The 138371-nt window shown below is 41.8% G+C and overlaps 3 protein-coding genes and 1 long non-coding RNA gene across 5 annotated transcripts; 2 read left to right on the plus strand and 2 right to left on the minus strand.

Annotated features, from left to right (window-relative positions):
* Positions 1-3946: 3946 nt before the first annotated feature.
* On the minus strand, positions 3947-30349 carry KBTBD2 (kelch repeat and BTB domain containing 2). 2 transcript variants are annotated; one of them, XM_007500706.3, is made up of 4 exons: positions 30192-30349; positions 14314-14826; positions 8604-8769; positions 3947-6552 (listed from the first exon to the last, which is right to left on the minus strand). In XM_007500706.3, the coding sequence occupies exons 2-4, from the start codon at positions 14481-14483 to the stop codon at positions 5017-5019; spliced, it is 1872 nt and encodes a 623-aa protein (XP_007500768.1). In that variant the 5' UTR covers positions 14484-14826; positions 30192-30349; the 3' UTR covers positions 3947-5016. The 2 variants fall into 2 exon arrangements, with proteins under 2 accessions (XP_007500768.1, XP_007500769.1); XM_007500707.3 differs by lacking the exon at positions 30192-30349 and adding an exon at positions 29890-30000.
* Positions 30350-44362: 14013 nt separating this feature from the next.
* On the plus strand, positions 44363-55521 carry LOC103096994 (nascent polypeptide-associated complex subunit alpha, muscle-specific form-like). Its single transcript, XM_007500709.3, has 9 exons — positions 44363-49133; positions 49727-49822; positions 49903-49998; positions 50085-50180; positions 50266-50349; positions 50432-50527; positions 50609-50668; positions 50769-50855; positions 53524-55521. The coding sequence occupies exons 1-9, from the start codon at positions 44927-44929 to the stop codon at positions 53562-53564; spliced, it is 4863 nt and encodes a 1620-aa protein (XP_007500771.2). The 5' UTR covers positions 44363-44926; the 3' UTR covers positions 53565-55521.
* LOC103097285 (uncharacterized) lies at positions 54306-57556 on the minus strand. Its single transcript, XR_001623942.2, has 3 exons — positions 57213-57556; positions 55844-56215; positions 54306-54442 (listed from the first exon to the last, which is right to left on the minus strand). It is a non-coding gene; the product is annotated as an uncharacterized LOC103097285 (long non-coding RNA).
* Positions 57557-92063: 34507 nt separating this feature from the next.
* Positions 92064-96491, plus strand: LOC100025699 (NF-kappa-B-repressing factor-like). The gene has a single exon (XM_056804263.1). It carries the CDS (start codon positions 92940-92942, stop codon positions 95397-95399), a length of 2460 nt encoding a protein of 819 aa, XP_056660241.1. The 5' UTR covers positions 92064-92939; the 3' UTR covers positions 95400-96491.
* Positions 96492-138371: the final 41880 nt, after the last annotated feature.

Genomic DNA, 138371 nt, shown 5'->3' on the forward strand with positions numbered 1-138371 from the left:
TCCCACGTCCAGAGCATCCTTCATGCACATCCCTTCTTGCCACGCACACAGCCCTCAAGTCACCTCAGCCTGGTCCCTCTACCTGCCTTGTCTCCCTCCCTCCAACCCATCCTTCGTTCAGCAACCAACTCGGCCGGCCCTTAAGCAAAGGCAGGTCTGACCGTGTCCCGTCACCCCGACCCCTGACCCTAATTCCAGGGGCTCCCTAGTCTTCCCAGAATCAAATACGCAATTTCTGCTTGGGTTTTAGAGCCCCTCCCCAACCTGGCTCCTTCCTACCTTTCCAGTCCTTGTGCCTCACTCGTCCCCACACTGGATCTACCATCCAGCAATCCTGGCCTCCTGCCCGTTCCCTGAGCTCAAATCTCATCTCTGCCTGGAAGGCTCTCCTCGTTCCTTCAAGGCACAGTTCAAATCCCACTTTCTGAAGGTCTTTCCCAGGCCTCCCCATCTCCTCCTTCTTGTGCCTTCCCTCCAAGATTATCTCCCATATAGACTAGGGATGGATGGATGGATGGATGGATGGATGGATGGATGGATGGATGGATGGATGGATGGATGGATAGGTGGATGGATGGATGGATGGATGGACAGATAGGTGGATGGATGGATAGAAATAGGTAGGAAGATGGATGGATGGATAGATGATGGATGGATAGAAATAGGTAGATAGATGGAGAGATGTGTGGATGGATAGATAGGTAGATGGATGGATAGAAATGAATGGATGGATGGATGGATGGATGAACACAGACGGATGGATGGATGAACACAGATACAGACGGATGGATGATAGATGGATAGAAATAGGTAGATAGATGGATAGGTGGATGGATGGATGGACAGACAGGTGGATGGATGGATGGACAGACAGATAGGTGGATGGATGGATAGAAATAGGTAGATAGATGGATAGGTGGATGGATGGATGGATGGACAGATAGGTGGATGGATGGATGGATGGATGGATGGACAGATAGGTGGATGGATGGATGGATGGATAGAAATAGGTAGGAAGATGGATGGATGGATAGATGATGGATGGATAGAAATAGGTAGATGGAGAGATGTGTGGATGGATAGATAGGTGGATGGATAGACAGATGGATGGATGAACACAGATACAGACGGATGGATGATAGATGGATAGAAATAGGTAGATAGATGGATAGGTGGATGGATGGATGGACAGATAGGTGGATGGATGGATAAGTGGATGGATGGATGGATGGATAGAAATAGGTAGGAAGATGGATGGATGGATGGATGGATAGAAATAGGTAGCTAGATGGAGAGATGGAGAGATAGGTGGATGGATGGATAGAAAGATGGATGGATGGATGGATGGATGGATGGATGGATGGATGGATGGATGGATGGATAGAAATAGGTAGGAAGATGGATGGATGGATAGAAATGGATAGATGGATGGATGGATGGATGGATAGTGAAAGATAGATGGATTTGGATATTTTGTATGTTTACATGTTGTCTTCCCCAATAAAATGTGTCAATTCAGTCAGCAAGTATTTATGTGTCTATTCTGTGCAAGGCCCTGCCCTTAAGGAGCTCACAGTATAATGGGGAAACTATAATAAACCTCAATCTTCATGCAAATGCTCCCCTAACACCTACAACTCACTCCTGGATTTCTTCACACAAAAATGCCTTTCTAATGCAGAACTGATATTCTTCTCAACTCCTTTCTTGGGTTGGTTTGTTTTTCAATAAAAGTCTACTCTTCCAGAGCCACATTTTAGCCACGAGTCTCACACCACCAGGTCTTAATGATACTTAGATGAAGTCAGGCCCACCTTGTGTTGGGGTCTTGAGTTCATCTTTGCTCATTAGCTCCATGTCAAGCATTTCTACATAGACCTTAGAGATTTGGGTTATTGGTTCTTTTGGGACTTTGTTCCCTTTGAAACTGTTCCTCTGTGTTCTTATTCTTTCTAACCTTGTCACATCTCTATTCAAAACTCCCCTTATTACCTTTGAAATATAAACTTTGTCATTTAAAGTCCCTAACGACTTGGCCCCAATCTACCTTTGTCTTTATTGCATGCTCCATTCCTTCACGTGCCCAGTATTGCAGCCAGTTGAGCAAGCCTCTTTACTGATGCTCAGAGATGGCTCTGCCCTCATGTCTTTGTGCTGGTCCCCCATGCTTGGACTTCTACTGCTCACCTCTGTATCTTCGAATGGCTGAGTCAAAGCTCACCTCGGGTACCACTATGGACATGAAACCTTTCCTATATGCCCATATTAAGCACATTCTGCAAGGAAAAAAAAATTCTCAAAGGCAAGGTCTGTTTGATTTCTGTTCCAGGATCGAGGAATGATCTCTGTGGTATCTAGTGATGATCTATATGCAGAGGTTTGCTCCCTCCCCTTTGTTTCAGTTTAGCTTTGGAAGAATCCAGGAAAATGTCTCATTGGCTCTTGTTTAAATATTTTCCGGAAATCCGAATGCCTTTCTTAGGTCGTGTCTTAACAAGCTATTTACTTCCCAAATGTGCCTCTCCTCAATCCTTTCATTCCAATGGGCACAAGTGAAAGAAATGCGCTTGTCCTGAAAGTCTTTTCTTTCTTGATCAAGGCTTCCTAATCTTTGGCAATATTTTTTCTAGGTTCCTCCTGAAATAATCATTTGTGCCTGCATGGCTCACCACAGCCAGGTTTCTCACACCTTGTATAGAGTTCAGATTAGTACCAAGAGAAAAAAGGGCAATTCATTAAAAATTCGAGTATGAGAAAAGAGCCACAAGATGACACAATATATACGGTAATATTTAAAGGGATTGTGGAGGACTGAAAAGGTATCAGGGAAGAGGGAATCGGGTCACCTTCCAACTGCCCTTTGCTCCAGCTCAGTGGCAGAAAGTCCAGAACCTGCTTCAGTTTTCCTTTTCACAATATCCAGAAGCATCGACGGCTGTTCCAGAATGCTATTTATTGTCCCTGCACTCCTTCTCATAGACACAGAAGCTTCTGAGGTTCTCCTAAAAAAGCCCATAGTGACTGATGTGCTGAAGTGAAGCTGAATAAGAACATTTCTAGAAAGCAGCAATTCAAACTATTTTCATGCTTTTCAACATGTTAAGTGAAATGATATTACACAGAACTGTGTAATCTTTAAGAGGCAAGAAGTCTCTGGTTTTCAGAAATGGAAGGAAAGGATATTGCAAAACCAGGAAGCCCTTCATTTTACAGGGAAGGAAGTGATTTTCCTATCGTCACAGGGCTAGGAAGTCAAACTGGGGTTCAAACAAAGGATTGTTGGTTCTAACCATTCTAATCTGGAGCCTAAAGAACTCCAGGAATTGCTGGGAAGGAGAAAGGAAGGGAGGAAGAGGAGTAAGAAGGAGGGAAGGGTAGAAGAGAAGAGGAAGGGACACAGAGAGATGGGGGGAGGGAGAGATTCCTATCTATATCAGCACAGAACTCTCCCTGAGAATCGGGCAATACGTGTTGTGTTGTCCGTTGTGGTGTAGTTAGGACAACACGATTTGGTAAAAATCAGCTTCAAAGGTAAGCAAACCTTTGTTCACTTAAGAAAAATGCCACGTTCGGCCTTGGAGAGAGAGAAACCAGCGTTGAGGCCACTTGTTCCTCCAGAGGATCTGAACACGGAGGTGTGGCCTTTCCTGGGAACTTCACCAACCTCAGGGTTTACTTGGACAAGAAAGTCCCACGCCAAGGTCCCACAGCCCCTTTCTTCCCGTGCCATTGTCTAATTCCCGGTCCTCGTGGCGGTGGCTCACCTGAACCCTTCTGCACCGTGGCCTTCTCCTCAGTACACAGAAAGGGGTGGGAGAGGGCAGGCCTCTAGGGCACACCCAGCTCTGAAACCCCATGAATCCAGCCCATTTCCCAATAAAGCCGCCCTGCCAACTGCTTGGCAACCGTCCCACATGCCTCGGACGCCAGTAAGGAGCCAACACTCTTGAGGGACAATTTCTTTAATAAATTAATGCCAGTCAAAATACAGTGCTGAACATGATGCAGCTAAACATGCTGGTACAGTCGTCACGAAGCACCTGTGCTCCTGGGAGAGTGGGGGCACCCCTGCCTCTGCTAGTGGTTCCTGGGGCTCTCTGGAGCAGCCCTCGCCTTCTGCCCCACTGCCACCGCGTGCAGAGGATCCCTGAACACTGAGCCCACCCCCACCCCAAGAACCCCCCGCCCCCCGTAGCTAAGGGACATCCCTACACATCACTATGGGAATTCAGTGAAAATCAAAGGCCTGCTTCACCCACACTAAACCTTGGCCCGACCACGGAAAAACACGTCAGCGGCAGGAAGTTCTGTCCGCGGGAGCCCACACTGCTGGGACGCAGAGTGTGGAGGCACTGACTGCTTATAGCCCCACTCCGACCTGCACATGGGGGCTGGCAAAGTCCACACCTGGTCAGCTACCGGCTGCTCAGGAGACGGACGAGGCAAGGGAGGGAAGCGCGGGGCAGGGCCCTCGGGCACGGCTGACTGGTCCTGCAGTCAGAGGCTTCGCCAAGCCTCGGGGGACCCTCGCTGGTGACGGGGAGACCTACACGGCGGACTGGACTGGGAGGGGGGAAGGGGAGTGTTCAGAAGCTCCCACCATCCCGCACTGAAAACGTTTCCAGCACTTTCCTGAGACGCTCAGGGAATGTGAATCTGCCTAGGAAGAGTCTGGGAAGAGTGACTCGGGACAGGACACACGAGGAACATCCAGCGACGGAATGAAGCAAACTCGTCCCAAATGGTAAGTTCATCGGGCTAAAAGAAGACAGTCCAGATGCTTAGGCTCTTGTGATATAATAAAGGTTTCTCAATTATTGGATAAGCTATTTCAGATTATGGTGGTCTACCTCTCCATAAGACTCACTGATATACGTATTATACTGCTGCAAATAGGAAGTAGGGCATAAAAATACACTTTGTGAAAGCCAGGGTTCCTGTTCCCCTTTCTCGTCCTCATCTCTCTCATAAAGCTCTCTCTCTATAAAGGTAACTACTGAGCACGGCACCCCGCCACTATACCGGGGGTAAGGCCACCATGTCCCTGTCCAGCTCGAACTCCTCAGCTCCATCGGGTGAAAAAAGACACGTCGGTGGTTTCCACGGGGATTCTTCAAGGCAAGACGGATAGAGTTTCCCCACAGTGCATCGGAAATCTCTCCCCAAGTCCCAGAGCACACGTTCGGAAATGTGCTGCCGAAGAGACCACCGGTCGAGCTCTGCGTCGTATTGGTAGGTGGCGTACTTGGCTCTCTCGTTTAAGTGTGTTTCTCGCATAAAAACACACAGAGAATTGGAGATGACCACTGCTCTAACACAAGGGTCCGAGTACCGCTTGGCAGGGATGTTGGCAGCCATCCTCCATTCGTTTTTGTTCACGTCGTACACTTCCACGGTGACCGAAGACCCGTCGACGGTGCTGGTTGGCAGTCTGAGGCCAGAGCTGCTGGCGATGTGGAGGCCTCCGATGTAGAAGATCTGGTCGCCGAGAGCCGCGGCGGAAGCAAAGGACCTGCTCGTCTGCCTCATGGCCATTTCTACCCAGGAATCTGACCTCGGGAAGTAGCAGTACATGAGGTTCAGCGTCATCACATAGATGCAGTCGTGGACCACCACTGCCGCGCTCCACTGCCAGGCACAGGGCAGAGGGCTCACCAGGGTCCACTCGTCCTTCTCCGTGTCATAGCGCTCCACGGTCCTTCGGTTGAGCTCCCCCCCGACGCTGTCACCTCCGATGGCGTAGATGTAGCCTTCGCAGCAAACCAAAGAGGGCTTGATGCGTACAAAGAGCATCGGCGTCTTTGGGAACCACGTGTTTTGCTGAGCATCGAACCAGTAAAAGCAATTCACAGTTCTGAAGGCAGCCTGGAGTTTGCTCGTTTTGCTGTAATTGGTCTTTGTGTTTTTTAGAGGAACCTGCCCCCCCGCTATGTAGATGTCGTTATCGGGAGTGACCAGGGTTCCGACCTTGTGCAGATCGGCAGGCGGACTGCAGAGCTTGTAGACTTTCTCTGCCTGAGGACTGTAACAGACGGACGAGTACAGACTGCCGGGATGTTCAGAAGCCGCCTCGATGAATATCATCATTTCCTCTTTAGTCATCCCAAGTCTTGGCTTGAAGAATTTGGGCATGGACTTATAGAGGCCTTGAACCACGACGGACTTATCGTTGGGGGGCAGACCCTGAAACCAGGCTCTCTGCGTCACCTCTGACAGGGCGTCGATCCTGATCTGGCTCAGCACCGACGACAGGTACTGCGACCGCGACTCCGGGTTGTACTCGAGCCACAGCATGGCGGCTTCGCGCACCGTCTCTTCCTTTTCCACGTTTAAGTTGTCGCTGCTCAGGATATCGATGAGCAGGTCATGGGACAGCTGCATGAAGGCGTCCTGGTGATACACGGCAGTGAACTTGTGCTCCACCATCCGCTTGGCGCTCTGTTTTAGCTCTTCGCAGCTGAAGAGATCGGCAAAACTCAGTAAGCGAACGCAATTCTCTGCATTTATTTTTTTAATTAAGTATTCTCGACATCGTTGTAACACATCTTCTACCTACGATGAGAAAAGGCCAGTGAGAGGAGAACAGGCTCATCCGTGTTTTCACAAGACATGCACAGCATAAGGCGCGCACACGCACACACACGCGCACACACACACACACACACTCACACACACGCACACACACACACACACACTGTTATCATGTTCTACTCTCAGGGATGATCAGCAAAGTATGCTGCAGAAGCCCAACACTCCTGGTCAGGCAATACTGGGGTCTGCCCTTGGGGCAGGGCCTTCACGTTCGAAGACAACCAGTGGCACACACTTGGCTTTCCAACCATGGACCAAACTGCCTCTTAAGTGCATCATCCAACAAACAAATAAACTGGGCTGGAGAAGAAGAAAGCACGCACCCACCTATAACAGCCTCACTTACCCTGGTAGAACCAAGCCGACTTACTCATTATGCCGTCACAGAGGGGGAATTATCATAGGCAGAAAGTTAACGCTTTCCAACTTACGGGAAAGACAAATCATCGATAAGGGGGACGATGACCAAGTCTGTTAAGTCGTTACAAACCATCAACACTGAAATCTAAAGTCGTCACTACCTGGCCCCGGGGCTTGGGGGGCAGTTGTTTATCTACATCGCAGTTGGAGAGTTACTGTTTCATCATTAACTTGGTGGTCTTTTAGGGGCTTGTTAGAAACAGAATCACAGCCATAAAGGGTGCGTTTAGTCCAAGTGGGGAAGGCTCAGATTTCGAGCATCCTCCTTGGGGCACTTTTCCATGAGATGCACCCCTCGAGCATCTGCTACTCTCTGTATCAGAGTTCATGAAAGAACCAACACAAATGACGCAGTGCCAAAGTTACTGAGTCTAAATGTCGTCAAATGTTCCCTTCTGAAAAGTGTTAGGGGGAAGCTGTAGGGTTCCTGCCTAGAGATAATTGATCAGTAAGTGAAAGGCAGTATTTATAGTTAGATTCTTTTTGGGGGAAGATGGAGATGGAAAGCTTCAGGCTTGGGATCAAACACTTGAGATTCCAAAGAAAGCACAGCAAACAGTTGGGGCCCTGTATATCAGCTCATCTCGCAGCCGAGTTGGAGGTACACGGTTACACCTCGTGGCTCCATGTGTGTCATGCACTTGCCCTCCACCTACTCATAATTGCACCACCCCAAGCCTGCTGCCATCTTGGGGGAGAGAGAAGAGCACAGAAATGAACACAGCTTCTTCCCAACCTAAGTCACTCCCACTCCTGAAATGTAACCTTCTGTCTGCCCTGGCAAAGATAAGGGATTTCAGAGAAAATCTGAGCCTTGATTTTCCTTCTAAAACACTCCCTGGAAGAACACACGCGATAAAAACAAAACGCCACCGAAAGACATTAAACGGGTCGGACAATCGCCTTTCCCAGTTTTACTCTGGCTTCAAAAACAGCTCAGCCGGGCACACATTGGGCCAAGTGGCCTTCCGTGCATGGGCTCCTCTCCGCCTTTGGGCAGGGAGAAGAGGGTACAAAGGTCACCATCTCTCCTCATGTCTCTGCAGCAGCTGGGTGACCAGGCAGACGTAGCCAAACCAGGCTGCTCTGCTGGCTGGTGCCGACAATTGTTTTCCCCCCTCTTTTTTGTTCATTGGAAGGAATTGCTCTTATGGGCAGGAGAATGTGATGATATCCAAAGACAGCTATAAAAACTCATTTAAATAAAGGAACACCAACAGAAATTAGGACATGAAGTTTCTGACACTTTAAACAAAAGCATATCAAGTACCTGAATGTGGTCAGCAAAGAAAGCTTTGTGTGAAATCGCAAATCTTAAGAGAAATGGAAATGTCATGTGAACTATCGTTTCAATCAAACTTCTCAGAACTATGCCCCGGCCAGTTTCTGCGATTCCATTTTAAATAGTTTTGAAAGAATCTTATAGTTCAAAAGAATGGGAAACAACCGACTAGCCCTTTCCTTGTTTTACGTAACAGAAGGGGGGACGGGGATACCTAAAGGTACATTCAGAAAGAGTAGACAGGTGGCTTCCCGGCTCCCTAAGAAGTTGTCAAACTCAAATCGAAGGACCGAGCGGAGCCTCCACTTACCTGGAGGAAGCAGGCGGTCTCATAGAGCTGCTCCACGGTGCTGTCATTTATTGCCAAATTCCCTGTGTATGCATAGGCTATGATGAGCTTTAACGTGGCCGAGTCAACATTCCTCAGGCTCACGTGCGTCTGCTTGCTTTCACTGAGTCCGCTCATGAACATGGCCCTAGGGGAGGAAGCACAGGTGTGAAGACCCTTGGGGCTCAGAGCTTGAAAACTGCTAGTCAAGAGAGCGTGTCCAAGTCTAGAAGGGACACTCGAGTTTAGAGAGACCAGAAACTAGACTTGAACGACCTACAGGGCAAATGCCTAATTCAAACCCCTGGAGGCTTCGAGGGAGCCCAGAGGAATTCCACCCCCTCCTCCACTCTGTCAACGGCTGGTCTCATTTGTCCAGGCCCCAGTCTACGCAGTGCCAACCCCATGGAGGCTAAGAACGAGTGGAGAAGGCCGTTTCCCAGCCACCAAAATGCAGACATGAAGCTGACACAAACAGGTGGGCGCACGTGCGCCCCCAACACCAAACCACCCAAGGGCACCCATGGGTAACCGCCCGGGGAGGGTTCTTTCAGGGTCTCCGGGAAGGCTTCAGAACCTCTTCACAAGATTCCAGGATCAAGAATGACAGGATAAGAAACAGCAAAAATCCTCCCATCCCTCACTGGAGTCATACACGGGAGGAAACGGGAGACGGAAGGAAATGCGCCAAGCTGGGTTGACATGGAGCAGCCAATCCCATCCCAAGTGCCCTCCCTGCCCAGGCTCCACCCATAGAGAAGGGGATGGCCAAGGTTAGATATGAACGTGCTACACGTTGAAAACAGGCTTCCTGTTTTGATGCTTTTGCCCTGGTTCGCATGACGGCCTTCAGTAATCAAGGGAGGGATCTTTTTTAAAGGGGAAGGCGGCCCCGAAGGGCTTTCTCTAAAATAAGATAGGCCTTGAGCTAGGTGCTAGACGCAAGTCTAACACAGGAAGGCCTACACTAAGATGGTAGCCATGAGACTAGAACCCAGGGCCTGAGGGTCAGGAGACCTAAATTGATGGGCAAATCCTGATGTTAATTAACTCTGTAATCTTGGACAACTCACTTACAATGTCTAGACCTGTTTCCCCCCTTGTCAAATGAGGATGGAGATTCCTAAAGCAATCTAGCCCCAGCATAGCTATAGGCCAAGCCCATTCTAAAGTGTAAAGCTCTCCACTGCTGTGCGCTACTACACGGGGAAGGTAAAGGTGGGCGGATGTGATAAAAAGGAGCAGAGCCAGTCTGGAAGAAACAGGAGCTCAATTCTGGACCCCATTACCAAGTGAAAAGGAGCAGAACTCAAGAATGAAGATCCAAGTTGTGTTGGGGACTCATCCATCCAAGCCCTAAAAATGGAGAACACCACTAAAGGGATGAAGAAATAGGGTGGTGCCATGGGAAAGGTACCCTCTCTTAGGATCCCAAAGACAGTCCCTCACCTCCTCCCTTTAGTGGTCCTGGCTAAGGCACTTAACCTCGAGGACTTCTCTGCCAAGTCGTGGAAGAGCCGTGACGTGGGTTGGTGAAAGGACTCTCCACGACGGGATTTCCCCACACTTGAAGCCCCTTCCTATACTTGAAGGAATTTTAAAACGAGATTAAAGACCCTAGACCTAACCCCGGGGGAACGCCCCAGCGACGGGGAGAAGGAAAGAAGGGAGGCCGGCCGGAGGCAGAAGAGAAGCAAGAGAAGGAAACGAGATTTCAGAGAGAATGAGCTGCCTGCCCGCTCCTGCCCCAGCTCTAAGTGTGCCGGCCTCCCCCGCGGTGGCAGCGCCCACACGGACGGCCAGGTAGTGCTGCGAGTTCATGGGGGGATGACGAGGCCAGAAGGGACCGAGGCAGTGCTTCCATCTCTGCCACTGGTTCAGGGGGGGCTTTGCAAGTGGAACCAGGAGATGGGAAAGGAGCCCCTGGCCAGAGGTTTTCTGAACCACAGCGGTTGACCAGAGCCATGAGGTGCTGTGCAAAGGATAGCGTGTACTTCATTCTGGGAAGGAGTTCGGCAGGGGACTAGCCAGCCTGATGGTTAGTTGTAAAAACTAAATTTAGGAAGAAGAGTGAAAAATGCCTCGGTACAAGCAGAAAGCGGACGCACAAGCACCCCAGGAGAGAAGAACCCCCAGGAACTGCAGGTGGCGGCTAGATCATAATGCATCATGTGGGAACCCAAGATCAAAGGATCTCCAAGACGGGGAGGGACTGGCCTCATCAGCACTCATTTCTGCCTCAGACTTTTAAGGTGATAAAGTGTTTTCTTCTCAGGTTTGTAAGCAGACCAACAAGTATCTGGGTAAAGAGTCACAGAACTGGCATCGAGAGCCGGAACCCCACCAGGACGTCCCAGGCCCCGACCCAGCACCGTCCCTTGGACGTCTCACTCTCACACCCAGAACAGGGGGTGTTTGATAAGAAAGCAGGCCGAGATTTATGGGGTAATCTGCTCATGTGGGGCTGAAAGAAGGCCCTGGACAACTGCAGGTGTCAGAAAAGAACTGCGCAAGTGGCCGGTCTGGGGAACCAGGCCAGAAAGGACACAGAGACACTTATTTGCTACAAAGTAGGAAACAGGAACAAGGCCCATTTGAGCACCAAGAACTCTCCTAACAGCCCTAGGATTGAAACCACCAAAGACCCGACTGTCTCTCTGCTGGGAGGACGGCATGTTATGTGGCAGATTTGTTACTTGTCTTGCTGACAAATTTATCCTCACCAAGCCCAAGTGGCAGGTGGAGTTCTTGGTCCTGACTACCCAGGAAGAAGCGGCTGGTGAGGCAGCCTGACCAGAACCTTGTGAGGAAGGAAGTCCTCATGCTGTGCTGGAATGTATTCATGCCAAAGGAAGAGAGTACTACACACGACCAAGTACTCTAGACTTAAGAAAAGCCTATTTTAAAAGTTCAAAAAGAAGACAATTCTAATATCAAGGCTGAAGCTTCTAGATGTGAATTTGGCTTAAAAAGAATGATGGGCTTTTAAAAAATGAAGTGCCCAATCCTGACGACGAAAAGGGTAAAAGTAGCTCCAGAAACCAAGCTGGCTACAGAGGGACCAATAAGGTCCCAATAAAAAGTCTAAAAAAGCAGAAAGGAGACTATGAACATGCGAGAATGACGTTAGGAAGATAACAGCAAAAGTTTCAGCAAGTTTCAGCAAAAGCCAACCAGAAGGGTTTTTAGAGCCATGCTCAAAGCAAGGGGAAGAGGTCAACGGACTGGACCAAATGCTCTCATGTTAGCAAATGTCAGAGAGAAGGTGGATCCCCCCAAAGCCTATTTGTGCTTCTGGCTGGGGAACAGAGACGTGGAGGAGAAAACAATGAATGGTAGGCCTGCTAAGGAAAGAGGAGGAGAATGTCTGTCTACCCTCTATCGGGCCCCATTTCAAGGCCAAGAAGAATGACATACTTGGAGATGTCATCCCACAGCAAATGTTGGTGACTTTAGATAATTCTTAAGAAAATGGGAGGAGTACCTGCAGACTCCTCCAAAAGGAGGGAAAGAAAGAGTAGGTTCTTGACACCACTAGTAGGCCTGACTTGGCAAAGTCAATCTTTGGCAAAGCCTGGAACCCATCATTAAACGGACTGGACCGGCAAGCCCTTAAATTGCTATTATGAGGGCTTGTAAATACTTGGGGAAAAAACAACAGGAATGATTAGGAACCAGCAAAGGTTTCCTAAGAACATGTCATACCAAACCAACCTCACTTCCATCTTTCACACGCAAGGCGAAAGGCAGCCAGGTAATACAGTGACCAGAGTCCCGAGTTGTGTGACTTTGGGCAAGTCACTCAGCTTGTCTGCCTCAGCTTTGTCACCTACAAGGAGGTGCTGAGACTCAAATGAAACCAGCAATAATTGTGGTGTTTTGCACAGTGCCTAGCCCAGGGGGGACGCTACGTAAATGCCAGCTGTTATTAGTACAGGTTTACTAGCCTGGTAGACTGGGGAACACCAATTTAGAAAGCACCTCAATTGGGGCAGTCAGAAAGTCTCTCATGACATCCTTGAAGACCAGATGAAGTGTGTGGACTAGACAACAGTACCATTAAATAGTTCTGCCTGATTGTACCCCCAGAGAAAGGTAGGATGGACTCTTCATATCTGTTCTGCTTAACACCTTTATCAAAAATCTGAGAAAAGTCAAAGAAGGCCCCGTTACCAAATCTGCAGACGCCACAAAGACTAGAGGGACAAGAATGCAACGGGCGACAGGCAGCACCAACCTTAAAACCAACCAGAGCAACAAATCTATACCATGACGATGAAATTTAACAGCATCCAAAGAATGAACTACAGGAGCCCGGGGAGTTTTGAAGGTCTGCCTCAACAGTCCTTCCTATGGAAAAGTCCTGGACGAGTGAGTTGAGCTAGCAGTGTCTCATTGCGACGGAAATCATTGGCCCATCCCAGGGCTGACCCATCACCCCAGAGGCCTGGAGCAGCCTGGCCCCCATCAGGCTGCACTGCTCGGGGGAAGCTAGATCTTAGACTCGGATCTCAACTCTAAGTCCAGCAATCAATCGTCCCAAAGTCTTGAAGGGCTTAATGGGGCTGTGGCTTTACGAGTTTTCAAGTAAGCTCTAGCCAATTTAGAATCCATCTCTGAAGGCAAGAGTATGGAGAGTATCAATAGCGTTAAAATTTTGCCTTTGGCAAGGAATATGCTAAAAGTTCCAATAAAGTAGAATATGACAAATACCAGTAGTAAATGAGGGAGAAAACCCAAACTGACTGTTTTCTCCTAAGTAAAAATACATTTCCTGTAAACATCAATAATGATTCTAAAAATACTATTCTAAAGTTAAGCCTATTGTAAATATTAAAATGATGAATAGAAGCAGAGTCTTTTCGAATGGACCACTTTAAAAGAGAAAGGGATGATTCTGCTTATTTCTCTGTCAGTGGAAAAGTGTGTCAAAAATCAAAATGTTTCAAGGATCTGGCATTGTATCAGGGTTGAATTTTCCTCTACCATCATATGGCAGACCCCACGGTCCTCTAGCCCCAGTGGCAGGTCTGAGAATAGTTCTGGCTCCCAAAACATCCATTATTTGGTGAGACTAACCTTCCAAAATTACCTCAGCAGACCTATACCTGCTCCAATCAGACAATCTGTTGCTGAGCCGGAGCTCAACTGGGCTGGGCCTGGTCAAGATGGTTCTGCTGACAAAGCTTTAGAAAGCTCAGTCATGCCTACCCCACAGGGAGGTGTGGGGCTTTTAGATGAAACAAATCAGAATAAAGTATACTTAAAATGTCTACTTTCCCACCATTTCTCTTTCCTTTCACCTTTTCCAAAATTCTTTCATTTGTTCCACAAGTCCAAGAAGAGAATATAACATAAGGGCATCTATGGATGAATGAAAGGGAGAAGCGGTAAAACAAAGACAACAGGAGGATGGTCTTGGGGTCAGGAAAACCTGAAACATACTGGCTGCATGAGCCCAAGCAAGCCTTCATCTCTCGGGCAGCAATCTAGGATGCAAGTGCCAATGGGCATCGGAGGAGGACTTTCTGGAGCTTAGCACGCTCATGTAATTGGAGGTCTGGACGTGACCGTCACATCATTATCAAACCCGGACAGGAAGGTACACCTTTTAAAGTGGTTTCTAAGAGACTAATATTAAAACCAAGAAATCCATTTCACACAGAGAGACCTGAACAGAAAAAATACCTACCTGAAATAAGAGCTGCATGTTGCAAGAACCATCTTATGACAAGGGAATTCGGTACCCTCCACAATTAACACGATATCAGTTAATAATTGCTGTTCATAGAACAGTTTTAACTGTTCCAACAAAGACACAGCATATTCGGTATTGACCTGCCTCTCGTCCTGAGTGGACATGACTGTATTCCATCAATATCTCTAGGACAGATTAAGGTAGACGTAGTCTTTCTGATGGAAGGTCAGGTGAATGCCTCAGTCAAAAGAGAACAGACTTTAAGTGATATTCTTTGTGGCATTCAGAACCTGAGTCACTCGGATTCCCTAATTAAGGATATTCTGTGGCAGATTTAGAACAACGCCGAGATTACTCCACTTTAAGTATGCACCAAACTCTTCTCCAGAAGATTTCAAGACAGTCTGTAGATATGGTGCTCGGATTTGCAATAACACTGCACAGAAGTGAGAGAAATTAAGACAGGAGGTAGATTTCGTGGCATCATCCTGGGTTCCACTTGAGTAACTGAAAAGAAAAAAATTCAATGAGTAGGAAATCAAGTCCAATACATTTTTGGAAAGCAATGCCTCAAATGACATTTAGATGCAAGTTGTATTTATTTGAAGTACAATTTTAGACACCACCATAAAAAGAAACGAACTATTCTAAAATACTATTATAGTCTGAGTATAAACACAACCTTAGTTTAGAAATAAGAGACAGAAGGACAACTTATATATGTCTTATTTCCCATTCCAAAGCAAATATGCCAGAAAGAGTGTAACGAGATGCAAATGCTTGTTAATTTTTATTCTGGAGATTTTTTTATGAATAGAGAATATGAGTAAAAAGTTCAGCCAAGTAGGCTAGGCTTTCTAGGCATTTGGAATGAAGTTGCTTCAAGGAAAACCCACTTTCTATGGGGTTATTTTGACAACACAGTCATCTAATAAATTCATGTTACATGTTAAACATTTGTAAGATCCCCCAAACTTGCTTCTGAGAGTTTTGCCTTTCCTTGCCCAAAATATGCATAATGTATTCACAAACTGAGTAATGTATTCACAGACTCGGTATTTCCATCCAAACTGTCCTCCTTGGGCTTCTCTGCATCTCATCCCCTCTCTTTGCCTTTGCATACGCTACGCTAAAGTGCCTGGGAGGGCCTCCCATTTCATGGATTCCCTGACTTCGTCCAAGGTTCAGTGGATGGACCCCCTTGTATGGGAGCCTTTCCTAACGCCCTAGCTGGAAGCCCTCCCTATCTAACTCAGGGGGATGTCCTGGCTTGCTCCAGTGCCGCGGCCCGCAGCCAAAGAACCTCATCTAGTGCCTGAAATATCAGGTCTTTAACAAACGCTTCCTCACTCTGTCTGCCCACCTTCCCCCTCCCCAGGAGAATCCGAATCAACACACATATTGGTGAAATGCCTGGGAGGTGCCAGGCCCTGGGAAGAGAAAGCCAAAGCTATCCACCTTCGCCCGGGGGAGGACGGGACAACATGTACCCAGAGAACCGAATGCAAAAGACACACTACGTGGTCCTATCAGGAACAAGGGGGAAACGAGCCATGCCCAAACTGAACCTTGAAGGAAGATGGGAATTCCAACGGCTGAAGGAGACAGACAAGAAGGCGGCAAGGCAGGCAAGCTCTCTTCTGGCCTTTCCATCTCCTACACCTTGTAGAAAGAGTACGAGGCTCCCTAAATGCTTACTGGATCGTCTCAGACAAATTCAAGGAAATGACTTATTTGGACAACATGAACCAGATACAGGGTAGAGCGCTTATTCTGGACGCAAAGGCCCCTGATCTTTGCTGCCTATTGACTCTGGGCAAATTCTTTCACCTCTCTGGGCCTCGGTTTCTTCATCTGTACAATGGGAAGGCTGAGGCTAGTGTCTTCCAAAGGTCTTCCCAGCTCAAGAGCTATTATGGCCATAATAAGAATGATGAAAGCTAACATTTCTATAGCATCTACTGCATGCCAGGCATGAAGCACTTAACAAATATGACCTCAACTGGTCCTCACAACAACCCTCGGAGGCAAATGCTACTATTCTCCCCACGTTATAGTTCAGGAAGCGAAAGCAAACAGAGTTAAGTGACTTGCCCAGTCATACAGCTCATGTCTGAGGCTGGAATTGAACTTGGGTCTTCCTCTCCACTGTTCCAGCAATGACCCTTTATCGCTCATTAACCTACTGGATTGCCAACTAAAGACATCTCTTTCAACAGGAACAAACTCCTTTGGGAAGGAAGGGTCTCCCTGCCTCTGATGCAGATAATCAGAAGCCCACAGTACCTATCTATTCCTTCCCAGCCTTTAGAAATGGCACCATAGTGGTCAAGTTGCATCTGTGTAAAACAAATCCCAATATTTTTATTGTCATGTTTTTCCATTCTTTTCCTTTCCATGCCAGGTGAGAGATTTAGAAGAGGGCAAGAACAGGAGCACAGGATGCACCATCATGGGCAGGCTACTGTAGTTGGAAGGGTACACTCACATGGATAATTAAGTCAAATCCACTAAAGAATTATTATTTCTAAGTTCAAAATAGTGCAGAATCCCTAACCATTGCAATAGAACTGAATTAGAGAAAGCTGTAAGGTTTCTATTTAAGAATAACACAAATTATATTGACTTATAGATTTTCCTATTTTTTCCCCCAGAAGCTGTACTGATAAAATGGGGAAGATGGACTCTTTATGAGGTAACAGACACGGCTCTGTCAGGGTAAAGCCAGTATCTCCAAGCAATTTCTCACCTGGACCAAAGTTTGGGGATGGATGTGAGCTATCAGCAGGAACAATTGAGGAGCTGTGAATAAAACCTGTTTTCATTTACTTACAGAAAAAAAAAAAACAGTACCATTTATATACTCTTTCCATTTTTCTTACCTGTAGTAGAAATACTAAAAAACCATGAGTGAAATGATGGAGGAAAAGTAGAAGAATCATTTTTTTTTGGTAACTCAAATTTTAGGCATGTTAAGAAGACAGTTGGGGGGCAGCTGGGTGGCTCAGAGGATTGAGAGTCAGACCCAAAGATGGGAGGTCCTGGGTTCAAATTTAGTCTCAGACACTTCCTAGTTGTGTGACCCTGGGCAAGTCACTTAGCCCCCATTGCCTAGCCCTTACCACTCTTCTGCCTTAGAACCAATACCAGTATTGATTCTAAGACAGGTCAGGGTTTTAAAAAAATGTTTTATAAAAAAATAAAAGAAGACAGGTGGGAGAGAGAAAAGACCTGAGTAGAGAACATATGCAAGCATATATAGAGTATATATGTATTTAGTATCTTTGTGCCTAATTAAGTTACATGATGCTAAGCTTCAAAAATCAAAAGGGCAAATACTTTTAATGTGGAAACTATAAATAAGGATCTTGCTGATACCACTAATATTTTGCTCACAGAATGTCAGTTATGCAGGAGTATCTATGCAAGAGTCAAGCTGTACTTCCTGCCAAACTATACTATTACATGAATTTGATCTAGACTGTCAAGTTTCCAACCAAGTTAGCTATGGAAATATCCAAAACAGGTGTAAAAAGAGAACAGAATTTCAGGTTGTTTAAGGTAACAACTTTTCATTTCCAGATCAGAAACTCCAGTTACAAAATAAACCTAACCAGAATCTCCTATTCATTCAAAACCCAAATATGTGTAACAACTGGGCTATCCTAACATGGCCATTTTCAGACTAACAGCATTTCTATAATCAATACCCTAGAATAACGGGCTACTTTCCCACAATAACAGCAATTTCAAAATTAAAATGAGTCATTTGTTCCATGTTTATTGAGCAGCTACTGTACATAGAGCAATGGACTAGATGCTGGTCAGAAGACAGTAGGGTCCCCTGTCCTTATGGAGGCTGCAGTCTAGTGAAGGAGAAGTCACAAAGATAACAGAAAACATGACATCACGGTAGGGTTTTGGAATGAGAGAAAACAAAGTGCAAAGCAAAATTCTGAAGGGAAGGTCACTTCCTGCATGTGTGCATGCATGCGTGTGCTTGTGCTTGGAGGGAGAAATGATCATTTTTAAGGTTTTTAAGGACCAGGTAGGAATTCAACAGGCCAAAATGAATGGCAGAGCAAATATGGAAAAAGTATGTGCCCAAAGGCACCAGCGGGAGGGCACATGGTAAACTCCGTGAACACGGAATAGACCAGTCCAGTTAGGACAAAAAGTGCACTAGGGAAGGCTGCAAATTTAGAAAACTGGAAACACAGGTTAGTGTCAAACTGTGAAGAGGGGGATGATAATCATATTACTAATAGACAACATTTATATAGCACTTTAGAGTTACTACCTCATTTGATCCTCACAATAGCCCCAATAAAGTAGTTGTAATTATACTGTTTTATAGATGAGGAAACTGAGGCTCAGGGGGATTAAGTAAGTCTACCTAGGGTCACATAGCTAATAATAATAATGGCTATTGTTAACATGGTACTTTTGTTATGCACCAGGGACTGTGCTAATTGTTTTATAAATATGATCTCATTTAATCTTCATAACAATTCTTAGAGGAAGATGCTATTATCCCCATTTTACAGATGGGGGCAAACAAAGGGTAAGTGACTTGCCCAGGGTCATACAGGTAGTGTCTGAGGCTATATTTGAATACAGATCTTCCTGACTCCAGGCCCCTCACTGTGTCACTCAGCTGTGCAAGGTACATCAGAGGAAGCATTAAAATTCGTGCTTTCTGGGTTCCCTCTTTTCCTCTTCCCTCTGTCTCTCTCTCCACCTTAGCCCTCTTCTCTCTACACTTTTCTTTAGAGATTCCACCTAGTCTCAGGTATTCAGTGATCATTTTCTAGCAGCTGATTCCCAAATCTTCTGCTCTGTCTCTAACCTACAAGAATTCAATCTCCTATTTCCAACTCCCTCCTGGCTATTTCTACCTACTTCAAGGTACCTCATCATCTTCTATCCCAAACCAGGCCTCTCCTAATTTATCTATTTCTGTTGACGTTTTACTAACCACGGAATCATCCTGGCATTGCACACTTGAAATGGGCTGTCAAAGTGAAGGAGGGGGTGTGGCCAAACTGAGGCACTAATGCATTGCTGGTGGAGTTGTGAACTGATCCAACCATTCTGGAGGGCAATTTGGAATTATACCCAAAGGGCTATTACAAAATGCATGCCCTTTGATCCAGTAATGCCACTACTAGATCTATGTCCCAGAGCTTGTACAAAAATATTTATAGCTGCTCTTTTTGTGGTGGCAAAGAATTGGAAACTGAGGGGGTGTCCCCCAATTGGGGAACGGCTAAATAAATTGTGATATATGATGTTGATGTGATATTGTGCCATAAGGAATAGTGAACAAGATTATTTCAGAAAGAACTGGAAAGACCTACATCAACTGATGCAGTGAAATAAGCAGAACCAGGAAAACATTGAGCACAGTAACTGAAATATTGTAGAACAATCAAATGAAATAGACTTTGCTACTAACAACAATCCAATGATCCAGGACAAATCTAAGGGACTTATGGAAAAGAATGCTATCCACCTCTAAAGAAAGAACTCCTGGAATATAAATGCAAATGAAAGCATATGATTTATTACTTGCCTATTTGGCTATATGATTTGGGGTTTTGGTTTTATAAAATTATTCTCTGACAAAAATGAATACTATGGAAATATGTTTTGTTTGATAATACACATTTAACCTAGATTGAATTTCTTGTCAAGGAAGAAGGGAGGAATCATAAAACTTTGGAAAACTCACATGGAAATATATTATTAAAATAAAGATAAAACATTTTTTTAATTTTTTAAAATTAAGTTCCACCCCCCCCAAAAAAGTAGGCTATCAGTTTGATTTTTCTAGTATTTCTTGACCTCCTTTCCAGACTCTTATTCATTCAGTCCATTTAAGAAGGTTTCATCAATTCTTACTCATCTATCTTAACAGCATCCTGACTATTCTTTTCCTGCCTCCAGTCTGTTCTCAATTCAATAAGCATTTATTAAGCACCTACTATGTGCTTAGCACTGAGGCCATAAAGAGAAAAAGAAGATCCCTGTCCTCAAAAAAACTCATGTACTAACTACACAGAGAATAAGCACAACATGTATACAGAAAAGTAAATTAAAAATTGATTAGATTTAGAACTGGAAAGGAAAGAACACTCATCATTAGATGGCCCAAGAAAGATGTCCCAGAAGAGGTAGCACCTCAGACTAAGCCTTGAAGGCAGCTAATGATACTAAGAGATGAAAATGAGAAGAGAATGCCTAATACAGTCTATGCAAATTCAGAGAGGAAGGCAATGAGATCCTGGGTTCAGGGAACCGCAAAATGAGTCTTGAAGGTGAAGCCATAGAAAAGAGCCACTCTCCTGTGTGGAGCTAGACTTGGAAGGAGAGAAGGGAAAGGAGAGTCTCACCTTCTAGCCATAGCTCCTGACTCCCTTTGGCTGCCATGACACCGCTAGCTACCTCTTCATTCTCCTCTTACCTGTCTGGCCATTTGTAGTTTCTTTTGCTTAATCATTATCCACAATGTCTCCTAGCCACCAATGACGTCCAAGGTTCGGTTTTTCTCTCCTCTCTTAACACCCTTTCTTAGGCATCTCAACAGTTCTTCCTATGGGTTCAATTATCTCTATGCCTGACTCCTAAATCTACATATGGTGTCCTCAAAGTCTTTAGTCAGTCTTGGGTTACTAAAGCTTATTAAAGTTTAAAATTGCACTAAGAGCTTGGGGAATCCCTGTCCGTTCACTACTAATCTCTGTTCTGCCCACCAATCCCACAAGGCTGCCTGGCTCCTGGGCACTCTCCCAGAAAGTCCCATAGGATACATGTCCAAAACAGAGTTCATATCATTTCCCATCCTCTCATTTTCACTGAATTCATGAAGGGAAGTAACATGGAATGAGGTAGGCGGATACAAATTCCTTAGGAAAAAAGCTGAAGAGCACCATGTACCCAAATGACTTTGCCCTAAAATCAAGCAAAGGAGCAGAACCCAGATTGGAAGCAAAAATGGTGTCAATAAAGAGAGAAGCACCAAGGCCACTTCCTAGAATGTTCTTAATAAGGAAGACAAGGCTGCCCATCACCCAGAAGTCTACCTTGTAGAGAAAACTCATCTTCCCAGCTTTCACTGTACTCCCCTCATCTTCTACCCTAGACCACAAGAATAATATCAAATGGCTGGGAAAACTGCCTCCTTCCTTTCTCTCTTCGGTGCTAGAGAAGAAACAATGATTTCCTAGCATCTAGAAATGATCCCAAATGCATTTTCCCACAGAACAATTATCCTCCATAGTGCTTAGGCTTTATGACATATCACATTATTACTTTTTTATTACAGTACTTGCTACCCTTGGAAAAAATGAGCTGAAATGAGTTCACTACAAGAAAGAGTATAAGAAATTCCTAAGCATCTGTATGACCCCAAAAGGCAAGAGATTGGCTGAGGACAGAGAAAATGAAGGATAGCATTTGGCCGGCCTGGAATTTAGACCTTTCCAAAGAACCAAAGGGAGGTCTCCTGCTCATTGTGGGGATGCCATGTGAACAGGTTACTGGAACAAGTTACTTCTATACTGGGACAGTATAGAAGTAGCTAAGTGGCACAATGGAGAGGGTGCTGGAGTCAGGAAGACTCAACATCCTGAATTCAAATCTAGCCTCAGACACTCACTAGTTGTTAAATCATGGGCAAGTCACTTTATCCTGTTTGCCTCATCTATACAATGATCTGGAGAAGGAAATGGCAAGCCATGCCAGTATCTCTGCCAAGAAAACCCCAAACGGGGTCAACAAAGAGTCAGAGGTGACTGAAAACAACTCAACAACTTACAGGTATCAACTCAGAAGATGAGGAAGTGCGGATGGCTGTGAGGACTTGCCAAAATACTAGTGTTTACTCTCAGAGCTTCAAGATTCTGATGCACTAGCCTGAGACCCAGCTGAGAAATGCCTGCTGATTTCTGAAGCGATTTACAAAACGATCTCAAGTTTTCAATCCCCTCGAGGGAGTGGGTTCTCCCTCACTGGAGGTCTTCAGTCAATGGCAAATGGTCACTTGTTATATAGACTGTGGCTCTTAACCTTCTTGTGTTATGGAACTTTCTGATAGTCTGGGGAAAAACAATTATAGTGAAATAAAGTTATCAAGACATTTAACAAAAACAAGTTCAGAACCCTCCAGTGAAGAGTTTAAGGTTGAAGCACATGAGCTGGCTAATGGCTTCTAAGTCCCAAACAATTCTCAGATTCTGTGACCACTTTGCCAAGCCAGAAGGAGCAGTAGTGTATGTAGTCCAGGAGAAGGAATACTGGGGGCTTTGGAGCTGGAGATAAGGCCTGTTGGGCTCCCTGTGAGGTCGCAGGGAAATGACTTCCTCTCTCTGGCTCTGCTTCCCCATCTGTTCCCACCTTTTCCCCTTCAGACAAAACTGCAAAGGTAGGAAGCAAAAATCTTAAGTTCTGGAGAATGAATGCCCTCAGCTCTAAGTCTAGGAGTCCACTCAGAGGAGGTCATAGAAGATTAGAGCTTGAAGAAAGCGTCTTGAACAAAATTGCGTTACTGTTCAGATAAAGAAGCCAAGATTCAAAGAGAAGGTGACTCAGTCAGGAAAATGCAACCAAGATCCGAATTCTGAGCCCTCATTCATGTTTTCTCAGCACCCTCGGTGCTCTCAGGGGACCTTGGCACCTTTCAATTGGTAGAATAAGTCAGAGTGCACAAGACTGGGTCACGGAGTCAGGGGAGCTGGCTCTGCCAGTAGCTGGTTCACTTCGCCAGAGGCCTCGGCTTTCTCACCTGTAAAAAGCAGGAGAGGCGAGATCTCTAGGTTCTCGTGCTCCATTCTAAAAGCTTGCACTTCTCAAAACGAAGTCATTTCCCCCCTCCAGATGCAAACCTCAGGGGGTGATGCAATTCAATTCCTAGGAAATAAGAGGTTCTAAGCTAATTTGGGGGCGAGAGTAAGGTTGGAGGGAGGAGAGCTGGACATGGTCAAAATACATTGGCCCTCAAATTTCCACAGTAGTTTCCTCACTCTTTGCTCAGTTATTTCCAAAGCCTTTTCTTTTATCTCAACTACATGGCAGTTCTGAAGTGTAGAGCCTTGAAAACAAGGCATGTACCCGGAGTCCTGATACCACTGCTTGAAATAACTGGAAAGTCCTTTTGTTGAAGCTAATCTTTACTCTTTCACCTATTTGGCAAAACGGCATCTAGAATCGCTGTTTTACCTACACAGAAGGGGAGCTTAATCCTGCAAACCTGAGATCCAAATGGGACATGGGTTCTTCATCTTTTGTATGTCCTGGACCTTTGGGCAGTTTGGTGACACCTGTGGAGGCCTTCACAGATCCGTGTTTTAACCACATAAAATATAACACAGAAGATTACGAAGGAAAGAATTTATTTTGAAATAGTTATGAGAACTTTTTTTCAAAGTTCAGAGATCTCCAGGCAAGAAAGAGCCCCTGAAACAGAACATAAGGAAATGCCAAAGCTTGTGCAATGCTGCCCATAGTCACGGGATCATGCAAGTTCACTTCGACAAGCATTTATCCAAAGCTCCATCTGTGAACGGTGAGCCTGGGAGGACGAGGACCAAGTGAACAATGACAGTCTCCTAGAGGGGAAGGAGACATGGAAGCCCTTAGGTACTCCTGGATCAAGAGCATGAAGGAGCCAAGTGCAGAAAGAGTCAGTGAAGCTGAAGGTAAGGAGATTCTCAGTGGGGGGAGACAACTGGAGAGGGCAGGTTCCCCAAGGATGAGAGGGAGCCTCGAAGGAAGAGGTGGCTTGGGGCACGGAGAGAAGAAGTGAGTAGTGAACCCCAGGATGAAGCTCATCTTGGTCCTAGTTCAAACAGAGGACAAACTCTGGAGCCACAGAAATTGCATTCCTGACCCTTTAAGTACTCTGCTGGCTCCTCTGAAGGCAAACAAATGTGTGACAAGATAAAACCAAAAAAAAGGGCCAAAAGCAAGACAGGGAAAAGGTAAGACATTTGAGGGGAAAAAGTATGTGTCACTTCTGATAATTCTTTATGTTGATACATAAGACTCCAGGGCTAGATGGGAGCACCATGAAGAGATGAACCAGCCTGGGGTCAGGAAGACCAGAGTTCAAATCCCAGCTACTAAGTGCCTCAGATAGTCCGTTTACCTCTGCCTCAATTTCCTCCCCTGTCAAAGGAGGATAACAGTGCCTACCTTGCAGGGAAAGGACCAAATGATGTAACATCTGTAATTCTTTGCACAATGCCTGGCACATAAAAAATGCTTACTAAATACATGTTTGTTTCCTTACCCCCCCCCCACTTCTCCCTAGAGTAAATGGGTTTCACTACAAAATCATTACCAACCTCTAATTCAACAGAAGTGAATTAAGCACTGACTACGCGCCATTGCGCTAGGCTACGGATGCAGACACCCAAACAAAGAAAACTATTCTGCCAGCAAGTGGACACAACCTAACTGGAGGAGAGAGGAAGCCCTAAAAACCAGAGGTCAGGTTTGAAGGAAGCCCAGTAAACTGTAAAGGCATTCCAGCTTGGAGGGAAAACGCCCTTGAGGGTGAGTGCGGCCCAGGAGAGGCAAAGGGCCCGGAGTCACTAGCAGGTCAAGTCAAGCCTGGGACAAGGCCCTTCATTCTCCTGGGTCCTTGTTTCCTCCTCTGTACAATGAAGGGGCTGAACAATGAAGGACTTTGGACTCCAGATCGACTATCCTATGACATAATCAACGAGGACTGATTCGGGCCCTACCATGCGCCAAGTGCCAAACCAACAGAGACAGTTCCTGCCCTCAAGGAGCTCATCTTCTATTGGGGTGAAAGAACATAATTCATGGAGAAGTAAAAAAAATGCAAAGGGATTTCCCCTGAGGATTGTCCTCACCAATGTTGTCTTCCTCGGCTGCTTTCCCCCTCATCAGTTAGGGGGTGCTGAGGAGCAAACAAATTGACTTCAATAAGGTGTCCTTTCTCATTACCAAATCAGTCAATATTTATTTACTAAGGTAACTCGAAAGGGAACCACGGGTAATGGGAACCACAACTTCCCAGGACCTTTCACAGCTTATTAGATAGGGTGCCCATGGCCAAACAAGCTTGCCAGACAACTGCGCCAAGCTCAATTACAGAAGAAGAGGATCATGAGCCTGAGGAAACAGGAAGGAGGGGTCCCCATTGTAGTCTGAGCACAGGAGCTCCTTCCCTGAGGATTTTCAATCGGGGCGCTCAAGCCAAACACAGAGGACCAAATGAAGAACTCCTGACCACCATGGACATGCTCATGCAATTTCTCTCTAGTCTTACCTGGCTCTTTCCCTGCCCACCTGGCTTTCCTACCTACTCCACGGCTCACAAAAGATGGATGAGTTGACAGTAGTATGCCAATGACCCCAAGTACAGCCTCAACCTAAAAAACCCAGTTTCAGCACATAGTCCCCATGCTGATCCTCTATACCGTCAACTATTAATAAAATTTAACACATTTTCCCCCTTTGAACTAGATAGGCAAAAAAAACCATAATGTAGATGAAAGTGGTTTACTTGCAATGGAAAAATGCAATTGTTTCAATCAAGTAAAAGTAAAAGAAAAAACAATAAACTGAATAAAGGTCGTTTATTTTGAATGTTGAAGAAGTCATTTACCTAGAGAATTTTGTAGAAAATGGAAAAGTCAACTTCTGCGTATCCTCGTGGGATTTTAAAGGGAACACTGACTCACTAGACCTTCCTCTCATACAAACATGTCACTAGCATTACTGTTTCGTTAGAATTTAATAAATTAAATGAAGAGACAAGGAAGAATGAAAAAAGTGATGTTTCTCATGAGAGTTGGTTGGACAACAGTTGGAAAATAAGTAAGGGAAAGCATTTCAAAGGCAGAGTGCCAGCAAAGAGTAGCATGCCCTACACACTGCATCATAATAGGTCTAGAACAGGAAGGCCTTCGGGTCATCGGGTTCAACCCCTTCTTCTGACAAGTGAAGAAACTGAGGCCCAGAAAGATTAAATCATTTGTCCAAGGTCACAGAGGCAGTGGGAAGGTGCAAAGTAGGATTTGAATCCTGATACTCCCATTCCAGATTCATAACTCAGGCCGCCATGCTGCCAACACTTAATAAGTGTCTGTTTAATTAAACATATTTGTTTATAAATGTCATTGCTGAGGTAGAGTTAGCTAAGTTGTAAGCCGTGAAAGCCAACAGATAAAGGAAGATGTCAAGTGAGTATCTCATTTAGGGAAAGTTCAGAAAGTTCTTTCCAGGCTGACCACCACATAATGCCTTCACAAGAGGCAGCAGAGTGAAGAATACAGCACCCTGTTTGAGGTCCAAATTCAACTTATTGGGACTATTCAAGTTATTCAACTTAAACTCTCTGAGCCTGCTTCCTTCCTTCCTTCTCTGCAAGATTGGGCAACTCCTCTACCTACTTCACGGGGCGACTGAAGAAATCAGACTGGAAAATGCTACCTATGTAAATGGCAGGGACCTGTTGATGCTGCAGTCAACACAAGGGTATCACCCAAACTAAAAACAGCTTTCTGGACTCTCTGCCTACTTCCTTTCCAAGAACACAGCAACCAGCCAAGGTCCTCCTACTAAGGGGAGCCTCATCTTTGCTTGAGGGTTGCTTTATCAAGTTCTGATCTCATATCTGAGCGACCAAGAAAACCCCAAAGGATGGTACGGTGATCAGTGTAATGAGGGAAATGCTAATGCTAGACACTTATTCTTAAATATTCTAGAAGACTCCAGGACTTGAGAACAGAACAAAATTAAGTTCTCTCAAGCCTCGCTTACCCTTTTTATTGGGGGGAGGGGGCAGTAGCGTTTACATTTTATTTATTTTTAACATTCATTTTTTTGATTTTGAAGTCCAAACCTCTCCCTCTCTCAGCCCCTTCCCACCACCACTGAGAAGGCAAATCATAACATAGGGACTCTACATGTGAAATTTGCAAAACATAGTTCCATATAAAAAACAGCAAGAGAAAAATAAAAGAAGTGAGAAATGTTACTTCAGCCGCCACCAGCTCCCTCTCTGGAGGCAGGCATCATTTTCCATCATGAGTTTTTGGAGTTGTCTTACACTGCTGAATTGATCAGAGGGGCCATGTCTTTCCCAGCTGATCACCATTACACTATTGCTGTTACTATATACAATGTTCTCCTGATCCTACTCGCTCCACTTTGCATCAGTTCATGTAGTTCTTTCCAGGTTTTGTCACAATCATCGTGCTCATCATTTCTTATGGCACAATAGTCTTCCATCACAATCATATACCACAACTTGTTCGGCCATTCCCCAATGGATGGACATCCCCTCAATTTCCAATTCTTTGCCACCTCAAAAAAAACTGATATAAATATTTTGTACATTTAAGTTATTATTATTTTTTTTTAGGCCTAGGGATAATTCTGGGTCAAAAGGCATATACAGTTTTATAGCCCTCTGGGCATAGTTCCAAACTGTTCTCCAGTAAGGATGGATCAACTTATAACTCCAACTGTGTATTAGTGTTCCAATTTTCCTACATCCCCACCAACATTTTCAATTTCTGTCATATTAGTTAATTTGCTAAGTGTGAAGAGGTACCTCAGTTGCTTTAATTTGCATTTCTCTAATCAATAGTGATTTAGAACATTTTTTTCTGATAAAGATGGCATAATTGATTTCTTCCTCTAAAAATTGCCTGTTTGTATCCTTTTACTATCAATTGGGGAAGGAGTCATAGTTTTATAAATTTGACTCAGTTCTCTATATATGAAAGATAAGCCTTTATCAGAGAAACTTCTAGTAAAAAAAAAAATTTCCCAATCTTCTGCTTTCCTTCTAATCTTGGCTGCATTGGTTTTGTTTGTGCAAAACCTTTTTTAATTTAATGTCGCAAAACTATCTATTTTATATCTCTAACACTTGCTATCTCTTGTTTAGTTATTTCCATCTCTTTCCCACTGAAGAGAGCAGAAAAAGGGCAACAGTTTGAAATGTGGGGATTTTGTAGGGCAGGCTAATCTGAAGTGTACTTCTTAAGCACCATTTACTGACAGAAAGATCTCAAGGATGACAGGGCTCAAACATAATTGGCTTTACTAAACATTCACCCAACTACAGATCAAAGTGAAGGAAAAAGGCAGGCTTTACATTGATAATGATAACATTAAAGAAGAGAAAACAAAGTTCCCAAATATTATGAGAAAACTCTCCACCCTGAAGTGAAACACAACAGACTGAATGTGTGCAAGACAATTTTTTATCAGACCTTCAATGATTTCTTACTATTAGTTACCTAGTCTTTCATGAATTATAAACTACTTGCTTTTTGGAAATCCTCCAGATTTACATTTATAATATTTAGATATAAGTGTTAAGGTGGAAACTAAAATAGAAGAGCATCTTTACTACCTCAAGAAGCCCCAAACTTGACTTAGCTACTCTGATCCATACAACAATTCAAGACAATCCCAAAGGACTCCTGATGAAAAATGCTCCTGACTTCCAAAAAGAGATCTGATGAACTCTGGGTACAGCATGAAGCACGCTTTTTCCATTTTCTTTATGTTTCTTGCTTTGTGTTTTCTTGCTCGGTTTATTGGGGGGGGGTACAATATGTCTAATATCGAAGTGCTTGTTTTGCATGACTTCACATGTGTAACTGATAATACTGAGGAAAGGAATTTGGAACTTGACATTAAAAATAGTTTTTTAAAGTTTTGAGTTCAAATCCTGTCTGGGCTAAATAACTTAACTACAAGATCCTAGTTGTCACTTAACCTGTGACTCAGTTTCCTACAATGAAAAATGGGGATGACAGCCCCAACGTTTCTGCAAGTCTTCCTCTCTTAAATCCAATTTGCACTGGATGAAATCACTGGTCCTCTTTGAAAATGAAGTACCAGGGGACAGCTAGGTGGCTCAGTGGACAGGGAGCTAGGCCTAGGGATGGGAGGTCCTGGGTTCAAATCTAGTCTCAATTCCTAGGGATGTGACCTTGGGCAAGTCCCTTCTCTCCCATTGCCTAGTCCTTGCCACTCTTCTGCCTTGGAACTAATGCTTAGTTCTGACGAACATGGCTGGGTCGTTGTGAACTTTGGAGATGGTGGCACCTCTTGGCCCACTTTGGGAAGGAAGTGCTGGGCTTTCCTAATCTTATTACCTCCAAACTACCAGTGGAGAGAGAATTGGCTGGGGGTGAGCACTGGGTTCCAATCCCACTCCTGTCCCTCTGGACAAGGGCTGGAACCAGTCTTGGGACTCTGGTCTGTAAAGTGGGGGAGGGGCCTGGGGTCTCTATTCGCCAGCTTCAGACCATTTGGGACACCAAGCCCCCGGGCACTTGGGGTCTAACCGTCTGAAGAGTCTTTAGAAAGCTAGGATGGCCCCAAAAGGGCTACTGCCCTGTGTATGCCTCAATTTCCAAGAGTCCCAGCAAGGGTGCGTGTGCAGAAGTGAAGACTTTAAAGCACTGAGGGTCGAAAGCCAGGAAGGCGTGGAAGAGCGGGGCTCTCCTGCCCTCGAGGAGACTCCAATCTAAGCAGAGAGAAAGTTTTGCTGTGCACACAGTAGGCACTTACTTACTTACAGCTGACTTCCCAGCCAGAGGGCGGGGCCGAGGGGGGCACGTGGGTGGCGAAGCCCCGCCCCCTCCTAAACCTGCTCCTAAGAGCAGCGGGGGCCCATGCGCAGTGCCTCACCCAGGCTCGCGCACGCGCACAACGGCGCCACGCCCCCGGGCAGGGCCGCGCCGGGCAGAGCCGCCCCCAGGCCCGGGCCCAGCTCGGCTCTGAGTCCCTGCCCGCCGCCCCCGCCCCGGCCTCGGCCCGCGCCGGCGGAAGCGCTTTGGCCGCTACACGCCGCCCCGCCGGCCCCCACTCACCCGGGCCGCAGGCCGGCGCCGCCGAGGAGGGTCCGCGGTCCGGGCGGGCGGCGAGAGGAACAGCGCGCAGAGGAGCCGCGCCGGGAGGGCGGGAGCGGAGGGGCGGTACCGGGCCTCGCCCCGCCCCCGCGTCCGTCCGTCTACCGGTCCGCCCGCCCCTCCTTCCGGGCCTGCTCCCCAGCTTCCGCTCCCTACCCCTCCCGGCGGGCTCTAATCTCACGTGACATGAGGAGGGGGTGTCTGTAGTAGCTATGGGGCCGGGGGTTCTGCTGCAGTGGCCCCCTTGCCCACGCATGCGCCCTGGAACAGGGGCCCCTCTGAACCCGCGCTTTTCCCTGAGCGGTACCTTCGGAAACTGCCCCTCCCCCTACCTCTGCGGGGGGCCGCTATAGTGCTTCCCCTCCCCCCGCCCGCCACCACAGCCTCGATGTTCCTTTCCCCTTACCCCACCGCCCTAATACCGGGTTGACCTGAAACCACCCCTCCCCCTAGGATCTTACATTCTGGGGGTGGGGTGCTGGGGTCCCAATAGGATTTGGTTCTTATAAGCCACATGACCCTGCCTCAGTTTCCCCAGCTGTGAAATGGGATGGATATTGGCATCTCTCCTTCAGGGCTGTGGCGACGATTAAGGCCGTAAAGCGCTTTAGAAAGCGCTCTGGAAACATGGGCCAAGCCTTAGTTTCTTATTACATTTTTCTCCTGTGATTAGAACGTGGCCTCCCTGGCGGGTATAGACGTAAAAACTTTGGGGCCAGATAAAGGGACACAAACAAAGCATCCTGGGCAACAAAGTAGCCGCAGGGGATCGGCAGAAAAGGCGGAGGACCGGCCCCGGCAAAAGCACAAAGGCTGGAGATGGAGAAAGAGCCAGCTATTAGGGCTGGCTTGCGGGGTGGGGGCGGGGGAGAAAGGAATTTTCCCGGAGCCCAGGTGGTCCGGAGCGGGGGGGGGGGGGGAAGGAGGGTGTGGGGGGGAGGCTTTTAAAGCCAAACAGGTGTTTGATCCTCTGGGCAATGGGAAGCCTCTGGCGTTTAATTGAATTTGTGGTGGAAGTGGGGAGGGGGGGTTGTCAAGGGGCCAGATCTGCGCTTAGGGAAATTACTTTGGCAACAGCGTAGAATGGACTGGAGGGAGGGGAGAACTGAGGCCAGGGGATAGATTAGGAAGTCTGGGGAAAAGGTGATGCGGGACTGAAGGCAGTAAATACCTAATTAATTATCCGCTTTACAGCGTTTAGATAGATAGCCCTTGAATGTTTGCAGAGTACTCCTCTGGCCCTCGCCACCCCCCGGGAGTTGGGCGCTATGATTATCCCCATTTTGCAGGTGAGGAAACTGAGGCCGGGAGAGTAGAGGTACCAAAAAAGCTCATGAGAGATGTGTTATGAAATAGAAAGACAAAATTATGCAGCCGATTGGGGAAAGTGAGGCTCCCGGGAGAACTGAGAGATTAGGAACCTGAGGGAGGGAACGCTTTAGGGAGAAAGATTCCGAGTTTAGTTTGAGAAAGACCGAGTCTGGCTTTGAAATGTCCGATTGAGGATTGGTAAAGCGAGACCAACTATTTGGAAATGTGGATCAGATCTGGGAGTCTGCATCCAGAGGAGAGTTAAACTCCTCGGGGGAGGGAGAGAGAGAGCATATGGGAGCCTCGGGGAACACCCAGTTAGGGGTCACGATGGGGGTGATGAGTTAGCGAAGGAGACTGGGGAAGAAGGCTTGTCCAGCTTCTTGGGGGACAGCCACGGCGAGAAGACTAAGAAGGAGAACCCCCAAAACCCTGAGAAGAGAGGTGCCCAGCATTGTCCAGTGCTTAGTAGGTCCCTTTTCCGTCTAAATCACATCTTTGGGGAGTTTACCTTGGTATGCAGGTCTACACCTGATTTCTGGTTTGCCCAGAATGTTTTGTCAATTGCTTATAATGTCTTTCTTCCCTATAACTTTAATTCAGCAAGCATTCATTCATTCACTCACTCCCTAAGGGCTTTATTATGAGCCAGGAACAGTCTAGGTGCAGGAGATGACAAACACGAGAAAAGAAACACAGTCCCTTCCTTCAAACCCAAATCACTCTTTTGCCTAAAATCTGCATTCTATCAAAAATGGGGGGGGGGGGGCAGTGATTATTGATTCTCTACTTGCCTTTGCCCATCTCCATTTTCTGTCTCTGTGAAGTTAACTGTGAAACCATATTGGGACACTTCCCAGCAGTTGCTGATATGATTTCTATCTGGGGCTTCTAAAAGACAAGCCAAGTTCTAGAAAAAGTACAGCTTGTTTTTTCACGTGGGGCCTCATTCAATCAAGCCAATGCTCCAAAGGTCTTTGTACCAATGCTGACCAAATGTGGTGGAAAAGAGCAAGGAAATGCCCTTTTGGTTCCTTCTCTAAAACTGATTTGTATTTGAGAAAATGTTTATTTAGCCCAGGAAGTCTTTAAAGGATTAACAGCAATTTTTACATATTAGTATTTCCAGATACCCCAATCAACTTTGATTTTGTATTAGTCTTTTCCCAAAAGGATTCCAAGAATAAAATAGAAAGTGAATTGTGGAGTCTTTTTTATATATTAAGAAAAGAGATACCCAGCATACTAGAAGGGATGTTACAGTTTGGGGGCTCTCCCACTTGGTGTAGCCTCTTCTGCAAAATAGGGACTTTGATTATGATCAAATATCTGGAAGTGGAAGCTCTAGAGAGGGAGCAAGCACTTATTAAGCCCTCGCTATGCACCAGGCACTGTGAGAAGTGTTTTACAAATGTTACCCAATTTTGGTGGTGGGTACTGTTATCTCCATTTTATTCCCTTCAGGAAATTAAAGCAGACAGGGATCTAAGGCTATGGAGCTAATAAGAGTCTGAGGCCAAATTTGGACCCAGTTCCTCCTGGTTTTAATCCTAGAGCTCTGTCCCCTTTCCACTAGATGCCTTAATTAAAGCCTAAAACAGCTATTTTTTTTAAAATATTACTTATAACCAGGAGATTTTCATTCTAACAATAATAATTAATAATAGCATTTATAGAACACATAGTGTTTGCAGAGTGCTTTATATAACATCTCATTTATAAAATATGTAAAATAAATAAATAAAATAATATATATATAAAATAAATTAAATAAAATAAATAAAAAATAAAAAAATAAATGTAAAAATATAAAATATGCTTTTTTTAATTTCTGACCCTATCAAATCATTCTTACCTACATACCCTTTTCATATTCCTAAAATTCACTCTTCACTTCTAAAATAAGGTCATTCTCAAAATCCTCATCTCTTTAAACCCAGTGGAATTGCTTAGCAACTCTGAGAGGGGGAGGGGAAAAGAGAGGAAGACAACAGAAATCCAATCGTGTAACTGGAAAACTTATGTGTAATTTTCTTATTAAAATAAAAAAAAATAAAAAATAAATAACAAAAATCCCCATCTCTTCCTAAAACTGTTGTCCTTTAAGACTTCTTTCCCAAATTTTCTTCTTCATAGTCCTTGTACCCCCACCACCAGCACCAAAGGACCCTCCATTGTAGCAAAATATAGTGAAGCCAAAAAAAAAAATCCCCAATGCATTCATCTGCCAATGTGTGTCTCATCACACCCCTATAGACTATTGTTTACAGGCAGGAGTTTCACCCTCTCTCCTCCTCTAAAGTCCAAATGATCTCATTCTATTTTCCAGTGATGCTACAGCCACACTTCCTTAGATTGCTATTTCCCAAAAGTTCCTAAATTGATATTAGTGGTGGAAACTAGAAGTTGGAAAGAAAAACTGGCTCTCCACTGCTCAAATGCAAATGCTTTCTACATATGTTGAGCTATAAACCATTTGGACTTGGGTATAACCAAAAAAAAAGAGAGAGAGAGAGAGAGAGAGAGAGAGAGAGAGAGAGAGAAGGGGAGAGAGAGAGAGCCATCATTTTCAGCCTAAAGTACATTTTGTTCTTAGATGACTCCAACTCCCCCAAAACGGAAAATTCGAACTAAATTAGGTAAAGGTGTCCATTCAAGAAAAGACATGTTTTTCCATCAGTGTATGGCATCCAAGAAGTTGCAAACGTGGCAAATGCTCGTTCAAATTCTCATCGGATGACTACCTGCCTCCCCTCACCTTCTTCGTAGTTACGGTAGAGTCTGTCAGGAAAAATTTGTCTACTCGAATTGCCTGTTTCAATGAATAAATAATGAATAAAGCCAAATTATAGATAATCTGTCCTGCAATATGATTGGATTTTTTTAACCTCAGTGATCATACTCATATGTGCATTCCATGTGCAAACACTTCCTCCAAATACTGCCCTAATGTTTATCATTCTGAGACCAAGATTGAGGGGAAAGAGAGAAGACAGGGGGTCCCACAATAATTTGATGAAGACACAGCCAGTGAAGATTTCCCAAACTTCTGTCATGTGAAAGAGACTCAGCTTGTTCTACTTAGTCTCAGGGGGCAGAAATAGGAAGCAGGAGGGGGAGAACTTGCAGAGAAGCACACTTCAGATCCATGTAAATAAAAACATTTCTTTTGGATGTAATATCTTTTTTTTCTTTGAAAATATTGAAGGAAAACCTGAATAAGATCTTAGGGCTCTTGTAGTGTGAATTCTCCATCAGGTATCAACAACCAACAAGAGTTTACTTAGCATCTGCTATATGCTGGGAGTCAAAAAAGTTAACATTTTGCTTCATCAATTTGGAACAAAAGAATCTTGGAGAATTATTTCCCTAAAACCACTGGATCAATAGTTCTCCAGGATTAAGTGACTATTATTCTGAATTGATGAAGCAAATGTTAACTCTAACTATACCTCGAGTTGCAAAACTATATTTAATTGAATTGAGAAATTTCCTTGTTCAAAAATTTGATAAATATCACTTCAGAAAATCTTGTGATCACCTAATGCAAATATGAATAACATAGAAATAGGTCTTGATCAATGACACATGTAAAACCCAGTGGAATTGCTCATTGGCTGGGGGGAGGGGAGGGAAAGAACATGAATCATGTAACCATGGAAAAATATTCTAAATTAATTACATAAAATTTTCCAATTAAAAAAAAAAAAGACTCGTGATAAGAGAACCATCTGAAAGCAGGAAAGGACCATCAGTTTGTGAACATTTCTCTCTCAAAGAGATTAATGCTTGAATTTTGGATAATAACAATTTTATAAAAGTTGTAGAGTGTAGACATTAGACTTGGAATCAGTTAGACCAGAGTGTGAATCCTATCTCAGACATTTATTATCAGTGTGACCTTGGGCAAGTTGCTTTACTTCTCTGGGCCTCATTTTTTCCCCTCTAAAATGAGGGGGATTAGATTTGGTGACCTCCAAAGCCACTTCTAGATCTAAATCTTCGATCCCAAGCATTCAAAAATTGGAAATGGGCAAATATCCTAATTTTTAAATGGATTATTGAAACCATAAACCAGTGAGGTGAAGGTTTATTGATCTCTGCTATGAATCTGAAATGGATGATTAAATTTTTTTATTGATTTTGTTTCAACATAACATATAAATGTTCAGTACATTCCCATTTTATCCCTGGGCTCCCACTACTTAAATCCTGAAAAAGAGTTAAGTAACATATTAAAAAGAGATTATTCTAGTAATCCACCTTTAGTAGACTTGCTGGTAGGGAACTGATTTAACTGTTCTGGAAAAGAGTTTGGAAGTTAGAAAAGTCACTAATTTGTTGGTACCATTAGCCCTAGCATCACCATGCTGGGCACATATCCCAAGGAGGTTAAAGAGAAAAAGAAAGGCTCCATACATGCCAAAATATTCATATCAGCACTTTTTGTGGTGGTGAAAAATTCAAAACAAAGTAAGTTTCAATCAATTAGGGAATGACTGAACAAATTATGGCTTATAAATTTAATGGAATATTATTGCATCAAGAAGTTGCTAGATCCCAGCTAAGCTAGAAAGATTTCATGTGAAATGAGCAGAACCAGAGAACAATTGTTACAATGATCGCAACTTTGTAAAGAAACACAATTGTGAGAGGACTGAAGGACTCTCGTAATGCAATGACCAAACATGGCTTCAGAAGGCTGATAAGGAACATATTTCCCAGCTCATGGCAGAGATGTGCTAGACGAGTTGTACAGAATGAGATACATTTTTCAGACAGGCTCAGTATGTGGATTTGTTTTCCTTCATTCTGCTTATTTGTTACAGGTAGGATTTTTCCTTATTGGGGGCAGGGGATTTGGTGGGGAGAGACAGGGTAATGTTAGTCTATGTGCCAAGAAAAAAGAAAAGAAAAACAGAGTAGCAATTAAACATTTAAAAAATACACAGAGGATCCACAGGTGTGGAACGTTGCCTATAATCTTATTTCTTATGTACTTTCATCAGGGTTTTTTTTTTCCTAGTCCTCTTTCTAAAAGCATTCTTTTTTATAAAGCATGGCTTTCTAGAAGGGAGTGGGGAAGGGATGGGGAGAAATCTAGGTGCCAAAATAAAAAAAGCTATCAATAAAAAAAAAATTCTACTTAAAAAAAAAAAGAGTGGAAAGGAGTCCAGAAGGGCTTACAGACAAGCAGGACAGAATTGGGATTGCCATGTGACATTTAATATTACTGGAAATGAAACAAGCTGTACACAATGGAGATTTACAGCATCATCTATAGACTGTTCCTTGGATAAGGAAATGATCGTGTTTGGTATTTGTCAAATTCATAATAAAAAAGAAAGAAAAATATTATTGCACCATAAAAAACAATGAATAGGAGGAATTCAAAGAAACATGGAAAGATATATGGGAACCAACATAGGGTGAAGAAAATAGAATTGAGAACAACATATGTAATATAAAAGAAAACCATACTAAAAAACATCAGAATTCAGATTAATGTAATAAATGACTAATCTTGTTCCTAGGAGACCAATGTGGAGACCTGTTTTCCCTCTCTTGAAAAAAAAATCTATGTATCCACCTCCAGAGAAAGAATTGATTGAATCTGAATGTGGATAAAAGCATACTATTTTTCACTTTATTTTATTTTCTTTGTAATTTTTCTTCTTCCACAACACGATCAATATAGAAATGTTTTGTATGATATCACATGTATAATCTATATAAAATTGCTTCCCTTTCAGAACTCAACAATTTTTTAAATGAATGTTAAAAAATTGTTTTTACATGTAATTAGGGAAATGTAAAATATTATTTTAAATTTTAAAATTATTTTAAATGTGAAAAAAAATATATGTACCTGGTAGGAAAAATAAAATGTTGAAAGATAAAACATACACACACACAAAAGAAGCTATGGACTGCAGCCTCGAATTCTGCATAATTTGTTGAATGCACTCAATTTGTGAATTTGTCTCCTTAACTGTTTTTTGAAAGTGTTTTATTAATGCCTTTTGTCCCTTTTACATCTGTTCTTTTCCATTGATTGTACCCCACCCCCCAGGCTTAACAGAACTCTGGATAAGCATGCCTTATTCCACTCTTTTATCTTTTTCACAAGGCAGGATTCTCCATAGGAGATAGGAGACTAATATTTTTTAAGTATCAATAAAAGCATTTTCAATAAAAGATAATGATTCATGAAGCAGGCAACCTCATATTTGAGTCGTTTGGGGGAATAAGCTACTAGAATGAGTTCAGGTGCACAAAGAGCTGTAGATTCAGCTGGGCTTTCAGATAACTCCCAGCTTTTCCTTTTTGTGCTCCCCGGGATGGCAGGTGGGACCCATCCATTTTTTCTCCTCTGGACTCTCCCCATCATTCATTTTGGTGTCTGTGTCCCCTGGTGCCTCCAACAGTGCACTGAAATGTCTGTGGAAAGAGTTCCTGTCTGGAACATGGTCAACCCGGTTGAAGAGAGGCCATGGACTTGGCTATCTGTAGGCATGATTAGCCAGTCTCTCGTGAATCAGTGTGCAGGAGGCAAAGGTGGACCCAACACTGTAGATTCGGACCTCGGCAGAGGGCCTCCTTACCCATATGGGGTAGGCTGGGGGGTGGGGTGGGGTCTGGAGAAGTTCTTGTTCTGCATTTTATCAATGCCTTGAATTCATTCATATTCATTCATTCAACCCACTCTAGGCCTGGGGGACAGAAACTTGCTCTTTGTTCCCTCCGGAAAAGCTCACCCACCCTCTCCTGGAGCTGGGACCCAACCATAGAGAGGGCACACATCCAACTTCTGGATGGCATGAAGCAAGCTGGGATCACTCGGGTCAGGAGCCAACCAGATTGGGGCGTGCTGAAATAGGAGCTGAGTCTAACCAGAAGAGCCTCATCCCAGGACCCAAGGAGGCCCAAGTGCAGACCTACCTAAAAAATCCTTTGGGGGCTCAGCGAGGTTCCTGTGAAGGAATTTCATGGACCAAAGCTCAAAATAAGCCACCCTTGGGACTTAGCTGTCCGAAAGAACCTGTTCAGTCCTTTGAGGCTGTTTTCTAAGAAATAGAAGGGACTAAAAACGACCAGAATTGCAGCCTGGGGGCCTGGGAGCCAGGGAGGAAAGGTAGAGGCCCGTTAGGAACTGCCCAAGAGGGGGAGGGGGGTTGGAGTCTCCTTCGAGTTTTCCAGCCAAAGATGACCATTTGTCTGCTGTGTTACAGGCTGGATCCTTGCTGGGCTGGCTGTGGGTTGACCGACATGGCCTCTGAAGTCATTTCCAGCTGGGAGCCTCTGTTTCCTCTGCTCGGCAACCCACAGGTGCACTCCCACAGACAAAGCCAGCACCTGGGAAGTTGCCGTCCCCATCCTCATCCCCACCACCTCTCCTCAGCTCTCGTCCCCTCCCCCCCCCCCTTTTCTTTTCCCTTCCACTAGTGCTCCATTCAGGGCTCATTCCAGCTAGTGAGGAAGAAAGGGGAGGGGGAGGAAAGGAAGAGGGAAGGGAGCAAAGTTGGGGAAAAGCCCTGGTGGCCCCTTCCTCCCAGAGGGGGCAGAGCAGGGCCTGTGTGGCTTTGCCAGGCTCCCCCTCGCATTTTTCTGGTGAAGTCTGGGGAGGAGAGGTAAGGGCTGCCTTGTTTCCCAAACTGCCTGAGACTTTCCTCACTTCATCCCAGTTTCTTTGGGCATTTTGATCTGGGATTGGTGGGGCTCCAGCTGCCTCTTTGGTGCCATCGAGACCTAGATGGGCCGGACCCCTCCCCCCTTCCCCTCTCCTCCCCTCCCCTCCCCCTCCCAGTCCAAATCCGAGCAAGGAGGCAGCTTTTTTAAATTCCAACTGATGAGCTTTTGGGTCCTTTCTGGTCTGCAACCACCTCTTCCTGCCCCAACCCCCACCCGGTTTAATGCCTCGGACCGGATTCCTGAGCCAGCAGCGCTGGAGCTCGGGAGTTTTCTCCTCCAGAAGCACAAGACTGGCTGATGACTGAGCTGAAGTTGTAATGCAGGTACTCTGGCCTTCCCAGGGCTGAAGTCTCTGGCTGAGCCCTGACTGCCGACCTGGGCTTCTCCCCAAAGGGAGAGGTTGAGGTTGGAATGGAGGAAGGAAGGGAACCTTGGTGGAGGGCGGAGGATGACCCCCTGATCTCCTGGAAGACACCCTCCAGGACTGGGGAGTAGAGCAGGGAGGGGAGCAGACACAATGCCCTGAGCCTGGACCAGCAGGGACCCTCCCTCCGGCTCCAGGAGAGGCAGCCTAGGAGGACAGTAAAAACAGGAGGGGCCTCCCCGACACCCCTTTCCATGTCCCGACCTGAATTCCTGGATGCTGTCCATAATCCTGATTCAGGTCAATTCAAGTGCCTACAAAGTGCCCTGCACTGTGCTAAGTACGGAGAGCCCAAACCAACAAAAAAAACCCACACCTTGGTCCTGAGGAGAAGCAAACAGCTATGGACATTCAATGCATATGTGCCTGATAAATTGGAGAAAGGTGCTAGCATGAAGGGAAAAGCCTTCTTGAAGGTGGGACTGGAGCTGGATGTTACTGAACATATTGGCAGAATAATAATAATAATAATAATAGTATTAATAAGAGTGAACATTTCCAGAGTGCTTCAGCTGTGCCAGGCACTGTGCAAAGTCCTGGGGACACAGAGAAATTAAAAAAAAAAAAAAAACCACCAAACAAAAAAACCCCACACCTTGGTCCTGAGGAGAAACAAACAGCTATGGATATTCAATGCATATGTGCCTGATAAATTGGAGAAAGGTGCTAGCATGAAGGGAAAAGCCTTCTTGAAGGTGGGACTGGAGCTGGATGTTACTGAACATATTGGCAGAATAATAATAATAATAATAATAATAATAATAATAGTATTGATAAGAGTGAACATTTCCAGAGTGCTTCAGCTGTGCCAGGCACTGTGCAAAGTCCTGGGGACACAGAGAAATTAAAAAAAAAAAAAACCAAACCACCAAACAAAAAAAAAACCCACATCTTGGTCCTGAGGAGAAGCAAACAGCTATGGACATTCAATGCATATGTGCCTGATAAATTGGAGAAAGGTGCTAGCATGAAGGGAAAAGCCTTCTTGAAGGTGGGACTGGAGCTGGATGTTACTGAACATATTGGCAGAATAATAATAATAATAATAATAATAATAATAATAATAATAGTATTGATAAGAGTGAACATTTCCAGGATGCTTCAGCTGTTCCAGGCACTGTGCAAAGTCCTGGGGACACAGAGAAATTAAAAAAAAAAAACCAAACCACCAAACAAAAAAAAACCCACACCTTGGTCCTGAGGAGAAGCAAAACAGCTATGGACATTCAATGCATATGTGCCTGATAAATTGGAGAAAGGTGCTAGCATGAAGGGAAAAGCCTTCTTGAAGGTGGGACTGGAGCTGGATGTTACTGAACATATTGGCAGAATAATAATAATAATAATAATAGTATTGATAAGAGTGAACATTTCCAGAGTGCTTCAGCTGTGCCAGGCACTGTGCAACGTCCTGGGGACACAGAGAAATTAAAAAAAAAAAAAACCAAACCACCAAACAAAAAAAAAACCCACATCTTGGTCCTGAGGAGAAGCAAACAGCTATGGACATTCAATGCATATGTGCCTGATAAATTGGAGAAAGGTGCTAGCATGAAGGGAAAAGCCTTCTTGAAGGTGGGACTGGAGCTGGATGTTACTGAACATATTGGCAGAATAATAATAATAATAATAATAGTATTGATAAGAGTGAACATTTCCAGAGTGCTTCAGCTGTGCCAGGCACTGTGCAAAGTCCTGGGGACACAGAGAAATAAAAAAAAAAACCAAACCACCAAACAAAAAAAAAAACCCACATCTTGGTCCTGAGGAGAAGCAAACAGCTATGGACATTCAATGCATATGTGCCTGATAAATTGGAGAAAGGTGCTAGCATGAAGGGAAAAGCCTTCTTGAAGGTGGGACTGGAGCTGGATGTTACTGAACATATTGGCAGAATAATAATAATAATAATAATAATAATAGTATTGATAAGAGTGAACATTTCCAGGATGCTTCAGCTGTTCCAGGCACTGTGCAAAGTCCTGGGGACACAGAGAAATTAAAAAAAAAAAACCAAACCACCAAACAAAAAAAAACCCCACACCTTGGTCCTGAGGAGAAGCAAACAGCTATGGACATTCAATGCATATGTGCCTGATAAATTGGAGAAAGGTGCTAGCATGAAGGGAAAAGCCTTCTTGAAGGTGGGACTGGAGCTGGATGTTACTGAACATATTGGCAGAATAATAATAATAATAATAATAATAGTATTGATAAGAGTGAACATTTCCAGAGTGCTTCAGCTGTGCCAGGCACTGTGCAAAGTCCTGGGGACACAGAGAAATTAAAAAAAAAAAAACCAAACCACCAAACAAAAAAAAAACCCACACCTTGGTCCTGAGGAGAAGCAAACAGCTATGGACATTCAATGCATATGTGCCTGATAAATTGGAGAAAGGTGCTAGCATGAAGGGAAAAGCCTTCTTGAAGGTGGGACTGGAGCTGGATGTTACTGAACATATTGGCAGAATAATAATAATAATAATAATAATAATAATAGTATTGATAAGAGTGAACATTTCCAGAGTGTTTCAGCTGTGCCAGGCACTGTGCAAAGTATTGGGGACACAGAGAAAGGCCAAAAAAAAAAAAACACCACCAAACAAAAAAAAAACCCACACCTTGGTCCTGAGGAGAAGCAAACAGCTATGGACATTCAATGCATATGTGCCTGATAAATTGGAGAAAGGTGCTAGCATGAAGGGAAAAGCCTTCTTGAAGGTGGGACTGGAGCTGGATGTTACTGAACATATTGGCAGAATAATAATAATAATAATAATAATAATAATAGTATTGATAAGAGTGAACATTTCCAGAGTGTTTCAGCTGTGCCAGGCACTGTGCAAAGTATTGGGGACACAGAGAAAGGCCAAAAAAAAAAAAACACCACCAAACAAAAAAAAAACCCACACCTTGGTCCTGAGGAGAAGCAAACAGCTATGGACATTCAATGCATATGTGCCTGATAAATTGGAGAAAGGTGCTAGCATGAAGGGAAAAACCTTCTTGAAGGTGGGACTGGAGCTGGATGTTACTGAACATATTGGCAGAATAATAATAGTATTGATAAGAGTGAGCATTTCCAGAGTGCTTCAGCTGTGCCAGGCACTGTGCAAAGTCCTGGGGACACAGAGAAATAAAAAAAAAAAAAAAAACCAAACCACCAAACAAAAAAAAACCCCACACCTTGGTCCTGAGGAGAAGCAAACAGCTATAGATATTCAATGCATATGTGCCTGATAAATTGGAGAAAGGTGCTAGGATGAAGGGAAAAGCCTTCTTGAAGAAGGTGGGACTGGAGCTGAGCTGGGATGTTATTGTCTGCATTGGCAGAATAATCATAATAGTAGTGATTTCCGGGGTGCCAGGCACTGTGCTAAGTGCTTTAGGCCGGCACGTGTATCCCTTATGAAGTTAACACCTTCTTGGTGCAGGTACTCCACCACGATTACCCCTTTGGAGCTTTGCCCTCACCTGGGAAAGGAGGTGCTAGTCTGTCCCCATTTTGTCAGGGAGGAACCTGAAGTGAAGTGATTTGCTCAGGGTCAGAGGAACAGCAGAAGTCTAGGGGCAGCCTTGCCCCCCGCGCCTTCTGGTTCCCGGCCACAGTGCCATCTAGGTGCCTTTGTAGATTGTCTGTAGCAGGTAAACATCTGGCTTCGGGAATGAAACGTTTTAGTAACTTCTCACTTCATATTTCTCTTTTCTCCCCCTTCCTGAAATTTCATTTTGAACCCTCGGACCCAGGACCAGAGGAATGCATGTGGGCGGATGGTGGACTCTTTGGATAGCCACGGCACTTATTAGGCACCTCCTGTAATTGTCCCGGCAGTTCTTAGCTTTGGGGATAAGAGGAAAAGCTAAAAGTCTGCTTTTGCCCTCTAGGAATTCCCATTCTAATGGAGAATGGGGCAGTGGGGCAAAGGGGTAAACAAGTATGCACATACGAGATAAATGGGGTGGAATTTTGAGGGGAGGGGGTGGGACTGAAGAGGCCCCTTTGAGGGGGGTTGGGGGAAGCCCGGGAGACAAAGGTGAGCAGATCAGAATATTCCCGGGATGCGGGACTGCCCGAAAAAAAATCTTGGATTTGGGCACTTTAGTAAACTGAGCCCAAACCATTGAGGAGCCCGCCGGCCAGGGTTCCGGAATTGTTGAGTGCATGTGGAGAGGAGTAAAGTGTAAGAAGTCGGGGGAGGGAGGGAAAAGCCCCCGCTGTGCTACGGTTTTCCTTTATTCAAGAATTAGGACTTAACAATTAGCAGGCTTTGAAAAGGGGGGGTCTGACTTCCCTAAACTCTGCCCGCAGGAACATGGATCGCTGACTGGAATGGATTGGGGGGGCATTTGTTCCCAACCCCCCCCAAACAGGAGCGGGGTAACGATCTAGCCATTTGTCGTCATTGACAGAGCTCGAATTTGAACGAGGGGCTCGGCTCCAATTTCGAATGCTGTTGCATTCACTGCTAGCTCTTCAGCTCCCCTCCTGCCTCTCTCATTCAAAGTGCTTACAGTGTCGGCTGGAAGGGACCATTTGCAAAGGATAGTGTATGCATTACAACTACGAAACAGTGACTAGGAATCATTTGCGGCTGGCTCTCAGCAGAGGCGGCAGCAGCAGCGGAGGGCTCCAGGCTCTGAGCTAGCGCGGCAGCAGCGGCGGCGGCGGCGGCGGCGGCGGCGGCGGCGGCGGCGGCGGCGGCAGCGGCGGCAGCGGCAAAGGCGGCGGCAGAGGCGGCGGCGGTGGCGGGCTAGTACCGGAGGTCCCAAAAAGCAAAATTTTGAGACTCTAGGGATCAGGTGCCTGCTAGGGAGGGGGCTGGGCTGTGCTGGCTCTTGGCCATGCCCATTTCGGGAAGCAGCTAGGGTCTGAAGGCTAGAAAAAAAGTCCGTGGTGGGGGTGGTCAGCCATTTGGTTGCGCCCCTGCTCCCCCCACCCTTCGGCAGCTGCGCTTTAACTAAGTGGGGCGGAGCCCTTTTCAACCACCAGTGGCAGCTCAGAGTGGTTCAGTCCTTGCTGGGATTCGTTTGAGGCAGGCTGGACGCAAGGTCTGCGTCAGAATTCGTCAGCAGTTAGTTGCTAGCCGCTAGATTCGTCTTTGGCTGGTCGCTGGATTCTAGTTCCTTGACTGGAATTGGTCGGCTCGCACCTGCGATTCCACAGCAGCTCTTGGGCGTTTGGGCGTTCGGGCGTTTGGTCGTTCGGTCGTTCGGTCGTTCGGTCTTCTGCTTTTTCCTGGTCTTCTTTGGCTGTAAGTACAGACCGTGAATGATGGAGAAACTTCTCCAGATGGTGGAAGGTATGCATATTGAGGAGGCGCCTTCCCGGTCGGGGCTCCAGCCGGAGCCCCCGAGAGCTCAGAAGCGGCCCCTCTCACCGCAGGCTGGCTTGAGCTCTCCTAAAAGGAAAGTTGTGCCTAGAATGGTAGAGAACAAGCCGTTTGAGGCTGTGATTTCTGTAGATGAGAGTAAGGGAGAGGAGAGGAAAGAAACGGCAGGCAGCGGATTAGAGCGGGAAGCCCCGCAAGCTGATTCTGTCAAAGGGTTGCTAGAAAGCAAAAATGAGAATGTGCCGGTCGGTCTGGGTGACCAGGCTGAGAGGGCTGAGTTTGCCGGGGCAGGATTAGCTCCGGCAGAGGCTAAGATTGAGGCAACTGCGGTAGCCGAGATGGTACCGAATACGGGGGAGAAGGCGCCGAGTCTCTTGCCTTCCCAGGGCTTGGAAGCAAAATCTGCTTCCGTAGAGAGCATGCGTGAAGTTTCTGGGCTAGTCCCTGAGAGTGTGGATGCTGACATTAACCGATCGCCTTCCCGGGCTTCTGACAAAGTAGGGGGACAACCTGTGGCAACTGAAATGGTCACAGAGAAGGCGGATACTGCCGCCGCTTTTTCGGCTTCTGAAGGCTCTGATACAGCTGGGTTTGCTCCTGCCGAGGGCGAGAGCGACATTGAAATAGGGGGAATGCAGGCGGAGGAGGGGCTTCCTTCCACAGGTCTGCCGGCTTCCCAGGGTCCTGACCCAAAATCGGCTGATGCGGAGGGGAAAGCTGGAGCCGCTGTTTTACCATCTGAGGGGGCTGATGTGAAATATGTTGTCCTGGAACGTGATGCTGGGGGAAACCAAATGTCTGAGGCAGTGGCTACTGCCCAGAAGGTTTTGTCTCTTGAAAGTGGGGAGAACAAACCTCTCTCTCCTGCAAGCAAGGATAAGGTTTCTAAGGTGTTACCGGAATGTGTTGACCCCAGTATGAAAGTCTTGTTGGTTGAAAGTCGGGGCGGGGAAGGGATTGTATCCGAAAGTAAAGGGATGGATTCATCTTTGTTGTCTGAGGCAGGGTCACCTGCTCAGGTTGTCTTGTCTGTTAAATGTGTTAAGCCTGTATGTAAGCCTCCCCCGGGGAGCCCAACCCTGGCCCCAGAAATGATAGCAGGAAGACTGTCGCCCACCCTCGCTGCCTTGTCGGCACCCCGTCCGGAGACCAGTGACATGTCCCCGGAGAGCAAACATGCTGTAAGCGGAATGCTCTCTGAGAGGGGGTCTCCCACCTCAGACATCCTGAACTCGGAGGGATTAGAGGTTAGTTTATCCCCAGACGGGAAACTGATTGTGAGCGAGGTATTACTGGAGACGGGGGCTCCCGGCTCCAGTATGCTGGACTCAGAGGGTTTGGGCACCAAATATGTTACGGAAGACAGAAAGTCCACCATTTCTGATGAGAAGGGGTCCGTAACATCTGGGGCAAGATGCGCTACACCGGAGAGCAAACCGGGGGTCAGTGGGCTTTTTGTAAAGATCGCCTCCCCAACGTCATCCATCCTGAACTCCGAGGGGCTGCCAGCGGGACGCGTTTTGGAAGAGAGGAAGCACGGAGAACTTGGGATCAGCCCGGAGGGGGCTTCCGCAGCCCCCCACGAGGACTCCTCTAAAGGTTCCAAGTCCGGCTCCTCTTCGCCAGAGCGTAAGCCTGTCATTAGCGAACTGTTAACCCTCTCACTACCATTAAACGCCCCCCCTGCCGAATGTTCAGATTCCGACGGTGCCTCCCCAGAGAGGAAGCCTGTCGTCTCCAGAACATTCCTGGGAAGACTTTCCCCTCCCATTAGCATTTCATCGACAGAGTATTCAGATACAGAATGTCCCTCCCCAGAAGGGGAGCCTTCAGGACCCCGTTCCTTTTCAGGCAGATTGTCACCTCCCATTAGTATCTCTTCTACTGAATATTCTGATGAGGAGTGTGCTTCCCCTGAAAGGAAGCCTTCCGTGCCTCCGGGCTTCATAGAACTTCAGCCCAGAGCCATCAGAATTGCCCCCGCCAGCTACACCCCTCCCGACTACTTTTGCTCTGACCGAAAGCCGGTTGTAACTGGGCTTCTTCCTCTGCCCCTGCCCCTCCCCCTGCCCCTCCCCCTGCCTCTGCCTCTGCCTCTGCCCCTGCCCCAGCCCCAGCCCCATCCCCAAAGGCGATCTCCCAACCCCAGCGTTTCTTCCTATGAGGGGTCTGACACGAGCTGGGCTTCTCCGGAGCGAAAGTCAGTGGTGAGGGGAAGGATCTCGGGGAGAATTTCTCCCGAGACCCTGGAGTTTGCCTCTGAGAGCTCTGAGGCGGGCTGCGCTTCCCCGGAGAGGAAGCCGGTCGTGGAGGACATCTGTCCTGGCAGACTCTCTCCAGACTTAAGTAACTTATCATCGTCGGAGTGGTCTGAGGAGAATAGCAGCGCTTCCCCGGAGAGGAAGCCGGTGGTCCCCAGAACCCTCCTGGGCCGCCTCTCGCCCCCCATCAGTATATCATCCACTGAATATTCAGACACCGAGTGCCCTTCCCCCGAGAGGAAGCCGGCAGGAAGCAGGATCCCCGAGGGGGGGCTGTCCCCGCCTATCAGTATCTCCTCCACCGAGTACTCTGATAGCGAGTGCCCCTCCCCCGAGAGGAAGCCCCTGGAGCCCGGGATGTACTTAGGCAGGCTCTCGCCGCCCCTGAGTGTTTCCTCCACCGAATACCCCCATCTGGGGTGTTCTTCAGCGGAGAGGAAACCTGTGATAAGTGGCCTCTTCTTGCCACCAGTGCCTCAGCGCCCCTCTGTACTGTCTGATGTCCTGGAGAACAGATGTGTCTCCCCAGAAAACAGGCCTGAGCCACTCTTGTCGGCCACGAGTGTGTTGTCCCCCGGGGGTCTGGAGACCCGATGCGTCTCCCCAGAGAGCAAACCTACGACCAGTGGGGTGTTCTCAGAGGCTGCCTCTCCCGGCCCAAACGACCTGGCCGAGGAGGCTCTGGAAGAGAGAAGCGAGTCTCCCGAGAGGCCAGTGGGAGCCGAGATCTTCTCAGAGCCGCTGTTCCCCTCCAGCAGCATTTTGCCCACAGACTGTTTGGACACTCGTTCCATTTCCCCCGACACCAAACCTTCCGGCAGCGCAGCTCTGGAAGAGACCCTGTTCTCAGCCACCAACATCCTGACTCCCGAGTTCTCGGAGACGCGCTGTGTCTCTCCTGGCGGCAAAGCACCAGGAAGTGGGGCGTTCTCGGAGACGCTGTCTCCACCTGCCAACATCTTGTCCTCTGAAAGCTCAGAGACGACCTGTGCCGCCCCAGAGAGCAAGCCCACCGCCACCGGGCTGCTCTCGGAGACCCTGGCTCCACCCGCAAACATCTTGGCCTCTGAAAGCGCCGAGACCCCCCCTGTCTCCACTGAGAGCAAGCCTCAAGGGGGCGTCTTCCCTGAAAGACTCTCCCCCCCCATCAGCGGCTCTTCCACAGGGTCCACGAACTCTGCCACCTCGACCCAGAGCACCAAACCCGTGGTGAGCACTGTGCCCGCACAGGCCCTGCCCCCCCCCATTAGCACTCCCTCCACCGAGTGTCCGGACACTGGCTTGTCTTCCCCCAAGAGGAAGCCCATAATCACCAGGCTGGAGGTGGAGGGAGACGCCCAGGTCACAGGCTTTGTCCCTTCCCTGTGCCACGAGACAAAACTGGCCCCAAGAATGACTGGACTGGTCCCTGAAAGCGTAGCGGTGGGCGCCGGCGACTCTCAGAGCTCTGAGAGCAAGCCCGGGGCCTCCAGAGTCCTCCGAGAAAGCGCCCCTGCTGCGGCCGGCCTTTTGCCCCGTGCCCCTCCCAGCCCCAGAGGCCGCCCCACAGACAGCGGCCCCGTGGACGCTGTGTTTCCCTCCACGAGCCGCGGGGACACTGAACGCTATCCCAGGAGCAGGTCTCCCTTCCCCGGCCTCTCCCCCTCCCAGAGGTCCGAACCCAGAATGCCGCCTCCTGCGGCACCCCGAATGCCGACCAACATCGTGGATCCTTCCTCGCTCCTGCCGGCTTCCCGGGCGTCGGGCCCAAGGCTTGCCTCCGCAGAGAGCACTCCCGAGGAGTCTGGAATGGCCTCCCAAGGACCGCGTCCCGCGCCAGGCGTCGTGCCCCCTCCGCGTCCGGAGTCAAGAGCCGCGTGCACAGAGAGGATCTCCCCCACCGCAGGTAGTGTATCTTTTCTCTGTTTTGAGACAGCCTTGCTTCCACAGAGACCGAGACCGCAGCTCCTGCCGTGCAGAGACAAGAGGCCTGGACAGAAAGCGAGCCTGCACACGGTGTCTGGAGCAGGCTGCGAGAGCGTCCCTCCTGTCATAGGTATCGTGTCCTTTCTCTGTCTCGTGACTCTCTTTGCTCCCACAGACGACGAGCCTGGAGTCTCTGGACTGTTCTCAGAGAGCAGGTCTTCCCCCAGCAGGTATTGTGTCTTCTGTGTCGTGACCGTGTTTGCTTCCACAGAGAGCGAGCCTGGCGTCTCCAGAATGTTCTCGGTGTCTCCTGCCACAGGTATTGTGTCTTCTGTGTGTCGTGACCGTGTTTGCTCCCACAGAGACCGAGCCTGGAGCCCCAGCAAGTTCCTAACAGCCGTGTCTCCTGCCACAGGTGTCGGAGCCCCGAAGCAAGAGGCCCGGAGCGTTCTCAGAGAGCTGCTCTCCCCCCGGGATCGTGTTCTCTCCCAGTTCTCAGACGAGAGCCGCTTCCGGAGAGCCAGGCCAGACCCTCCAGAGTGCTCTTCATAACGGGTGTGTCTCCTGCCACAGGTATTGGGGCTCTGCTGTATTGCGAGACCGAAGATGTTTCCGATGGTGAACCCGGAGTTTCCGCAGAGTTCTCGGAGGGCAGCTCTCCCACCGCAGGTATCTCTTCCCCTCCGAGTTCTGGCCCCACACTTGCTTCCTGTGCAGAATGTTCTTGATCAATGTGTCTCCTGCCACAGGTATCGGGGCCCTGCTCTACTGTGAGACGGAAGACGTTTCCGATGGGGAACCTGGGGTTTCCGGAGGGTTCTCGGAGACCATCTCTCCCACCTCAGGTATTGTATCCTCTCAGCGTGCTGAGAACTTCCACACACAAGCCTCGAGGCTCTGGAGTGTTCTGAACACGTGTCTCCTGCCACAGGTATCGGGGCGCTGCTCTACTGTGAGACGGAGGATGTTTCCGATGGGGAACTGGTGATTTCCGGAGAGTTCTCGGAGACCAACTCTCCCATCAGAGGTACCGTGTCCACGTTCATGTTCTGAGAGGACGCTTGCTTCCCCAGAGTGTCCAGAGTGTTCTTAACAAGTGTCTCCTGCCACAGATATGGAGGCCCTTCCGTGTTCTGAAGCAATCGCGGATTCGGAGATCAACGTCGTGGTTCCTGGAGCATCCTCGGGCACTACAGGTAGCCTAGACAGCCTTGGCTTCCACATAGGGCAAGCCTGCCGTGTCCAGAATGTTCCTAATCTGTGTGTCTCCTCCCGCAGGTACTGGGAGGACCCGTGTAAGTCCTAGAACAAGAAATGTCTCAGCCGGCCAAGTGGTTGCTAGAGAGATCTCGGAGACCATCTCTCCTACCACAGGTACTCTGTAGTCTTTCTCTGTTTGGGGATGACAGCCCAGAGTACCCAGAATGCTCTTAACCAATGTGTCTCTTGCCACAGGTGTTGGAGCTCCATCCTGTTCTCAAACAAGAACTGACTCCAAGAGGAAATCCTCCGCAGGTATGTCCGTCCTCTCAGAGTCCTGAGAGAATTGCTGCTTCCACACAAAGCAAGCCTGCAGGGTCCAGAATGTTCTGAACGAGGGTGTCTCTTGCCACAGGTACCAAGGCCCGCAAGCGCCCTCAGAAAAAACCTGCGCCAAAAAAGAGTGAGACTGCAGCCGTCAAGATCAGCGCTCCTGACAAAGGTAGGGTATCTCTAGTGTTCTGAGGCCAGGAGCGAGCCTGCCGTGACAGGAGTGTGCTTAGACACGGGACTCTTGCAACAGGTTCTGAGTCCCCTCAAGGTTCTGACACCACACTTATTCTCATACACAGTAAGCGTGCCGGAACCAAAGCTTCAGCACCATCCGTCACACGCTCTCTCCAGATTCTGACATGTGTTTTCCTTCCACAATGAGCAGGTCTGCAGTAACCCAGATTTGCTTTCAGAAAGGCCAAGCCTGCAGGAACTGGGATGTCCTCGGAGCGCGTGGATCCTGTCGCAGATGGAATACCTTCCCGGTGTTCTGACGGCAAGATTTATCACCACACTGAGTAAGCGTATCGGCACCAAAACACTAGCACCTTGGGTGGCTCACACCACTCACAGCACATTCACTCCATGCTCGGACACAAGCTTTTCTTCCACGTTGCACAGTCATCGAATAGGGCAGACCCTGCCACGAATAGTTGGGGCTTTCAGTTAGTTACTTGCTGAGACTTTCTCAGTACCAACATTTGAGGAATTACTATTAGCCACAAAACAAAATGTGATTGAAAGACTTTCTCTAGCTGTCCAGAAAAACTTTCATAATCCCAAGATGCCAGCTGGCTCTGTGGCAGTTAACGGTACATTTATTTTAACTCATTGCTTTCAGGCATGTCACACAAATCCTGAGTTTAAATATGCTTCTTTAGAAGAAATTCCCTCTGCCAATACTTTGGAGAGGAAGAATATTCCAACTGATGGCTCTGCTTGGATCAAGCTAGTGAGCAGGCTGTTAAACTCTTTTAAAAAAACCTATTCATATCAGGAAATTCAGACACGCTTATCGTGTTGTGCTGATGTAGTAGGGTCCCTGCAATTCTCAAAACACCTCAGGGATAAACCTGGGCAGTAAGACTAATTTGACTGTTCCCAGTTCCCAGCCATGGACTATTTTGTCCTTAAAGAAAATATAAGTGAGCAGGCTATTAAGATTCTTGCAAAAACCTGTTGATATGAGGCCCGGAAGGAAAGAAATTAAGAGACTTACTGGACCTCATTGGTAAAACTAGCAGGTCTAGTTGCAGCTGATTTTTTTTTTCTAAAAACTCCAGATTTTTTTTTATCCATTAAGACTGCTTACCTGAAGGTTCTATAGGCAAAGAAAATAATATGCAGCTGATATAAGCACTAAATAGTCTTTTTTAAAATTACCATTAAATACCCCAGCTGTCCCTAAGATTTTTTTGGTTAAACTGGTAGGCTCTTTGACTAGTGATTTGGGAAAGAACTGTAGTTTTCAATGATCCTGCATTTTATGAGAATTCCTCAGATTCCATAAGTTTACCGAATAGCACAGCTGAATTAAATAGAAGTCTTTTTCAGTATGTCTTTGAAAATTGGGGAACTGCCAGTAGAAACATAAGGTAACTCTGGAGAGAGAATTAACTACAGAAATAGTTGATGACAAGTTTAGAATGTGAAGAGAAAGGCTACAGAAGAAGCTGTGAGAATCTTAAAAAAAAAAGTCAACTAACATTTAGGATCCAAATAATGGTACCATTGAAGGTGTGATGGCAGAAAATAGCATAAAGAAGAGGTATAGGAGCGAGACAGCAAAGAAAAGGAGTTGTTGGGCAAGTAAGGGCTCAAGAGCCTACCTTGGTCAGAGAGCACAAATGAGGAGGGCTTTAGAGCAATGTAGATAGAATGTCCAAAATTCTGAAGAAATACATTGAATCCACCATCTTGAAACCACAGACACTCAGAAGAGTCACACTGACTCGACTTTGTCTTTAGTTTTCCAGAAATGATCAGAAGCAAATACATTAACTTACCCAGAGAGTGGTCATGAATCTTCTGGAATCGGTCTTCATAAGTATTTGACAGTAGTTAGAAAAAAAGGTATATGGAAGATTGACTAGAGCCACTTCAAGAGGAAGGGAAAGTTGGACATTTTGAATTGGTTCTGCCTCAAGGAAATTAAGACCAGAATTATTTCTTTAGGGAATGTCTGATGAGATATAGTTTTTAAATGTAGGAACTAAAGAAACACTGCATTTTCTGGTTGCAGAAACTATTGACTCTTTAACTTTTTAAACTTTGCTTTTTTTCCATCTTATATTTCCTTCCTTCTTTCAGCAGGTATTTAGTAATCAATTACTGTGAGTTAGGCCCTGAGAAAATAAAGGCAAGGGCAGTCTTTTTTCCTTAACTCACTTATATTCTATTGAGGTAAAACACCACACACAAAGATAAGAGACTAAGAATCTAACAAAGGGCTGGCCAACAAGAGCCGGTCCTATGAGCATGAGAAATAGGATGTGTCTGCTGGCGACCCATGTGGGTATTTGCTGAGACTTCTTCTGGGAGCGATAATACAGAGGGGCCCTGCTCCCCACTTCAGAGTATGCTCAGGGATTCTGTAATTGTTTCTGCCCCTCGAAAAGAAAACGGTCTTAACTGGCTGCTGAACCGGAACCAGCTGTGTAGACAACAGGCACTAACCAGGCAAATCCCTTTTTTCTTAGCAGTTTGGAAGAAGGAGGAATGCTGCAAGACTGGGGGGGGAGTGGGCTTCTCCCCTCCCTTGGCACCGTGTGGCTTTTAAGCTACATGCCACCCATATCTTTTCTGTCCCTGTTCTATCTATTCTTTCCTATTCTTAGATGAAGAAGAGGTGGAGACAGACGAAACTGATGACCTTTAAATGACTGGCGACGCCACAGAGGTTCAGTGATGGAAGTCTATGGCAGAGACAGTTGTAGCCACCACAGCCAAGCCAGGTGAGGTGCCACTGCAGCCCTGAGAAGCGACTTGCTCTATCCAATCCTGCAGTGAATTGACCTGGCAGCTAAGAAACTGTTCTGCAAGCAAGAAAGCTATTCGACCCACTGGGAATACTGTATTTGGAAGTGGACTCTTGGGATACATGTTTTGTAGCAATGGCTTTAGGTTGAAACCTTCTTTTGGGGGGGACCAAGGTGATACAGGGTACAGTGTTTCCCCAGTTCACGGGGATATTTGTATTTTATTTTCTATACTATCTTTTCAGGAAATATCCCATTACAAAGACTAATTGATATTAACCAGTTGATAATTAGAAATCAGCTGGTTAAATTAATAGTGGGGCTGTAATCCATGAGCAGATGTGGGGCAGCTAGGTGGAAGTGGAAAGAACACTGAACTAAAGACAGGAAGATCTGAATTTAAACCTAAGCTTCAACATTTACAAGTTGTGTGACCCTGGACAAATCATTTAACTTTCTTTGCTGTATTTGTACCTCATCTATAAAATGAGGGCATGCTATGTCCACAGGGTTGCCAAAGCATACGTGACTGAGCAACCGATTAATGATAACATTAAGGAGCTACAAACTTAAGCTGCTTAGACGATACAAAAGAAATAACTACTCAGTTGATGTGGGAAGGAATATTTCCGAGTTGGGGCTTAAGTTGACAGCATTAAAAGAACTTTATTGCCCCCCGAGGAGCACCTCCGGGACCCTTGGGGAAACAAGTCATTCTCTTGGAACCTGACCTTCATTGTGGCTCGTGTCGGTTGGGAGAAGTGAGTCCAGAGTTTGACTACACAAAAGATATTAAAATACATTATGAATATAAATGAATATATGAATATATATTATATGAGTATAAAGTGTTATAGTGGAGTGGTCGTGTTAACAAATCTGGAAATCCAGAAAATCTTTTGAGTTCATAAATCTGAGAATAAAGGAATTTTTTTTGGAACGGATGTAACACATCTGGGAATAAGGAACATGTTTGGGAATAAGGAAAATCCTCCTATTTAGAGATGTCAGGAGCACAAGACTCCTGAGAGGCAAAGGGGAAGAGGGAAATGTTTGCTAGATCCAGGCAGTGATCTATCTGTGCAGCGGCTTGGGGAAGGAATGTTATGTTGTATATAGGAAATGCCAAGCCCGCAAGTTGGATTGTCACCGTCTAGAGATGTGTGAAAGGGAATCATCAGAGTTAAAACTCAATTGCTTTTGTTTAATTGTACAGAAGACAAACCAGTTTCTTTGCTGTGTCTTTTAGTTTAATTGTTTGAAACAATAAATAATCGTGGCTGGTTTGTAATAAAAAAATTAAATAAATAAAGGTATTGTGTGTATTTAGCTAGATGTTACTGGCTGTGATCTAGGGAAAACCTAGATTAAAATTCTCCTTGTGATACTTTGTAGCTGTGTGACCCTAGACATGAATCTTTCTGCAACTCAAGCATCTCAAAATCATTTAAGAAGTTATGGTCTGGGTTGGAGAAAGAGGTTCAACATCATGATTTCCCTGAATTGCTGAAATCACGTGTTCTTTTGTGCATCCATCTAATAACAAAAACATATGTCCAAATAGAGAGCAATTTGGTGCTATTAAAAATACCAGCTCCTTTCTTTGCACCTGGGAAAGAAATTTGTATTTTTCTTCCCAAAAGCCAAAGCAGTTTGGAGAAAATGTGTAAAGCTTATGTTAACTAGTAAAAGTACAAACTGACTTCTGAAATGCTTCAAAACGCCACACCATTGTGTAATTTCTTATTTAATTTGTATGAATTTGTCTGTTCTAAAATGTTTTACCAGAGTAAATCGTCTATATTGTGTGTTTAAAAATGTCCTTATGAAATAAATATAATTATTTTTTTAAAGCCATTTCTGGTGTCCTGGTGTCTTATTTCTACCATATGTTTCCCATAATGATAGAAGAGAGTTCTAGCATCTTAGCTATGTCTGGGTTACAAATAAGGTAACGTGGGATCTGAGCTGACTCCAGGATGAGGCCAGGAGGCAAAGAAGGGAGTGGAGACTCCCCTGCCTGGCCTTTAGTTTGAAAAGCTCTGATTCTCTGGGGGTGCCCATCGATGACCAGGACGCCATATCAAAGTAGACGGACTATAGACAAATGGAGACTTAACTTATTTTTAACCCCCTGCACCAATAAAGTCCTAAGAACAATTTCCCCACCGATACTTACCTCCCTATGGGGTAGAAGGCCTGGCAGATAGATTCGATGTCACATCAGCCCTTGGGGGAAGGGTCTTGGGGATCATTTACAGGGTTTCAGGGCTTTTCCTGGACAATCCTAATTTTGCAGATATGAGAAGCCTGGCACAGGCAATGATTGGGGGGGAGGGTGAAACTAAGAGGATAACACAATCAAGTCTCACCCCCCCAAAATGGACAGCCCCATGAAGGAGGGACCAAAAATGTAGAGAAGAACAAAGAACAAAAACCCTAGGTTTCACTTCCCCACTTCAGAAGAACTGGATTTCCCATGTCTGATCCATGTGGTGGGCCTGCTGGTGTAAGGCAGGGTCATCAATGCTCCATCACAGAAAAGGGTAATCTGTAGTAAAATAACAAAGAGGTTAGAAGGCCCCCCCAAAGCCTGACCCAGGATTTCAGATGACGCTGAGGTTCTTCCTGTCCTGCCACCCTCTCTGTTCTCCATTCTCTGGCTCACCCACCAAAACCTCTCTTTTCCTGGAGGCCCCCTTGGGCGATGACCCCAAATCTTTTCTCCTTTAGAGAGCTCTGTAAGAGAGAGGGGCTGCTCCTTTCTTCCACAGGGGCCAAATAAAGACTGCCCCGTCAGCTAGAGAATCGCATTTCTTCCAGATTCCTACACATTCACCAGCTAAGCAGAGGAAATGTTCCTCTATCAGAAAGTAAGGCACATTCCAATAACATCATCCCTCGGTAGGTCCCCCTAGTTCATTTTGGGAAGGAGCTGTCTGAACCACCAGAGGGAAGGAAGCCTATCAATCCAGGGGGCCCCAAAGTATTTCCCCAGGAGCCTGGGGCCCAAGGGACTGCCCAGGGAAAGCAACGGGAAAGGCTGAAGAGGCTCAGCCATAACTATGATGTTCAAAAGCAGTCCATTTTTATCAGGTAAACGTTCTTTCCGTCTTCTTTCATTGCCAATTCTGAGTGGTCCCTTCATCCTCTCCTCCCCCACTTTTTGAGAAGCTGAGAAAAACAAAACCTATTACAAATACGTGTCGTACAAAAGAAAATATGCTCCAATCTGTACTCAGAGTCCATCAATTCCCTATCTGGGAAGGAATAGTGGGTTTCATCACGCATTAGCAGGGAAGTCTTCCTGGAAACTAGATCCACCAGAGAGCCTTCCTCCTTCCTTAGGTGGCACTGACTTGACAGGGATTTGGCTTCTGGCAGACAGGAAACATGACTGGGCGGTTAACTGGTTAGCAAGAGCAAATAGCTCTCCTTGAAATGGGGGCTGCAGGGCTAATTAATCATCGAGGGACATATCAAAGTCCATTTGGGTCAGGTAGGTGCTCCGATTGGCACAAGCAGTCCAGTGGGGCAGGGGTACCTACCTCATCCTTGGGAAGATCATATGGTTAAATGCCCAGCACAGCATGGCGTCATGTGTCCAGATGGGCACTAGATCCACCTTCCCAACTATGCTATTCTTATAAGGGTTCCAAATCTGAGAGTCTAGTTCAGCAGAAAGCACAGGCTATCTGATGGGTGCTGACCTGCCCCCCAAAACTATGAAAAACAAAACTATGCAGTGAGAGGCATCGGCAACATTCTGCCAAAGAGTAAACTTTGTCCAGGCCCCCAAATCTCTATGGAGAAATATCTTTCCCACACCCTACTTCAAAGCCAAAGGGTGTCTAGGAATAAATTGTAGGGAGTCCATGAACTTGAATGGGGGGGGGGGGGGATTACATCTTCATGTTCACTCCTCAATCCTCTCCAGATTCCACTCCTGACCTTCTGGATTTCTCTCTCCATCATGTCATAAGTCATTCCGCCCCTATAGCCCATTCCCCTGGTGATCAGCCCCTTCTAGAACCTCTATGTTAAAGGGCCCAGGCCAGTTATGTTCATGCTTTCATTGTTCCTTTCTGGACTCCCTCCTCTGCCCTGCCCCACTCACGTAGGTTTCCTCGTCTTCCCTGCTCAGCTTGGTCCCAGGAGAAAGTGAGCTCCTTGAGGGCAGGGTTTATCTTTTGGCTTATATGTCTAGCATGTGCCTAGCCTGGACATCCTGGTTTCCTCATTAATCCTCCATTTATTTTATGCATTAAAAACCATTGTTCTGAGAAGGCATTCACCAGATTGCCGCCCAGGACACACAAAAAGGGTGAAAAGCCCCTTCCTGCTCAAGGTCCCTTCCATGCCAGTCATGCAGCCTGAAGCTAGGCCCAGTGGAAATGGGAGCTAGGCTCTCCATTTCCCAGGTCAGGGGCTAATCTTTTTCATATCAAGCGCTCCTTAGGTCATCTGGAGAAACCGACTGACTTTTTCTCAGAATAATCTTTTGAAATTCAGAAAATAAAATACAAAGATTACAAAGAAAATGAATTTTTGTGAAAATGTCATTTTTCTCCTCACCCATATTCGTAGTCGTAATGAAATCCTTATGAGGGTTTGTGGACCCCAAGCTAAGAACCTCTGCAACTATCCTCTTTAACTAGAGTTAACCCCATTTGACTCAGTTTCCTCATCTGTAAAATGAACTGGAGAAGGAAGTGGCAAACCACTCTGATATTTATGCCAAGAAAACCTCAAATGGAGTCACAAAAGTCAGATATGACTAAACGAATAACAAACATCTGTTCCAAGGAACTATGTTCTTAGCAGCCATTGGTGCAGTGATTCACTGAGTCCCATTTCTGTGTTCTTACAACCTCCCCTAGATTCTTGGTGGAAGAGGCTCCTCCAGGGGAAGCAGTCCCTTTGGGGGAGAAGGGTAAAGGACTAAGCCAAGGGCTTTCTTACCACCACTGAGGGCACCTCCGCTCCTCCCTTCTGCCCACAATCTCTTGACTTATTCCTCTGGTCACTACAGAACACAGAGACCATCTCTGGGCTAGAACTCCTACTTCCCATCTCTATCATCTCTTTGGGGTTCCAGCATTCATCGCACTGTTGCACCTCAGCTTTCACTGCAAAGTTCCTAAAAATGGAGTGCCAAGAGTGTGCTGGAGCCAGTTACAACCTTGCAAGAGGACTGTTCAGTTGTCCTTTATTCTTTGGAAATGGCAAGAGGTGATGAGAGACTGAACTAAAGTGGCAGCTGTGTGAATGGAGAGAGAGCAATTCTCTACAAACGTGATTCAGTCCAGCTTCTTGCTTTCCCTCTGTTCTCTTTAGAGAGATTTCTGTCTTCTCTCTAAGAATGTCCAGGATGATGATGTCAGATCATAAATGTTAGTGGCTCTGTAGTCCTTGATGGTGAGAGAAATTTGCTAGGAGAATCCCTGCAGGGGGGCAGCTGGGTGGCTCAGTGGATGGAGAGCCAGGCTTACAGATGGGAGGTTCTGGGTTCAAATCTGGCCTCAGACACTTCCCAGCTGTGTGACCCTGGGCAAGTCACTTCACCCCCATTGCCTAGCCCTTACTGCTCTTCTGCTTTGGAACCAATACACAGTATTGATTCCAAGATGGAAGATAGGATTTTTAAATAAATGAATGAATAGATAAATAGATAGATAGATAGATAAATGAATGAATGAATAAATAAATGAATTAATTAGTGAATGAATAAATAATTAAATAAAAAGAAAATCATTGCAGATCCATTTAGTTTTTCTTCTGTCTGTTGTACTTTCCCATTTTCCTTATTAAATGCCCTTGGGATGACATTGCTGTTTGGACCAATTGCTGAGCTTTCTTTAAACTGGTCTTTTCCTCCACTGCTTCTCTCTTCTTAAAGGGACGGTAATACTGCTCACAGGACTCCACCAAGCTTCTTCATCAAATTTTACAAACAAACTTATATTCTAATTTGGTCTTGCCTTCGGACAACATCACTCTCCGTTAGACAAGGAAGTCAAGTGTTTGCTTGACTAAGATTCATTTTTAGGGGTTTTTCTCCTTATGACAACTTAGAGTTAAATCTCTGTATTATCATAATCTGTCTTGTCAGTTCTTCTGTCCGTTATCCATTTTTCATGACTCACTACTTGCTCAGATAGTCAAGGGTTGAGTTTTTCTATTTGCACAGAATATTTTTGCACATTATTATCCAAAGAACTTTTTATTAATTTTGACTTTTCCTTAGAGAAATTGGTGTTCTGACATATATGGCTGCTTCAGAGAGGATTGTCATCTCAATAAAGAGACCTTTTTCATCTAGTCTGTTAAAACATAATCCATTTTGGGGCAGCTGGGTAGCTCAGTGGATTGAGAGCCAGACCTAGACACGGGAGGTGCTGGGTTCAAATTTGAACTCAGACACTTCCCAGCTGTGTGACCCTGGGTAAGTCACTTAACCCCCATTGCCCATCCCTGACTACTCTTCTGCCTTGGAACCAAAACACAGTATTGATTCTAATACGAAAGGTAAGGGTTTAACAATCAATTTAAGTAATTAAAGGATATGAACAAATAGTTCTCAAAAGAAGAACTGCAGAGTATTCACAATACCATGGGAAAGAAGGGCCCAAATCACTATTAATAAGAGAAAAGCAAATCAAAACAATCCTGAGGTTTTACCTCATACCCTGAAAATTGAGCAATGATGAAAAAAAATGTTAATGTTGGAAAGGTTGTGGGATGATATGATAGATTGTTGGTGGAACTGAGAAAAGGCATAATAACTTTGGAAAACAATTTGACATTTTTTAAATAAAGTGATAAAGGGGGCAGCTGGGTAGCTCAGTGGATGGAGAGCCAGGCCTAGAGATGGGAAGTCCTGGGTTCAAACCTGGCCTCAGCCACTTCCTAGCTGTGTGACCCTGGGCAAGTCACTTAACCCCCATGGCCTAGCCCTTATCACTCTTCTGCCTTGGAACCAATACACAGTATTGACTCCAAGACAGAAGGTAAGGGTTTAGAAAACAAACAAGCAAACAAATAAATAAATGCAATAAAGTGATAAAAAATATCCATACCTGTTGGACCAGGGGCTCCGTTTTTGGGTTTATACTCTGACGAAGTCATCAATTAAAAAATATTCCCCATATATTCCAAAATATTTATAGTAGCACTTTTTGTGATAGTAAAGAGCTGAAAGTAAAGAAGAAGCCCATCATTTGGAGAATGGTTAAACATACATGAATGGAATGGAATATTACTGTTTTGTAAGAAATGATGTCTGTACTTAAATACAGAGAAGCCTGAAAAGATCTTTGTGAACTGTGGCAAAGGGAAATGAGCAGAGCTAAGGAAATAACATACACAATGAAAACAACAATATAAATGGAAAGCCCGCTACCAAAAAAATAAAAAAGTTTAGATAACAAAATTATAAAAATTAGGGGTGACTCAAATGAAGAAATATTAGAGATTTACCCTTTACAGAGGTGAGAACATCACAGGGGTTATGCATTGCATGTGTTTTCAGACTTTTTCAATGATTTTTTTCATCTTTAAAAAATACTATTTGTTATTTGGGATGATTCTTTCTTTCTTTTTATTTTATTTAATTAGATGATTTAGAATAATTTTCCCTGGTTACAACACTCATGCTCTGTCCCTCCCCTACCCCTACCCCCTCCCATATCTGGCACGCAATTCCACTGGGTTTAACATGTGCCATCAATCAAGACCCATTTCCTTATTATTAATATTTGTACCAGGGTGATCTTTTAGAGTCTACTTTGGGATGATTCTTTAGAAAAGAGAAAGGGAAGGATATGATAATGATGATGATATAAAATAGGGGTATTAAACTCAAATAAAAATGGGGCCACTAAGCCAAATATTAGAATTCCAGGCCACATATTGACTTAGAATACTATATATTAACATTATCTATGTTCTATTACATTTTTATTTATTGTGTTAAATATTCCCTAATTATATTTTAATCTGGTTGGGCCCCGTTAGGATGACATCAGGCCACATGTTTGACTCCTCATGTCAAAAAAACAGAAGACATCAATAAAAAAAAGTCTTTTAAAAATATAATCAATTGATCTAGGAGTAAAAGGTCATCGAAGAAACAAAACAGAAGAGAAAAAAGGAAGGAATCTTTCCACAACTATGGATAAGAGCAGATGCCTAAACAAAGAATAGAGAGAATCACGGGGGATAAAATGGGCAATTTTGATTAAAGGTCTCATTTCCAAGACATACAGAGAATGAATTCAAATTTATAAGAAATGGATCCCTCTTCAGTTAGTAGTCAAAGGATACAAACAGAAAATTTTCAGAGGAAGAAATCCAAAATTTCAACAACCATATGAAAAAAAATGTTCCAATTCATTAATAATTGGAAATGAAAGTTAAAATAACTGAGATTCTACCTGTCGGGTTCAAGAAGCTAACAAAAATGGAACATTACAAGTATTGGAGAAAAGGCATACTGCTGGGGAACAGAGGATAGTTTCCACCATTTGGTTAAGTCATTGGCCCCTCTATCTCACAAGTCACTAAATGGTACTTCCCCTTTGACCTGATGGTAGTGATGGCAACAAAGAAAGTCTCTGTGGCTGAACAGGGGCTGTCCAAAGAGGGCCCAACTAAGGGGACCTGGGTAACTGGTACACGTGTCTTGGGGTCTGTGGTGATGTGGACAGAGGGCCACGCTCTCCATTTCAGAGCGTGTCAAGGATTCTTTTTTTCCTTTCTCTTTACTGCAAGATGAAGGAAGGGAGCCTTCTGGTTGAATCTCAGCCAGTTCTGTCCTCTGGCTGGGTTTGAGAGAGAAGTATAAAATGCCAGATTCCAGGTAGGGAAAGAAGCCTTAGGCCCTTCGCCTCTCCCTGGGCTGCAGCCTGCCGCGTGGTCCTGAACGCATGGCTCTGCTTTGGCTTATGTCTTATGTGGCTAGTCTTTCCTGCTCCTAAGTGAAGAGATGTCAAAGAGGATGTGAAGTGGGCAGAGCCTGTGAGCTTTGGTAGACTGGATGGCAGAGACAGAGGCTTATGGGCAGGGTTTGCGGACAGCTTAGTGGGCTGCTCTGGGTGGACAACCCCTCAGGAGACACGCTCAGCCCAGCTCAGTTCTGCAGGTAACGGCCCCATTGTCCGCCCAAGGAGGAAGATGAGCCCCAGGGTCCTGGGCTCATTTGTCACCCTTAAACAGACACCGACAGATGAGGAGCTCAACAAGCTGGGTCTAAAATGGCTTTCTCAGGTCACATGAAGGAATCAGGGATCTCTGCTATGAGAAAAGGAAAACTTAGAGGTGGACATAATGATGGTCTTCAAGTTGTCCTGGAGGGGATTTCATTTATTTTGCCTTTTCAGGGCATGGACTAGAATGTTTAGAGAGATACAGTTTGATTCCATAGTAAACAATTCAAAGAATTATCCAAAAAAAAAGAGTTAGGGTGAACTATCATGGGAAATGTTCAAATGGAGACTAGAATCTCTTGGATATTGCAGAGGGGATTATCCTGTGGATCAGAGTTTTGGACTAGATAATGTCTAACCTGCTATTGTTTTAGAAATATGATTATATTCAGATTTAGAAGACGAATTAGATGAGATCTTTGGCATTCTTTTCTTTAAATTCAAAGATAAGTTATTTACCCAATGACGTGTAATAATCATTTTTAACATGCGTTTCCTAAAATTATAAGATCCAAACTCTCTCCCTCTGTCCCCCCATTCAGAGATGGTAAGCAATGTGATCTGAGCCCATTTCTACAAAACACACTTCCATCTTGGTCATTGTTGTAAGAACACACTCATACCGAACCAGAAGCCCAAATAAAACTGGGAATGCACTGATGTGAACAATAGTACGCTTTGATCTGCACCCGTCCAATGCCAGCCGTTCTTTCTGTGGAGGTAGATAGCGTCGTTCCCTGTCAGAAGTCCTTCAGAACTGTCTCAGGTCGGTGCACTGCAGAGTAGCTAAGTTCTCAGTTGATCATGGTACAATTCTGTTGTTCCTGTGTACAACGGTTTCCTGGTTCTGCTTATTTCACTCTGCATCAGTTCATGTAGATCTTTGCGGCTCTTTCTGAATTCATCCTACTTATCGTTTCTTATAGCTAGCATTCATTGCTGGCATATTAAAATACCGACTTATAGTCCAGATCTTGGGAATATTCTTCTTTTTTTAAGGGTAGCCAAAGCTTTAGTTTACACGTGCACCGGCAGATTGGTTCCCCAAAGGGCAGGTGCTCTCCGGCATAGTAGGGGGCAGTCCTGGTGTGCTGTCCCCCATGGTTATTAATTGATATTGACCAGTTAGCCAGACTTAATTAGCTTTTAGAAAGAATTATTTAGAATAATGTGATCATTGTAACCAAGGATAATGTTCTAAATTGACTAAATAAACTTATTCAAATGGGAAAAGAAAAAAGAAAGAATTATTTACTGGATATATTGAGAAGAATCAGTATACCTTCCCCCAAGTTGTGGCACTCTCCCATAAGTACATGCCAAATGCAGGGCAGGGCAAAGAGCCCATGTGGACAAGGGATGACTCACAACTCCTGAAGGCCCTTCGCTAGTCCTCAAGTCTTCTGGGGTCCTCCTGGAGCCTTTTCGCAGCATCCCATCCAGGTTGTTCTCAGTTCCCAGTGAAGAGAAGCAGTCATCAGCCACACGCACGTTTGTGTGTCACAGACTTTAAATGAAGCAGAGCAATTATCTAGGGGGTTCACGCCTTCACAGAAGTGCTGCCCCTGCCATGACTCATTCTTTACTTTTTAAATAGTAAAGCCTTGAATGCCACCTTTTAACAGTCTCTCCAAGGATTAAACCATTAAAGGAGCAGCTCGAGAGGCTGGATCCTGTGACTACCCCATTCATCTTGCCTTCACTTGTGCTCAAACTCAGAAGGATTTCCCCTGGAGTTGATGAGTCAATCCAGCCTGGTAAATAAATAATCAGACCAGAATTTCTTTTGGGAAATTTAGCTAAATAGTTTTGTGTCCCCCCAAAAAACAAAACAAAATGAGGGGGGGAAATTTTAAAACAGTGAAAAAGCAACTGCCCATCCACTTGGGAACAGCTGAACAAATTGGGCCATATGAATGGAATGGCACACTGTGGTGCCTTGGGACAGGATGAATATGAGGAATTTAGGAACGGGGCCAGACTTGGATTAGCTACAACAAGTAGTCTTGGTTCCAGTTTATCTCCCTCTCTAGCCTCTCCGCCCCCTCACCAGCAGCCTTGTCCATCTCGAGATGCCTTTCCCTTGGGGACTGCCCTGACCAGGAGCAGCATTTCAGGAGGGGCCTCCGCCAGGACCACTTCCCTTCCTCTCCAGGCGGAGGGTGGAATCCTCTCACCCCTAGCCCTGCTCCTTCACCAGAACTCCCCCCACTTCTCCATTTCCAGACTCCCTTTCTAATTAGAATGTAAGTTCCTTGAGTCTAGGGAGGGTGTTGTTTTCCTTTGTCACAGGCTCTGGTATATAGCAAACACTTCATAAATATTCTTATCTAGCTTGACTTCAGAGGACAAAGTTTCCTCCCCAACTCCCTAAGCAGGGGTTAATTTACAGGGCGGGCAGGCTGTCGGGGAGGTTCTGTGTGCAGTTAGGTATGTGGGAGTAGAGGACTGATAAAGACATGGCCAGGAGGGGGAATAACCAAAGAAATCCACAAGACTTTTTTCAAAAAGAAAAAAAGGGACCCTGCGCTTTAGAGCTCACATTGGCTTGGGCTACATTTCTTTTTTTAACTTGTCCCCTGCTTTCTCCTGGATAGCATCTCATAGAAAAAACTCTATGAAAACTCTAAGAAAAAAAAGCAACTGTCTGCTGGCTAAAGTTACAAACACAAGAGGGATGCTACGGACATATGCAGGGGATCCTAAGCTTGTCAAAACATTCTTCTTCTGGCTGTTTCTTTTAAGTGTGTGCGTACAGCAGGGAAAGCAAGAATTTCTTAGAAAATTATAAAGTCCCTTTAATTAGCCCTTCACACCTTCTAATACTTTATAACATATATTTGGGGGCATCCAGAACTCTTTTAAAAGAAATATGGGCTCAATGAGGTGAATAAAGACATCTTGACTTTTTTTTTTTAAACCCTCACCTTCCATCTTGGAGTCAATACTGACTCTTGGAGTCAATACTGTGTATTGGTTCCAAGGCAGAAGAGTGGTCAGGGCTAGGCAATGGGGATTAAGTGACTTGTCCAGGGTCACACAGCTAGGAAATGTATGCAATAGTATTATTTTTAAACTAATTAATTTTTAAACCCTTACCTTCCATCTTGGAGTCAATACTGTGTATTGGTTCCAAGGCAGAAGAGTGGTCAGGGCTAGGCAATGGGGATTAAGTGACTTGTCCATAGTATTATTTTTAAACTAAGTAATTTTTAAACCCTTACCTTCTGCCTTAGAATCAATCCTAGTATCATTTCCAAGACAGAAGAGTGGAAAGGGCTAGGCCATGGGGGTCAAGTGACTTGCCCAGGGTCACCGAGCTGGGAAGTGTCTGAGGTCACACTTGAACCCAGGACCTCCCATCTCTAGGCTGACTCTCCATCCACTGAGCTATCAGCTGCCCCACATCTTGATTTTTAAATTAATGTTGGTGTCAAACTTTTTTTTAATGTCCTCTGCTTATTTGCATGACTTCATGCTCATATAGATTATGTTTTCAGCCTCTAACTGGTTAAATTCTTCCCAGTTCCTTCAATAAAGCAGGCAGAGGCTCTTTCATGCCCAAAGTGCAGGATCTCAACTATCTATTTGCCAACTTTTAGCCTTGGCAGCCTAGGGACCTTGGAAGAATGTATGTGGTAATGACCCACAGGAAGTAGTTCAGGAGGAATGCATGTGTCTCCCATAAACTTTGAGACTTTTAATGATTACTGTGATGGCCAGATTCTCAGCATAGCCCAGATTAAAAAAAAAAAACAACTTTGGGAAAACTTAGAAAACTCTAATCACTTTTTAAAAACCTCCTGCTGGGATCTTATTCTAAGACAGAGTGCTTACCAGGGGAAGCAGTCCTCATAATTTTGGCCCTGGAAAAGCAAGCCCCAACATGTCAATTCCCCATGGAAACAATACCACAATATGGGGCTCTGACCCAAACCTGCCTTTTTTATAAAATGGCCACAAAATACTGTATGTTATCAACTATATATGAAATATTTCGAATATCATATATATTATTTCGCAAATAGGCCATGTGTAATATCTGATATAAATAAGTAATGGTTCACATACAAAACTATTAAATAGAACAAAGAAGCACGTTATTTTCAAGCCCACGTAACGCTCTATCTACCGCCTAACGTTCTTATCCTTTAGGGTTCCTGCTTTCATTTTACTGTGACGTGTTAGGAGGTGAGAAAGAAATGCCTTTATTAGGTGCTAAAGAGGTAGAAAGGAGCTGGTGAAATTCCAAGCTGAAGGAAACAAAACAAGCAGAGGTGAGCGTGTCTCTAGGTCGTCCGATGATCCTTAGGATCAGTCAGTCAGTCCGCAAGCACGCCTTGCATCCCCTCCTATGTGCTTATATTTGGGAGCAGCTGGAAAAAAGACCAGAGGGCTCAGAGGCCCTTCCATATTAACTTATGGAATTTGGGGTTCACACGGGCAGTGGAAAGCCACCCAATGACCTGCGGTTTGAGGGGTGGCTTTTCTTGGTTTGTTTTTTCTTTTTCTTTTTCTGACAGCAGGTAGAGTGGCAGTTAGCATGTACCTTCTAAAGCACTTGCTCCAGGGCGACTGTAAGAGGGGATGTAAATAGTCTCATCTCTCTGCTATGGATAAGAAGGCCATACCAGGGGAAGGACAATACTGTCACCCAGCAGCACTATGCACTCTAGTCTCTGACTCCACATGCCAGCCTCCCTTTAGGAGGATAAATAGCCCTCAACCCGTGGGGACAAAGCAGCTGACCCCTTGGGGGAGTGGGGAGAAGACAGGGTATATCAGCAAACCTAACAAACCCCAATACTGCAGAGCACACTGCTGGAAATAAAACAAAGAGCTTATCAAAACACTGGACAGACTGAGGATGCTGGCGTTATGGGGACGTGAATGCAACAAGATTCATCTGAGATCTTTAGGAACAACCTCTCCCTACGCTAAGTTTTGCCACATGGCCTAGAAATCTGGAATAATAAACTCCAAGGGACTAATTTGGGGAAGGCACTCCATAGCTCTCTGGGGTTTTCTGGAGTCAAACTTTTTACAGCCAGCTTTTCCCAGAGAAGGATGAATTAGGACCTCCATTCAGGATTCCCCGTCTCTGGGACCCAGAGGAATTTTCACTCAGGAAAATTTAATTTCTCACCTGAAGTGGGGGAGGGCTGATGTCCAGTCAACAGAGGAGACAGTTTCCGTGGTTGGAGGAAATGGCTCCATCCATGAGGTCATAGATCTATTAAACTATCCTGCTGAAATTTATAGCATCCTAGCTTAAGATCTCAAAGAGTCCTCAGAAGTCCTCTCTTTCCAACACCTAATTTCATAGAGGAGGAAGCTGGGGTCTGGAAAGGCTGAGTGATTGGAGCGAGGCCACACAGGTTGGCAGGAAGTGACCGAGCTGAGATCCCGACCCACGTCCTCTGACCTGGCCCAGGGCTCATGGCGCCATGATGTTGCCTCGCAAAAGGAAAACCAGATTCTGAACTAGAAATAGCGTCGCTTTGGGCAGTACCAAAGAATCACAGAGCCCACTTCTTGGGAAAGGCAAAACATACTGTAGGATATGAATGGGATGATTACTGTCCCCAAGGAACAATGAGCAGGATGGGAACCGAGAGCCACTCAAGAGAAGTGAAGCCGATGAAAGAACCTGGAAAGCCATAGAGACTGTGACAATGGCTTTGAGTCAAAAAGGAATATTGCAAAACTATAATGAGCAACCTTGTCCCCAAGAACAGGTGCCCCCTTCTTCTCTGGCAGGCAGAGGGAGGGATTCTGCCAATGTGGAACACCGGATAAGTCAGATTTTTAAGCTATATTGGTGTTTGACTGAATTTTTTTTCACTTTGTCCCCAAGAACAGGTGCCCCCTTCTTCTCTGGCAGGCAGAGGAAGGGATTCTGCCAACGTGGACACACTGGATAAGTCAGATTTTTAAGCTATATTGGTGTTTGACTGAATTTTTTTCGCTTTCTTTCCTCTTTTTCCCCTCCTCCCCCCAAATTCTTTATTGTTAAGAGATGGCTATTTGGGAGATGAAAGGGAGAAAACTGAAAAAACAAAAGAGAAGAAAAATTTGACTTAGAAAAAGAAATGCTGCTAATCAGTGTATGGGAGATGTGCAATTTTACGTGCAATTCTCTGCTTTATTCTGCAACATGGATGGAAATGCTTCTTTTAGTTGGTGCTTGCTAAGTAGTTAAATGAAGAGGGAAGGGAAGAAGAAAGTGGTTACAAAGTGCTAAGCTTAAACTTTCTGGCCAGAATCTGTTCCTGCCAGTCAAGAACAAGGAACAAAGTAGAAGTGTTTGGGCCCCTCCCTCCACTGCCCGCCATTAGTAATTTCTAAGAATAACTTGGCGCTCTCAGGCTGGAAATTCTATCCTGGCTTTAGTCACTATGACAACTGTTCCTCCTGATCCCTCTCCTCTCCAGTGTTGATGAACTGGTTGGAACAGGTCTGGGTTAGAGAACTGCTTTTATTCCTCATCCCCACTCAGGCTCTATGTGTGCCAGCTGACTGCCAAAAGCCATGGTAACAAACATCCTCCAGGAGGGTTGGAGTTGTTTCTCTGCCCAAACTCCCCCCCTCCCCAAAGATTTTTAAATGCTGCTATTTAAATAAATTAAATATTTAAATAATCACTTAAGGGGAAGAAAACTGGATCCCCTCCTTTTTCTACCTAAGAAATGAAATTATAGATTTATGGGCATTTGTGGAGTCCACTGAACTCTGGTCCCTAGGATGGCATTGATCTCAGAATAATACATAAGAGCAAAGCAGGAACATATTGGAGCTTGGTGCCACATTTTGCAAAAGTCTTCAAGCCAGTCTTCCCAGTGCATTTCAATAATGATAAACACAATGCACATTTGTATAGTGTGTTAAGTGTGCAAGGCACTTTTCTCCTAATTCCCAAAGAAGAGACTATTATATCCGAAGGTCTACTATTCTGCATTTTATAGATAAGGAAATGAGGGGTTCATAGAGGTAAAGATTTGTTCCAGAGCTCAAAGCTAATTAGTCAGAGCCATCCAGTCAGGATTCGAACCCAGATCTCTGCCATCTCTATGTTTAGCATTTCCTCACTCTCACACTGCCTCTCAAGAAATCATGTTAAATTCAAATGGAAAAATAAATAAATAAAAAAACAAAACAAACAAAAAAAGAAATCATATGTTTAAAAAATTAAAACACACTTGGGAATTTGTTCAATCTGCCTTTGTCCATTTGTAAGAAGTGGGTACTTGTCCATGCCAGTCCTGGCCAACCTCAAGTCCACCCAGGTAGGTTTGGAGGTCCCTGAAGGACAGTGCTTTGATGTGTCTGGAAGGAAAAGGCATTCCTGAGAAATAGAGAGACTGCTAGGAGAAAGGAGAGCCAGTGAGAAGAGGCCTGGCTTCAGTATGGAAAGGCCAATGAAAGCCCCATGAGCTTCAGGGACGTGGGGAAAGTCAGCATCCCAACATGTCCCTTGATTCCCAGCCCTGCAATTCCAGAGACGTGGGATTTCTCTAGTGAGAGAGATCACTCTTTCCTCCGCCTAGTCAAGGTTTCACCTCATATCCAAGCCACAGAGTTCCTTTTCTCTTGTGTATTTTATCCCCTACATCAATCTCGATCACTCCCCCAATCACCATTTGATTGCTTCCTTCCATGTTTGCTTGCTGGTCCTAACTGCCCTTGGTTTGGTGGGAGGGGAGCCAAACTGGCCCTGGTGCAGGGATGACCCCTCTGGCCTGGAATGAAACTCCTTCCCCAACCCAAGTCACCAGAGAAGGTGGCTTTGGCTCTGAATCCAAAAGGAGCCTCATATTCCTGGACTGAAAATATCTTCTGTGTAATAGATAGGCCTAATTCTAGCCCACTCCCCCTCTTGAAGATAGACAAGGGAAGGAGTAATCACCAATCCCAGCTGCTCTTCTAATCTCCACAAAGGAGGAAATAGCAATCTCCCCTGGAGACACGGCAGTCCAGATCATGTTTAAAAATATCCATGCTCTACCCATCTCAGGTCCTTTGGGCCTGGTTCAAACTGTCTCACACTTAGGTGGCCCCTCAACCACAGAAGGTTTCTGATGCCAGTAGGAGCCCAGTTAGAAAGGCGAGGAAAGGCATGAGGCCCCATCTCTAGCACTCATGGTCCTAAGCTAGCTCTTCTAGAGGACAGCTTCCTCAGGCTCAAGGTCCTTGCTAGCTTTGCACTCCTACCACTAGAGCTTAATAGTCAACCAACAGACATGATGAGCAGAGCCAAGCACCAAGAGCTGTAAAGCTGGGGTGGGGTGTGCTCCTCCCCAAATGTATGGTGTCAGTGAGGAAAGTGGGTACATCAGCAGAGAACCCCTGGCCTGCGTCCTCTTGGGGTGTCTTCACACTGCTTTCCTAGGACCCAGAGTCTGTGCAGGACAAGTCTCAGGGCTGGGGTCCCTGGGACTGCTTGTTTCTACAGCCAGAATCCCAAGGGCTGAGAGGCATTCTTGCCTGGATCTGCAGCTGCCAGAGGTCACACTTTTCAAAGCAGTCTCCTGCCTCAATGATTCCTGTTGTTTGTTTGGTTGTTTTTTTTGCTCTAGGCTGGGTGTAAGGTTTCCTAGGGTGAGGAGCTCTGGAGCAAGACTTTTAACCCTCAACTTTCAGCCAAAGCAGGGGGAGGGAGAAGAGGGCATTCTTCCCTCCCCAAAGTCAGGATAACAAAGTAACGACTGGTGAGCATAAATAATATTTTAATGAAAAAGGATTGTATTTTTCAAGGCAAAAAAATCATGAGAAGAGTGGCATTATTTTACATGTTTTTGCAGATCTTTTAAGTGTCTCTAACAGAAGGATGTCTGCATTCAGTTGGTGATAAGTTGTTTTGCTTGAAGTATCTAAAGAAAATTTGGCTTTGGCTTCACACAGATATATATTGGAAAACAAAGGAATATTTTCAAAGGCATATAACATTTTAGTATTAGTTTGAAAATAGTTTTGACCTCAAGAACTCCCTGAAGGGTCTTAGGGATTCCCAGGAATAAACAAACCACACGTAAAGAACTAAAACTTTATAGAATTAGACATAATAATAAAATTTGTTTGGAGGAAAAAATCCCAGTAATATTTAGAGAAATAATTTAGGTTGGCATTGTCATATCAAATTACAAAACATTTAATTATCAAAAGCATCTGGACTTGGGATAAAAAATAGAAAAGTTGGTTGGGGAGTAGTAGAGAGAAACAGGACTTAGAATGAAATCTACACAGTAGAATCTTGTCTTTGACCAATCAAAGAAAACAAGGCTCAAAAACTAGGGAAGAACCTGATCCTCAATGAGAAATTGATGAAAACAATTTGGAATTATATTTTAAAAAATAAAATGGATCAGTTTTGACTTGGTCATCCCATAAGTTATTAACAAGAAAAACACTATAGATAGATATTATTCATATTAACACTATTTGTATCAGCAAATAATAGAGGAAGGGACCATGCTTCCCCATCACTGTGGGAATTGCTAACTAAACTGGTAGATTTATGAAGAGAAAATAGAGGCTCACTCTCTCAAACTAGAGGACTGCTAGTAGGTCACTTCTAGAGAACAAGGCTGGTGCTCCCCTCAGTACTCCAGGGGTAGTCCCAAGTGGGTAAGGGCTGTTTTTTCTACAACTCTAGCTCTTTCTTTGGATGCATTCATTCCCATTAATAATAGTCTCACCTCAAGTAAATATTTCCCTAATATCATCTAGTCAGAAATGACTCTACCAATGTAATTTCTTCTCAATATCAAGGCAATCCATTATCTTTAAGAAAGAGATCATTACTGAAAAAGTAGAGCAAAGACAGAATTCCCCCAACCTCAGAAACCTGAAAGCACTCTTCCTGCTACTTTGCTCCCAGAATAGAGTGAACTTAAATGTTTCGTAGTAACTGCCAACATTCTCCCCATCCAGTTCACCAGGGGGACATGCTCCACCCAAGGCTGGGTCCATCCTCAAGCATCCCTCCTCACCTGGTAGTCTGCTCTACACTCCAGTTGCTGGACTTCTGATGGGCCTGCAAATGTTCTGGAGCTCATGAGGTCATGACTCCAACAAGCCACCTCTAGCATCACTCATCTAAGATCAGGAAGGAAGAAACAGACCCACCGTGTCCCAGGCATTCAGCAACCAGATGGAGAAGCTCCTCCACCCAGAGGCTTCCAGACTCTGTTTCTTCTCTTGGAAGGAAGCTGAGCTTTCATGTGCTCATTGTCACACACTTCCTCCTAGCCCAGCTTTGGTGCCCATGAGGTAAGCTCGAAAAAATCAAAGAGAGCCTCACACGTTCTGAAGGGGCAGAGGAAGGGCTTCTTCACTGTCCCACCCTGTACTTGCAGCAAGCAGGTTCCCAGAATTTCAAAGTAGTTTGGTGGTAGGCAGAGCCTCTGTTTCTGCTTGCTAGAAAGCTGGGGCCCCCACTGGCCATTTTCCATCACCCCATTTCATAAAAGGTTAATAGTAGGATATTATTGTGCTATAGAACTGATGAAGATGGGAAATTCAGAGAAATACATGGAGGAGACTCCTATGGCACTACATATACTAAACCTAGAAGAATCCAAAGAAGAAATGTATGCAAGTAGTACAACTATGTAAATTAGAGCAATTTAAAAAGCAATGAAACACTGATCTAAAACACTGGTATTTCCAACAAATGGAAAACTACTAAAATGCAAGGTTGCTTGTGCTATCAGTTGTACTCATCCATATGACTTTCTTTCTTTTTTTTTCCTTTTAAATATTATTTTATTTGGTCACTTTCGACCATGATTCATTGGAAACAAAGATCTTTCTTTTAAATAAAAAATCAGAGTCATTAATTTGCTGGCATTGTACATTATGGAGACTTAGGGAGTATTCTATATTCTGTATGATTATGAAACAAAATTTACTAATACAATTTAAAGAACTATTCAGTAAGCCTGTAGAGAACGGAGGAGACAAACCATAAATGGAATAATTAAAAAAGAAGAGGTATATTACAATTATGTATATTTTACACAAACTTTTTTTTTCCTGGAAAGTGTTCTATTCACAAGTCCCCACCTTATTTGGGGATTTCCTAACTTCAAAAACTCCTGCCCCAAATACCCTCCCCCTCTCCATATCAAAATCTTCTGGGAATGTTTTCCTGAACTCTCCCACTTCTTAAATTGAATTGAGTTCTCAACGGATGCAGAATGAAATCACTGGAGTCAGGACAACAATTTTGACAAAAACCCAATTGTAAAGAATGGCTACCCAGAGAGACTTAAGATCAATACAAGGCAATCCATAACTCCCAGAGGACTGGGGAAGAAATGCTTACCCACCTCCTGACCTAGAGGTGATGAGTTCAAGGGGGGAAAATGAGGCATATATTTTCAGATGAGGTCAATGTAGCAATTTGTTTTTTTGATAACTCCTATTACATAGAAGGGTTTTGTTTTTCTTTCAATTGGGAGGAGGGAAGAGATAAGATTACCAAAATGGGGGGGGGGGATGGACTAAGAAAGTCACTGAAGCATTTTTTAAAATGCACTGCAAAACCCCCCCAGAGAAACAAGCAAGGCTGCTTTGAAAAATAATATGCTAATTTATTGTGTATTTTAAAAGAAAAGTAATCTGTATGTTATATTAATTTGAAGCTTCAGGGACAATCCTCTTTTTCTGTTTTCTTTTGTAGGTGGAAACATTTAGCTTACCTTCTGTTTAGATTCAGAACATCCCCTCCCTCTCCCCTGCCCCCTCCCCAAGGCAGCTCTTCCATCCTGATCAAGCTCTTGGTGTCTGGCCACTGGACATGGCACTGGACTCTGGAAGAGAAAGCGAGGCTGCCAACGTTGTGGAACGCTGTCTCACTTAGATCCAGTTCATGCACAAGCCAAGACATCTCCCTGCAACATCCGTGGTCCTCTTGGGAAACAAAGGATGAACCACAGCATTTACTCAATAAATCAAAATTCCTCAAATATTATAGTCATCACATTGTGTGTGTAAAGCAGATTCCGAATCAATATTTGTTCAATGAAATCCGAGACCTGAGTAAAGAACACGGTAAGGTCTGTGGAAAGACATTAAAGAAATCCACTATTTATTGAGCATCTCTAATATGCAAGCCATTGACTGGCACCATGCGGGCTGCGAAATCGGGGTAAGCAGGGGTCCTGCCCACAGGAGCTCGCGGGAAGTTTGCTGTGGAGCTGGGAGCACACAGAACACAAGCCCACTATTTACTGCTTAGCAAGAAACCTTCCAGGGCTCAGGTTAACCGCCAAGATTCCGTAGGGAAGTGTGGAGAGGAGGAGGATCAAAGAGGCCCTCAGTATTAAGGGATTCTATAAGGGATGACAAAAGGGAGATGAATTTTAATCAGGTGCAAATAAATAACAAGAGAAGGGGGAGGGGGAGGCAAAGAGATGCAGACAAAAACACCCAAAGCAGATTGGACCAAGCAGGAATCACTTTCAGCTGAAGTGATTATAATAGGCTTCTGGAAGAAGCCATGGCAGACCTGGGCTTTGAAGGAAGAGAAAGACTCCCCAGGAGATGCAAGAGGAATGCATTCCAGGGAGAGAGGCCAGCCTGCTGGAAAGCCGCGGATGGCAGCAGATTGACTTCATCTCCTGCTAATGCATCTCCTTGGTGGAGGTGGGGGGCTTGTGACGGCGACGGGAAGAGCTAAGGCTAGAAAGGTCACTGAGTCCCAGATTGTGGAGGCTCTTCAATGCCACAAGAAGCGGTTTTAATTTTTTCCTTCCAAACATCTTCCCCGGTGCTGAGCAGAGAAGGACCCTGTGTATGCATTAGAAAATGGCATCTTAATTCTGTGTGAAAGATGGAGCAGAGAGGCAGGGAGGGACCCGAGTCAGAAGGCAAGAAATAAGCTTTGAACTCAGACAATAGTCACTGTGGGATTGGAGAGGAATGGTCAGACCATGAGACAGAGAACAAATTAGGCAGACAAGTTAAAGGAGTAGCCTCTAGGAAGAGGGTGAATCTTTTCTTCTTATCTTTCGTATTCCAGGTACCAAGATGTGCTTTTTCAATGCCAAATATCTTAGTTACTTGAAGAAAAGTAAGAACTCTTTCAGGGAGACAACAAGAAACGGTGTAAGACGTACAAGAGCTAGAGCCAAAAGATTTGGGTTCAAATCTCACCTCTGATGCTTACTAAAAGTATGACCATGGGCCAATCGCTCCCCTCCCCCAGTTTCCCACTTTGTAATATTGAGGGATGTGGGCTTGATGGCCTCTGAAGTCTCTTCTACCTCCAGAGCTAGGATGCTAAGGATCTCTTTGATAGCTGACCAATCTTGAAGGAGTCTTCTAATTTCTGACCAATTTGGATACATTTCTAAAGAGGAATAAGATTCACTTTGAATTCCCTGTCCTTTCTTGGAAGAAAATGATAGTGGAAAAAAACTCTTAAGATGAAAACATCTTGGGGGCAGCTGGGTGGTCCAGTGGACTGAGAGCCAGACCTAGAGATGGGAAGTCCTAGGTTCAAATGTGGCCTCAGACACTTCCCAGCTGTGTGACCCTGGGTAAGTCACTTACTCCCATTGCCTAGCCCTGACCACTCTTCTGCCTTGGAACCAATACACAGTATTGATTCCAGGATGGAAAGTAAGGGTTTAAATTAAAAAAAAAAAAGATGAAAACATCTTTTGCAGTTGCCGTGAATGAGGTCTATAGTTCACAAAGCCACTGGGTTTGCAATTTGAAAAAGAGAAATGTAAAAAAAAAAATCAACTGACTTGAATCTTTTTTTTTTTCTGAGATATGTGAAACAGGAAACTTCAGGTTTCTGTATAGCATCAAGCCTCTCACTTGGGCTACTATGCTCACAAACCAGTTCCATCTCATAAGAGAATATGCATTAGGTGTTTTTGGAAAACAATTTTCTCATTGACTTGAATACTGTGTGCATAATAACCCACAGAATTTTGATGTTTTCAAAAACACTTGATTTTCTATGATCAAGACTGAGAAATAAACAACTGAGAACACCCCTGACCTCAAGGAGCTTCTGGTAAAGTAGGTAAGATTTACAAAAGTAAAAGAATCCTAAAATTTCTAGGGAAAAAAAAAGGTTCTTTCTCTTTTTTGCAGGTTGAGGCTATTCCTTTGTGTAACTTAAAATGCCATGTTTTGCTTCTCTAGAGGTCATTCAGTTCACGCTGACCAAATGTTTGACCAGTGGCACTAACCGTGCTGGGAGAAACCGTGGCTAATGAAGCTTCTCGTGAGATAGGGGAGAAAGCATGACCCCATTTCTCTGTGTAACCCCCAGCATGCCTGTGTGCCTCCTGTGAATGAACAGAGGGTTTCTGCACATGGGGGGGGGGGGGGTTGTCAGGACTAGATTGGGGTTTTGGAATGGCAGCCTAGAGCCTAACCTCTCCCAAGGGCATGGCTGAGCCCCACTATGGAAATTCTGGGCTCCCTGAAAAGCTGGAAATTCTGGGGTCATTGGAGAGGAAGGGAACTCACTTGTTCTATCCCCGAGGGTGACTTTCTTTGGTTCTGGCCCCAAGCTTTTTTGGGGGGGGCTGGTTGTGAGTACTATTCACAGGGTCTGCCCAGAGGGTCGGACTGGGGGGAGCCTGGGGGACATTGTCGGGATGCCAACAAGTGCTGACCAAGGAGGAGAGAACGGGGCTTCTGCCACGTGAGAGGAACATCGGCCATACACCTGCCATCCTGGTTGGGCCCAGCCCCTTTACCAGCTGCTTCCCCAGAGGGCACAGACTAGACCAACGCAAGGGGGGTGGCGAGGCCCTAATGGAGGCCCTGGGGTCTTCCCTGGGCACGTGGAGAGCCCTCAGTCAATTATGAGCCACCTCCCTCGAGAGCCCTCGGGACATTGAGTCCGCTACCTAGCCTTCCGCCTCCCCACTTCCGGTCTCCAGTAAGTCCCGCCCACTGGTCCTACCTCCAGTCGGGCCTCCCCTTGGCGTCCCCTCAGGACAACCTCCTCGGTCCACTCCTTCCATCTTCTCTTTGGAGACTTTCTCCAGCTAAGTCTCACCCTCTAGGGGCCTTCTTCTCGGTCCCCTGGGCTCTTCCCCTCAGGGCTCCCCTGGGGCCTCTCCCTCTCTCTAGCCCCCCCTGGGCTCCCCTCCCCCTCCCTCCTCAGCCATTTCATCCCCCCCACGGGGCACGGGCCTGCGCCTCCCAGAGCCCGCCCCCCCCTTGGTGACAGTTGCTGGGAGGCCGTCCCCGCCCCAGTCCCTGCCCCGCCCCAGGCCCTGCAGGACGTGGCTTGACACCTGGCAGGTAACCCCGGGTTCCTGGCGGCTGCGTGAGGGGAGGCGGGGTGGCTGGTCCAGGTGGTCTGGGTGAAAGGCCGGGGCAGGCCGTGGGGCCGTGGTTGGGGAGGGCGCGCCAGGGTTCTCCTTCCAGGGATGGGCGTTTCGTGGTAGGCTGTTGGAAGCCCCCGCTTCCGGCCTCCCAGCTAGCGCCTGTCCCTGGGATAATGGCGGCAAGGCCCAGAGTTTCGGGTTATCTGGGCCGGGGGGGGGGGGGGGGGGGCGTCGGGTGTGGAAGTTTTAGCCGCCAACACCTGGTGTGGGACTGAGATGGGGCCGTCGGGCAGCTCCGGCCCCCCAATAGCGCGCACCTCCTTGTGGGTGTCAAGGGGGTGAAACAGGCAAGGTAACAAGCTCCTTCCATTCCCAGGCACTCGTCTAACTTCTGGGGATGCCCAAAGAGGCCAAGGACTGGCCCCAGCCCCCGAGGCGCCCACAGCCTAATGGGGAAATCATCCACTCCCCTTGCCAGCCCCAGGGAAAGGCTTCTTGCAGAAACGGAGTTTTAGCCGGAGGATGAGGAAGGAAGAGATTTCCAAGCGCAGGAGATAGTGTGTTGGGAGAGTAGCAGCAAGGGGAGAGTATTTGTCTTTGGATCTTAGAGTATGTGGCTAGTTGGCTTAGTGGGTAGGGAGTCAGGCCTGGAGAGGTCCTGAGTTCAAATCTGGACTCTTACATTTCCTAGATGTGTGACCCTGGGCAAGTCATTTAACCTCTATTTGCCTTAATCCATTGGAGAAGAAATGGCAAACCATTCTAGTATCTTTCCTAAGAAAACCCTATGAACAGTATCACAAAAAGTCAGATATGACTGAACAATGAACTACATGTAAGCGAAAGGTCGGTTGAAGGGCCGGATATAGTGGTGGATGGATGTTAAGGACTGGAATCCTTAGGCTGTGCGTGTAAGTCAGATGACAGTGCTCTGGGACTTCAGAGTTGAAAGGCAGGGAAGATGGAGGGCCCCAGGATACAGTTCTGGTAGACCTTTCAGTTACGAAAAGGTATGCAATTGTTGACTCCCATCTCATCAAGAGGAGAGGATTCCCCTGCCGGTGGCTGGTCTTCCTTCCCACTGCCTCGCCATCCAAGACAGGTTACTAATGGGAAGGGACAAGAAGGTGGGGCTCCCCAGAAACTAGTTAATGCAATCCAGAACTTAGGTGAAAAGAATGATCTAATCTTCCACTCAGCCACATACACAAACGGTCAAACCCTTGATCTCAACGACATCCATGAACTCTGAAAGTCACTTACCTTTTTTTATTCAAAAATATTTTATTTTCCCAATTACTTATAATAACAGTTTTCAACATGTTTTCTGAAATTATAAGATCCAAATTGACTCCCTCCCTTTCTTCCCTCCCCCCTCCTGGAGATGGTAAGTAATTTGATCTGGATTATATATGTATTAGCATGCAAAACATACTTCCATGTGGGTCATTGCTGTAAGAGACTACTCCTATAAAGCCAAAACCTCAAAATAAAACTATAAATAAATGAATGTGGAAGATAGCATGCTTTGATTGGCATCTGACTCTAACAGTTCTTTCTCTGGAGGTAGAGAGTATTCTTTTGCCTTCAGAATTGCCCCAGATCATTGTATTGCTGAGAGCAGCTAAGTCTTTCGCAGTTGATCATCCTACAACACTGCTGCTACTGTGTACAATGCCTGGTTCTGCTTGTTTCACTCTGTAGCAGTTTATGTAGAGCTTTCCAACTTTTTCTGAAATCATTCTGCTTATCCTGAAATTCATTTATCTGATCACAGTTTTGTTATTCCATCTCTCCCTCTGCCTTGCAAACCCTATGCCCTATTTTTAAATTTTTTTATTTGTATTTTTTAAACAAACATTTGCCTTCTGTCTTAGAATCAATACTGTACATTGGTTTCAAGGCAGAAGAGCAGTAATGACTAGGCCATGGGAGTTAAGTGACTTGTCCAGGGTCACACAGCTAGGATTGGAAGCCAGATTGGAAGCCAGGATCTCCCACCTCTAGGCCTAGCTCTATCCACTGAGCAGCCTAGCTGCCCTCAATGCCCTGTTCTTCATAACACACAGGATCTCTATTCCTTTCATCCTAGAGTTGTTTTTTTTGGTTTGTTTTTAGGGATAAAGCATGTACTTTCTTCTCCATCTTGACCCTAGGTAAGCCAGTTCAACTCTACACTGGCGTCTTCTTGAGTCCCTTGGCTCATTTTACCACTGATGTTGCCCTGCCAAACTTTAGCCTTGGATCATTCCCACTATTTCCTTCCTTCCTTCTTATACACAGGTTGCTGAAAGAAGCTGGAGAAAATCATGAAATCATGCTGACTGGATCCATTGCAAATTTATGTAACATAATCCCAACTAAGCCCTTATTGTTGTAAGGCAAGTTTTTTCCTATCTCCCTAAGCACTCAGTATCCCAACTCATCACAGTAGCTCTTCAAAAATTGCTCCTCAAACTTCCCATGGCTCCCTCTACCCCTATCTTCTTAACTGAGAACCACTGAGGCTGTTCACAGAAAACTCCCTCATGCTCACATCACAAAGATGCTCTTTGCCACCATCTCTTCATTTGTCTTGTCTCACATGAAGAGGTGGTCCTTCTCCTTGCTAATGATAACTCATCATATGCAAGAGCGACCAATTCTATCCTATCTTCTCCAAAAGGTTAACTCCTCTGTCATCTTCACTCTCTCATATGTCTACAGTCTCTCCCTAGCTATTATCTGCTTCTTTACAACCAACAAGCATGCCTATGATGCTCCTATCCTCAAAAGACCCTCACTTGATCCATCCATTCTCAAAAACTATAGGCCCATATCCAATCTTTTGGGCAAAACTCCTTGAAAATGCCATCTATGATAACTACCTCTACTTTCTTTCCTTTCACTCTCTGCGACTTTTTGCACATCAGGCTTTTGGCCTCATTATTCAACTGAAACAACTCTTTCCAAAATTCCTGACCTTTTTGTTGTGAAATCTAAAGGCCTTTTCTAGATCTTCATCTTTCTTGACTTCTGTATAGCATTTGATACTTTCTTCAGCTTGATCTTACATCTTGAGGTTTTTATGACACTGTTCTTTTCTGTTTCTCCTTCTCAGTCTTTGCTGGATCTTCATCCAGGTCACAAATGCTAACGCGGGTATCTCATGGACTCTGTCCTGGACCCTTCTCTTCTGCCTCTCCCTGGTTCATTTGGTGATCCCAGAAATTCTTGTGGATTCAATGATCATTCTCTGTGCTGATGATCCTCAGATCTTTTTTTTTAGCTCTAACCTCCAGTCTTGTGTCTCTAGCTGCCAATTGGACATCTCACCTTGGATGTCCAGTGAATATCTTAAACCTAGCATCTCCAAAACTGCATTCATTCTCTTTCCCCCCAAACCCTCCCCACTTCCAGACTGCCCTGTTATTGTTAAGGGCACTACTGTCCTCCCAGTCACCCCGGCTCTCTGAGAGCGTAGGTGTCGTCTTCAACTCCTTATCATTTCTTACCCTTCATTTACAGCCTGTTGTCAAGTCCTCTTGATTCCACCTCTGTATGCCTCTCACATTTCCTCTCTTCTCTCCCCTGACATTGCCACCACTCTGGCCCAGGCCCTCATCACTATATATCTGGACAAAATGATCTGGGCGTTTTCAATGGCTGCCTTCCATGCTTACAATAGTCTCCTTCCTCATCAACAGATCCTTGCTTCCCTGTTTTCCTTCAAGTCCAAACCAAAATCGCCCCCCCTACAAGCTTTTCCCAATCCCCCCCTTTTTTTGGGGGGGGGGTAAACCTTACCTTTTGTTTGGCAAAAGAGTAAAGACAGACAATGAGAGTTAAGTAACTTGTCCAGAGTCACACAGCTAGGAAGTGGGTGAGGCCACATGTGAGTCCATGGCCTCCGGACTCCAGGTCTGGCACTGTATCCACTGAGCCACCTAGTGCCCCTCCCAATCCCCTTAATTCTAGTGTTTTCCTTCTGTTGATTATTTCCAGTTCATCCTCCAGACAGCTTGTAGTAGGCATTTGATAAATATTTATTGACTGACTCACTGAATCAAATTGTGATGAGACCTGAGTTTTTGTTTATTGTCGCTGTCATTGTACCAGGGTCCTTGATGACCTTTTCAACCTTGATTATGCCTGGGAAGAGAGGCTTAAGTTCTGGATTCCTCTGGCAGGTGAAAAGGAAGAGAGAAAAAGGGATGTCCCTGGCTTTTCTGGTTGGAATATGGTTCTTTGGGGACTAGTGTCTCAAGACAACTGAATATCCTGAACGTGGTGTGGTGTATCAGACTTGTCGTCATTGGGTTGGTCTTGTTCATACTTTTCTTGAAATATTTTCCCTTCTAGATCAGACACTGTTGTAAGTGGTCAGCAGAGATTGTCTGCTTCTAGAATGTATGAGTTTGCCACTAAGCAACAATTATAAGGGTAGTTACTGAATGGAGAACAGTGAGAGGTGGAGAATATGCTAGGCATCACACTCCCAAACTGGCTAGATTGACAGCATGTTTAAATCCCCCCCACAGTGGTTTGAAATGAGATGGCCTCTCAGTTCTTAAGGCCTGACCCTTCCTTGTCAGCTCTCCAATAAATTTTCAAGTCTCCTCTAATTAGATATGTGCTCTGTAAGAATCTGTTGGTACCACTGAACTGAAATGTGAATTATGATGAATTTTGCAAGCTGTCTTCCTCCTGTATTGTTTTAAGTAGTGAATTTCTCTCCTTCCCAGTAACTTTCAATATTTGATACTACAATGCTGTTATTTTATTTTGTGATGATTATTTTATTGCTTTAGTGTTTGTTTTGTAATGTTACAAAAAAAAGATGTGGGTATGTCATAATATAAACTGGTATGGTTAGAAAGATAAGAAAAGAACAGAGAAGGAAGATTTTAGAAAGACTTGGAACTTAATTGGTACAAAAGAGGTTTTGTGTGTGTGTGTGTGTGTGTGTGTGTACTAAATGGTTTTCATGTAAATCAGTTCCAATACCTGAAGATTATTGATGTTAAGCTTTACCTTGTTTTAAATGTATGATGGAATGTACTCCATGTTGTAGGTGTTCCTTATAGCATCATTGTAATTCACAGGAAAGATTATGTTGAAACACCAACCTATCATTTAAGGGGAAAACATTAATCCACCTATTAGAGTATTCTGACTAGAACATCCAAATGTTAAACCAGTTTAGGTAGATACTAGATTACTGGTACCATTAGAGACACTGAGGTAGAGGTGTGGCCTTTCTCTTTATTCTCCATTGTTACCTGTTAGACCCATAGACTTATATATCTCTTTCTAAAAAAAAAAATCATTTATCTAATTAATTTAGAATATTTTTCCATGGTTACATGATTAATGTTCTTTCCCTCCCTTTCTCCCCTCCTCATAGCCAATGAGCATTTCCCCTGGGTTTTACATGTACCATTGATCAAGACCTATTTCCATATTATTACTATTTGCAATAGAGTGATCATTTAGAGTTTACATCCCTAATCATATCCTCACTGAACCATGTGATCAATCATATGTTTTTCTTCTGTGTTTCTGCTTCCACAGTTCTTTCTCTGGATGTGGATAATGTTCTTTCTTATAAGTAACTAAAGATTGTCCGGGATCATTGCATTGCTGCTAGTGGAGAAGTCCATTATATGAGATTGTGCCACAGTGTATCAGTCTCTGTGTACTTTCACTCTGCATCACTTCCTGGAGGTCGTCCCAGTTCACATGGAATTCCTCCAGTTCATTATTCCTTTTAGCACAAAAGTATTCCATCACCATCAGATACCACATTTTGTTCAGCCATTCCCCAAACAAGGGACACCTCCTCATTTTCCTTTTTTTTGGCCACCACAAAGAGCAGGGCTATATCATATATCTCTTGAATAATGTGAAGTTCAAATGTACCAGATAGCACAACTTGATGGCTAGAGAGGGAGTCTTGAAGCTATTGGTAAATGCTGGTGACCCATCCTCCCTATGAGCCCAGGGCAAATCCACTAACTTCTCAGTGCCTGGAGCTATCTTGTAAAACAGTAAATGGCTGAGAAGGGGGCTAATCAAACTGCTTTGGTGGTAGTTGGGGAAATGTTTCATTATACCAGTGAAATCAGGACCAGTTCCTAACTCCTACAATATACAAAATCGTTTTAAATGAAAAAAAAAATTTTTTTTTGCCTGGGATCAGATCAAAGAGGGTTGTGGGGGATTTTGTTCCAAAATGATTTTTCATAAGAATTTTGGAACTTTCAGATCCACAACTGCCAGAAAAAAAAAATTTCATTTTTTATCACAGAGCCCTTCTTGCAACAAATCCTTATTTATATGATGAATCTTTATGCTTTAGATGAATCTGTATCTGTATCACTATGCACATATGTGGTCAAGATACACAAGTATTTAAAAAAAACTTTTGATAAGAATCGGTCATTTTCCAAATTGATGCATGAACAGATGCTTAATTGTGTTATCATATGATGACATGAAATGTATGCAAAGAAGGCAGTGGTGAGCTTTGGTCTTTGAAACAAATTGGAGAACCCTTAAATCCCTGTATTGATTCGGCTACACTCTGCTGCCCAGAATCAGCTCTTGTCTTTCCCATCCAGACTGTAGATGAGGAAAGGATTTGTGGAAGCAGTAAACTCTGAGAGGAAAGGATGGGGTAGAGCAGTTGATAGGGCAAGGAGGAGAGCCTTTCCTTCCTTGGAGACTGGAACAAAGGAGCAAACTGGGGAATGATGTTGGGTTTGTAAAGGTGTAGGATTAGGAAGAAGGGACTTGTGGTCCATATAGCCTCATTTTTCTTTTCCCAGCAACAGAGAAGGGAAGTAGGGAAAGGGAGTGGTAGGAATAGTTTGATAAAATTTCAAACCAATACTAAGGAGAATGTAATAACCAATTAAAGAAGATTAAAAGGTTGATATGTAGTAGCTGAGGGCCCAGTTGAGATTAGATAACAGATATGTAGTGGAGCCAGGCAGCACATTTGTCCAACTTTCTTTAGGAGTAATCAACAACACATTGGAGCAAATAGGATGGATGGTGAAAATAATCCAAGGTTGGGGTTTAGAAAGGGATGGTAGACAGTCTAGGAGAGGAAGAGAACTTAAGATAACTTCTGGAAGTTAGGATTTTGAATTGAGAAGAAGTGAGATGCCTTAGGAAAGCAAGGAGGGATGGGATGACGAGGTGGCAGTGAGGAGGACTAAGAAAAATTTTAGGAGGAATTAGACCCAAAACAAAATGGAGGGAGAAGAGGTTGTAGTCAGAGAGAATTGAAGAGTTGCAGAAGTGGAAAAGTTAGAGGTGATGATGAGGATTAAGGGTTGAACCATCTTAGTGTGTCTGATATGGAGTGAAGAAGCAGGTATTGGCTAACTGAAGGTTGAGGAGCTGAAGCTAGGGTTTTTGGAGGCACATTAACATGTAAATTAATGTTGATTATAAGGCCTGATAATAGCCTCCAGCATCTGACTGGGGAAGGAGAAAAGCACTTCTAAGTACTAGTTAAGCTCTGGGGATACAAATACAAGTTTAAAAACAAACAAAACAATCCCTGCCCTCCGGGAACTTACTTTCCTGGTGGGGAAAGATGAAAAGTTGTGGGATGGGGGAGGGAAGAGGACTTGAAGGAGAAAGGCACAGGAGACTTTTCTCCAATACTTCTGTTTCTCTTCATTTGCACAGTCTTCCTCTTTGCTCAGGCCTTCCTTCTCACCCAGACTATTAAAATAGCCTCTTAATTAGACTCTTCAAGTCTCTTTCTCTTTTTAAAAAATGTTTTAAAAATTTAATTCCCTTCCCAATTACTTGTAAAAACATCTTCCAACACTTTAAAAAGAATCTTCAGTCTTGAACTCTTTCCCTCCCTCCCCCCCCCACCAACCCCCCAGGTGGTAAGCAGTTTCATATAGATTTTACCTGTATAATCATAATCAACGATTCTTCATGTCTCTTTCTTACTCTAGTCCATTCTCCATTCAGAAACCAAAGTGATGATGATAAATATCGTGATGGTTATGGGACATAAATCTTTATCTGGTAATTTACCCTAACTCCATTTCTATATTCAAAAATATAAAAAATCAAGATCAGATTTTTATTTTGTCTTTCTGAACTTGACACACGCACACACACACACCATATAATATGAGCATTTTTATACATAGTGAACAGAAAAAGATTGTATATGAAAACCCTGAACCTCCATTATTATGTCTGATTTGTTCTTTTTTTAAAAAATACTATATCATAAATTTAGCACATTGGTTCCTGTTGTCTTGCTTGTTTGTTTTCTTTTTAACCTTTTTCCATTCTCTTCTGTACATTAAAAATATTTTATTGATGAGCTAAATATTATTTTTCTGGTATGACTATCACTGTCTGCCCACTGCCCATAAATTGTTCACCTTCCAAAAACAACAACAACAACAACAAAATCACAACCCAGTAAACTTTCCCTTGTAATCAATAAGTGCAATTAAAACAAATTCACATTGACAAAATGATTTTCTTAAATTGTATGTTGGACTCTTGTCATTCCATTCCCAATGAATTTTAGTAGTTCCCTTTTACCTCTGTTTTAGAACAAATAAAAACTCTAATATGTTTATTAAACTTCTTCACAAGCTGGTTCCAACATGCATTTTTAGCCTTCTTACTCCCCTTCACATCCTAGGACCCAGTTAAATTGGACTTCTTACTATATGCCTCATGTCCTGGAATCCATCTCCTATCTCTGTGCTTTTAATCCCCCAAGACTAGAATGCCCTTCCTCCTCACCTCCTTCTCTTAGAATCCCTACTTTTCTGGACGTTCAGCTCAAGTGCCAAGTGCCATGGGAAGCCTTTCCTGATTACAAGATACTCGAACTCATCCCCAGTGATCTTACATCTGTTTTGTGTATGCCAATCTGTGGACTTGGGTCTCTTGTCTACATGATAAACTTTTTGAGAGAAGGAATGGTTCCATTTTTGGTTTTGTATCCCCAACACTAGCGCAGTTCTCGTCATGTGTGTGTACATATATATATTTAAATGCTTGTTGAATGACTAATCAGAGATGCAGTTTCTGCTATGGGTTTAGTTTCTGTGATTATAGGAATTGGGAAGATGTCTAATATGAATGAATATTTCTTAACAATAAAACTAGACTTCCATAAGACACATTGGAAGAGAGGAAGAATGTGATATTGGGGGAGGGGAAGCTGAGGAGGTGACAGCAAGGATTAGAGAGACTGGAGGTTGTGGTAAAAACTGACTTGTAAGGCATAGGGAGAGATCTATGACTGGCATGCAAGGGGCAGGAGTGTGAGGCCACATGTTAAGGAGACCAGTTTCTGAGACCCAATTCTAGGCTCTTGGCTGGTGACAATAAAGTATGGGAGGTCAGCTGGCAAGAGGTCTTGCTCTTGGTCTAGGCTAAACTGAGAATCTATTGAAAAAATTGTGATTCCCCCCCCCCCCCCCCCCCCTTAAGCTTGTCAAGACAACTGGTTTCAATATTTGGAAGAGGAATTGGATTTATTTTACCTGGCATCAGAGGGCTGAAGTAGGGACAATCAGTGGGAAATTTTGGCTTGATGTAAAAAAAATTTCCTAATACTTAAAGCTATCCAAAAGTTGATTGAGCTGCCTTGGGAGGCATCAGACTCCCATTCATTAGAGGACTTGAAAAGCAATCTAGATGACTATTTATTGGAGATAATTTAGAGAGAATTTTCAATCAAGTATATCTCTAGGTCAGGCCACAATGGGCTTTCTTTGACTCTGTGATTCTGTTATTTCTATGATTTCCTGGTGAGGAGAAATGGTTTGAAGAAGAACAGGATAGTTTCAAAAACTGAAATATGAGAATGTACAACTGTCATATGAACCTGATGAAGAAGTTGGAAAACTAGCTAAAGAAGACTGATGTGGATACACAATTAGCTCATTATTAAAAGAACAGGTGCAGAAGATGGTTAATAGGGGTATATGCTAGAGGATGAAAACATTAGAATATCATAGACCTGGTGAAAGTATCAGGAAAATCAGATCTCAGAATGGGACTTTTGAAAAAAGACAGGAATAATCAAAATAGTTTTTAGATAAGTTGTAGCAAGACAGCCCTGAAAGGTACAGATTCTTTGCTTAAGTAAGAAGCAATTTAGTGAAAGGAAAAGTACTACATGCCTTATTTGCTTTTGTTTTCTCTGTCAAAAAGAACAATCTTCAAAATGAAGGCATTAGAAAAATATACTTAAAAAGGTATTTTGACTATGAAATAGGGAGACAGAGCACCTACTATAGATAATTTAAGGAAACTAAGATCTCCTATCTTACATAAATTATGTCCTCAGATATTGAAAGAGCTCCAGATAGAATTGGTGAATTGTAGTTAGTAATTAAGGAGATGTGCAGAAAAGGAAAGGTGCCCTAAGGGGTAGGCAAGTATCTCAATTTGCTTTAAAAGGGTGAAAAAAGTTAAGACTGGAAGCTATAAACCAGTAAGCCTAGCATGATTCTAGAATGGACTGTGTAAACTTTGAGACCATTTAGAAAGGAAAGCAAGTTGGTGTTAATAGTGAATAAAGGTGCATTTGAGAAAGGTAATCTACTTTGGTTCTCAGCCAATTCATGGTGGGGTTTGTTTTTTTTTTTTAACATTATTTATGTACTGGTCTTATCTCCTGTACTAGACTGGCAGCTTCATGAGGAACTGAGATAGTATCTTAATCATCTCTGTTTCTCCTCAGGAGCCTAACACCGTGTTCTGACCACAGTATTTGTGGAACTGGATGAAATAGGAATTAGCATAATTTTTCTAAAAACAAGTCATAAAAGTTAACTTCATTTTCTATTTTGCTAGGGTTACCAGATCAAGGAAATGCCTTGAACACATACATTATTTGGATTTTAGTAAGCCATTTGCCATAATCACCCATGATATTCCTGTACACAAATAGAAAAATTAATTTTTAGTTAGTTGAAGGACCTCATGCAAACAGTGCTAATTATTGTCACGCTGGAGGGAGATTTCTGCAGAAGTTACAAGGGTTCTGAACTTGTCCAACTGTCCTGTTTAATATTTTATTAATGTTTTTGATAAGCATATAGATGGTATAGTTATCAGTTTTTTTGGATAACATAAAGCAGAGAGATAAATCAGAATCAGGACCCCAAAACACTAGATGGGCTGAAATGATAGACTAAAAAGATAAGCCTATTAATAGGGAGAAATGTCAATTTTTGCACGTTTAAAAATATCAAAAGCATTATAGGATGGAGATCTGGTTTAATAGTAGTTGACATAAAAGAGGGACTTAGGGGTTTTATTTGACTACATTTTAACATGAGTCAGCAGTGCTAAGTGGAAGTTAGGCTATTTTCAGAGAAGTATGGTATTCAGAACGAGGGTAGTAAAACAGTGAGATTGTCAAACTCTTTATCTAACTGCAGTACTGAACCAGTGGAGAGACGCTCCAAAAGCCATACAAGGCACATTGCCAACACCTTGAAGACTTCTCTTTCCTCTAATCTCAGACAGCACCGAGCTTGTAGGCCCACTGAGAAGGTTTGGGGGAGAAAAGAAAAATGTGTTTTAGAAGCTGGAACCCACCTGGCATTTTGTTCCCCATTATTTGAAAGAAAGCTGGGGTGGGAGGGAGTTGAGCAATGAACTCAGTACTGAATGGGAACTAGCACAAGCTGGGAGAGACTACTTGAGGTTTTTCTATACTTTGAATAGCAGGATGCTAATTACCCTTTGTGTGAGTGAGAGACTTAGAGATAAGAGACAAGAGAGAAGAGAGAAAAGGAGAGGAGAAGGTGGGGAGGAAGAGGGAAGATGGAGTCAGAGGTCAGGAGGGAGAGGGCTGAAAGAGAAAGAAAGGGGCAGAGATAGAGGGGGGAGGAGAGGAGGCAGATGGATGAAGAAAGGGAGAAAAAGAGAAGGGCAGAAAAATCAAGAAAAAGAGGGAAAAGAAGAGAGAAGTTCCTGATTTGAGTACCTTGGATAGGAAAGGAATCTCATTCATTTTGGAAAGGGGCTACTTTATTTTATCTCTACCTATATGGACACATTTCCCCAGCTAGACTAAATTCTTTAACAACAGAGCCTTTTTTTATTTTCTTGGTATTCTTTATACCTACCAGCACTGCCTGGCACATTGTACATAATAAATACATGTTGATTGATTGGGTTGCTGAAGTCTTGCAAAAGCATCATTCCCATGTTTCCTTCCTTCCCCTCCTTCCAGGGGGTCTTCTTTGAACACAGTGGCTCAAGGTTAATAGTTAGGGCTTTATATGGCACTTTGGTGGTCTCTAGACCTAAAGTACCCCCTTAATGATGCCTTTCATTTCTAGACCTAAAGTACCCCCTTAATGATGCATTTCATTCAGCATAGAAGTTGGGGTGGCAGCTTCCTCAAATCTCAAAGATAGAGTCTGAGGATATAATGTTTGACCTTTTTCTCCCTTCTCTGAGCCTGTCTGCTGATGCCAGAGAGTGTTGTAAAGTAGGGCCTTGTGCCCTTCTTTATGAATAGCACCTATTTATGGTGTCAGAATAGTATAATAGAAGTGAAAATCTATTTAATTTTTCATGTACCTAGTTTATTTATCAAGGAAATATTCTTTCAGTGAGTATTGATGATAAAACCTCTACCCTTTTGTGGAATGAGAAATATAATAAAAACAGATCAGAGTAAGGCTTGGGTGGAATGGAGAAGTGGTGAAAGGAGAGAGAAAAGGATCACTCTTATGCTCTCTTGTGAGTTTATAGTACTTAGTAGAAGTAGGGACAAAGTTACAGTTTGATGTTCTGAAATTGGGCAGAATGTCTTTCAGCCTGGAATATATAAATGCTTCTCCAGCTCCGGGATATTAATGATGTTTGCCCCCCACCCTTCATGTCCCCCCTCCCTTTTTTAATGTCTGCCTGTCCATAGAATCCTGTCAATAATCCTTATTGAGTGCCTGCAGGAGGCAGGTAAAGCTGGTCATCCAGATCTTCCAGGAACATCCCCTCCCCCCTTTGAAAATGAGTTGATTTTCCCTTGACTTAAAAATTTGTGACTCTCCCAAGTTTCAGAGACTTTCTCTCCATCAGGAATGGATTTGGGCAGTTAAACTACATTTTTTGCTTTTTCCCTTTTCAAACCCTGGAATAATTTTGTCTCCATAGTAAATGCAAGTGATTCTGTTGGTATCTTAAATAAGTCTGCCTCCTTCAGCAGAATGCAGTTGAATATAGATATATCAGGCTAGTAATTCATGGCACTGTCGAGTGGTTTTAGAAGGCCAGTATATAGCCAAAGTGAAGCCAAAAACGAATAAGTAGCTGATGTTGAGGCATTGAATAGTCTGAAAAAATGAAATCCAGCATTGCAGCGACACAAGTTCAACCGTTTCTTAGCCATTCTGCTCAAGACTGACATCGGGCTCCCCTGGTCTTCCTCCCTCCCTCCCTCTCGTACTTTATACATGAAGGCCGGGCAGGCAGTGAACCGCCAGTGGGGATTTGAACCCCGGGCTTCAGCATAGCACAGCCTCTGCCTTCCGCAGCCCTTGGGCGCTTAGAGCTCTTCCCCCCCCAAAAGTTTCCCTGTGCTTAGAGCTCGGCCAGAAGCAGGCTGGAAGGGCCCTTCCAGTGGAGGCTCTGTGCATGAGAAAGGAGAAAGTGATTTGGAAGTCTGAAAAGAGGCTCGGGGCTTGTGGATTTCCTTAGGTGCAGGGCTGGGGCCTCCTTCCTTTGAGTGGTGGGAGGTGGGGGTGGGGAGGAGGCGACTGCAGAGGGAGCGGGAGAGGGCAGGGCGCCCCAGCCCCGGCTCTCCCCTGCTGAGGGACAGTCGCCCAAAGTGGGAGGGGGGAGGAGAGGGGGCTCCCTCCTGCTTTTTGGGAGTGGGGGTGGGTGCGTGAAGGTTCCGTCTGCTTTTGCTGGCAGTTGTGCCTCAAGGAAATGGGTCCAGAGTGGTTAGGGGCACCCTGCAAAGTGATGGCGGACTTTCAGGGGCTTTGGAGGAAGGGGGCCTGTCTTTTCTGGGGCTGCTTTGGGAGGGAGATGGGGCCGTAGGTGTGTCTGTGAGGCCCCAGGACAGGTCCACTGGAGGGAGGAGGGAGAGCTGGTCCCAGGCCCCTCTCATTACCCTTCCCTCCGCCCCCTGCATCCCCTGCATCCCTACCCCCATTCCAATCCCAGTCCCACCCCCACCCCCATCCATGGAGGTGGCCGCTAGGGTCCGCAGCCTAGAGGGAGGTCCGCAGTGGGGGTGGGGCGCTCTCCCTCCCCCCGCCCCCGGAGATGGGCGGGGCAGGCTTGCCTGGCTCTAGAGTGACCACGGCAGCGGCGGCCGCCGCAGCCCGAGCGGACCCCTTTTTGGACCCTGATTCGCCCGCCCGGATACGCCGCCGCTGCTGCAGCCGCAGCAGCCGCCGCCGTGGTGACGCGGTTCGCTCGCTTGCTCGCTGGCTGGCTCCGGCGTGGCGTGGCGGCGTGGCAGCTGCAGCGGGGCCAGGCCATGCCCCCGGGCAGTCGCGGCCGGCTCCCCTCGCCCTCGTGTACCCAGCAGCCGAGAGCAGTGGCTCAGCGCAGCGCATTGCCGGGCCGATCCGGGCCGGGTCGGGATGGAAGCAGGCCCAGGGTGACTTAACAGTTTGTGGGGGGAGGAGGCAGGTTGGCGCGGACCCCGCCCCCGGCCGGCAGCCCGCCCTGCGCCACGTCTGACCATCTGACCAGCCGTGGGGGCGGCCCTGTGCAGCTCCTCCCTGGGGCGGAGAAGGAGGCGATGATGGCGGGCGAGCGCCTGTTACTGGGGGACGACTTCCTGTCTCCACCAACGCCTCCACCGCTGCCTCCGCCACTGCCGCTGCAGCCACCGCCAATCCCCTCCCCGCCTCCGCCGCTACCTCCATCCCCTTCCCCGCCGCTGCCGGAGCTCCAGCCGGAGCCCGAGCCCGACCCAGAGCCCGAGCCCGACCCAGAGCCCGACCCGGAGCAGAAACTCGAGGAGTCTTTGGCTCAATGGCGCTACAGCCACGAGAGCGACCGGCAGTGGGGGCTGCGGCGCCAATTCATCTGCCGGCACCTGCACAACTACACGGGCCCTGGGGCCATTGAAAAGCTGCTGTCCCTATCCACCGCCTGGACGAACCACATCTTCCTGGGCTGTAAGTATGGCCCACAGTTGATGGAGAAAATCCTCCAGATGGCAGAAGGCATCGATATCGGGGAGATGCCTTCTTTCAAATTGGTGGTGCCCGAACCCCCTAAAGTGCAGAAGCGGCCCCTCTCTCCACATGCAGACCCGAGCCCTCCCAAAAAGAAAGCAGCCCCTAGATTCCTGGTGAGACCTCGGTTTGAGCCTGTCCATTTTGTTGCTAGTAGTAAGGAAGAGGAGAGAAAGAAAGATCCCACAGACTCGAGAAATGAGTGGGGAGATCCACAAGTTGACTCTATCAAATGGCCAGTAGACAGCCTCAAAAGTTACGTTCGGGACAGATTCCGTGCCCGATTTGGAAAGACTCGATTTTCTCAAACGAGGTTTTCTTTTGTAGAGAGGAAACCCACCACCACCAGAACATTCTCCAGTTATGGGGACCCCGAAACATATAACTTATATTCCCAGTCAGTTGATGAATCTTCCTCTGCAGCAACCTTTTCACACTTAGTTCTAGCTACAAAACAAAGTTTTATTGAAAGACTTTCTGGAGCTGTCCAGAGGAACATGCCTAGGAAAGAGGTGTCTCATAGGTCTGAGAAAAGTAGCTATACCTTTATATTATCTCGTTGCTTCCATGCCTGTAGGACAAATCCCGAGTATATATACGCTTCTTTAAAAGAAATTTCCCCATCTGATATCCCCAGAAGTAAGAAATTCCTAACTGATGGCTATGCTTGTGAAGTTAGGTGTCAGAGTGTCTATCTGACTACAGGTTATGCTGCTAGCAAGAATGCCTCTAGGGATCGAGCTACAGAGCAGGCTGTAAAACTCTTGCAAAAACCTGTTGAAGTTAAAATTGTCAAAAGGAAATTCAAACACACTTATCATGATGACTTAGTGGTATTTCCAGCTGGCTTATCTTCCTATGATTTTCCTCCAGCCCTGAGGGTCCCAGAAGACTTTCTCTCCACCAGAAATGAATTTGGGCAATTAAACTACGATTCTGCTTTTCCCCTTTCCAAACGCTGGAATAATTTTGTCCTCATAGAAAATGCCAGTGATTCTATTGGTATCCTTAATAAGTCTGCTTCTTTCAACAGAATGGCAATTGAATACAAATATGATATCATGCCAAATAATTCATGGCGCTGTCAAGTGGTTTTAGAAGGCCAGTGCTTAGCTGAAGGTTATGGAAGCAAAAAAACAAGTAAATATGCAGCTGCTGATGAGGCACTGAATATTCTGCAAAAAATGAAATCCAACATTGCAGCTACACAAGTTCAACCAGTAAGCTATTCTACTAAGGACTATGGAAGGAGGAAAGATTTAAGGGACCGAAGAGTTTATGGGAATTCCTCAAATCCTGTGCACACACTAAATGATACAACTCAGTTCAACAAAATGACTGTTGAGTATATTTTTGAAAAGCTAACAGTCCTTCAGTGGAAATGTAAGGTAATGCTGGAGAAAGAGTTAATTACAGAAGCTGTTGGGATAAGGAGGGGTGTCAAGCATGAGACTGTGGAAGAAGTTGTCAAAATCCTTAAAAAGACTAGGCCAACTGCCTTTAACCACCTGAAGAGAGGTGCCATTGAAGATATGATCACAAGAAGTGAAATTCGGGGCCGATCAGGAGATGATGGTTATCAACAGGAGATCAAAGAGGACAATATTGGAAATCAGCTTTTGAGGAAAATGGGTTGGATGGGTGGAGGTTTAGGGAAATGTGGTGAGGGCATCTGTGAGCCTATTTCAGTCAAAGAGCAGCATAAACGAGAAGGTCTTGGGCTTGATGTGGAGAAACCAAATAAACTTTATAAGAGATACATTGACCAGATCATCAAAAACTATGCCCACTCAGAATGCCATGCAGATTTGGTTTTCTCAACAGAATTTACCAGTGATGAGCGAAAGCAGATACATCAGATGGCTCAGAAATATGGCCTGAAGAGTAAATCTCATGGAATGGGGCATGATAGATACCTGGTGGTTGGTAGGAAAAAACGTAAAGAAGACTTGCTAGATCAAAGGAAAAAAGAAGGCCAAGTTGGACATTATGACTTTCATATGTCTCAAGGAAATTGAGGCCAAAAGTATTAGCTGTGTGAATGCTTAGACAGATTTTTTTTCATGTTAATTAAAAAAAGAAATGCTGCATTTTCTGGTTGCAGGAGATACTCAATTTAAAATGTTTTCCTTTGCTTATTTCATGAAATGCTTCCTTAGGAGAAACTGGAACCTAAAGAGCTCCATTTAATTGTACTAGCATAATCCTGAAGACAAAATAATGCTGTTACTGTGTCTTGATATTACTAGTTCTTTCAGATGTTAATAATTTGTAATAGAAACATATGTCCTAAAGTAAGGAATTGTTGCCATTTAAAATGTGGTTCCCATCTTGCCAATGGAAAAGAAATTTGCAATTTTTTTTCCCAAAAGCAAAGGAATTTTGACAGATATAGAATGCTGGTTATTAACTGCAATAAAAGTAAACCTGATTTCTGGAATTCCCCAAAATGCCATGTCATTTTGTATTTTATCTCTTAATTTGTGTGAAACTAGTTATTCTAGAATGTTAGAGTAAATTGTCTATAATGTGTGTATAAAAAGTCCTTACCAGATAAACAATATAATACTTTCTTAAAGTCATTTTAGTATTTGAGATTATAATTGCTACCATATGCTTTCCAGGATAATGGGAGTGAGTTATTGTATGTTAAGTCCATTTGGATTCCAAATAAGTTAAGGTCTTGTGGGCCTTGACAGTTATGTCAAGTTATGATAAGACTGACTGATGAAGGCTTTGGAAGAACTTTTAAAATTCTTGAAATCAAACTGATAAAAGTAAGCTGAAATTACTTGTATTTGTCACCTTAGAGAATGTCATAGCATTTTTCCATTGTAACTGTGAGTGTTTGGATGTGTGGGACATCCAAGGCCACCACAATTGTGTCACAGCTTTGTATAGTGCTGAAGACACTTATTCTTGGTGCTTTGTTTCAAAGGACAGTTGACTCATCCCTCAAAAGCTTATTAAATGTTAAAGATGAATTTTGTACCATATTAACAACTTTTATTTTTCATGTATTTCTGAAGTAATATGTTTTCTGGAATGTAAAACCAATATTAATGAAACAAGTGCTCTTTTGAATAAAAGAGGTCAGAGATTAAAAAAAATGGTTTGCAGTGCTTTACTGGGCAGCAAAATAACAATTCCCATTTCTTCTCTGAAGTCATGAAATTGTTCATCACATGAAAATATTCTAACACTTGTCAAAATACACATAAATCATATATATTAAACTCCTTTCATGACATCTTGACCAACAGACTAATATAACACAATCAGTGTTAATACAAGTAACACTGCCCAGGACAAAGGAGGTAATAACTCCACAGTTTACAGTGTTAGTGTTACATTTAATTCCATATTGTACATATTTAAAATTCACAGAAATCAGGGGCTTTCTAGGGTGCCTTTGAAGTAGTCTCTAAGTTTCAGATGAAGGAACTCAGATTCCTTAATTTGTGGGGAGGGGGGAGTCTTAAATTAATAGCTCTATTGAAAAGGGTATCTAGTAGAAAAAATCCAATTGATTTACTTTTTCAGGGGACAGAAGAACCAGTAAGTAGCAGTTTAAGGAAGGCATAATTTGATTCTATATGAGGAAACTGATACTGAGAACTATCTCAAAATGGGATGTACTGCTTTGGGAAGTTGTGAGATCTTTACCATGGAAAATATTTAAACAGAAACTGTAATAGATATCTCACATATGTAAAAGGGATTCCTGCATGGGTAAGAGGTTGAGCCAAGGTTTTAGCATCCCTTCTGGTTTTAGAAATCTAATTGGAGGGGCAGCTAGATGACTCAGTGGATAGAGAGCCAGGCCTGGGGACAGGAGGACTTTGGTTCAAATGTGGCCACAGACACCAGCTGTATGACTGTGGGCAAGTCACTGAACACCCATTGTCTAGCCCTTACCAGTCTTTAGCCTTGGAACTGATAAAAAGAAATCTAACGGGGCTGAGACTTCAAGAATTTAAGAGTTAAAAGGGACCCTTAGGACTTCTTTCTAGTAATTTATATACCAGCACTTTAGTTTTCAACATGGAGGTGCTGATACTTATGAGGTTTTTTATTTTACTGTTGGTAAGATCTATATTGCTGCCTTTCAGTTTCTTTCAAAAGGCTGAGCTACTGGAATAGACTCAAACCTTTTAAAGGCCCCAGAGTCACTCTGAGCAGCAACTGTGCTTCATAAAGTCACTTTGCTTGTACTTGGACTAAGACAAATTTCTCTTTGAGTTCAAGTATAGGGATAATGGTGGTAATAATAATCTAATAACCCTTTAGGATCAATATTTCTTTTTCTAAAATCTATAGAGGTCATATTCATACTCAAATTCCCCTGTTGTTCCACATGTCACATAAAAAATAGATCCTGTCAGCTGAATTTAACAAACACAGTTGAGACTATAGTGAGGCTGCCCTTGTAAAACATTTTTGGGGGATGGATCCTGTGGATTGGGTAGGCTTGATTGCCAGGCTGAAGAACTTGAACTTTCTAAAAGTAGGCAAGAGGGAGCAAAAGAGGGTTTTGTTTTGATTTTTAAACAGTTCACATATCTGTTTATAGCCTTATATAAAGAATATCAAGTGGACAATAGCATGAGAGATGATTATGAGGGGAAGAAAGTAGAGTTGGGGGCCTAGATAGAGTGCATTAACCATTGCCTAAGTGGATATTAAGGAGGGCCCAATTTCTTCAAGGACTTTTGTTTTTAAAAAGGAAAAGGTCTAAAGACATTTGCAATTTGACTTTTCTATTTTTTTTGGGGGGGGGGGGCAAATGTTGGAGAAGAAATTCTCAAAGCAAAACTTTTCTTCCCAACCAAATAAGATCAAAAGCTATACAAGAAGAGAGAGGTAGCTAGGAGTAAAAAATCTTGACAGGAGCCAATATAAAGAAATAAAAATTTATAAAGGATCTATTATGTGCTGGACAAGTGAGCAATTTTTACAAAACAACCTCTCTTTGAGGTAGGTGCCATTTTATAGTTGGGGAACTGAGGCAAACAGGGTAAGTGGCTTGCCCAGGATCATATAGACTGTGAGGTGAAGTAGATAGAACACTGGACCTGGAGCTAGGAAGACCTATGTTGCAAATTAGCAGTTACTAGCTGTTCAACGCTGGACAGATCACCTGCACTCTATTTGTCTCAGTTTCCTCAGCTGTAAAATTGGTATAATAACACCACCCACCTACCATGGTTGTTGTCAAGATAAAATAATATTTATAAAGCAATTAGCAGTGCCTGGCTGGCCCACAGTAGGCACTATATAAATAAGTGCTTAATTCTCTTCCTTCCTTTTACCTAGCTAGTAGGTATATGAGGTCAGATTTTAACTCAGGTTTTCCTGATTCTAAGCCTGGTACTGGACACTGTACCACTAGCTGCCTCAATATAGGCAAGATTAGTGTAAGCTTTGCAGTACCAGCTTTAACCTTCTCTGAGAGTTAAATTCAGATCCTTTAGCTTTCCCTTCATTCCTCTTAATTCTTTGACTTTCTTCCTTTCTTTTTTTTTTAAACCCTTACTTTCCATCTTAGAATTAATACTGTGTATTGGTTCCAAGGCAGAAGAACAGTAATGGATAGACAATGTGGGGTAAGTGACTTGCCCCAATGTCAGCCAGCTAGGAAGTGTCTGAGGTCACATTTGAACCCAGGACCTCCTGTCACTATGCCTGGCTCTCAATCCACTGAGCCACCCAGTGGCCCCCTTGAATGTCATTAAAAAGGATGTAGACATCCCTTTAGGTTATTGATTCCAGATTGGGGTTCAGTATCCTCAGTATGTATATTTAAGATAACCAAGAGACTGACACTTTCTGATCCTTAAGTAGATTCATAATGTGTACCTTTCTAAGTGCCTTTTTAGTTTCTTGGAGTACATCAGATAATACCATGTTGCTTGCTGCTCCTGCTTTTATTTTTTGCTTTCATAAGTACAAGGTGTTAAATAAGATTTTAAAAAAATGAAGTAAAATACTCTGTGTTAATCCTTCATTTTATTTGCTTCTGACCTCCCCCACAAAATCACTGAACTTTAAATCCACCTTCCAAAAGAATTGCTTTCTCTCTATCCAGATAATAATGTGACTTGCCCAGGGTCACATAGATATGCACCCAACGTATAGCCCACTGGATTTTGCTATCCAGCCCCCTTGAAGTTTTAAACAAACACTTAAAAAAAAAAAACTTAATCTGTTCATATGGCTACTATACCATTTGGACCTAACAAATTGCTTCTTCCCCATAGTGCTCAGTTAACTGCTATCATATAGTTGTGCTAGTAGACTCAGATCAGTTAGCGTTTGTACATTCATTTGCTGCTTCCTACTGAGAATGTCAGATATACAAGTCTAAAAACATGTATTATATAGAGCTAAGGTCAGTCCCAAGCCCTGAACAAAAATTTCAGTCTTCCCCCCCAGGTTAACAGTGAACATATAGTCAACTCTTTAAGCCATCTGTGTGCCTAATAGGTGTCATTTATAGTACATAGCTTCCAAGTTAATGAATAGAGCATCTAGGATAAAATAAAACACCTAGAAAAGAGGACATAGTACTTTGCTTTCATATAGGTGGTCTGCTAGTTTTATCTAAATTGATCAATACTTTTCCGAGATCATACTCAGGTTTGATTGTTTTATGAAAACTAATCAAGAACTCTGTAAACTCTTTACTCAATTCAACAAATATTTAATGAGAGCCCTTGATGTGTAACCTTGTTAGGTACTTGAATTACAAGGACAAAAATGAAGTAGTTCTTGCTCTCAGAGAACTTAGATTTTTGGGAGGCATATGTAACAAACATTGTGAAGATTGGATTTGGCTCTCTACTGATTGTAACAATGAAGGTAATTAGCTCTTCCTTGATTGTGACAATTAAATTGTAATCCCCTGTCTATTTTTAGATTTTAATCCCCAAAGTGTAAAGCACAGTATATAAAGTTGAGTATGGAGATATACCCATTTTGGATTTTAACCACAAAAAGGTATGAACACCCATTTCATACATTGTGTGGGAGGTCTGTGACCCATGTGTGAAAGAGTGGGCAGGCCTGGAGTGGAGTGTTGGCTGTGATTGGTAGATATAAAAATTTAGGGGAAGTGACACAAGAGAAAAAGGTCTTTAAAAGTGGAAACAGACACACATAGGGACACTTGAAGGGAGTCACTTGGAGTGAAGAGGGACACCTGGAGTTTGAAAGAGACACACTTGGAGTGGAGCCTGCTGGAGTTGAGGCTGATAAAAGAATCTGCTGATTGAACTGACAATATGGTGAGTGTAAAGGCAGACTTCCTTCCTTGCCCTTTCTGGAGGCATGAGTCTCCGGGAAAGGCCCATCGTCTTGAGACTCCTTTCCTTTGGCTGGGGCCTTAGAATTTCTACCTGGCTCAGAGGAAGCTGGAGCTCTCTCCCTTTTTCTCTCTTCCTTAATATCTTCCCTCTATTGTAAAAATAAATTACCATAAATTCCATTTTACTTTAGTAATTCATTTTTGGGATTTAGAAATTTAATCCCTGGAGACCAATTAATATTCAGTCCAACTATAAATTTAACAACATATAGAAAAATAAATGCACTGTAACTTACTGAAGTTGACAGATCACTTCACAGTGGAACCAGGAAAACTTTTAAATAGAAGGTAAGCAGTAAAGGAAGCTAGGGATTCTCAAAGATGGAAATGAGAAGGGAATAGAGATTAAGAGACAGCCTGTGTATGTAGAGCTACTGAACAGGAGATATATGTTGAGCTTATGGAATTGCTAGTCAGCCTTTAAGGCTAAAATATAGAATGTGAAAGGGCAGTAATATGGATTTTTTAGGAATTGGTGAGAGCTACATTGTGGAGGAAATTCAATGATAACTTAAGAAGTTTGTATTTCAAACAAGAAGCAATAAGGACTAGCTTTAAATTTCTGAGGATAAGTTTTAGTAATATTAATTTAGAAGCTTCTGGATGACATTTTGGGAAATGGAGAGAGATTAGAGGCGGGTAAATGAAATAGGGATCAACTGCAATAGTCAGAGTGAGAAACAGCAAGGACTTGAATGATGACAGTGATTGTGTGAATAGAGAGAAGAGGTCAGGGGCCAGATGTCAGAAATGTTAACAAGATTTGTTAACTGTGGGGATGAAGGAGAGAGAGAAATCAAGGATTATTTTTCTGTCATGAACTTGGCTTACCAATAGAATAGTGGTCACCTCTGCAGAAATAGTTGTTTCTGTTTTGAATAAAGATAAATGAATACCATTTTGGGCAGATTGAATTTGAGATGGAAATGGGATCTCTGGGTTGATATGTCTAGTAGGAAGTTGACAATAGAGGACTGGGGTTCAATAGCTAGATATATAAATTTGATGAAGATTAAATCCATGGAAGCTAAAGAGATCACTAAGAGATCAATGTACAGAGAGGAAAGACCCTTGGTCAAATATGTACAAGTTAGGGACATAGGAGATAGATTATGAGTCTAAGGAGTTAGACAGGTGGGAGTAGAACCAAGAGAAAGGAATATCACAAAATCCAAGGGAGGAGAGAATATCCAAAAAGAGAGAGTGGTTGATAATATCCCAAATTACAAAGAGGTCAAAGAAAATGAGAACTGAAAAAAAGACTTGTTAAAGGAGCATTTTAGAGAATGCACTTTGGAGAACATAGTGTCAGGTAGTGGTGCAAGTACAAATTGGGCTAAAGGTTTAAAATTAGGAAAAAATTAGGAAAATAAAGTAAAATTAGAGGCAGTAAATGTGCTTTCTAGATGCTTGACAAGAGGTAGAAGATCGTAGCTTGAGATTGCAAGAGTCAAGTGAAGATTTATTGTTTTTGAGGATGGAGACAATCCTATTTGTAGATAAAAAGGAAGTAGTTGAGAGGCTGAAGGTGAGAGAAAGTTGGGGAATAATTGAATAGAAAAATTCCTAAAATAGAAGCTCTCAACCTTTTTTGTGTTATTGACTATTTTTTGCAGTCTGATAAAGTCTATGGATTCTTTCTCAGAATAATGTTTTTAAATCCATAAAGTAAAATCCATAGGATTACCAAGGAAACCATTTATACTGACATATACTTATAAATATATTTTTAAAGAAAAGTTAATGGTTCCTTGGTTAAGAACCCTTCTTAGAGAATTTGGGCACAAATTCAAGAATTATCCTTGGCCAAGAAAAAGGCTAGTTTGTTCATCAGAGAATAGAACAAAGGATTTAATGGAAGACAAGTTAGAGTTTTGAGTTGGAAAGTAAAAGATGAGCTCATGATCTATGGTCTTTATTTTCTCTGAAATGTAGGAAGTAATGTCCTCTTCTAAGAGAGAGGGACTAGTGGTATAGAAAAGAATCAAAATATGTGTTTTGGATAATATGATATATAGTTAATTAGGAGAGAATGAAAACATTGCTGTTGTTTGTCCTTCATTTTCAAAGAGGGTAAATCAGAATAGCATTGCTAAATAACAGTGAAGTCCTAGCTGAAGTAAGAGAATGTATTTATAATGAACCAAGTAAACAGACTTGTATGAACGTCTCTAGCAAGAATTCAGCAGCATTTGAGTAAGAGTATAGAAAGTGAATAGAATGTAGATTTGTTAAGGAATAACGGATAATAGGATAAGGAAACAAATCTGAACTAAGAATATAGTATTTGGTTGAAGTGGTCAAGACTGGGGAGATAAAAGTGAGGCCAGAGGGGAGGAGTAATTGACTGGGAAAACAGAAAAGGGAGAAGGTACCAAAGGTTGCAATGAGATAGAAGGAAAGAATAATAAAAATATAACTAGTATTTACATAGTTCTTTAATGTTGGCAAAGAGAAATGAAAGAGGAGGAGATTGTGATCAGAGATAACTGCGAGAGTTCAAAAGCATTGAGATTACAAAATTATGAGTGATGGTGACATATAAGATATGATCATCCTTGTGAGTTAGAGTGAAACTATAGATATCAGAAACTTAAGAAATTGACAAATTGGGAGACCAAGGTTATTTGAGAGTTTTTCTACATGTACATTGAAATTTCCAAGTAGAAGAGTAGGGATTTAATTGGAAAGAGACTGAGCCAGTTAGTCAACCTTTTTAGAAAGGAAGAAGAGTGATTTGGAGGGCTAGTAAATGACTGCAAAAAAGATCTGAATCTTTTGGCATAGAAAGATGGCATCATGATGATAAGAGATAAGAGGATGAGTGATGCCTGGAAGTGATGGTGATGACAGGAGAGTATTTCTTTTCCATTCCCTTTTTCCTGAGGAGAAAATGCTATGAGGGAAAGGACTAGAGAAGGAGAAAGACTTGAGCTAATACTAATAAGAAAGAAGGAAATTATGAAGTTAACTTAGAGGACTTTAGGTGTGTATTTGTAAAATTTGTATTGTAAAAACAAGAAATTACGGTTTTGGAGGAGAAGTTCAGGAAAAGATGAGGAAAAGATGAAAGAGAACATGCAACCCACAACACTCTCACATGAATCCAAACCAAATTAGAAGTTTGATGAAGAAATACTAAGCAAAATAAAGATGCAATTTAAAAAAGAGGACTTAATCTATAGAAGGAAAATGATTTAGAAGAATAAAAGGACCTGAGGAAGTAGACTTAAGAAGAATAAAGTAGTTTGGCATGGTAAGTAAAACAAGTTGATTTAAAAGAGAAAAGAAACAAGAAATTAATAAGAAATTGGTTATGAATGATAAGAGCTGATAAAGGGTATAAAAGTATTAATGAGGTACTTAGGAAGTGAATAGTAGTTTATTGATGAGTAGTTTAGAAGACAAAGTTGAAAGGAAGACCAGTTTCATTTAGGTAGAGAGATTTTCATCCTTAAGGAATACTTGTCCACATAGCAGGTTTTCAGGGAATGTTTTTTTTTCAAAACCCCCTGAAAATTATCCATTAATGCAGAGGTTTGAGGGGAAGGAGGTAGAGTGAGGAATCTGAAATGACCAAGAGGAAGTCTGAAGAATTTTACATAAAAGGAAGGAAGGAAGGATTTTTCTAAATGGAGTTTGAAGGAAAAGACCTTTAGAATTAGAGCTTAAAAATAAACTTGAATCTCATCCTGAAGAGGAAGAAGTGAGATGCTTTTGAGTCGAGAGTAGCTGCTTAACCTCAACCAAATGACAAAGTACCTCCACTAATACTGCCAGTTGAGAGATCACTTAGGATTAGAAAAAAAGAATAGTGGTGATTGGTGATTCCCTGTTTGGGTTGGCATTATCTTTGCAGGGCGTTTATCCAAGATGGAACCTAGCACCTCCCAAGGCTTGTCAAAACATACAACTACTATCTACTTTGGAGATTTGTGTGGGTTCAAAAGATACTGCCTGAAGGAACCTGTAAGCCCTGCCAAAAGATTATGAAGATTTAGAGATGAATCTGAAGACTGGTATTTCTTCATTGTTAGCCATTCAAGGCAAGGGATAAGAGAAAAGGTGATTTGGGAAGCAAATAACTGGGTAGCGAGTGAATAGGATATCTGGGCCATGGCTTGGAATGGAAACATGAGAGTTACTTGCCCCAGGGATGATATGTACCTAATGAAGGGTGGCAAAACTATATGCATATACATATAGATATATGCACATAGATGTATTCTAGATCTATAATTATATATTTACTTGGTGCCTTGCAAGTGCTTTCAAAAGGTCTTTTAGAAGGAAGGAGGAGGGGAAAATTGCTTGTTTATATGCGCCAATCTAGATAATATAGAGAATAGCTACAAATTAAGAAAGACAGTTGAGATGCTCCAAAGTTCACAGGAACAAATCTAAGAAAGTAACTAGTAGGAAAACTTGAGTGTTTTGTGTTTGCCAAAAACAGAATAATGAAAAGCTGTTTGACTTACTGATAATTTCCTTATACAAAAGGAGAATGACTGTTGGAATGAAAAGGATAGATTTGAAATTTTTTATTTAATTAATTGATTTAGAATATTTGTCCATGGTTACAAGATTCATGTTCTTTCCCTCCCCTCCTCCCACCCCCCTCCTGTAGCCAGTGCTCAATTCCACTGGGTTTTACATGTGTCACTGATCCAGACCTATTTCTACATTCTTTTTTTTTTTTAAACCCTTACCTTCTGTCTTGGAGTCAATACTGTGTATTGGCTCCAAGGCAGAAGAGTGGTAAGGGCTAGGCAATGGGGGTCAAGTGACTTGCCCAGGGTCACACAGCTAGGAAGTGGCTGAGGCCAGATTTGAACCTAGGACCTCCCGTCTCTAGGACTGGCTCTTAATCCTATTTCTACATTCTTAATATTTGCACTGGGGTGATCATTTAGAGTCTACATCCCCAATCATATCCCCTTTGACTCATGTGATCAGTCAGTTGTTTTCTTCTGTGTTTCTACTTCCACAGTTCTTCCTCTGGATGTGGATAATGTTCTTATAAGTCCCTCAGAATTGTCCTGGGTCATTGAGCTGCTGCTAGTAGAGAAGTCCATTACATTCGATTGTACCACAGATACACTGGTATCTGTCTCTGTGTACGATGTTCTCCTGGTTTTGCTCCTTTCACTCTGCATCACTTCCTGGAGGCCTTTCCAGTTCACATGGAATCCCTCCAGTTCATCATTCCTTTGAGCACAATAGTATTCCATCACTAACATACCACAATTTGTTCAGTCATTCCCCAATTGAAAGGCAACCCCTTGTTTTCCAATTTTTTTTTTGCCACCACAAATAGTGCAGCAATAAATTTTTTGTATAAGTCCTTTTCCTTATTATTTTTTGGGGTATAAACCCATCAGTGTTATGGTTGGATCACAGGGCAGGCAATCTTTTAAATCCCTTTGGGCATATTGGAATGGAAAGGATAGAACAAAAACTACAGAACTTGGGAATGGATATCAATTTAAATAAAGAGATAAAGAGTATCTGTCTTCAATGAATTTGGTCTCTTTCCCTAGAAGTACTACATCTTGAGATATGGAAAAAAAAACAGAGATTTTATTGCTTAGACACTGTTAGTGATATTTGAAAGCATGTAGAAAAAGCGCATTTTATATGGAACAGTAGAAAAGCCAATTTTTTTATTAAGAGACTAGATTGCAAACTATAGAATAGTGAACTTGACTTTGATTCCAGGGAAATTTTAGAACATAATAAAAAATTATGAACTCAATAAATACCAAGTAGGTCTATATGCATTAAAGAACTGAAGAAAGATTATACATGAAACGGAATCTCTATTAAGAAAAGCTTACCTTGCAGGGACCCAGGAGAAAAAAACACCATTCATAAGCAAAGGATAAACTATGGGAGTGGAAACACCGAGAAAAAGCAACTGCCTGAATACAGAGGTTGAGGGGACATGACAGAGGATAGACTCTAAATGAACACTCTAATGCAAATACTATCAACAAAGCAATGGGTTCAAATCAAGAAAACATCTAATGCCCAGTGGACTTACGCGTCGGCTATGGGGGGTGGGGGGGGGGAGGAAAAGAAAATGATCTATGTCTTTAACGAATAATGCTTGGAAATGACCAAATAAAATATATTAATAAAAAAAAAATAAAAAAAAGCATGAAAAAAAAAAGAAAAGCTTACTTTTAAAGAATATAGTAAGTTACCAGAGGACTAGCCCCTCTATTGTCAAGGCTTGCCTTTTCAGGATGCCCATCCATCTCTGGAATCCACTTTTCACCCAACTCTTACCTGTGCTTCAAGAAACTATAGCATGCCCAGGAGCCACACCTGGTAAACCATCTTGGCAGATAGTCTAAACCAAGTTGAGGGTGACTGACAGGCCTCAAGCCCATCAGTGAGTTAGGAAAGTGTCTAAGACTCCCTAGTGAAATGGATGCATGAGAACCGTTTATTTCATCAGCCACGAAGGCAACTGAAGGAGCGCAATGGAGCCCTTAGAGTTGGGTCAGATATTGAAGACACCAAGGTCATCTACTTGCATCCCAGGCCATAGCCAATGAACATGATTTTTGGCTTGCTACTGGATATGGATCTCTTTGGAAGAGAGAACAAGGCTGATGGCTTTGTGGATGTAGCTCTGCCTTACTTAGGCCAAATCATACACAATTCAAGATATCACCCAGATATCCTTTTTGAAAAGGAAAGAAAACAACAAGAAGTCCTTTTTTTTTATTCTCATTGTCTCACTAATCTTAAAGATCTACTTAGGCTTTCCTGTTGCTCACAAACACACCTATGACTCCACTATCCTTAAAACCCCTCACTTTCTCTAACCATTGTATTGTATTGAACTCTTAACAACTGATGTTTAAAAATGGAACAGGTTCCCTCAGGAAAGAGTGAGTTTCTCCTTATTGGAGAAATTGAGGCAGAAGCCAGCTGACCCCTTGTCAGTTGTACTGAGATACGCATACTTTTGGAGATGTGGATTAGACTAGATATCTACTGAAGTCTCTTCTACCTAGGAAATTCTGTGATTCTTCTATGTACTGTGTTGAGAATAATGAGACAAGAAGCACATAGTACTCGAGGCTGTCCAGGAATGTATTCTGTTGATCGCAGAAACCTGATTCTGGAAGCTGGAAAATGTAGGAAATGAAGAGAAGAGTGCCAGCTTTAGTATATGCGCTTCCGTGTTATCCTGAGATCATAATGATCTATATGATAAAGACTATATGATATAGTGCAGTTATATAGAGTATAAAGAGATGCGTTTCCTGTTTATAATTGGCTATCAAAGCTTTAGAAAAAAAAAGAAGGAAAAGAAATTGGGAGTATAAGATAAACCAACTTACACTGATAGATTTTTTTCAAGGTTTAGATCTTTATCTCCTTACATTGAAAGGAAAAATATTTGAACTTACAATAGTTGAACCTACCTAAAATATTTGGGAATATTTTTGTTCAGCCAACATGCTAAAATTTCTGCCATCATACCTAGATAGATAAAAGACAGAGACAGAGACAGAGAGACAGCGAGAGCTGTTGCTGGTAGCACATGAGATGCAGTTTTGATATGGTGCTAAACCTAAATTTTCAATCTTAAGTCTGTCCTCCCTAGTCAAGAACAAGTAACAAAGTACATGTGTTTAGATTCCCAATTACCCCCACAACTGCCTTCCCCCTATGCCATTTATATTTCTAAGAATACCTTGACATTTTCTGTCTGGAAATTCTATGCTGGCTTTAGTAGCTATGACAACTGCACCTACTGATCCATGTTACTGTGCTGTAGGAAACTTCCCTGTCTTCCCTAGTTTGAAGGAGTTAGTGTTAGCTCTTATTCCTCCTCTAATGAGGAAAATTATGTTATTCGATTACCAGAATCTTTTGTAAACATTTATCCTTCACAAAACTTGTGTGGTTTATCAGATTCCTCTAACACCAGGAGTTTGTTGTGCCAGCTCTGGGCTCTAATTTAATTGATCACTGAAAAGACATGATAGAGTATGATTTTCTTTTCTTTGATAATTTACTATTTGTTATGAAGTGATTCAGTGTGGTCTTTGAGGGCGTTTTATATAGCTCTTTGGCTTAAGAGAACTCTGAACTCTAGCCCCTGTTATGGCATCTACCTGAGAATAGGTAAACAGCCTATAGCTATTTGGGAATGTCTTTGAGACTGGGACCAGATTATAGAATCATAGTTTAGGTAGGAACATTTATGCCTTTGTCTTCCTAGACCATTTCAATAGAGGTTACATGATTTTACAAAATCGAGGAACTCGATATGTTATCAAAAGTCTGCCATTGCCTTTATGTAAAAGCTGGTGCAGGGTCGGGGGTAAGTAGGAGGGCTAAATAGGCTAAATTGAAAGCATAAATTAATTTTTAACAGGACCTGTATATACCCAGCATACAATTGTAACTCAAATATATTTAGCATTTCATGGTAAACAAAGCATTTTATACTCAATGTTTACTTTCTCCTCTAATAATGTTTTGATATCATACAGGTAATAATATTCTCACTTGACAGTGGAAGAAAACTGAAAGAAAACAGATGAATTGCTTAAGTTCACAAAGTAGGTAACTGACCCAGGACCAAAAAAGTCCATCACATTTTAAATCTAGTGTTCTTTACATATGTAAGTCAAAAGGATAAGAAGAAAATATCAAAATTACCTATTGTATTAGCAAAGATGACAAAAGAAAAAAATGACAAACGTTGGAGGCGTTCCCGTAGTGTACCTATGGGAAAACAGGTGCACTGAGTACATCCACTATTGATGGAGCTATGAATTGGTCCTCCTCTACTGGATAGCAATTTGGAACTATGCCAATAAAGTTGACAACTTTCTGTACTCTTTTTATTGTTACTAGGTCTGTGCACCTAAAGAAAGAGGAATAGGATCTATATGTATACAAATAGTTATAGCAGCTCCTTTTGAGGGAGCCAAATTTTGGAAACCAAGTTGAAATCTTCATGTTGAGGAATGGTTAAAACAAATGGCAGTATGTAAATGTAATGGAATATAATTATATCATTAAAATTATGAATGGAGATGAAGCTAGGAGAACTTTTATAAACTGATGGAGCAAAGTAAGCAGAAGTAGGAGACCAGTGTATAGAATAACAGAGAAAAGCAACTTCCAAAGACTTTAGAGCTCTGATTAATGTAATGATAAATAATGAGTCCAAAAAGAATGAAGATGAAACATACCACTCACTCACTTCCTAACAGAAAGATGATGAACTTAAATTGTAGAAAGAAACAGATTGATTTTTGAATATGGTTAATGTGGGGATTTGTTTTGCTGAATATACAACTATATTTGAGGTCTTAATTTTTCTCTTTAAAAAACAATTTGCCCCAAAGTGGGGGGATGATAGGATGGACAGATTAATTAAAATAGGTTACTTGAAAATAAAAAACCTAGCTATTTAAAATGTGAAAAATTATAGGTAATTTGGTTCCATGCAATTTTTTTCTCTCCTTGGAAATGAAGAAGACTAATGCTGAAAAGCTTGGAAAACTTCTGCTCGCTTACCACACCTAAATGTAAAGTTTTTTTTGTTAGTTTTAAAAAATATGAATCTTAATGCTCTTTTTAATGCTTTCAGTTTTACCTGTTTGTTTTTATATATTACTTCTTTGTGAGCAATCCCTTGTAAGAAGTCAAACTATTAGAGACCCAAAATGAAAATCCATGTAACCTTTCACATCTTTAGCATCCTCACCCCTCTGTTTTTTAAAAACAATTTTAATCTTCATTTATTTTTTATATCATAATTTTGCCCAATATTTTTCTTCCTCCCTTTCCCAGAGAGCTACCCCATATAACAAATAGTATTTTTTCTTTTTCTTTTTAAATTTTATTTGGTCAATTTCAAACATTATTCCTTGGTTACAAAAATCATATTCTATTTCTCCCTCCCCTCTTCCCACCCCTCCCATAGCCCACAATTCCACTGGGTATTACATGTGTCCTTGATCAGAACCCATTTCCATGTTGTTGGTGTATCCATTAGGATGTTCATTTAGAGTCTGTATCCCCAATCATTTCCCTTTTACCAATGTATTCAAGCAGTTTTTTTCCTACTCCCATTGTTTTTCCTCTGAATGTAGATAGTGTTCTTTCTCATAGATTTCTCCAAGTTGTTCAGGATCACTGCATTGCCTCTAATGGAGAAGTCCATTACATTCGATTGTACCACAGTGTATCAGTCTCTGTGCACAATGTTCTCCTGGTTTTGCTCCTCTCACTCTGCATCACTTCCTGGAGGTTGTTCCAGTCTCCATGGAATTCCTCCACTTTATTATTCCTTTGAGCACAATAGTATTCCATCACCAACATATACCATAATTTATTCAGCCATTCCCCAATTGATGGGCATCACCTCATTTTCCAATTTTTTGCCACCACAAAGAGGGCAGCTATGAATATTCTTGTACACGTCTTTTTTACTTATTATCTCTTTGGGGTACAAACCCAGCAGTGCTTTGGCTGGATCAAAGGGCAGACAGTCTTTTAGCACCCTTTGGGCATAGTTCCAAATTGCCCTCCAGAATGTTTGGATCAATTCAAAACTCCACCAGCAATGAATTAATGTCCCTTTCATATCTTTAGCATTCTCACCCCTCTGTTTTTTAAAAACAATTTTAATCTTCATTCATTTTTTATATCATAGTTTTGCCCAATATTTTTCTTCTTCCCTTTCCCAGAGAGCTACCCCATATAACAAATGGTTATTTGCCACATCCCTTCCAGCATTCATTACTTTCCTTTGCTGTCATGTTAGCCAATCTGCTGGGTGTGAGGTGATACCTCAGAGTAGTTTTAATTTGCATCTTTCTGATTATAAGAGATTTAGAACGCTTTTTCATGTGCTTATTAATAGTTTTGATTTCTTTAACTGAAAACTGCCTATTCATGTCCCTTGCCCACTTATCAATTGGAGAAAGGCTTGATTTTTGTGCAATTGATTTAGCTCTTTGTAAATTTGAGTAATTAGACCTTTGTCAGAGGTTTTTATTATGAAGATTGTTTCCCAATTTGTTGCTTCCCTTCTAATTTTAGTTACATTGGTTTTGTTTGTACAAAACCTTTTTTATTTGATGTAATCAAAATTATTTATTTTATTTTTTGTGATTCTTTCTAACAAATAGTATTTTTTAAAGACTTCCTCCAACAACAACAAAAAAAAGAAGACAAAAGTCAGAACTAATCGATACATTTTAAAAAGTCCAAACATGCATGAGCTTTGTATTGTAAACCTTAAAATTTCTTAGACTTGTGAATGTTGGAAATTTCACCATTGGAAAGTTTCATGCTTGGAGGGAATTTCCTACTGATAGTGGGAACTCTATTGGAATGTGAACCCCCCTTGGCATGGGAGGGTCCTTCTCCTCCCTACTTAAGATTACTTTAGGACAGAAACCTTTTGCTGAACAATGGAAAGGGCTTTGACCTATACTTAAGCATAGAACAGGAAGTTCTTTGAGTCATGATTGATTTTAGAATTGATACAATAGAGATACTTGGAATGACAGAACCAGGTCTTGGAACTTACAATCTCCACCCTACTCAGTCCTAACAGGATTTAGGAAGGGCTGCAGCATAGATCAAAATTTAATTATTTGAGAAGATGACCTTCAACAGACATGTGCAAAGGGGCAGACCTCTGGGCGGTCCTGGGTTAAGCTAGAGCCACCATTGGCACAGGGAAGACATGGACAGTGATTGGTAGATGTGAGAACTGAGGGGAGGGAACTGAGATGGTTTCCTTAAAGATAGCGGGGTCTGAGGACTGAGGTGGTGGTTCGAGAGGTTTTGCTCTGAGAGGTAGTGCTCTGAGAAGCTTGCTCTGAAGGAAGCTGGAGGTGGAGGCCCCTGAGACTGTTTCTCCATTTTGGTCACGTGAGTGATAGGGACTGATCTCTTTTCTTTGCCTCAGCTATCTAAGGGCTTGGGCCTTTACAGAAGGGGTATTTAAGCCCTATTCCTCTCTCTCTCTCTCTCTCTCTCTCTCTCTCTCTCTCTCTCTCTCTCTCTCTCTCTCTCTCTCTCTCTCTCTCTCTCTCTCTCTCTCTCTCTCTCTCATACTTTTCTGTTTGTAATTAAAAACTCCATAAAAGGTTGACTGCTGATTTGAGTTTTCATTTAGGAATTACATAGCTGAATTCCTTGGCGACCTTAAAATTAGTATATATCAGTCTGTTAAGGTGATTTCCTTGTCACAGTATCTTCCATCTAGAAAGGTGTGGGTTTTGAGTATCTTCTAATATCTCTTCATTTGAGTCATGCTTGATTTTTAAAATTCTCTTTTACATTCACTTTGAATCTTGAGGGGTGTGATTCTTTCCCTTTATATTGTTGTAATCATTGTCTATATTTTTTCTTGGCTCTGATTGCTCCATTTGCATCAGTTCATATAAATCTTTCCATGCTCTATATTCATCAATTCATTATTTCTTATAGCAGAGTAAATAGCCCATTACATTTATGTACCACAATCTATTTAGCTATTCCCCAATTGATGGGCATCTATTTCCATTTCCAATTCTTTATTTTCACAAAAAGTGCTGCTATAAATGTTTTGGTATACATGGAGACTTTCTTTGTATCATCATCCTATAAGCCCAGTAATGAAGTCTCTTGGTTGAACACTGTGTACATCTAGTCACTTAATTTGCATAATTCCAAATTCCTTTCCAAAATGGTTGTACTATTTCACATCTCTATAGACCATGTAGTGTGCCTATCACTCCACAGCCTCTTCAACACTGACTGTTGTCACATTTGCCAGCTTTCAGGGTGTGGGGTAAAACCTCAGGGATGTTTTGATTTGCATTTCTCTTATTATCAGTGGTTTGAAGCATTCTTTCATTAGGTGAAATTTTCTTCTTTTCATAACTGCTTGTTCTTATCTTTTGACCTCTCTTAGTCACACATAAATGCATACATTTACTTATTGTTTATAAGTATTGGATACTATCCCCTTATTAGAGAAATTTGATATGAAGAATTTTTTCCTATTCAACTACTTCTTTTCCTAGGTGCATTCATTTTGTCTGGGCAGAAGCTTCTCATTTTATGTAATCTAAGTTATCTGTTTTTTTCTTTTGTAATTACTTTTATCACTTGTTTGTTTAAGAATATCTCTTCTACTGATTCTCAAATACATAGAGAGCTCAGTCAAACATATGAAAATAAGTTATTCTTCATTTGATAAATGGTCAAAGGAGATGAACAGGCTAAACAGGCAGTTTTCAGATGAGATCAGTCATCTTTAATCATGTGAAAAAATGCTGTAAATCATTCTTACCCCTCTCAGTATTTTTAAAGTTGCATGTAGAATCAATTTTTCAACAATCATTTTTGGAAATTTTAGAGTTCAGATTTTCTCCCTCTTTTCCTTCCCCCTGTTCTGGAGGTGATGAGTACTCCAGTATTTGTTAAACCCATACTGTGATGTAGGGCATATTTCCATAATTCTTATGTCATGATAGAAGACACATCTCACACATCCTATAGAAATCTCATGAGGGAAATATAGTAGAAAATGGCATGCATTGATCTGTGCACAGACTCCTACAGTTCCTTCTTTGACTATGGACAGTGATAGCATTTTCATTATGAATCCCTTGTAGTTATCTTGGAGACATCCTTCTTAGCTGATCATCATAGAATATTTCTGTTACGGTACACATCTAAATTGCTCCTGGTTAGAGAAATGCAAATGAAAACAACTCTCACACCTGTCAGAGAGGTTATTATGACAGGAAAACAATGTATGGGAAAATTGGGACATTAATGCTCAGTTGGTGGAGTTGCAATCTAATCCAACCATTCTGGAGAGCAATTTGGAATTATGCTCAAAGGAATCTAAAACTGTGCATACCCTTTGGTCCAACAATAATACCATTACTAGAACTATATCCAAAAGAGGTAAAAAAAAAGGAGAGAGAGAGAGAAAAGGACCCATTTGTACAAAAATATTGCAGCTCTTTTTCATGGTAGCAAAGAATTGAAAATTGAAGAGTTGTCCATAAATTAGGGATTAGTTAAACAAGTTGCATATGACAGTTATGGAATACTATTGTGCTATAAGATATGACAAGCAGGATGATTTCAGAAAGATTTGGAAAGACTTACATGAATTGATGCAAAGTGAGGTGAGCAGACCCAGAACACTGAACATAGTGACAGCTATATTTCTTGATGCACAGCCATGAATGACCTACTCTTTCTCAGCAGTATAGGCATCCAAGACAATCCCAGAGACTTATGATGAAAAATGTGATCTGCCTTCCAAGAAAGAAATGGAGCCTAAATGCAAACTAAAACAGATTATGTTTCATTTTCTTTATTCTTTTTTTCCTTCCCATTTGAGAACTCTTCCATTAAATGACTAATATGGAAAAATGTTTTACATGATTACACATATAAAATCTATATCAATGTTTGACATCTCAGTGAGGGATGGAGGGCAGGGAGAGAGTGAGGATCAAAAGAAAGGAGAGAATTTAGAACTTAAAACTTAAAAAAAATGTTAAAAATTGTCTTTACATATAATAGAGGGAAAATATATTATTAAAAAAGGTATCTCCCCTGCCCATAGCTATGAAAAGTATATCATCTGTTTTCTTCAAATTTTTTTATATTATGAACTTTAATATTAAGGTTGCTTATCCATTTAGAATATATTGTAGAATATGGGGGAAGATGTTTGTATAAGCCTAATTTCTGCCAGATTGCTTTCTGGTTTTCTTAAGAGTTTTTAACAAATAAGGATTTCTTTCCTAAGTAATTCATTTCCCTCTATCAAACACTGGGTTATTGAGTACAATCTTTTCTGATTCTCTCTTGTCTATTGCATTGATTTATCAATTTCATTTTAAACAAATTTTTAATAAATACCAGATGGTTTTGATAGGTGCTGCTTTATAATATGCTTTGAAGTGCTATTCCATACCCTTTTCCCCTACCTCTTTTCATAATTTCTTTTGCTATCATAGATCTGTTGTTTTTCCAAATTTATTTATTAAGTTCTATAAAAAGTATACATTTGGTCATTTAAATTAGTATAGCATCTAAAGTACATATTAAATTTGATAGTACTGTCATTTTTATTGTGTTGGTATGAATATTCCTCCAGCTATTTAAGTTGTTTTTTATTTCTTTAAGAAGAACTTTGTAATAGAATTTGTACAAGTCTTTTATGTGCTTAGGTAGATTGATTCCCAGATATTTTATGCATTTTGTAGTTATTTGAAATGGGATTTTCCTTTCTTTTATTGCTTTTTGCATTTTGTTATTATATAGACATTCAGTTGATTTTTGAGGTTTTATTTTGTAGCCAGCAATTTTCCTGAAGCTATTGCTTGCCTCAATAAATATCTTTGCTGATTTTTTAGGATTTTCCCAAGTGTAGCACTATATCATCAACAGACAGGGATAGTTTTATCTTCTCTTTACTTTTCTTTGTGTCTTTAATTTTTTTCTTGTCTTATTGTTTTTGCAAGAATTTCTAGAACTCTAGTAGTTATAGTCAGGAGAGCAGACAACCTTGCTTTATTCCAGTAATTATTGTAAAAGGTTTTATTATATCGCCATTGCATTTAATGCTTACTTTTGATTTTAGATAGATGCTTTTTATTATGTTGGGGGGAAAAGCTCCCTCTATACCTGTACTATGTAGGGTTTTTAGCCTAAATGAATTGTACTTTGTCAAAGGCTTTTTCTGTATCCATTGAGATTTTTATGATTTAGGATGTCTTTGGTTTTTTAAAATATGACTAGTTACATTCATTATTTTCATAATATTGAACCATCTTTGCATCCATCATATAAATCCAGCTTGTTCATAATGAATGACCTAGATAAATTGCTGTATTCTGAAACAATTTAAAAAAAATTTTCAAGTCCACATTCATTAATGATATTGGTCTATAGTTTTTTTTTTATGTGTGTTTTATCCTTCCCTGATTTAGATATTAAGATTATATTTGCCTCACAAAAGGATTCTAGTAAGGTGCTTTTAGTTTTGAGAATAATTTGTGAAGTATTGGTACTAATTATTCTTTAAAATTTTTATAGAATTCGATGAATACATCAAAACCAGGAGTTTCCCCCTCCATTTGATAGTTCCTTTAAAGCTTGTCCTATTTCCTTTTATGAAATCGGGGTATTTAAGATCTCTGTTAGGTCTTCTGAAAATCATATATTTTGTATTCCTCTATTTCTTTTGGGGTCTCATTTATTTATTTATTTTAAAAAATCTCTTACCTTCTGTCTTAGAATCAGTACTGTGTACAATATTGGTTCTGAGGCAGAAGAGTGGTAAGAGCTAGGTAATAGGGGATAAGTGATTTGTCCAGGGCTATAAAGCTAGGAAGTATCTGAGGTCAAATTTGAACCTAGGATTTCCCATCTCTAGGTCTCTCTAGGCCATCTAGCTGCCTCTAAGGGTTCTCAGTTTTTTTAGAATATAGATGTAGATAATAGGTTCTAATTATTCTTGATTTTCTACCCTCTTTTTCATCATATTAAAGGTTTATCAGTTTTATTAGTATTTTAAAAGAACAAGTTTTAGTTTTATTTATAATTTATATTTTTTTAAAAAGTCATTTCAGCATACCTATTTCTCCTCTAATCTTAAATATTTAGTCTTTTATACTTATTTTAGCTTTATTTGTTTCTTGTTTTCCTAATTTAAAAAATTGCATATTCAAAACATTAATCTCCTTTTCCCCTCCTCCCAATTTTGTTAATATATGTTTTTAGGGACCTAACTCTTCCCCTGAGGACTCTTTTAGCAGCATCAGAGAAACTTTGGTATATGTTTCATCATTCAATTTTATTTAATTATTGTTTCTGTGATTTGTTCTTTGAGCCACTCATTATTTAGATTTCATTAAGATTCCATTTGAGTTCATGATCCCTGAGGCTATTTTTTTTGTGTTATAGTCTATTAAAGATGTGTTTAGTATTTCTATCTTTTAAAAATGTTTTTGTAATATCTCTATGTCTGAATGCATGGTCTTTTTTGTTTTTGAAAAAGTTTTATATGGGGCTCAGAAACACATACATTGGGGCAGCAAGGTAGATAAAAGAACCTGGATTCAAATTTGATTTCAGATACTTCCTAGTGTTGTGATCCTTGGACAAGTCATTTAACCTTGATTAGCTCTTGCTATTCTTCTGTCTTAGAACTGATGCTGACAGAAGAAAAGGATTAAAAAATTTTTTTAAAATACAGATATTCTTTTGCATTTCTACTTAGAAGATGATTTAAGTTTTTTGGCTCTAGTTTCTCCAGGATTTTGTTCCGTATTTTCCCTTTATCTTTTTGTTAGACTTATCTAAAATTGAAAGAGGGACATTGAACATTGAAGTCTTCTGTAAATGTTAGGGGTTTTTTTTTACTGTTAGTCTTTCTTCTGCTAGGTCAGTTAATATTTTCCTAATGCATTTGGATGTTGACACATTTGGATCAATATGGTTTAACACTGATATTGGTTTATTGTTTATAGTTCTTTTTTACCATAATACATGTTCCTTGTTTATCCCTTTTTAGTTTTTTGAATGTTTTTATCAAATAGAATGATTACAATTCCTTCTTTTTTTGGGATTTATGTTAATTTTTTTTCTATTTTCTCAGTGTGATTTTGCTTGTCTTTGTTTTTTAAATGTTTTCTAATAAGCAACATATTGTAGGGTTTTCTTTTATTATCCAGTCTATTCCTTTTTTTGTTTAATTGGATTGTTTAATCCATTCATAATTTAAGTTATGAGTTAGCTTTATATTTTCCTCCATTTGTCTTTACTTCTTTTCAAATTATTTGTTTTTCCTGTCCCACTGGTTAGCTTCTCCTTACCTCTTCTTTTTCATTACTCCTTTTCCTTTGGAGATTTGCTTATTAATTACTTTTTCTTGCTTGCTTTTACCTAGTTATTGAATTTTTTCTCTCTCAGTAAAGTAGATTTTCCCCCTTCCTCTTGTTCCCTTTATTTAGTCCTGTTCATTAGTTTTTAAATTTTCATTTTTTGCATCCCCTTTCCGTCCTCCCTTTTTACCTACTCTAGACCCTCATTTAGTGGTTCTTTTCCCCTTATACTTGTGTAGTCTCTCTGTTATCCGTAGTCCTTGTGGAATCAAAACTTCCAAAGTATCCATTCTGTGCTCTCCCTTTGAAGCAATTTCTGCCTCTGCCTCATAAGAGTTTAGGTCATAGCTGCCCATTTTCCACTGTGCCTCACTCTCCCCCAAATGCCAAATTCCTGTGGTTGACAGAGAGGGCACTGCCCCATAGCAAAATACTCCTCTACTTCCCAGTTATACAGCCTACGGTCCACCCTACCTTATCCCTGTTCACCGTCCTTCTTAACTTGCCTCAAGGTCTCCACCCTGAGGCCATGCCTTCTCACTCAATTTCTCTCCAGAACCTCTCTTTGCCCCCTCCCGAGGCAATACCACTAGTCTTTTCAAGCCCCAAATCCCCACAGACAACACCTAGGGCAACTTCTTTCACTGAACATCCCTCTTCACCCATAAGAACATTATCTGTAGCACCTCCCGCCACCACCCAAACAAGGCATCTTCTTTTCTCCTTCCTTCCCTTTTCAGTTCTTCCCCTGGCTTCCAGAGAGAAAATAGGAGCCATCTGCCCCTCATTGCTAACCCTTGCTTTGGCCAGCGTCCTCTTTCCTTCCTTGCACTCTTGCCTTTTGTTAGTCCCACAAAAACCATTTCTTTGTCTGTAGGCAGACTCTGTCCCTGCCTCCAAGCCTGCCTCTCCACCATCACCTCCATCTAACTTCTGCTTACCCCTGACTTCTGGTGCCCATTTAGAAAGTAGCCTCTTACTGCTCTCTCCCCTGCCACTTTCTTGCTAGTCTAACTCTCCTGCACATCTGTTTTCTGGGAGTGCCAGAGAAGCAAATAATCTCTTCAGGTCTTGTTTTCTTTCTGAGACGATTTTGAAATTGTCTTTATTATTAAATGACTATTTTTTTTTCATTTATAGCTAAATTCATATTTCCAGGGTAGGTCACTCTGGATTGAATTCTGAGCACTGTGGTTCTTTGAAAAACCATTCCCTCCAGCATGTTGGGATGGTGAAGAATAGTTGTGTGAATTTCCTTTCCTTTCTATTTGGAAGTCTTTCCTTCCAGCTTAGAGAAATTGTTTTTGTTTTTTTTCTCAATGGAATTGTTCAGTTTCACTACTGGGTATCTTAGAATTTGCATCTTTGAGTTTTTTTCTGGTGGCTAGCTAAGGATTCTTTCAGTTGGCACTCTTTTCTGTATTTAGAAGTTCTGGGCAGTTTTCTTATATTATTTCTTACATACTAGTGTTCAGGTTTTTTGACTTGTGTTCTTCTGGGAGACTTGTAATCCTGACTTTTTGTGTGTGCATACTGTCTTTAAGATCAATATGTTTTGCTTGAATACAGAACATGTCTTTTTATAATGTTACTGCTTTTTATTTTCTTCTAGATTGTCCTTCACATTTATGTAGTTGTTTTCCCAGTTTGTTTCCATTTCACTTTGTTTCTTTGGTGAGATTTGCCATTGTGAACTTTTCTAGTCTGTCAATTATTTCTGCTTGCTATAAATTCAGCTTTCACATTCTCATTTCTCTTTTAAACCACTCAGAAAAAGCATGTTCTAGTTCCATGTTCTCTTTGACATCTACAAGATCCTCTGCCTCATCAAATGCTAAATAATTTTTTCTTTATTTTCTAGTATTTATTCACATTTGTTTACCAGATTTGGGGGCCATGTTTCCTTTTTCTGTTAATGTTTTCCCTCTTGTTGGATTATCTGCTTAGATCCAAGGTTTTTGAGTTTTCTTTGTCCTGAGACCTTTAATAATCTTATTTTTCTTTATTTTTCCCACTTGTTTACTTTCTGACTCCTTTCCCCTCTTGATGGATTTCCTGGGGGGAGGGGGGGAGGGGGATGTATCTCAGTCTTCTTCCACATTGAGCAATTTGTTGTTTTCCAGTCTAGGTTTCTGATTCAGATAATTTTTGTTGGGTTGGGACAGAACTGGCTGTAATTGGATGCTGGCCTCTTTTCCTTAGGCTTAGTGGAATGCCATATAGCTCCCCATATATGACGACCTGTCTCATTCCCTCCTTCCTCAGTTCTCTGACCTGGCAGTACCGATTGCCACTGCAGCCTGGGCAGATAGCTGTCATTTGGAGTTTAGATCTCCAAGGCTTTGGGAGAAAGTATGGGGCTGGATTTTGTTTTAAGCCCAGACACACTCTCCTGTTTCTCTGCTCTCTTTACAAATATTGTTTGCAGCACAGAGCTGAGGCTTTGGCTGTCAAGGCCTCATCAAACTTCTGTTGTTTGGTCCTTGGGTTTTCATGGGACTACACAGAGGGTGGGGGAAGGATCAGGGTGAAAGGTTACATTTTGATGCAAGTCTGTGTGTCAAGTGTCTAGTGAAACCTTGCCATCAGGAGCATGGTGGGTAATGGGGGAGGGGGGGTCAGTGAATGTGAGCTAGGCATTCATTTATGAAGTTTTTATCGTTGGTTGGGTTCCGAGTACCCTAGACCATGGAGATAACTGAAGTTGCTTTATCTTGACCCATATTTTCTGTATTAGAGAGGTTGGAGAGATCACAGGGAGCAGAGAAAAAGTCTAGTCTTCAACCTTTCATCATTTTACCTAAATGCTCCTTAAATATGTCAGCTATTACTTTTAATTGGGACCAACATGTATAGTTGTGATCTACATCATAAGCTCATTGAGGTAAAATATTTCTCTTTTCTCTTTGTTTCCCTTATGTTTAGCAGGATACTTGGAACATAGTAAATACCTAACACCTTTGGTGTCTAATTCATTGCTTGGAGGGACTATCTTTATGGATGAGATCACTTATTTAGTGATTTTACTGTTTTTAGAAACCCCAAGACTTTGCCTATAATATGCCACTCTTTTGCTTGTTAAAACTAAAATAATCACTACTTTTTTACTTTTAGCTTCTCAAACTTTTATTGACCCCTAGTGGTGGCTACAATTTTCCTAATTCATGAATAAATATATTTATCTGCAAAGGAAATAAAAATGTCCTATTGCCTCTTTCTTTTCTCACCAAGTTTTCTAGCTTTGTTTATTTCTTCCTTATTGCCTTTTCACTCTTTTTTAAAATTTAAATTTCTCCTCCAATTACTTCTAAAAAATTTCCAACATTCCTTGCTTACCTTTCTAAATAAGGTGACTTTCTTGACCTAAAAGCTTCCAGAGAGCTAGATAAAATTACTTTATAAATAGTAAATTGTTCCAGTCTCTTGTTTTTATCATACATATATCTTTATTTTTAAAATCATACAAAGGATTCTTGGACTGTATTTTCTTATATAGTGGGTCACCCATTTTATTGGATTGTTCAATTATAATCGTTAGGCTTATGTTTTCTTGCACTTCTTTCTTTTGTATCGGTTTTTACCCCATTCCTGTTTTAAGTCAGTATTTTGTCACTAAGATTTGCTTAGTTCACACTACATTTTGATGTTCTTCCTCTCTAGGGAGAGAACTGACAAACCCTGAATGAAAAGTGAAGCATACACATTTCCCACTTTATTTTTTATTGTTTTTATTTTTGTGTGTTTTCTTTTAAAACACAGTTAATATGGAAATATGTTTTGCATAACTTCACATGTATAATTGATGTCCAATTGTTTGCCTTCTCAAAGAGGAGGGAGGGGAAAGGACAGTTGTAGACAATTTGGAACCCAAAATTTAAAAAAAAGAATATTAAAAATTTTTTAAATGTAATTGAGAAATAATTTGACAAAATATATTTGAAAAAAATTAAAACCTCCAACACAATACACCATAGAAAATTACTATAGTAACTTAATGTTTCAAGCTTTTGATAGAAGAGCTCATTATTTGACAAAAACTGTTGGGAAAGGTGGAAAACAGTATGGAAGCAACTAGAATAGACCAACATCTCAAACTGTTTATCAAGATAAGGTCAAAATGAGATATGACATAAGGATGCTACTATAAGCAAATTAGGAGAACATGGAATAGTTTATCTGTCAGGTCTATGGATAAAGGAAGAATTTATGATGAAACAAGAGAGAGAGAATTATGAGAAATAAAACAGAATTACATTTAAATTTTAAAAAGTTTTACACACCCAGTGGAATTGCTCGTTGGCTCAGGGAGAGGGGAGGGAAAGAACATGAATCATGTAACCATGGAAAAATATTCTAAATAAATAAATAAATTTTTAAAAAGTTTACACAAACAAAACCAGTGCAGACAAGATTAGAAGGAAAAGAAAAAACTGAGGGAAAATTTTTTGTAGTGAATGTCTCACAAAAGTCTCATTTCTCAAATATATAGAAAACTGAGTCAAATTTATAGGAATACAAGCCATTCCCCAATTAAGAAGTAGTCAAAGGATGTGAATAAGCAGTTTTCAGATGAAGAAATCAAAGCTGCCTATTGTCATTTGAAAAAAAAAAAGCTCTAAATCACTATTGATTAGAGAAATGCAAACTAAAACTACTCCTCCTTCAAACATTTCCTAGATGAGATACCTTGAATAAGTCTCTTTGCCCCCAGAATCTATTTCTATATTAGGAAAATGGGGACAGGACAGCATGGGTAGGGTCAAAGGGACAGATTTGTGATCTTTTTACAAATGAGTCATCTTTCCACTGCTGCAGATGGAAACCTCTGTGCTGTCACATATTAGATATGCATGTACTTCCTTTTTAGACCTTATTTCATATTAATAGCCAGAGAGTCTTTAAATAAAGTTACCTAATATAATAAGTACATAATAAATGGATGTTACATATTTCAAGGGGTCTTAATATATCATGAGAAGAAAACCTTTGAAAAGATATTTTAATCTAATTTTCATAATCAGTAAATAAGTACAAACTATGTAGGTAATCCTATATTTCTGTGGGGCTGTGTCATTTAGAACAAAATATGACCAAGTTGGAAAGACTTGGTTCTGGAAAGAGCAAGGTCCTGGCAACAGATTATGTCTGCTACTTGGGGTCCAGTCTACTAAATGTAGCCCTTACAATATATGTTATCTAAGAATCAGCCTGGTTAAGTTAGAGAGAATCACTGTTGAATTGTTCAGCCTCAGCAACTTCCAAGGACCATATACTAAAGTGTAGAAGGTTTAGGGTCTGAAGGGAATGTACTTTTTGATCAAATTACAGTTCCTTGAAGTTGAAGTAAAAATTGATTTAAAAAAGAGATTGCATGTGAGAGACGACCCTTCTAGGAAAAAAAAATTGTACAGAGGCCCATTGTTTCAGGAGCTGAAGCCCAACTGATAAGTACTACTTATATATGTATAGTAATGGATCATGTATGGGAAATAAAATTGACTTGAAATTATTAAAAATAAAAACAAATAAGCACAGTGGAATCTGTGTACCTTTCAGCCAAGCAGCTGTACTTCTATAAAGATTTTATCATTTGTAGAATATAGTTTATCTTTTTCTTTCATTAAGAAGGTCCTGGATGACTGTGTAATTATCCTTATAAAGATTTTGCAGAGTTTGGTAAGTGGGGAAGCAACCATATAGGTTTGATTAGTAACAATCTTTTGTTAATGATAAGGTCTGTGATTTTCTAAGCATTTGGCTTCTTTGTGTTTTAATATATCTTGAGTTAATACCTCAGTATGTTTAATATTGATCACCTCTCATACAGACATCCTTTAGGCATACTTTTAGAATAGTTGTTCCTCCCATATTTATTTTGTTTTTTGTGATAGTTAAACCAAATTAATTTTTTTCAATGAAAAATCCACATTTTCTTCCTCCCTTCTACATTTCTTCCACTGGAAAAGAAAAAGAAAAAAAACCCATCATATAACAAATATACATAATGAAACAAAACAAATTCACCCATTGACCATGTCCAAAGGAAAATATGTGTCAGTCTTGGCTGAATTTGTCACCTTTCTTTCAGCAGGTGAATAGCAGCATGCTAGTAGTCCTTTGGAACCATGGTTATTGTTGTTATATAAATTGTCCCTCTGGTTCTTTACCTCACACTACATCAGTTCTTATAAGTCTTCCCAGGTTTCTATGAAATTATTCTTTAAAAGATTTTTAAAGGAATGATAGTATTGCAATACATTTGTGTGCCATAATTTATTAAGCCATTGCCCAATTGAGAGCCTATTAGTTTATAGTTCTTTGCTACCTCAAAAAGAGCTAGTATAAATATTTATGTACATACAGGGCTTCTTTCTCTTTACTTGCTGTTTTTGAGGTATCAACCTAGTAAGTAATGTGACTAGATTTAAGGAGAGAAGCATACATGGATGTAGCCAATCGTTCCCCTTCCTGTCTCCCCCCACAAATGACTTCTGAAACAAAACCAGTACAGCCCTTCCATAGCTGGTTAAAGGATAAGGACTCATGACTTGGAACATAAAACGGTTGCCATCACACAGTACTATTTTCATCTAATAATGCTTCTTTTCATGAATTTATGTTAAGTATTTTAAAATTTTTTCCAAATTATTTGTAGTAATTTTTAATATGTGTTTTCTAAAATTATAAGATCTAAATTCTCTCTTTTCCTTCCCTTCCTCTTCTCTGAGATGGTAAACAATTTGATTTGGGTTATACATGTACATATGGTCATTCAAAACATTTCCATACTGGTCATGTTCTGAGAGAATGCTCAAAATAACTAAAGCCTCAAAGTAAACACACACACACACACACACACACAAATAAAGTTAAAAATAGCATGCTTTGGTCTGCATTAGGACTCCATCAGTTCTTTCTCTGGAGATGGATAGCATTCTTGATCATAAGTCCTTCAGAATTGTCTTGGATCAATATATTGCTGAGAATAGCTCAATCTTTCATAGTGGATCATTTTACCATATTGGTGTTACTGTGTGCAGTGTTCTGACTTGTTCTGCTTACTTCATTCTGCATGAGTTCATGTAGGTCTTTCTGAATATCATTTCTTATAGCACAGTAGTATTCCATCACAATCGTATACCACAGTTTGTTCCGCTATTCCCCAATTGATGAACATCTCTTTAATTTCCAATTCTTTGCCAACACAAAAAGAGCGGTGATAACATAGTTTTGTACAAATAGATTCCCACCTCCCCTTTTAAAAAATCTCTTTGAGATATAGATCTAGTAATAGTATAACCATGTCTTTTGGGCATAGTTCCAAATTGCCCTCCAGGAATGGTTGGGTCAGTTCACAACTCTACCAACAATGCATCAGTGTCCCAATTTTGCCACATCCCCTCCAACATTTATCACTTTCCTTTACTATCATATTAGCCAGTCTGATAGATGTGCAGTGATAACTCATAATTGTTTTATTTTGCATTTCTATAATCAGTAGTGGCTTTGAACATTTTATAAGTTTATATTTCTAAGAGTGATGCCAGGGCAGAAGATAAATTAAGGCCCTATTATAAAATTATATGGAAGAGAGGTCAGACTTGTTTCAGAAGTTCAATGGACAAAAACAGAATAAAGAAGCAGCAAATAAAAATATGTGTATGTACAGAAAATAACACTGAAAACCAGGAAGGGAAGGAAAATAATTTTAAAAACTGAAGTAAATTCAAATTAATTTGGGATAGGGCAGGTAAACTGGAATAGGTAGCATTAAGGAGGACACATTTTTAGAAACTGACTGGCATCAAAATATAGTGGGAACCAAGCAAATTGCAGGTATACAATACTAACTTAAAACAAGAAAGGAATAAAAATGAATACAAAATAAAGAAATGAAAAGCACAAGTCTGACAATTATAATTTTAAATATGAATTAATTTAACAATGCAGTAAAATGGGTAACCAGGTATATAAGAAAATGCATCCTAATAATATTCTAGATACGTCTAAAAAATAAAGATGTATGTATGATGAAAATGAGAGGCTAGAATAATTTATTATTCCTAAGGTAATTTTAAATAAGCAGTAGTTTATCATTAAAAGGAATGATATAAATTCATAATAATGAAAAATAAACAGGTAAATGCATTATTTCAAAGAACTTTAGACAATGAAACAATATTGGCACTAAACATATGTACCAAAGGACAGGTATCTAAATTCACAAAAATTATCTGAGTTTAAAAAAGACATAGAAACCCAATAATTATAGTAAATTTTTTTCTTTTTTTATGAGTGGAAGGAAGCTCATTTTTTCAATGGTTGTTTTGGGAAATATTTGTCCTAATGAACTAAATTATTTGAAATAACTTAATAATCTTAAAAAGTCTTTATTCATTTAAATATTCAAATTGGTCTCCAACATTACCAACCTGCTGTTTCTTCAGATGATACAAGTATCAGCTTATCTATGCATGCCTACCAATCATTTGTGACTCTTGTTTATGTTCCCCCTATCCTCCTGAAGGCCTTCTTTATACTCTGTGTGTGCATGAAAATGTACCAGTAGACTATTTAGTTCTGTTAGTGGCATCCATACAGCAATACTGATAGACCACCAGGAATAAAAAGATGAATATTTGTTTAGGAGTGGAAGATAAATTAGAAATCATTAAGAGAATTTTGCTCTTCTACTTGTAGATGCTAATGTTCCTCTCTCAGAGTTGGACGATTCTAACAAGGTGAAAAGAAACAGAATTAGAGAAGGTAGAACTGAATGATGTCTAGTGACTTGTGAACAGGTATATTAGAGAGAGTATGCATATATCTTGGTACCACATGGTACTTTTATAAAATTAACCATATATGAGGACAAAGAAAAATAAAAGGGGAAAAGAACAATACCTAACATATTGTAGTAATTAACACAAGGGGGAAAAATGAAAAAATACCTAACTGGAGACTTGGTAACATCCTAAAAAATTATTAAAGAACAAATCATAGAAACAAATCCAGTAAAAGAGGATGATAATAATCAAATAATATACCAACATTTCTGGGATACAGTTATATTAATCTCGAGAGGAAAACAATCTCTCTGAAAACATATGTTAACAAGAGAATTAATAAATGGAATATGAAACTTTAAAAACTAGAAATAAACATAAATTAACTACAACAAAAGACAAAATTTTGCATGTTAGAAGAAAAATTAAAAATATAGAAATTAATAAGACTAGAAGCTAATTCTTTATATAGTTTATTAGAATTGATAAACTGTTGAGTTAACCTTTTTCAAATGAAGAGGTCAGAAAATGAATTACCAAAGTTGAAATGAAACAAGATGAAATCACAACACAGAGAAAACAAAAAGAATTATTAGAATGAACTAAAATACATATGTTAGCAAAACTGAGAATTTTAGAGACATAGAGAATCACTTTAAAAGGTATAAATTATCAAGGCAGGAGGGTAGCACATTGGATAGAGCATCTGGCTCCAGTTAGGAGGGCCCAAGTTCAAATTTGGCCTCAGACACTTCCTAGCTGTGTGACCCCGGGCAAGTCACTTACCTCTAATTGCCTAGCCCTTGCTCTTCTGTCTAAGAATAAGCATTTAAAAGGGTTTTAAAATGTATATAAATTATTCAGATTAACATAATTTGAAATATAGATCCTAATCCAATCTCAGAAAATGAAATTGAGCTACCATGAAGGGACTACCAAAGGGGAAAAAAAATGTTGATCCACATAGATTTACAGATAAATTATATTAAATATTTAAAGTGCAGTTAATAATCTTGGAACATTTGTATAAACTGATACAAAGTGAAGTGAGCAGAAATAGAATAATTTATATAATAACAATACTGTATAGACAAACTGTGAAAGACTTAGGAACAATGTTTAACACCATGGAATTAATCGTAGTTCCAAAAGATTTGTAATGCAATATACTCTCCACTTCCAGATAGAGAGGTGAGAGATGCTGGGTTCAGAAAACAAATTGAAAAACCTTTTTTTGTGTGTGTGTGTGGTGGGTTGTAGGGGGAGCATTTTAATGCAGGAATTTGTTTTATTTGTACAAATTAGTAACTGGTTTTGTTTTCTTGCTTTCTCAGTGAGTGGGGGAAGGAGAAGTAAGAGTGGGAAAATTTGAAACAGAAAATAGAATTGAATTTTTAAAATGAATAAAATGCAATTAATACCTCAGTATAAAAATTATTCTCAAAAATTACAAAGAAAATCTTCTAGCAAGGAGGCAGGGAGGAAGGGAGGGACGGAGGGAGGGTGATTTTCCCACCAGTTTACAGAGAGATGGCTAAGTATTAGAGATGCAAAATAAGACATATTATCAGATATTATCAATGGTTTAAAGTTGTTTTGCTTAACTCTACTTGATATGATGGAAAGTTTTCATTTGAAGGCAGAGAGGAGAGTTATTACAGGAACAGAGGTAGTCATGAAATGAAAAACAATAGGAACAGCCAGGTGGGCTTGGTGGATTGAGAGCCAGGCCTAGAAATGGGAGGTCCTGGGTTCCAATCTGACCTCAGGTATTTCCTGGCTGTGTTATCCTGGGCAGGTTATTTAACCCCAATTACCTAGCCCTTAATTCTCTTCTGCCTTGGAACCAATACTTAATACTGACTCTAAGATGGAAGGTATGGGTTTAAAAATAATAACAAAAGTTAAAAAGTATGTATATCTATATATCTATCTCTAAACACATACAATATATTTATCACACTAAAAATGGCATTATATTCTACCTATACTTTTTAAGATTTTTACCATAAATGTTATTTATGTTTCTGCATCTATTGACATAAACATATTTGAGAATAGGATTAATAATGTTAATTGCTAATAATTATTTTCCAAATGTTAAACTTTACAACTTTACAAACACTTTACAAGTGTTTATCTTTCTCTCCTGGCTCCAATCTCTACATCATTAACTATGTCTGGATATTTAGATAGGGCAATCATCCACATGGAGTTGATAGATGAACATATGGGAGGTGGTTGAGATAGCCAAATGAGAATATAGAAAGAAAAGAGAAGAGGGCCCAGGACAGAACGTGAGGAAAATCCATAATTAGTGAACATGACATTAATCATGATATAAAAAAGGAGTCTAAGAAGGAAGCATCATAAAGGAGGAAAACGAAGACAGCACAGTGCACTAAAAACCCAAAGAGAGTGAAATGAGAATATCTGGGAGGATTTTGTTGTTCAGTTGTATCTGATTTTTCGTGACTCCGTTTGGGATTTTCCTGGCAAAGATATTGGAATGCTTTGCCATTTCTTTCTCTAGCTTATTTTACAGATAAGAACTGAGGCAGATAGGGTTTAATGTTTTTTTCCAGGTTTACATAGCTAATAAGTATCTGAGGCCAGATTTGAACTCAGGAAAATGATCTGACTTCAGAACCAGCACTCAATCCACTCCCCATCCAGAAAGATAGGACATCTTAAATGTAAACTATTTCGGAAGAGCCAAAAAAGCATGAGATTTGAGAAAAGACCTTTATGTTGGCAATGAAGAGATCATTGCTAACATTACTGTTTTTTAATTAAAATTTTAATATAAATTTAAAAAAATTTTAAATTCTAAATTCTAAATTCTCTCTCTCCATCCAGCCTTCTCACACACATTGAAAATACAAGCAATATGATCATACATGTGAAGTCATTCAAAACAGATTTCTTATGTAAAAAAAAAAATCCCGAATTGATAAATGGGCAAGGGACTTGAATAGGCAATTTTCACATAAAGAAGTCAAAACTGTCAATAAGCACATGAAAAAGTGTTCTAAATCTCTTATAATTGGAGAAATGCGAATCAAAACAACTCTGAGGTACCACCTCACACCTAGCAGAGTAGTTAATATGTCAGCAAAGGAAAGTGATAAATGTCGGAGGGAATGTGGCAAAATTGGACACTAATACACTGCTGTTGGAGTTGTGAATTGGTCCAATCATTCTGGAGGGTGATTTGGAACTATGCTCAAAAGGGCTTTAAATGACTGCCTGCCCTTTGATCCAGCCATACTACTGCTGGGTCTGTATCCCAAAGAGATAATAAGGAAATACTTATATTAAAGCATTTATAGCAGCTCTTTGTGGTGGCAAAAATTTGGAAAATGAGGGGATGCCCTCCAATTGGGGAATGGCTGAATAAAATGTGGTATATGTTGGTGATGGAATACTATTGTGCTCAAAGGAATAATGAACTGGAGGGATTCCATGTGAACCAGAAAGACCTCCAGAAATTGATGCAGAGAGAAAGGAACAGAGCCAGGAGAACATTGTACACAGAGACTGATACACTGTGGTACAGTCGAATGTAATGGACTTCTCCATCAGTGGCAATGCAATGATACAGAACAATCCCGAGGAACTTATGAAAAAGATGCTATCCACAGCCAGAGAAAGAACTGTGGGAGCAGAAAGGCAGAAGAAAAACATTTGATTGATCACATGGATAGATGGGGATTATATGATTGGGGATATAGACTCTAAACAATCACTCTGTTCCAAATATTAATAATATGGAACTTGGTCTTGATCAATGACACATGTAAAACCCAGTAGAATTGCTTGTTGAATATGGGAGGGAGGAATGGAGGGAAAGAACATGAATCCTGTAACCATGGAAAAATAGTCTAAATTAATTAAATAAAAAGGCAAAAAAGGAAAGTTGTAAAATAATATGCTTCAATTTATATCTAATATTTATATTTATAAGTTCTCTCTCCAGATGTTGATAACATTTTCCATCATGTGACCTATGGAAATGGCTTAAGGTCATTGTATTTATCAGAATATCTAAGGCTTTCATAGTTGATCATCACTAGAATATTGATTTTACTGTATACAGTGTTCTCCTGGTTCTGCTCATTTCATTTGGCATTAGTTCATGTAAAGCTTACTAGGTTTTTCTGAAACCATCGCCCTCACCATTGGGCATAGTTCCAAATTTTAATCCAAAATGGTTGGACCAGTTCATAACTCCACTAGTAGTGTTTCTCTATTTTTCCACATCCTGTCTAGTATTTGTCATTTTCATTTTCAGTCATGTCAGTTACTGATAGGGGTGAGATAGCATCTCAAGAGTAGTTTTCGTTTGTATTTCTCTACTCAGTGTTGATTTTAGAGCATTTTTCTTGAGATTATAGATAGATTATAGATTATTTTATAGATTTCTTCTTCTGAAAACTACCAGTTCATATATCTGAATCTGACTATCAATTGGAGAATGGCTTTTATTTTTTATAAATCTGGTTCAGTTCCTTTTTATCACAGAAATTTGCTATAAAAATTTCCCCTGGTTTCCTACATTTCTTCTTATTTTTGCTACATTGGTTTTGTTTGTGCAAAGATTTTTAAATTTTATGTGATCAAAATTCTCCATTTTACCTCTATGATCCTCTCAATCTTTTGTTTGGTCATAAACTTTTCCATCATGCATAGATCTAAGGGGTAAAATTTTCCATGCTCTCCTAATTTCCTTATGATATCACCCTTTATGTCTAAATCGTACCCATTTTGACATTATCTTGGCAGGTGGTTCTCTCAGTATGCAAAGAGTGATATTTTGTTTCTTCATTTCTTATTCTTGTAGCTAGCATTTCTAGTTCAATAGTGAATAATAATGATAATAATAGACATCCTTGTTTTATACTTCATCTTCTTGGGGAGGCTTCAGGTTTATCCTGTTCCAGAAAAATGCTTATTCTTACTTTTAGCTAAATACTACTTATTTTAAGAAAAGATCCTCATAGAGGCAGCTAGTTGACTTCAGGGGATAGAGAGCCAGGCTTAGACACTGGAAGTCTAATGTGGTCTCAGACCTTCCTAGCTGGATGACTCTGGGCAAGTCACTTAACCCCAGTTGCCCAGCACTTATCACCCTTCTGCGCTGGAGGACAGTAGGTGAGGGTTAAGAAAGAAAAAACCCATTATTTCTATGATTATTTTTAATAGGAATGGATGTTATTTTACATCAAATGCTTTTTCTGCATCTATCATTTTTTTTTGGTTTTTATCTTTCATATGGTCAATTGTGCTTATAGTTTTCTTATTATTGAACTAGACTTGCATTCTTGATATTCCTGTAATCCCAAAATGATCATAGTGTGTGATTTTTGTGATTTTATTGAATACATATATAAAACCCTTATCTTCCTTTTTATAATCAAGTCTGTATATTGGCTCCACAGTAGAAGAGAGCCTTAAGGGCTAAGTGGGAATGGAGGTTAAATAAGTTGCCCAGGGGCACTTAGTTTGGAATTATCTGAGGCCAGATTTGAACCCCTCCTTTCCTTTCTCCACAACTGACTTTTCAGTCTACCCAGCCAGCTACCTGCCCCCCTGTCCTAGATAATATTAAAAAAAAAAATCTTTGCATCAATATTCATTAGGAAAATTGGCCAATGATTTTTTTTTCTCTTTTTTTGCTCTCTCTTTGACTTAGGTGTCATAGAAGGAATTTGGTGGGACTTTTTCTTTGCTTAGTTTAAAAAAATAGTTTAGTATTGGAATTAGTTGATCTTTAAATGTTTAGTAGAATTCACTTGTAAATTCATCTAGTTCTGGGAATTTTTTTCTTACAAAATTCACATGGGTTATTCAATTTCTTTTTTTAAGATTAAGGCTATTTATGCTATTTCCTCTTCTAGTAATCTGAGCAAATTATTTGTATAAATATTCATATATTTCACTTAGATTGTCAGTTTTATTGGCACATAATTGGTCAAAATCCCTCCTAATAATTGCTTTAATTTCATCTTCATTGGTGGTACATTCACTCTTTTTATTTTTGGTATTGGTAATGTGGTTTCTTTTCTTTAAAAAAAATCAAATTAATCATTTTATTTTATTGTTGTTTTTCATAAAACTAGTTTCTACTTTTATTTATAGTTCAGTGTTTTTTGTTGAATTTTATTAATTTCTCCTTTGATTTTCATTTTGTTTTTTAATTGGGAACTTTAAATTTATTCCTTTTCTTGTTTTTTTTTTAGTTGAATGCCCAGTTCATTGACCAACTTTTTCTCTTTTATTCATGTAAGGATGTGGAGGTAGAAATTTTCTTCCAAGCACTGCTTTAGTTGTATTCCGCTAATTTTGTTATGCTGTCCCATTCTTGTCATTATCTTAAATGAAATTGTTTTTCTTAATTCCAAATTTTACAAAACCAAATAAAACAAGCATTTCCTTATTCAGAGAAAAAGATTGTACATAAATCCACAAATCTCTTACATGTTTAGTTTACTTTTCTTTGTAACTATACAATAAATCGCATCCACAAGTGCCCTAACCTATCCCTCACCCTCCCTGTATCACAGAAGGTTTCTTCTGGGAGACAGATATGTTCATACAAATTAAGTTTTTCATGTTTTCACCCTTTATTTTACTCTCTGGAGGTAATATTCAAAATATTTTCTTCCATTATTAATTCTGTAGCTATGAATGATGTTCTCTTGGTTCTACTCATTTCATTATTATCCCATAGTTCTTTCCAAGTAAAAAAAAATTAACCTGCTCATCCCTTTTTATGGTGCAGTAGTATTCCATCAAATCAAATATCACAATTGGGCATCTTGTCAATTTCCTTTTTTTTTTTTTGCCACCACAGAAAGCTGCTATAAATATTTTGGAACATATGGATTCTTTTCTTTTTTTCTTGATTTCCTTGGGAAATAGACCCAGTAAGGGTATACAACGGTTTATAACTCTCTGGGTATAATTTCAAATTGTTCTCCAAAATGGTTGGATCAATTCACAGCTCCACCAACAGTGGCACCATTTTTCCACATTCCTTCCAACATTTGTCATTTTACTCAGTCTGATAGGTGTGAGATGATATCTAATCAGTAGTGATTTAGAGCATTTTTTCATATGGCAATATATGACCTTGATTTCTTTATCCAAAAATTCTGTTCATATCTTTTGCCCATTTATCAAATGGAAAATGTCTCTAATTTTTATAAATTTGACAAAATTCTCTATGCATTTTACATATAAGACTTCTGTCTGAGGCTGTGAATAAACATTTTTTCCCCAGTTTTTTGCTTTCCTTCTAATCTTGGCAACATTTATTTATACAAAATCTTTTCAATTTAAGGTACTCAAAATAACCCATTTTATTTTACAATGTTCTCCATCTCGTTAACTCATATTTTTTTCTTCTTTACATAGATCTTATAGGTGATATGTTCTCTGTTCTTCTAATTTACTTAGGATGTTTCCTTTTGTGTTTATATCATGTATCCATTTTGATCTTATCCTAATAAATGGTGTAAAATATCGGATAATATCTAGTTTTTGCTGAACTAGTTTCTAGGTGTTCCAGCAATTTTTACCAAATGATTTCTTATCCTAAAAACCTGGATCTATGCTTTTGTCAAATACAAGATTATAATCGTGTACTACTATTTGTTGTATATCTATTCAGTTCCACTGATCTACTTTTCTATTTATTAGCCAGTATCAAATACTTTTGATAATTACTGCTATATAATACAATTTAAAACCTGCTACTGATATGTTTTTAAAAACAATATTTAATGAAATTGCTGATCATTTCTATGATTTGTTCTTTGACTCATTAATTCTTTAGAATTAGATTACTTAACTTATAATTAATTTTTAATCTATACTTCCAGTGCCCTTTATTGAATGTAATTTTATTGCATTGTGGTGTCAAAAGGGTCTACTTAATATTTCTGCTATTAACTTCTTTTATACTCATTCAGTTTTCTTCAGACATCTTTCATATATAACTTTTTAAAAATTCTGTTTATTTCCTTAGCTTCAGATTTATTTTATGGTTAGATTTATCTAGTTCTGAAAGAGGATAAATTGAGATCCCTCCCACTAGTATAATTTTACTCTCTAATTCTTCCTGTAATTCATTTAACATTTTCTTTTGAGAATATGAATACTAAAAAAATTATGTAGATGCTATGACATTTGGTGTTTATATGTTTAGTATTGATGTTATTTAATTGTCTCTGGTACCTTTTATTTTTTTCTGGGTTATTTCCATATTGTTCGTTTTTGTGAGTAATCTTAAGAACCAAAACCCCAAAACATAAACCCAAATAAACAAGTGAAAAATTCATATGTTTTCATTGGCATTCTGACTCCAACAGTTCTTCCTCAGGAAGTAGATAGCATTCTTTGCCCTATGTCTATCACAGTTGGTCATTCCACAATATTACTTATACTATATACTGCTTATTTTACTTTGTATTGGTTCATGTAGATCTTTTCAACTCTTTCTGAAATCATACCTTATATAGCACAATAGTATTCTATCACCATCATATACCACACTTTATTCAGACATTCCCCAGTTGAGGGAAATCCCCTTAATTTCCAATTCTTTACCACCACAAAAAACCCAGCTATAAAAATCTTTGTACGAGTAGATCCCCCCTCTTTTTTTTTTAATCTCTCTAGGATATAGCTCTACGAGTGGTTTACTGGATCAAATGGTTTGCTTTGTTTTATAGCCCTTTGGGCATAATTCCAAACCGACCTCTAGTTTACAGCCCCACCAGGAATGCATTAGTCTGGCAGATTGGCCAATATGACAATAAAGGAAAATGATAAATATTGGAGGAGATGTGGCAAAATTGAGACACTATGCATTGCTGGTGGAGTTGTGAATTGGTCCAACCATTCTGGAGGGCAATTTGGAATTGTGCCCAAATTGCTCTAAAAGACTGTCTGCCCTTTGATCCAGACATACTACTGCTGGGTTTGTACCCCAAAGAGATAATAATAAAAGTTTGTACAAAAATATTCATAGCTGCGCTCTTTATGGTGGCAAAAGATTGGAAAATGAGGGGATGCCCATCAATTGGGGAATGGCTGAACAAACTGTGGTATATGATGGTGACGGAACACTATTGTGCTATAAGGAATGATAAACTGCTTGATTTCTGTAGGAACTGGGAAGACCTCCAGGAATTGATGTAGAGCAAAAGGAGCAGAACCAGGAGAACGTTGTACACAGAGACAGGTACACTGTGTAGTTTGATCAGGGTAACTGACTTTTCTACTAGCAACAATGCAATAATCCAGGACAATTCTGGGAGACTTGTGACAAAGAATACTACCCATATCTAGAGAAAGAATTGTGGGAGTAGAAATGCAGAAAAACATATGATTAATAATTTGTTTATATGGGCATATGATTTGAGATTTTGGTTTTAAAAAATTACTCTATTACAAAAATGAATAATATGGAAATAGGTGATAACACATGTATAACCCAGTGGAATTGCTTGTCAGCTCTGAGAAGGGGAAAGGGACAGGGGAGAGAATGTGAATCATGTAACCATGGAAAAATATTTTAAAATTAAAAAATTTTAAGAATATTAATTTACATTCATCAAGAGTAATTTAAAACATTTTCACATGATTATTGTAGCTTTGATTCTTCTTGTGAAAACTGATTATTCATATCCTTTGACTATTTGTCAATTGGGGAATGACTTGTATTCTTATAAATTTGATTTAGTTCTTTACATATTTGAGAAATGAGATGTTTATCAGGGAAATTTGTTATAAATTTTATCCCAGTTTGTTGCTTCCTTTCTAATCTTGATTGCATTGGTTTTATTTTTACAAAAACTTTTTAATTTACTATAATCAAAATTATTCATTTTACATCTTATAATGTTCTCTCTCTCTTGTTTGGTCATAAATTCTTCCCTTCTCCATAGATCTAACAGGCAAAGTAGTCTTTGTTCCCCTAATTTACTTATAGTTTTACCCTTTGTGTCTAAATCATATACCCAATTTTAACCTTATCTTGGTATAGGGTATGAGATATTGGTCAATATCTAATTTTTGCCATACCGTTTTCCAATTTTCCCAGCAGTTTTTGTCAAATAGTGAGTTCTTATCCCAAAAGCTGGCATCTTTGGGTTTAACATACACTAGATTGCTGAGATTGCTAGATTGTTTTGATGATTACTGCTTTATAGTACACTTTAAGATCTGGTACCACTAGTCCACCATCCTTCACGGGTTTTTTTTTTTTTTCTATTAGTTCCCTTGATATTCTTGAACTTTTGTTTTTCCAGAAAAAATGTTGTTATTTTTTCTAGTTCTATAAAATAGTTTTTTGGTAGTTTGATTGGTATGACTGAATAAGTAAATTAAGTTCTTATTCCCTTTTTACTTCTCTATAGGGTAAGATAGGATTCTCTACCCCAATGAGCAAGGCTATTATTCTCTCTTTGAGCTGATTCTGATGAGAGTAAGGTTTAAGTATTGCCAGTCATCGTCCTCATCCTCCTCTCCTCTGTAATATTTTCCCATGTTCCTCTTTATATGATATTCTTTACCCCAGTTTACCACTCTCTTTACATTTCTCTCTGTGCAATCCTCTTTTTTGCATATCATCCTAAATAGCTTACCATTACCCTCCCGCCTCCATCTATATATACTTCTTCTCACTGCTATGATAATGATAAAAATTTCAAGAGGTACAAATAGTATCTTTCCATGCAGGAATATAAACAGTTTGACTTTACCGAGTACCTTAAATTTGTTCTCTTTCTTATTTACCATTTTTATGCTTCTTTTGAATTTTGTATTTGGAAATCAGATTTTCTGTTTAGGTCTGGTCTTTTCTTCAAGAATGCTTGGAAATCTTCTATTTTTATTAAATGACCATTTTTTCACCTGAAAGAATATAGTCAG

Source organism: Monodelphis domestica, chromosome 7 (assembly GCF_027887165.1).
Source record: "Monodelphis domestica isolate mMonDom1 chromosome 7, mMonDom1.pri, whole genome shotgun sequence".
NCBI lineage: Eukaryota > Metazoa > Chordata > Mammalia > Didelphimorphia > Didelphidae > Monodelphis > Monodelphis domestica.

Coding starts and splice junctions, on each gene's coding strand:
- KBTBD2 (XM_007500706.3), bottom strand. CDS start 14,483: ATGTCCACTCAGGACGAGAGGCAGGTCAATACCGAATATGCTGTGTCT. Junction 8,770..14,313: donor ACATGCAGCTCTTATTTCAG/GTAGGTATTTTT, acceptor TTCCTCCCCTAG/GGCCATGTTCATGAGCGGAC. Junction 6,553..8,603: donor AGACCGCCTGCTTCCTCCAG/GTAAGTGGAGGC, acceptor TTCTCATCGTAG/GTAGAAGATGTGTTACAACG.
- LOC103096994 (XM_007500709.3), top strand. CDS start 44,927: ATGATGGAGAAACTTCTCCAGATGGTGGAAGGTATGCATATTGAGGAG. Junction 50,528..50,608: donor GACCATCTCTCCTACCACAG/GTACTCTGTAGT, acceptor CTCTTGCCACAG/GTGTTGGAGCTCCATCCTGT. Junction 50,856..53,523: donor GATCAGCGCTCCTGACAAAG/GTAGGGTATCTC, acceptor TCCTATTCTTAG/ATGAAGAAGAGGTGGAGACA.
- LOC100025699 (XM_056804263.1), top strand. CDS start 92,940: ATGATGGCGGGCGAGCGCCTGTTACTGGGGGACGACTTCCTGTCTCCA.